The sequence below is a fragment of the Lolium perenne genome, chromosome 2 (assembly GCF_019359855.2).
Source record: "Lolium perenne isolate Kyuss_39 chromosome 2, Kyuss_2.0, whole genome shotgun sequence".
Classification (NCBI taxonomy): Eukaryota; Viridiplantae; Streptophyta; class Magnoliopsida; order Poales; family Poaceae; genus Lolium; species Lolium perenne.
Genome location: NC_067245.2, coordinates 275,289,230 through 275,431,699, shown reverse-complemented (window position 1 = coordinate 275,431,699; position 142,470 = coordinate 275,289,230). Strand labels below are relative to the sequence as shown.

Sequence of the window (142,470 nt, the reverse complement as noted above, 5' to 3'; positions counted from 1 at the left end):
CTAGTTATTTGTTTTGTACGTGCTGTCAAACACTAGCACGTCACCAAAGTCGGCATAGTCCTGCCGAGACTGAGAATCACACCAGAACAGGTGTAACAATTTTCCACCTTTACCAAGCTTGTAATCAAAATAGAATTCAGGATCATCTCGCTTCCTCTTCTCCATAATGCCAATGGTTGTGTTGGCGTCACCCTTTGCAATCATCTTCCTCTTTTCACGGCAAGACATGTTGTAAAGATCATTTCTTACAAATCATACTCTGCTGTATTTTCCAGTGTCACTGATAAATGTCCTCATAATGTTGAATAATCTCATCCCAGCAGCTCCCAGTGACATAATTCTAGATTTCTGATGAGTCTTAATCTTTCTATGAGACCGAAGAAAAACGATTTGATCAGCTGTAGCAGGCTTATGGTTGTGATTGTCGTCAAATCTCAGAACAGTCAAAACACCCTTTTTCTGTTATACGACACACTGAAATGGGCACCACAGTTGCAGCGAGACTTAGGTCGGTGCCTATACGTTCAGCCTTCCATTTTTAAGTACTTGTTTTCACGTTGCCCAGCCCTGGAGCAAAGAAACCGCCTATACCGAATGGTGGGTGTCCCTAATTCATCAAGGCGTTCCTTTTTCTTCTCGCGTCGAATGCTAAAACCATGTTCTTTGGCATACTTGTTGTAGAAATAATAGGCAACATCTTCGGAAAGAAAGGTCATGGCCCTTACAGCCTCATACTTTCGCTGTCTGTTCATTTCAGCATCAATATCATATGGATCCTTATCATCTTCGTACTTAGTATGGTCCAACTGGGAACTTCCTGTCACCTAAACAAATATGACAAACATGGCGTTATTGTTACTGCCACTTTGATTTGTTGTACTAGATTATTATGCATTGCAATGCATCAAAAGAAAATCTTACATCGCTTTTGCATTCAGATTTTGACTACTGTGAAACCCCCCTTCTAATGATTTTGACTGCTCAGGAACATCCTCTTCATCAGCAAAGTCTTCCAAATCAGAATCCCCGTAGTACGTAAGCTCACTGTTTTTTATTACAACAACCTGCGCAATTTGTAGGAAAATAGCAAATTACATGTATATTCATCTTCACCTGGAAGAAGGCAAGTAAGATAAAAGAAAACATACATCACTCGTATTTTCAGAAGTGGGTTCATCATCTGTATCACTTATGCTGTCTTCATCATCGATGTCCATCTACAAAATTTGCAACAAGGAGGCAAAATTCAAGGACAAGATATTCCCATGCATACTGTACTAATAAAATATGAAAATGTGAGTGACTCACATTATCAGACTCAGATACAGAATCACTAAAAATGGTATCATCATCATCAGACGAAGGTACTTCATATTCATCTTCTGAAGATGAAATATCAAAAGCCTCCCATCTAGAGTCATCAACGTTTGTAGTTGCTTTCTCATTGTCAATCCCAGAAACCATAGAGCCGTCCATCTATCCAAATAAAACCAACATCACTAACCTAATCAACATAAAAACTCGAGTGGAATGCACCAACAGTCCCAGAAGTCACAGCCAATGTCCGAAACGATCCTGAAACTCAGAAAGTGTACCAATATAGTCCTGGAAATTGTTATGGATGTCCATATACGGTCCTAAATACGTATAACTGTGACATGGCAGTGTAGCAGACCCACCACAGAGCACCAAATGTCCTACAAGCCGCTGACTAACAGGCCGCATTCCAAATTAGCTTTATTTTATCAATTATTGAAGTCCTAGATTAGCGCACAAACACACATGCCATAAGCCCATAACAACCTCCTGCCGCCGCCGGCGTCGTCGTCTGCCGCGAGGAGGCGGTGCAGCTGCAACGTGACGCTCACGCGGTCCCGCCGAGCGCCTTGCCGGACCGGACGCGGAGGCTGTGCCGGAGCGCGTCGAAGTCAATGTCCTTGCCTCGCCTCCATGGCGCTGAAGTGGAACAGAATGTCGAACGCCTCGGCCTCCCTAGCCACAGCACGGCAGACATGCCCGCTACTTTTTTTTTGAAACGGACATGCCCGCTACTCGCTCTCGTGAACTGCGGCGATGCGGAGGTGCGGCGTACCATTGCTCTGCCCGCGGAACGCGTGGAATAGCGTGATCGATCCACTGCGTGGCATTGGCGGCCGGGCCGGAGAGCAGCGGCGGAGCCACCTCCCGGCGAGGCCGGGCAGCTGCCCGCGCTCAGCCGAAGTATCTGTATCTCCGTTGAACGTTTAGTGGAGTAGCTAATTTCACGGGAAAAAAAACTTGCCACCTTTGCTCCTTCGGTATTTGCCCAGGCCGTAGCAGAATAGCAGCTAGCTAGCTCCGCCAGTCCCGGAGAGGTTGATGGCGTGGTTGGTGGCCAGGTACATTCTGCGGCGCGCGGCCGGGACGAGCTGCGTCCGTGCGTGTTGGCGGAGCTTGACGCCGACAGGAGTGCCCGCGACAGTCCCTGCACGAGGTAGAGCAGCTTCCGGCCAGCGCGTCGGCAAATACGGCGGCGAGGCCCTGCAGCGTGTGCGGCGCATCCAGCAACGTGAGATGCATGCATATTGTGCTCGAGGCAGAGGTTGGCGCGGCCGAAGGACCCCGCCGGCCACCGCCACCTCGGAGGCTGGTACAGCAGAGCAGGCCGACAAGCTGATGACCGCACGTCCTCCTCCTGCTGCTGCTGGTACATGCTGATATCCTCTCCTTTGATCACCAATCAAGTGCGTGCTTCCACTCCGTGAGAGAGCATATATCGCTCGATTTAGATTTCCAAATGGAAATTGCGCCGATTAGAACTGCTCGACCGGACACGTGGCCGTCGTGGGTCCACCCTGTGCACTGTCGTGGGTCCACTACATTGCCACCTCATCGGTATACGTATTTGGACCGTATGTGAACATCCATAACAACTTTCAGGACTGTAGTGGTACATTCTCTGAGTTACAGGACCGTTTTAGATATCACCGGTAACTTCTGGGACTATTGATGCATTTCACTCTAAAAACTCGGCTTGGAATTCATTGTGTAATTCAGTGTGGCACGGAGGGCTAACCTCTTCTGGGCGTCGGTGCCAATCTGGGCAGCCACGGGATGTTGGGCTCGGCGGCGGTGCGCACGACCTCTTGCTCTGCCTTGTAATGGAACGACCTATATGTCGATCATGGGGAGGCGGAGGGGCTCAACGGATGCGGGAAGGATAGGAGATCGCCGAGGTAACCGACCGGCCACGCCCGATTGACCGGGGTACGTGCAAAAGACGGAGGGATCAAAACCCTAGGTATGAATGGCGGCCGTGGGGGTGGTGGAGTCGGGCCAAGGTTGGACGCCGGATCCTTGTCGCTATCTATTCACCGGAGCAGATCTTGATCTATGATGGCAGGGGTGGTGGCTGCGACGAGCTGATCAAGGTACGTGAGAATGGAAAGTGACAACCGACGAGGACCACCACATCGATCCATCGGATGTATACACCGATACGTGCATTAACTGAAACGTACATACAACCTATACCCTTTCAACGAGTACAAGCGTACACCGTATACCCTTTCGATATGGATCCGGGGGGCTAACCTAGCCCGACCCGCTAGCGCCGGCGGAAGGAGCACACGTGCATAATAGTACGGTTATGCAATTGTTGGCTTGTGGGCCTATGGAAGAAGTCGCCATAGGATATTACTCATTTCATATCATTTACCCTATTTTTTTACTGGATTTGGATCGTAGCGGATAATAATTGGATGCGGATACTAATATGAATTCGGAGCGGTTGTGGAGCGGACTCGGAAAGTGGATAATCGAATAAATGCACACATAAAAATAAAAACTGTTTCTTTTATGCACACAACATGATCAGTAAGAATTTATATGTGCAACAAATCAGTTTGTGCCTTAGTGCCACATCATGGTGAAAGTAATAATGATAATAACACGACAAGGCAAGTGGAGGTAAATTGCTCGGTTGCCAGGGAAATTGGGGTTCAACTAATTTTATAGGATAATCCAATTTGAGGACCTCGGATAATTCGAAATATTTTTTTGGATAATCCGTATTCATCGAATATTATTAATACCATATCCGTCGGATATCCGCTTAATCAATATCTACATCCGCATCTATATCCGATGGATTCCTAAAATTGCTTACAATATCCTCAAAAAATGATGTAGATGTGAATCTAGAGCAAAAATTATCCGTACCATTTACACCTCTATATGTCTCGTCTGCAGTTTGTCACGCACTGTTGGCATAAGCAGAGACGGTTTTTAGGTACCCCAAAGCCCAAAACATCTCGGGGCTCACCCCCTCGCACGCCAAAAGGATTTGATATCAGCTCTCATTTGATTGTTCGTCTCAGATGTATGCCCAAACAAGAAATTTGAAAGTACGGATCACTAGTGTGCCACAGATTATCCAAAAGGGATGTACTAACTGAAGCTTCCTTGAAGGTTTTCTCAAATGGACGTGGTTTTTTGCTGGACGTGGTTACCAATTTCGTATGGACGTGGTTACCAATTTCCTAGCACTGCTCAATGACTGGAACTCTACAAGCTCGGATTTGCTGTGGGCCGTTGTGAAGAATCATGAGATCAAGAATCATCACGCATGGCACGCCTATCTTCTTCTAGTACCATGTAGCGACCGCTGCATCCAACTAAATCTGGGACCTGCGGATCGTGATGCTGTACCACTCTATACGTGCGTGTAGGCGCTAATTGGCTTTCAGCTCTAGTACGGAAACGTGATGTGGTATTGGTACCACTGATTTACACGGTAATATGATGTTCGAATCGGACGTGGATCTGTTCTGCTACGGCAAGCGACCACATGGCCCGTTTGTCGGTCTTTGCTGGTGTTGTACGTTCTGAATGTGCGCTTGTTCTTCGTGTACACTGCATTATTTTTGCTGCAAACAAAGTTAAGGGTATAGGTACTCTCCTACTACGTCAAATAACAGGCGTATTCACGCAGGAATAATCATGGTAGCTCCACAGAGCACGACATCACACACAGGCAGGCTCAGTGTTCCACCGGCTCTGCTGCCCCTTCGTCTGGCAAGTTTTCTCTTGTTGCAGTGCACAGCAGGCAGCGTTGCAGAGAGCTCGCAAGATTCACAGCGAAACACATGACAGTAGGATCACATGGCTGCTTCTGAAGCAAGCGAGGTGGCACGAAAATGACTGTCCTGAACTAATAACTGAACCTGTACATCTGCTGCGGTGGCGCTGGCGTCTAGCGTCGACGACGGGATGGACCGGCGTTGTCTCTTCCATGATCCCCTGCCTCGTACGTGTGGCCAGTTGGACGACCTTTGTCATTTCCCCGTCCGTGTTCGACTCGCTTCAATCAAACTATCAAAGTTCAAACATTCAAACTTGGCAAAGCAACAAAACCCTGTCGTCCCCATGCAGATAAGGTAGGGTAGCCAGCCAGATGCTTCGCTAGCCTTAGGACATCTCCAACGACGCATTTCGGACGTCTAAATTGTCCGCGTGCGTTCCTTTCCGTTGCTTGGCGGACGAAATAACCGCGAGCCGCAAATTGTTTGTTTGCGTCGAGGGCATCCCAGCGGTCCGACGCATTTTGGAGACCTGAATGTTTTGTTTTCCTGCTTCTTATTTTCCTTCTTTGAAGAGCTCTCTAATTTCTACATCGGTTATAACGAATCTTTGAAAGAGCATGTAGAACAAACGCGAAAACAAGTTGTGTACTGATCATGCCATGCTTTCTCGAATCGAACAAATTCAAACTCATTTAACATACAAACTAGAGAACAAACATGAAAACAAACAAATTATAAACTAATTCTTTGCCTTCTTGTTAGAAGGCCCCGCCTCATCACTGACGCGCCTCCTGCTTGTCGCCTCCTCCTCCGAAGAGGTACTGTCGGTCGACGCGTCCGACGAGCTTGAGTTCCAGTCCGATGACTGGTCAGTGGGGTCTTCCTCGTCATCGGTGAACGGACGGCGACGCTCCGCCTGCGCCCTTGCCCGGGCCCTTGCCTCCTTCCTTGCCGCCGCCGCGTCGTCCGCCGCCTCCAACGCCTCCAGCCGTGCCCACTTGGCATCGGAGTCCTCCTCCTCCTCCTGGCCGTCGAGGCCAACGGTGTCACCCTCCTCCGTGACCTCCGTCGGTGGGGAGCTAGGGTTGATGGGCGTCGCAGCCCTATCCCACAAATGTCGCCATCCCAGCGGTTTCCCCTCGCTGTCCATGTTCGATGGCAACGACAGGTTGCACATGGTGGCTAGCCGGTGTTGGAGAAGAAGAAGAATGACAGCGGGTTGGACGTGAGCATGGGTTATATTCAACGGGGATTAATGCGGCGCGTATAACGAAGAGGCATGCGGTTGCTCTTCCGCGGCGATTCGGTGCTCCATTCCGGCGGTTGGCGGGTCGATTGGCGCGGTTGCCACTCCGGCGGTTGACCTCCCCGACTGCTTTAATTCGCGCCGATCGAGCCAGGGTCGCTGCTAGGCGGGCTCGTGGGGGAAGCGAGCAGACGCTCGGCGCGACCGCGCAGCATCCACGGAGACGCAAACGTACCGCATATTTGCGCCGCGTTTGCGTCGCTGCGGACTCCCTGAACACGATGCGTCGTACATCTATACGGAGGTACCATTTCGTGTCTTTTCTTTTTGCTCATTTTTGTCTAATTGTTTGTTTCTCATCAAAAACCACAGAAATAAATTTTAAAAATAACTAACAATATTACATATTTGGTAAACATAGTTATTACAAATTTAAAATCCGATACACAATCAAATACATAGTTCACACAATTAAATAAGTCTATTGGCTTTCCCTGTGGTTTCACATGTGCTCAACCGAATTAACTTGGAGTTGTTCGTGAGTATCTCGGTGATGAATATCTCGTGCATCTGGAGGTATGCTTCATACTCTTCCGATACATGCTCCCGCACAACCAAAACGCTCCTGGAAGTCCCTGTTGGAGATATGCCCAAGAGGCAATAATAAAATGGTTATTATAATATATCTTTGTGTTTATGATAATGTTTACATACCATGCTATAATTGTATTAACCGAAACATTGATACATGTGTGTTATGTGAACAACAAGGAGTCCCTAGTAAGCCTCTTGTATAACTAGCTTGTTGATTAATAGATGATCATAGTTTCATGATCATGAACATTGGATGTTATTAATAACAAGGTTATGTCATTATGTGAATGATGTAATGGACACACCCAATTAAGCGTAGCATAAGATCACGTCATTAAGTTATTTGCTATAAGCTTTTCGATACATAGTTACCTAGTCCTTTCGACCATGAGATCATGTAAATCACTTATACCGGAAAGGTACTTTGATTACATCAAACGCCACTGCGTAAATGGGTGGTTATAAAGGTGGGATTAAGTATCCGGAAAGTATGAGTTGAGGCATATGGATCAACAGTGGGATTTTTCCATCCCGATGACGGATAGATATACTCTGGGCCCTCTCGGTGGAATGTCATCTAATGTCTTGCAAGCATATGAATAAGTTCATAAGAGACCACATACCACGATACGAGTAAAGAGTACTTTTCAGGAGACGAGGTTGAACAAGGTATAGAGTGATACCGATGATCAAACCTCGGACAAGTAAAATATCGTGTGACAAAGGGAATTGGTATCGTATGTGAATGGTTCATTCGATCACTAAAGTCATCGTTGAATATGTGGGAGCCATTATGGATCTCCAGATCCCGCTATTGGTTATTGGTCGGAGAGAAGTCTCAACCATGTCTACATAGTTCGCGAACCGTAGGGTGACACACTTAAGGTTTGATGTCGTTTAAGTAGATATGGAATATGGAATGGAGTTCGAAGTTTTGTTCGGAGTCTCGGATGGGATCCAGGACATCACGAGGAGTTCCGGAATGGTCCGGAGAATAAGATTCATATATAGGAAGTCACTTTCCAAGTTTGGAAAATGATCCGGTGAATTTATGGAAGGTGGTTTCTAGAACTATCCGGAATAAATCACTTTGGAAGGAGGAGTCCCGGAGGGACTCCACAAACCCTAACCAGCCAACCAAGTGGGAGGGTGGAGTCCATGGTGGACTCCACCTCCTTGGCTGGCCAAGTAAAGGGGGAAGGAGAGAGTCTCCTCCATAAGGCAGTTTTTCTGTTGGGGTCTTATTCGAAGACTTTGGGCAAACCCTTGGGGTTCCACCTATATAATGAGGAGGACAGGGAGGGGGCTGCCCATGGCTTGGCCGCACCACCCCTGCCCCCTTGAGGCCGGCGCCCATAGCACCCCCTCTCCCCAAACCCTAGCGCCCCTCCTCCACTACTTCTCCCGCATATGCTTAGCGAAGCTCCGCCGGAGATCTCCATCGACACCGCCACCACGCCGTCGTGTTGCCGGGATTCCGAGGAGGATCTACTACTTCCGCTGCCCGCTGGAACGGGGAGAAGGACGTCGTCTTCATCAACACCGAACGTGTGACCGAGTACGGAGGTGCTGCCCGATTGTGGCACCGTGATCAAGATCTTCTACGCGCTTTTGCAAGCGGCAAGTGATCGTCTACCGCAGCAACAAGAGCCTACTCTTGTAGGCTTTGGAAATCTTCAAGGGTGAGTCTTGATCATCCCCTCGTTGCTCCCGTCTTCTAGATTGCATCTTGGCTTGGATTGCGTTCTCGCGGTAGGAAATTTTTTGTTTTCTATGCAACGAATCCCTACAGTGGTATCAGAGCCGTGTCTATGCATAGATGGTTGCACGAGTAGAACACAATTGTTTTGTGGGCGTTGATGCTTATGTTGTCTTTAGTTTGAGTACTTTGCATCTTTGTGGCATAGTGGGATGAAGCGGCTCGGGCTAACTTTACATGACCGCGTTCATGAGATTTGCTCCACGCTCGACATGCAACTTGTATTGCATAAGTGGCTTTGCGGGTGTCTGTCTCTCCTACTATAGTGAAGATTCAATTTACTCTTCTATTGACAACACTAGTATCACCGTTGTGGTTCATGTTCGTAGGTAGATTAGATCTCACTCGAAAACCCTAAACCACGTAAAATATGCAAACCAAATTAGAGACGTCTAACTTGTTTTTGCAGGGTTTGGTGATGTGATATGGCCATGATGTGATAATGAATATGTATGAGATGATCATTATTGTATTGTGGCAACCGGCGGGAGCCTTATGGTTGTCTTTAAAATTTCATGTTGAGTAGTATTTCAAAGTAGTTGTAATAGTTGCTACATGAAGTGAACAACCATGAAGACGGTGCCATGGACCTTGACGCTACGCCAACGATGATGGAGATCATGCCCGTTGATGATGGAGATCATGTCCGTGCTTTGGAGATGAAGATCAAAGGCGCAAAGACTAAAGGGCCATATCATATCACATATGAATTGCATGTGATGTTAATACTTTATGCATCTTATTTTGCTTAGAACGCGACGGTAGCATTATAAGATGATCCCTCACATTAATATCAAGATAATAAAGTGTTCTCCCCTCGTATGCACCGTTGATATAGTTCGTCGTTCCGAAGCATCTCGTGATGATCGGATGTGATAGACTCAACGTTCACATACAACGGGTGTAAGCCATGTTGCACACGCGGAATACTTGGGTTTGCTTGACGAGCCTAGCATGTACAGACATGGCCTCGGGACAACGGAAACCGAAAGGTTGAACACGAGTCATATGGATGATATGATCAACATGTTGATGTTCACCATTGAAGCTGCATCATCTCACGTGATGATCGGTTTTGATGTAGTGGATTTGGATCGTGTACCACTTAACAACTATGAGGGATGTTGTATTAAGTGGGAGTTCATTAGTAATTAGATTAAAACATGAACTAATTATCATAAACATAGTCTGAGTAGTATTTTGAATTAATTTGTAGTATTGGCATCCGTTTTTCTACCAAGCGCTAGTCTTGTAATTGAGATAGAAATATTGTTAAAATCTGACAAGAAACTTTACGGACTGGTACCGTATTGTTAAAGAATCAAGAAATGATTAAGTCCTATTGCAAACTTTTAGTAAACCTCACATTGTTGATTCAAAGAGATATGATTTCAATTAGTACCTAAAGTTATCTTGTCTCCATGAAACTTGAAGTTCAAATCTGTTTGAAAAAGTAAGGAGCTGAAAATTTAGTTTTCAGAAATAAGCAAGGTATGAGATATATGTGATATCTAAGACCTTATTGCAAGATGATAGAATATAATTTGGTGAGACTACATAAACTCATAAGTTTTATGGGAATGTACGAAGGTTGAAGACGCAAGGCGTCCCAATCCTCCAACTATTGGGGCACTAACGATATTCGCATATCCATGAAGTGATCGTCCTTAGTATGCACCGTTGCTAAGACTCGTCGTTTCGAATACTGAGGTATAGATTCTACTTGTACATACAATGGGTGCAAGCCCGGATTTGCACATGCGAATCGAGGTTAAACTTTACGAGCCTAGCATGTACAGACATGGTCTCGGAAAAGTCGTCATGATATGATGGATAAAATTATGAGTGAAATTGTTCATCATATTACAAAGTTACTAAAAGTGAAATCTGAAACACTTGTCATATGATGATCAACTTCAAAGTAAGAACCTCAAGGTTATTAGTATTTGACCAACAAACCTAGAAGTTAATGATGTTAAAGTGTTTTTCTGAGAATGAGGAAAGCTAAAAGAGAAACTACAAAAGATATTTTGGCAGAAAGAAAAGAAAAGACTAGAAAGTCTAGCTCAGGTGTATATAAATGATATACATGTTATGGATGTATTCTTTGTTTGGTCACACAATGAAATTCTTGGGTATTTGTACCATATTGGTTGGTATGAAGTGTCATACAAAACAACGCAATACAACAATACAATGGCCTAAGTGACTGACAAGGAATATGATAGGAATGCACATCTGGAACAAAAAATAAAGTGTTATTATGTTCATCGTTGGCATTCTATCTAGCCCTTAGAATTTATAATAAAGAACTTAATAATTGTTATTATGCTCTGGTCAAATAAAAACAATGAGTTGTTCAAATTATGACATTACTCCATGTACGATGGATAAGTTATTATAAAACTTAATGGTGAAACACACATACATAACACTGACGCTAAAATGCCATAAGGCAAATGATTTGAATTCCACTTATTTGTGGAACCGCGACTTAGGTCATGTTAGAAAGGAACGCATGAAGGAACTCCATGCAAATGGAATTTTGGAGTCATTTGATTTTTGAATCATTTGGTGCTTGCAAATCTTTTCTAAAGAGAATGATTAAAATACCGTTCATAGGCCGAGAGTTGAACGGACAACTAACTTAGTGGAAACATACATGATGATGTATGAGGTTCACTGGGCATAGTTGTGTGCGGGAGATTCTTCTACTTTATGAAAACTTCCAACAATGAATTGAGTATATATGTGGATATATTCGATAAGGAAGAAGTTTGAAACATTTGAATGGATTCAAATAAATTTCAGTATGAAGTGGAAATCATCGTAATAGAAAAGTCAAATATCTATGATTGGATCATGGGGGAAATATTTGAATTACAAGTTTTAGCGAACATCTAAGAGAGTTATGAAATTGTTCTACAACTCACGTTTCTTGGAGTATCATAATGATGATGGAGTATCCGAGAGATGTATCCAAACCTTGTTGGATCAATGATGAAATAAAATATTGATGCCATTATATTTTTGTGGATTATGCTTTAGAGACTACCGCTTTTACACTGAATAGAGCATCATCATGATCCATTGAAATGACACCATACGAGTTATGGCATGGGTAAGAACCCTAATAGTCCTTTCTTAAATTTTGGAATGCATAGCATAAAGTAAATAAGTTTACAACCAAAATCGGATGAATGTCTTTGTTGGTTATCCCACAGAATTGATTGGGAATTCTTTCCACTATGGAGACAAAGACAAAAGTGTTTGTCGATGTTTCTTACTTATTTCCAAGAAATTGTTTTTAGCGAAGTATTTAAGTGGGAGGACAATAAAACTTGATAAGGTTTATGAACCTGAGCATAATGATCAGAGTAGCGCAGCATCGGAATTGGTTCCAGAAGCGGCCACGACGATCATGGCTCCCATGTCTACAAAATGTTATAGTCATGGAGATCGAAGTACTTATTGAACCTTGTAGGTATGGTTTACTTTGTGATCAAATAAATGATTTGTGAACAAAGGATTGTTTTTGAACAATGATAAACCAACTACATACAAAGAAGTTATGATGGGCCCTGACTCCGTTAAAATGGCTATACGCCATGAAATCCAAGATAGATGAATACTTTTTGAAAGTAAACGGATCTATAAAATTGATGGACTTGGATGGAATATCCTTGAATAAGCTCGACTTGTCGAAAAGTAGTTTACGACAAAGTTCAAAGAGTTGACTACGATAAGATTAGATCTTCCGTAGCAATGCTTATAGTCTATGTGGATTATTCTAGTAATCGCTACATATTTCTTTCATGAGATATGATAGTAGGATGGCAAAATACATTACTTAACAGAAGTGTGTATTAAAGGTGTATACAAGATACAACCAATTGTTTTGCTAGTCCGTGGAATACTAGATAGGTAAACGAACTTCAATTGGATGAAATGAGTATCACGGAGTTGGAATCTTCACCGGATGAAATAGTCAAAGATTTTTTGATTTCATCAGAAACGATGAAGAGGCTTGCATTTACAAGAAATTAAGTGGGAGCGCTGAGACATATTTATAATACTTTACGTAAATACATATAGTTGGTTATAAATGATGTAATTATATACTTGATTATAAAAGGTTTCATTGAGAATTAACTTCAATGAAAGGATATGGACTGAAACATATTTAGTGTCAAGATCTATGAAGATAGATTGAAACACATAATAAGTTTAAGTCAAAGTACATAGAAAGGATATTGAAGTAGTTCAATATAGAAATATTAAGAAAATGTTCTTGTCATGTGAAGTTTTAACAAAACTTGAGTGTATCTGACACTCAATGAGTAAAAACACATGAGTGATTTAGATCACAATTAATATGTACACAATCAGATGTCCTGTGCTCTAAAATGTTAGGAGCATATACCAGAATGATTCATGTGATGATCATTGGACAAACAGTAAGAATATCCCTGTGGACTTTAGAAGAACCAAGGATATATAAATAGTTTTGTATGGAGAAATGACAAACAAATCGCTGTAAGGTGTTGCACCGATATTGGTTTTGTCACATATAAAAATAAAATTTCAATCTCAAAATTAGGCTAAGTATTGTTTAAAAAAAGGTAGCACAATACTAGATTTAGAAGAGTTCTAAATGTTGTGACGGATTCTACAAACGAAGGCAGAATATGTCATTGTTTTGACAATGACTGAGGATGTTAAGTCAAGAGGTTCTTTGAGAACTTGATGTAGTTCCGATAGTGTCAGAACTTTGAAGCTATATTGTGTATGACAATATTAGTGACATATTTCAGACCGCAGAATTAAGGTTCCACCAGAAGACCAAACATATTTAATGCCGACTCATTTAGAAAATGAGTGATGCGTTGAGACGCAAATGAATTGCAAAATACATACGTTTCTGAGCATGTCAGATCCGTTGACTAAAACTTCTCCCGTGAGCAAAACATGATAAAGCACCGGAAGGCCAAGGTGTTATAGCTTTACAAATGTAAACTAGATTATTGACTCTAGTGCAAGTGGGAGACTGTTGGAGATATGCCCAAGAGGCAATAATAAAATGGTTATTATAATATATCTTTGTGTTTATGATAATGTTTACATACCATGCTATAATTGTATTAACCGAAACATTGATACATGTGTGTTATGTGAACAACAAGGAGTCCCTAGTAAGCCTCTTGTATAACTAGCTTGTTGATTAATAGATGATCATAGTTTCATGATCATGAACATTGGATGTTATTAATAACAAGGTTATGTCATTATGTGAATGATGTAATGGACACACCCAATTAAGCGTAGCATAAGATCACGTCATTAAGTTATTTGCTATAAGCTTTTCGATACATAGTTACCTAGTCATTTCGACCATGAGATCATGTAAATCACTTATACCGGAAAGGTACTTTGATAACATCAAACGCCACTGCGTAAATGGGTGGTTATAAAGGTGCGATTAAGTATCCGGAAAGTATGAGTTGAGGCATATGGATCAAAAGTGGGATTTTTCCATCCCGATGACGGATAGATATACTCTGGGCCCTCTCGGTGGAATGTCGTCTAATGTCTTGCAAGCATATGAATAAGTTCATAAGAGACCACATACCACGATACGAGTAAAGAGTACTTGTCAGGAGACGAGGTTGAACAAGGTATAGAGTGATACCGATGATCAAACCTCGGACAAGTAAAATATCGCGTGACAAAGGGAATTGGTATCATATGTGAATGGTTCATTCGATCACTAAAGTCATCGTTGAATATGTGGGAGCCATTATGGATCTCCAGATCCCGCTATTGGTTATTGGTCGGAGAGAGGTCTCAACCATGTCTACATAGTTCGCGAACCGTAGGGTGACACACTTAAGGTTTGATGTCGTTTAAGTAGATATGGAATATGGAATGGAGTTCGAAGTTTTGTTCGGAGTCTCGGATGGGATCCAGGACATCACGAGGAGTTCCGGAATGGTCCGGAGAATAAGATTCATATATAGGAAGTCACTTTCCAAGTTTGGAAAATGATCCGGTGAATTTATGGAAGGTGGTTTCTAGAATTATCCGGAATAAATCACTTTGGAAGGAGGAGTCCCGGAGGGACTCCACAAACCCTAACCAGCCAACCAAGTGGGAGGGTGGAGTCCATGGTGGACTCCACCTCCTTGGCCGGCCAAGTAAAGGGGGAAGGAGAGAGTCCCTGTCCCTCTAGGTTTCGTCCATAAGGCAGTTTTTCTGTTGGGGTCTTATTCGAAGACTTTGGGCAAACCCTTGGGGTTCCACCTATATAATGAGGAGGAGAGGGAGGGGGCTGCCCATGGCTTAGCCGCACCACCCCTGCCCCCTTGAGGCCGGCGCCCATAGCACCCCCTCTCCCCAAACCCTAGCGCCCCTCCTCCACTACTTCTCCCGCATATGCTTAGCGAAGCTCCGCCGGAGATCTCCATCGACACCGCCACCACGCCGTCGTGTTGCCAGGATTCCGAGGAGGATCTACTACTTCCGCTGCCCGCTGGAACGGGGAGAAGGACGTCGTCTTCATCAACACCGAACGTGTGACCGAGTACGGAGGTGCTGCCCGATTGTGGCACCGTGATCAAGATCTTCTACGCGCTTTTGCAAGCGGCAAGTGATCGTCTACCGCAGCAACAAGAGCCTACTCTTGTAGGCTTTGGAAATCTTCAAGGGTGAGTCTTGATCATCCCCTCGTTGCTCCCGTCTTCTAGATTGCATCTTGGCTTGGATTGCGTTCTCGCGGTAGGAATTTTTTTGTTTTCTATGCAACGAATCCCTACAGTCCCACCCTCCAAGTTGTTGTGCCCCCTCTCGCTCATCCTCTACAATCATGTTGTGCAGGATCACACAAGCGGCTATCACTTTCCACATTGTGTTCAAACTCAATGTTTTTTGCAGTGTTCCGAACAATAGCACAACACCTTGCAGGACACCAAATGCTCGCTCCACATCCTTCTAACAAGCTTCGCTCCCTTGCATAACCAGCTTGTGTCTTGTTCCAGGGTTGAGAGATTGTCTTCACTAATATGGACCATGCATGATAAATACGAAGTGCAAGCTAGTACCCTTTTGTGTACTCATGGCCGTCGATGGTAGAGTTGCACTCTGGTGCCTGACCTTCGACAAGCCCGGAGTACACCGGAGAGCACTGCATCATGTTAGTATCATTGTGAGAACTTGTCATGCCAAATAAAGAGTGCCGGATCTAGAGATCTTGAGATGCCACTGCTTAAAAAATGACTAGGCAACCATCAACATTCCCTTTCTACTGCCCATGCTAGCAAACGGACAATTCTCTTATTACCAGTGCATGTAATCAGTACTTTGAAGCATCCCATGAAAGCCGCTTCAAGTGCCAGTAGCCACGAGCCAAGCTCTGTCCTTGGCATTTGGCCCTCTCAAGTGGTGCTCGACAAACATTGTCACTTCCGCTTTTCAAAACTTGTACATTGCTTCAAGACATGTGGATTCTCCATGCAAATATACTCATCAACAAGATCACCCACAGCTCCATACACAAGCATCCAAACTACAACAATGCATTTCTTAATGGTAGAAAATCCAATCTTGTCGGTGGTATCTCTCTTCGCAAATAAGTATTTTCCATAGGCTTTCACACCCTGCAATATACGGTTGAACACAACCCTTCGCAGCGGAAGCATCGCTGAAACTGAGCTAGGGTATAGAGTGTGCATGTAGTCATTGTAGAGTTCAACATGAGTGACAACTCTATCGTGGTTCAGGGTTTCATGGCCTTGGATACATCCTCTGAACCTTGGTATGGCACACTTCTGATTTTCATATAGAACGAGAGCAACTACGAGCAAGATCTCTTCATCGTCATTGGACGACTCATCCAAAGATGAGTCAAAGCACTTGTTTGAAGATGAACATCCTCCTATGTGTAGAAATAACATTGAAATCACAATCACCAGATATGCGAAAAAGTATAGATATCCAGGAACTATGATGGGTTTTTTTTACCTAAAAATGGTGGCTTGCGCAAATGGTCGAACATGCTGCATCCGGAGCTACATACCAAGGGAGTTTGAGGCATCAGAGAGGTCTCAGGCTCCGTGCCGCCATGGCAAGGTAAACTTCTGGCGGCAGTGGTCGCGATGGTCAGATGAGGGGTGCATCGGTGGTTCTTGTGGAAGAGAGGTGAGATCGATACTGTAGCGGCCGAGGCGTAAACGGCGAGGGAGCAGCCGAGTGCACCTCTCACGAGGCCCAAAAGGTAGAGATTGGCGGCGGCGAGTTCCAGTATTTTTTTCGTCGGCGGCGCGACGCGGGGGTGGCGAGGGAGTGGGGGTGGCGGCTGGTCACCAGAGCAGTTGTGCTGGTCGGGGAGATGGAGTGGTTGGTGGCGAGTAGGGACTGTGTGCGTGAGGCTTACTAGTGGGGCCCGTGTGAACCAATTCGAACATCGAACACGGTCCACCAGCCCCCATTTCGATCCCAAATTTGGGGAAAAAGGGGGGATTTTAGCTTGCCCCCTCCTCCCCCGCGGACACATGACCGAGGCCTCCGTAGGGAGCTGATGAAGGCTACTAGCAACGCCAAAAAGATCTTCATATGTTGGGACTCCAAGTGCAGAGTGTTGTATCAGCAGAGTATCTTCCCCACAAGGATGACTCGAGGGTTTATATCGAACTCTCGGGGGACTGGACAAAGAGTATTCTCTTGTCCCTTCTTCTACCAATCCTGAAAGTAAAATAAAAGCCTTGTGTCCCCAACTCCACCGTGTGGTTGTCAAGCACAAGGTTTCGCGTAAGTAAATAGACAGAAGTAGAAATAAAGCAAATAAAACTAGACTAGATAAAATAACTAAGTAAAAATTGTAAAGGGATTGATTCTTTTTGGTGTTTTGGATGCAAACAAGAAAAGTAAATATTTTTGTATTTTCGAATTAAAATAGTGCAGCAAAATAGAAAACAAGATAAAAGCAATATAAAGGTGTTTCTTATGATAAAAAAGTGAACCGGGGTTCATGGGTTCACTTGACTATTCTCTCTTTAAGTGATAGTGGATAAATAACAATTCACCAATGAGATATGAAGGTGCAAATAATAGTATGCGTAATATCAGAATTAATATGGGCATCACGTCCTAACATAGAGATGATGCAACACATCTCTCGTATACTCCACAGAAAAGGAACTTCATCACTATTGTATTAAAAATTAATTAACATAGCATAGCCATAAGTACTTTTGAATATCAAATATGCTATCTTAAACAAACAAGATCATCACTACTGTCAGGTGACAAAAATAGCACATGCATTCACTTTATCCCTAGTGAGGTAGCAAAAGAAAATTCAAAGCCATAATAGATCTTGAACATATTGTCACTATCCAATCACTAAAACCATGATACTTCATCTAATACACACATCATCCCACACACGCTCTTGTATAGATGTTGGATCATAACAAATACTTAAGAACGGGGTACATAATATGCATCTATGAATACATCTTACACATAATATGATCAGATCTCATAGCACAATATCATAGAATAAGGATCCACCACATAGGTATTACAAATATGGCGGTAATCATGTTAGGCAGCTCATATGGCACTAAGAACTATGAAGAACATGAGATAAATAGATCAAGCTACTACCACAAACCCGTAGTCCAGAGGTGGACTACTCTCCCTTGATCATGGCGATGATGATGAAGACGTTGGAGAAGGTGGAGATCCCTCCGGCGGTGATCCCGGCGGAGTTCCCCCTCCAATCTTCTCTACAACAGCCTCTGTTTTCGTGTTTCTGTGGTTGTGGGGCGCTCTCCTCCCGAGAACTCTTCGGGGCCATATATATAGTCATTTAGGTCAAAATATGTCGGTGGGCGAAAGAATCAGGGAAATCGGACGATCGACGGCCGAAAGAGGTGGGGTGGCGCGCCTAGCAAGGTAGGGCGCGCCACCTGGTCTCTTTCGGACCTCAGGCCTCTCCAGTTGTGCTTCCAGGACCCAGGGTGCTTGTCCCGATAAAAAAAATGATGCTCCAAAAATCCAATGTCAATTTGACTCCGTATAGGTCTCTGAAAGTGAAAAATACGCAAAACAGAGTTTTCCCGTTAGTTATAAACCAAATAAAGGTGATCATTGGTAAATCCTCATAAATCAATGTAAAACATGGCATTATCATCATATATGTTGCAAATATGTGAGAATTCAATATGATAAAGGACAAAGTTCATGTATGCATTTTACATGCATCGGGATCCCAAAAGGCCTATGTGTACGCCTCACGAATCATTTTGGACCTACAGGGCGGGCTTGGTGAGCCCCCTTGGAGATTCTCTTAAACAACTAGAACTCGAGAGCCCACGTTGATCCATGCCAAATAGATGGACCGTTCACACCGAAGGCATAGTTCCGGTTTCGAAGGCAAGACCGTGAGGAGGAAATGGGCAGGATCCGCGTCGACAAAGGTCTTGGCGACCGGACCATGCCACGCAGGTCATATGACATGGGCATGACCCTTCGGGTGCCCACTGTTAACATACCTGGTGCGGCGTAAACCGTAGGACCGCCTGATGAGTTGCTAGAGACCACGAGGCCCAAGGTGATCTAACAGCAATGAAGCATTCAAGGCCCATGTTCCTGGCGTACGGAACAAGGACTTGCTGAAGACAGGGAACCCTAGAATCTATCTTCAACTTAAAATCGACCCGGACACGATACCTAAGACCTAACCTCATATATAAAGGTTAAGAGGGTTGCCGGGAGAGGGATTCAGATAGATGGTAATCTACACCAAAAATAGCCATCACGTCGACATTGTAATCTTCATCAATAGTCAATATGAGACAAGCATGAAGTAGGGTATCACCCACGGGGGGGCTGAACCTGGGTAAACTGTGCCTTCTCCTAGCTTGTTAGCGGTGAACTCGCAAGCGAGCCTCTTTTCCTTAAACCTAAGTCCATCAATCATGGGCAATTGTCGTGAATACACCACATCATCATCATCGCTAGACACGACACAAGGCGGCGGCTCCGGTGACTTTGCCGCAGCATAATTCAACAGAAGACGATTCAGACAAACTGTTGTTTCTTTGAGTCAGCGTCGATGGCTCTATAGAGGAATTTTGACGGTGACCCTCGTCTTCAGTGGTGTTCGTATGGTTTGCGTTTGGTAGCTAGGGTGGCTATGCGTGCACTCGCGATGGTTGTGTTCTATGACGAACATCGAGGATGTTTGTGTCAGTTTTCCGCTAATTAACCGACTAACTCTCTTTTGTTTATTAATAAAAAAAGTTAAAGTCTTTTGGCTAGTTGTCTTAGAAGGCTTATCTATTTTAGAAGTCTTGTTTATGTCTCATTTATACCTCAGAAAAATGCAACGCAAACAAGAGTTACACTTTTCTACTCAAAAAATGCAACACTTTTTTTTTCTTTTGTCCGGGACATAACGAATTCCTTGTCAACAAAACCGTTTTAAAAAAAAATGAAACTACTGGACCTGGCTGGCTGCTGGCTGCTTGTCGACGACAATCAATCAATCAATCAAACGAGTGAAAATCGTCTAAAATGGAAGCCCTGCGGTGGACGGAATTAAGGTTTAGAGTGCCCACGGCGGAGAGGTTGCGCATTGATGGGACGTGTCGCCGCGATTTCGGCACCAGCAGGTTCGCGTTAACATCCACCCTCACCGTGCACCCACCGCCGCCATTACTCGGCGCACGGGCCCTCCGTTTCAGAGCTTCCAAATTTTCCTCTCCTCCGTCGCGCTCGCGGCGCACGTCGCCTTTCCGACGAGGACACGGGTTTGACGTACCCCAAAAACCTCTCTCGTGCCTCGTGCCCCAGGCGCCGCTGAAAAGGCTACCAGTTCAGCTCCCACGGGATTGTTCGTGTCAGATGCTTCACAGAATCGGAATTTTGAACCTACTCCAGACAGTACTTGAAAGAAATAGTGCCGGTGTGCGAAAGAACATTCAAAAAAAGTGCGGGACAGAACCAGGGAATCCAGCGGATGCATCAATATCAGGCAAAGATCGACGATTTCTCGGAAGCAATCTAGCTACGCTACCACATTGTAGTAGAAATTTTGCTGCCACGTATGACATGACGCGCGCGGGCCGCTACACGCGCCACGCCGGCGGAGGCTGCGGCCGGCGGCGCGGCGGCGTCCTCTGCCGCGGAGCCGCTGCTTGCTTGAACGTGGGCTGCTCCCGTGGCTGGGTTTCGGCCGCGGCGGGCACGGCGAACACCTCGTCCCAGATCTCGGCGAAGGCGCGGAGGATGGCGTCGTGGTGGCGGGGCGCGTTGAGCGCCAGGAACCGTCGCAGCAGCTCGCGGAGCTCGTCCCCCGCCACGATCCCGTTCTCCACGATCATGTTGAGCATGGACCGCCGGAAGTCGCCCAGCGGGTCCTCCGACTGCTTCACCACCGCCACGCTCCCGTCCAGCCTGTAGTGGTTGTTGGCGCCGGTGGTGGCGTCGCAGCTCCTCGCTTTCCGGTGTTTCGGCGGCGTCGACGCGCGCTTCGTCGTGTCTTCTATCTTCTTCTTGGCGCTCGCATCCTCCTCCTCGGTCTTCGCGCGCGGGAGCGGCTCCAGCGGCGGAGGAGGAGGCAGCGGGCGAGGTGGCAGCGGCGTGAATCGCGGGTCTCCTTCGTGTCCGTTGACTTTGTCGATGCTCCTCACCCTCCGATGCTGCTGGGTCGGAGATAGCGGCGGCGGCCGCGGCGGCGAGAAGTCCCCGTGCCCTTCTTCTTTGATGCTGGGCTTGTCGTCGCCGCGCACGACTCGTCGCTGTGGTGGCCGGAGAGGCGGGGGCAGCGGTGGTGGAGGAGGAGGGGACGGCGGCGAGAAGTCCCCGTGGCCTTCTTTGATGCTACTGGCCTTGTCAGCTCGACGCTGCAGGGGCCGCGGAGGCAACTGCGGGGGCAGGGGCGGCGGCGGCGGTGGGGAGGAGTGGTTTCTCTCGAGGCTCTTGCGCGCGCAGGACGACTTGACGCTTTGCTCCAGCTCCCTGAGCTCGCGCAGCAGGCCGGAGAAGCTGGGCGTGGTGGCGGAGCTGGGCCGCTTGAACTCGACCTCGTCGCCGTCGGCCTCGGCGTCCTCCCAGAGGAAGGAGGAGGAGGAGGCGGAGGGCACGGTGAGCGTGCCGGTGGACCCCGACCCCGACGGGTGCGTCCTCGCCCTGCGCGACGTGGCCGTGGTGGCCGTGGACGCCTCCGTGCCGGAGCGCGGGGACGAGGCGGCCACCCCCACCGCGACGGCCACGGCCTTGGGGTCCTTGCAGCCGCAGCCGAGCGCGAAGCCGACGCCGCCGAAGCGCTTCCTCGCCGCCACGCCGTGGCTCATCCCCTCCGTCGCGGCACTCGCTCACTCGCAGTGGTGATCCTTGACGGTGGCCGTGGCTCACAGGGATCTTGGACGGTGACCAGCCGGGTCGGCCTTATATTGCAGTGGCGCTGGCATACAGCTGCTCTCACTTCCGGGCGGGTCAGCCTAGTTATGAGGCGAATGACGAAGCTAGTTAGCGAAGCTGCGTCCTGTACCACATGTACCGGCTACGGGCACACTCGTAGTCTGATACAGTGTACCACTATACGCGACGACGTACACCGTCCGTCTCCCTTTGGCTTCAAGACAGGATCAGCAAGCTAAATTCCGACGGACAACGCCGTGAACCCAAACAACTGCTGCGACGAACAATAAATACGCACAGCACCAAGATTAGCTGACCGGCCCCCGCTCCTCGTCGTCGCAGCTCGTCCTCATTAATCCGGCCAGTGAACCGTATCCTTCGGCCAATTGTTGGACAGGTACAGGGGAACCACCTCTACAGAATACATGTGCAGTAGCGCCCGTCGCACGCGCGTAGGGGTATGATACGATACAGTTTTGCCCGCTCGCATGTGCGACGCACTGGAGTTGAGATGGTCCTTGCCGTGAAGAAGCATGGATGGATGCGCATTCTTCTGCGGTGGCGCAGGGGATAGATAGATTGTGTGCTCCGATTGTTCCTTCTTGGGGTCGGATCAGGTAGGAATGGAATGGAGAGGGTGAGCCGCCTTTTGCGAGTTTTGGACGCGCCCGCATGTGCCCTTTGTTTGGCCTTGATCGACCGAATCTTCCCTGCGTACGTGTACCCTCTACAGGTACAGGCTCAATAGTCAATCCTATTATCGAATCGAAGTGATTCTGATTTTTGAAGATATTACTATCTTAATCAGGCTCTTGATTGCAGATTTTGTATCGGCTAACCTCGCGTGTCGGTCCACTCTCCAGTGTCATGGACGGCCCAAGACTTTGTCAATGGTTATTCAAAACAAAAACAAAAAAATAGAAAGACAACAAAATAATGAGAAAACCAGGGTTTGAACCTACTCATCTCCACATACTCAAAATACCACGAGTGTGTCAACTCTTGGATTGAATTTAATACAATGTGAACGGAAATATATAGTTGTATCATATAATTTGAAAAGTTTGACAAAATTATATGCACATGCATATCCATGAATACACATAGACCTGCGCATGGCCGATGCAAGCTTAAAAACTGACCAGCACCCAATAAACTACTGAGGCTTGTATTGGAGCAGTCCGTGGAGATGCTCTTGATCACAAGGCTGTTGATTGCACATTTTCTATCGGCTAACCGTCTTCCAGTGTCACAAATCCTACTGGTACTAGCCACTAGGATTCGTTGATTGGCCTGCGCATGTGTACACATCGCTCTCGCGGCATGATGACCTCGCCCAACGGACACTTGCGGTAAGAGCATCTCCAGCCAGTCTCCCCGACGACGCCTTTTTTTTATCCGGATGGACGAAAACGCTCCAGTCACGTCCCTGATTTCTCGTTTTCGCGCGGATTTGGATTTTCATTCATCCGAAGACCCCAGGTCATCCTCGCCCCCCCCCCCCCCCCCCCGGGGAGCGCTCGGGGCTCCGGACGAAACGAAAGCGCGGGAATCATCTGGTGGCCCCGACTTGTCGACGACAGAGGCCGATCTTCGTCCTCCTCGCATCGTCTTCCCGAGATACGGTGCGCGTGTGTTTTCGGGGAAGTTTTTTATTTAATAGATAGAAAAAATTTGTAGACCGAGCGTGCAACAAACTACATATAAATACTTCAGAAAAACATAAACAAGACATATAAAAACTTTGAAAAAAACTACTTCTTCCATGATGGCCCCGCGTCATTATCCTCACGCTGGCGCTTCCGGCTCGTCACCTCCTCCGAAGAGGCGGTGTCGGTCGACGCGTTGAAGGAACTCCTGTCCTCGTCGTCGTCGCAGGTGCACGCCGGATGCGCCTTCGCCTTCGCGTCCGCGTCCGCCTTCGCCCGGGCCGCCGCTTCCTCCTCCTCCTCAACCTCTTCCTCCTCCTGCTCCTCAGCCTCTTCCTCGTTCTCGCTGTCTGGCGGCAGGGAATCGTCGCTTTCCGGCGGCGGGGAATCGTCGCTGGTAGACGATGCAGCTCGGTCCCACCAATGGCGCCATCCAGGCGATTTCCCCTCGTTGTCTGTGTCCGATGGCAAAGAGAGACTGCTCATGCTTAAGTGTCCGACGACAAAGGATGGTGAAGAGATGAATGGCGCCGACCGGTAGATCACAGAACGTTTATGTAGTGGTTTGTCGACGAAGAGAGCGGCGGATGCTCTTCGACGGAGTTAGTGCTCCGGCGGTTCGCACCTCGAGGCCACTTTGCGGTCCATTACGGCGGTTCAATACGTCGATGGACGCAGTTGCCACTCGACGGTTCCCCTTCCCGGCAACTGTACCATCGCTTTTTACAGGGTGGTTGAGCGCGACCCTGAACTTACCGCTAGAAAAATGGACCTCCCAAGATTAAAAATTACATAATCCGACGCTAAATAGCGTCGGATTTCGTGGGGAACCCAATGGCTGGAGATCCTCTAATACCTTGGTTCCCCAATCTGAAGAACAGCGGGCCGGTTCGGTAACATCGTCATCGCTTTCGCTTCCGAGCATGTGAAAAGGCAGACACAGGCGTAATAAAACCAGCTTCCATCAGGCAGGTCGAGCTCCATTCACTGCCACCGTCGGCCAGATGAATCCTGCTCGTAGCCAGCGGCGAGCTACGTGAGATTGTACGAGCGCCATCAATCTCTCCGGTCGGTCAAATCAACCCAAGACCCATAAAAGTCCCTGAGCTGCTGCAGCAGCTCTGCTCCCAGATCTACCATCTTCCTCGAGCCGGCCGCATGCAGAGATTGTGCTCGATTGCTTCTCTACCAACGCGGCCGCATGTAGTATATTTTTGGACAGACGGACCCAAATCTCCTGATGACAAAAACGGATAGATGGAAGTGTTGTGATGGAAAATACCAGATGAACCCGGGTGCACGTGCACCCGTTTTCTTTAATATTGTGAAATATTCTATCTGACATTCTTAAAATAAAATAAATTTTATATGTACATATTGTATTGATACTTAGTTTTGTAAGTTTTCACAGATAAATCTGCACAAATAAGTGTCAAAATAGGATATACAAGCGTTCATTTTTCCAAATTTTTCTGGAACTTTGAAATACTAGCAATTTTGGATTTTTTCATAATAGGATGCACCTGCACCCAGCTTGGGTCATAATTCATAAACCACGAACTACATAACCATTATATATTTAAATTTAGGTATAAAAACATGCATATATGTGGTGCATGTCAGGAAATTTAAATTATAGCGTACACAATAAAATCATTAAGCCATAGGACCATATGGGTCATGAATAAGAACACAACTTCTCTCCTATTTTTCTGCATATAGAATATTATTTTGTTAACTTTGTTAGTAACCAATGTGTAATATTTCACATTCATTATTTCTTTCAACCTTTTCTCAAGCTAAAAAATAATTTGTGTTTCATATACCTAGGTTTTTTAAATAAACAATCCACATGTGTAGAATGATAGTTAGAATAAAAAACCAAAATGATTTATTTTTGTCTATATGAAAAATCACAAATAGATATATGTATCGTTTTCATTTTGTGAACGACATACATGGTAATATATTTCGCCACTTTCGTGGTAAATCATTCTGTCATTCCCAATGTTCAGTTCGTAGGACATTTTAGAAGTTGCAAATTATAAAACCACATCACATAACTGGTGTAGGGTTTATTTTAAATAATTATAGATACAGTGTTCTAAAATAATTTCATGAGGGTTTAAATAAAAACTAAGCACCATAGTTCATGGTTTAAAATATACTTTTCTTAATACATAATGCCATTTATGCCTGGCTTGCATGAGCATTTACAATATTTTACTCTTTACGAGTTATGAGAGAACGATACAAATATGAATGAAAAACTAAGTGTATGAATTGATTTTTGTGCTTTTGCCTTTGCAAAATACTACCTTTTTCTAAAACATGCAACTTTTTGTAGGCTAATGTTCAAGGCCAGATAGTTTAATGACTGTTGTCACCACTAGCGTAGCTATGTACAAGTTAGTGAAGGGAAAAAAGGTGTAAGGCTTTTAGTAGAGCCCCCCCCCCCCCCCCACACACACACACACACACACATCATAGTTTTTTCTTGTTTGCCCCCCTCCCCTAGATTTCCTGGCAAGCTCCGCCACTGTTCACTGAATGTCAGCATCAACCACACAGGGAGATTAATAGATTAGATTTCCTTTTTTTATTTTAAGTAATTTATGACACATGACATTTAGTACCAAACAATTATAGTTTGATTGTCATGAAAAGAACTAGCTCCATCCTATAGAGGGATGTGATCAAATATGATTCATATTTGCACGATGGACAACAACCTTGATGGTACTAACAAATTTCAACAATAAGTTCCTCGTGCTTATACATATAGACATACAAGTAGCACCGATCACAAATGAACCTCTACTAGTTCATGGAATTTGGTCACATTTAGGATTTTCTGCGATTTAAAACGCCTTTTTAATTTCATTTTGTACCCAAATGAGTAGGGCTTGTGTGCTCCATAATAGAAAATCCACGTTCTAAAATGACAAATGACCGGGGACCTGGATCTACAAAAAATATGTTGCTGCTCCTCCGACATGCATGTCCTTTAGTAGCATCATTCTACTACACTAGCGTTTGACTATATCTTGCCGATCTGAAGAGCAGTTCGGTTAGGTAACCAAAAGACACTATGATGGCATGTACCGCATGACTTTATGCTAGTGATACGAACGGAAAGAACATCTATAAGTACTATACTATTTGGGAACAAACATCTTTTTTGTGAGAATTTTGAATTTTTTTGTATGATTAACAAGGTGGTGACACGTCTGCACTTTAGATGTTTGAATTTTGCTGAGTATTGTTTGTGTACACTTTTGGTGCCCTTTAACAAATTTGGGAGGCTCATAGTTTATAGGCTGGGGCCTTTATATTTGTTTCTGTGGTGGGCTTCTTGGGTGCTATAGCAATATGTTTATAGCGGTCCTGTGGCTTAAAAAGCTGTGCCGGTCAAAGCGGTGCTGCCTTTTTTCTGTCCCGTTCTGGCTCTCTTGGTGAACCGTTCCATGATTTTACTCTCCTCATTTTCTCTCCCCAATTCCTCTCGGCTTGGCACATTTCCTACCAGAGCTCCTCCCTGATCCTACTCCTGCCCCCATCTTCTCCATGACTGGAGTCTCCTGCTTCCGAGGTCATCGTGGCTACGCCAGGGCAGCCTTGGCGCTCTGTTCTTCCCGCCAACCATTGGCGCCCCCACGAGGAGCTCGCCGGCCAGCTTCGAGGCGAGAGCTTGGGATGGAGCGGTGAATATTGAGGTCCTCAGAGCTGGCGGGCGAGCGACTTTGTTACCGAATTTCGCGATCTGCTATTACCGCGGCAGCCGTTTCCAGTCTCCACAAGGACATCCCTCGGCCTACTTTGATGTACTCCATTGCCGTGCCTAATGGCGCGACCACCGCCAGCATAGGCGCGGAACGCCGCTGCTAGCATCGTCTATCCCCAGAACGCGGGGAGCTGGCCGAGCAGGAGCAGAGAGAGTCAACCGCAGATCGAGGTGAGATGCACCGGCACACTCTGCGACCAGACCATGCCATGCGACAGATCAGGACACTCTGTTAAAGATCTCTGCGGGTCTCCTGCTAGCTTGCATGACCTTCAGCTCTATGTAAGTCATAGCTTAAGCGAAACATCAGGGATACGTCCCCAGTTTTCAATTAATTTCGAGTTTCTGATTTGGTGTACTTTCTGTCCAGCTTAGACAAGTAACTGGGATCTTTATTCTGAATTTGTTACCCAGTCTTGCTGCTGCCGGGCGACCTGCTATCGGAGCTTGGAAGCCTGATTCCGGATGGCCTCCATTGTCCTCCGCCTGAGCCGCCAACGCTGTTGGCTCCCTAAACGACGGAGAGATCGGAATTGGGGAGGAATGGAGATCTGAATCGGAGGGTGCGGGAGGAGGGTGTGGAATAGTGTCTTGACCCAGGCTCACAAGGTCAAGCTGTAGCTTGGTTCAGAAAATCAATGTCTCCAGTGAAGGTACTGTACGAGGTCTTATGATTTTGAAGTGTTAAGTAATCCATTTTTTGGTGCAGAATAACAATTTTTATGCGCTGATAATAAAAAGACCAGGTTTTCTAGATTCCATTATGTCAGGATGTATATGGGTAAAATTCTATGCGGTGCCCTTCCTTGGCTATTGTTACTTGCATCGTTTAGTTATTTCACGGAAAAAAAATTGTTGGCCACAGAAGTTATAATGTATTGTATGTGTATAAATACTTATATATTTACATTGCGCTATCCAATTTTAGATGGCCCAGATCGTTTACCTTCATTGATTAGACGTTTTACAGAAAACAAGTTGTTTAGCACAAAGGTTCTACTATATTGTATATGTATCCGTCTTTTTGTATGCAGTTCTATTCTAGGAAAGAAAACGTTTAGTATTGTTGCAGTATATATTTTTTCCTTACGAATTTTTATGATGCTTCCTTCAAAGAACAATGATGAAGAACAATGCGCTATTGGCTTTTTATGCAGGTGTCAAATTTGTTATGGCAGAGGTAAAATCTTGGCAGCCTGCAGGATTTCTTGGACACTGGACAGAAATGGAGCCAGATTAAGAGGTTGAGCCCTACGTCAGGCAATTGTATAGTAATTTATTTATCCAAATAAACCAAGCACAGCTGTTTGGAATTTATGTAATTCTCATTTTTAGTTTATGCTAACAGGTCGGCAATAGATGTACTAGCTATAACCTAACATGAAAATACAGTAATCTTTTGCCTTCATGAATTTGAACATCAACATCTTAATGGAAAAGGTACACTTGATTTAGAGAATACAAACATAGGTAATATGCATATTGTATTAGACTCTTAGTTGTCTACATGACCATGATAATTTTCTTGGTATAGTGCTATACTTTCAAATTACTTTATCTCTTTCTTCCTTAATACTTTGTTCAGTCATATGTATTCTGGTTGTTGTAGGCTTGGGTTTTTGAAGAAGCAAAAAGGTAATAGTCCTGGGAACTTTTTTGGTGATTTACAGATCCAGTGCTTATATATGTGTGTATGGTATGGTAAAATTGTTTGTTTCAAAAGATTTAGATCCTAAGTGCTTTGGTGTCTCACGGAGGTAGATACATCCTGTTGCTACATACGAGTTATCTTTTTGAACTAAGCTGTGTGTAAAGAAATATCAGGTAGGTTTCCTTCAGAGTCCGACGTTGTCCTTACTGTCTAAAATGGCAAAATGACACCTCAGTACTTTTCGAAGGTATATATATCAACCATAGTTTAGTCCTTCTTAAAACATAACTAGAGTTCAAAGTTTTGCTCTTCATTGTGGTTACAGTAGGTTCTGGCCGTCATTAAGAGACCACGATACTCGCTAATATATATATAAATTTTAAAAATATGGATCCCTTGATAGAATATGAATATATGACGGTGTAGAAGAAGCGCTGACAGGAGTGGTTGTATATTTGTATTTGCTGCAACCAAATAGGCCATTACAACGGGTAATAGATGAATTACTTGTTCTTACCAACCTGGTTTTAATATTAACTTTCTCAAAAAAAAAGCATGCATTGAACAATAGGCAAGACCTGGCTTCTACATCATTGTTGTGTTAAATAACAACATAAGACCTCACTACTGTTTTTAGCCGGATGTTTAGACATGCATTCTGATAGGTCCCAGTCCACCTTTTTGTGTTTACTTCCAAGGTTATTGATATGGTTTTGTGGGTACTAAAATTGTGTATTTAGTGGCAAGTACCAATGCTTCTAGGCATGACTCCTGTGATGTTTTTATCACGTTCAGAACCACCCCGCCATAAGTGTTATTCTAGGGATTATATATTCTCTTTCATTGTAAATCACATAAAGAGAAACTTCCATCACATATTGACCTTGCTAGAGATTTGTAGGTTCTCTTCCGGTAGGTTATGGACATAACTTCTGAGATTCCGAGAAGGTTTGATTCACTATATTGTTCTCATACTGAATGTACATACTTTTGGCACAACAAATACCATTCATATTTAAAATCAGGACCATGCATTTATTTTCATCTAACAACCAGTTTAAGAATTACATAAATCGTTGTTCACCTGAGGTACTTGCTGTCTCTACTCTGAAGTCTGAACACATCTCAGAAGCCTAGCTTCTGCTTTACTGTTGTCTTTGGGCAAATAAATATGTTTCTGCAGGAAAATTTCTGAAAAAGCTTCAGAAAACGCCTGTGAGAAATGAGTTGGATAGAAATTGCTAATCTATGATTGTTTTCTCTGGTTATAACTCTATGAGCATTAGTCAAATCTTGAAACCTGCTGTCTACAGTTGGTTCATGTGAGTTTTTAACCTTTAACTCTTCTTACTTCATTGTCTTAATAGACAAGTAAAATCTGAGGAAAACATTATTTGGTACAGGTTACAGAAGATAGCCATGGACATCGCAGGTGGAGCAGCTGCCCCCGTACCTCCACAGCAAGCCAGGGGCAGGCCGCTCCTACCAATGTCCTTTACCTCATGTCCATATGAAACAAAGCTATGCAATCTTTCATTAGCTCACGTGTAGCTAAATTGACAACCTTTTGTCTCGCAATATGTTGTTCTACTTTAGGATTAATATGATCAAGGAGAACAAAGATGGCCAAGCATTCCCACACACCAAAAGGGACGTTGTCTGAATAGAAATTACTTGCCACTTTATTAGCTCAGAGAGTGATTTTTTGCTAAAAAATATTGATGTGGTTCCTTTTTTCCAGACTTTTGTTTTTCCTTCTATAAAAGAATGCATATAATTCTATTAGACATGCTGATGCAGCGCCACAGTTTTATTTCTCCATTGGTAATTTGGTTAGGTCCTTAGGGGTGCGAGGGGATAATTATGATTCAAATTCTGAAGTGGTGTGAATATATTATGGAGAAATGTGCACCTAAGTGATTCTTGAATTTAGTAGTTCAAATTTGGACTAAACTGAACTTGAGCCCCGACACTTACTATGGATCGGAGGAAGTAACTTTTATTTTTTTGTTGTTTTGCAGGGAGCTACAGGTGGTTCATGTTTCTGCTTGATTATTTGTTTTGCAGTCATCTGATTCAATGTTTCCTTCGGTTGCTCAAGGAGGTTCTTTTCAACGTTTGCATGGTTTGTTTCTGTCCATTTTATGTTCTGATTTCGGTGGTCACTTAATTTTTTGTTTCTCATTCTTCTTGTTTTTATGTATATTTTTCAGCTTTGCATGGGAATTCTTTTAGTATTCATAGGTCTTTATGTTCAGGTCATTCGCATGGTTTATGTACTGATTCGCCATTTGTGGCCTTGTGGATGATGGTTCCTCTAGGAAACCGATTAATCTTCACTTAGTTTGTGCCTTTTGGTTTTTCTAATTCTATGTTGTTTTCTGTGGCTGACAACTTAACTATAAGACTTGCTTCTGGTCTAAGAGGTAGAACATGAAGACCAAATTGCAGAAATCCCACAACCATGACAAATTAAAATCCCATTTTAATTGAACTTGATTGACATGGGCACATGACATATACCATGGCATTGAAGGTTGAGTGGTGTCAATGCCTTGGCATCTACTTGCTGTATCAGTCTAAGCTGAGATAACTGGTCCTTTAATGTCTGGCGTAAATGAACTGCTAGAGTTACTAAAACATGATGGTAGTAATTTTCCTTTTCCTGATGGTTTAGATGAGCTGCTAGAGTGGCTTATATATGATGGTGATGTCTTAGATGGAACCCACTGCAGCTGCTGGTTTCAGCTTCTCGGTTCTCAAGCTATCTATGAGAGACAGCTCACTCGCAGCCATAATAGACTTAGTTTATCTAGAAGGACCAGGTGCTGAGACTTCCTTAACTGCTTTGTTTGTAATGTGCGTTATTCTACGTATCTATAGTGGATGAATATATAAAAAAATGGCTCTTTTGTTTCCTGTTTTTATGCTGCTTTTTGCTACTGCAAATGTGTTTCAACTCTTGCCAACAGAGTCAGATACCTCAAACGAAATGTAGAGTGCAGAATAACGTATCAGTTGCTGTCAGTTTGATCTTTCTTCATTCCCTCCGCTTGCGATGCCTATTTTCTTCAGTCTCCCCAGCCAGGAGAAGACGAAGCCACTGAAAGCTCACCAGTTACGTATGAAGCAGAGTCACAGGCCTGGACTATTTCGCTGACCTAGCCAGCACACGTGTGCTAGATTTACTACAACATCCCGTTAGATATATTCCTTTCCATTTTTCTGAGGTAGGTTCTATGTGACAAATGTAAAGGTAATGTCACACATACAGTATCAAGATTAAACACATGGCGGTAGATTTACTACAGCGTTCCGTTAACTCACTATTTGTCACACACTGTCTTTACGTTTTCCTTCCAAAATTACAAGTGGTCACTCACCATTATTTGTCACACACTATCTTTACGTTTTCCTTCCAAAATAACAAGTGGTCACTCACTGTATGCAGATTGAATTACATAGCCTGTAAATTTTGCTGAATTTAGAGTAGCACAAATAGGGCATTGGCTACTTCTCTAAGCTGAACAATTGTATCTAAAGATAGGCTTTGAATCATTGCTTTTGAGACCTTGATGTGCACAGTCATGACCAACCCAACCGAGGTCTCCTTTTTTGTGAAATATATTGCAGCATGTAGTTGAGCAAAATTCTGAAAGGAGGCAATGACATCTCTAATTTCATATGTCACCTGTTGCATAGAAATGGAGTTTGTTGCTGAAGCTCTAGCGAGCCTGACTGTTCTATTTTTTTTCGGGGGTAGCAATGGATTGTCTGTAAGAAAAGTGACTAGCAGAGGATTTTCACGAAGTACATGAACTCTTATTTTTACAGCTGGAGGCACGAACCATCTGTATTGGTAGATGACCTATCAGTTTAATTTGGCCAGTTTGTGCTTGGCGTTCTATTATTGTTTAGCATGACAAGATAGGAACTGTGCAATTATCATGAGTGGTATACATTTATGAAATTATTTTTTATGGTAATTAGGATCGATAATTTTCCAGTTATGTATGACTGCGTGTATACATGGGTACATGGGGAGAAGTTTTGCGCAGTTGCAGTGTCCTGTTTGCTTGTGCGTACCCGAATGGTATTTTTGGAGGGCTGCAGCCCTCTTGCCGTGTTAAGCGCTTTATATGTCAGATTATAATATCCTAATACGGTACTCACGTCACAAGTACAACATACCAACGAAATATCCTTCGCTTTCAACTTGCAGCTACCACCTAGACGTGGCGCCGATACCCTCCGCTTTCAACTCGCAGCAACCATCTAGGCGCGGCGTGCCGCCGCGCCATTACATGCTAGTATAGATTATAAAATTACCCCGAGTCGTCTTACTGTTAAATCGTGTGTCCGCATCTGCACATTTTCTCGCGTCCACTGCGAGTCTGCGACGGATTCCCTGTTGCGCCCATGATGGTGCCTGAACGTCGAAGAGGATAAGCACGAATCAACGTTGCAGGTAGTAGTAAATCAGCATGGTCAGTTACTCAGTTAGCCTTCTTTAGCCAGAGCAAACACTGGCCTGCGCTCGTGTGCAGTGCATAATTGCTCTGGAAAGCTAAGCAACCCATGCTGCCTTTGCATGATGGTGTTCAACCATTGACCTTGTTAGGTCTGTTATTTTTTCTCATTTTTTTTAAATTTCTTGTGAGTAAAGGGAAATTTATCTTTTTTTGGCGAAGGGAAGGCCCAATGTCTCCAATTGACTGAAATTAAAAGTAGGTCAACTCGGGCCTGTTTGTCGTTGTTTTCCTTCATCGAACCGTTTAGCCGGCCCAATAACCGCAGACTAGGCTTGGCCAGCAGCAACATTAATTCATCGTGCTTAGCCCATTGAAATCCTGTTCGTACTGGGCCTCCCCTCCCCGGCCCAAAACTGTCGAGCCGCTGATACGGTGCTCGGCTGCTCGCGTACAGCGGTGAGCGGCGACGGCTCCAAGCCTCCAACCCACCCGTCTCCGCACCGGCTCCGGCCACCGCAGCTGTCCCACCATCACCATGGCTAAGGCTCCGGGTCGCGCCGCCTCCGCCGTGCGGCTCTTCGACGCGCACTGCCACCTCCAGGACCCCCGCATCTCCGCGGTTGCCCCCTCCCTCATACGCGCCGCCACGGACTCCGGCGTTGCCCGGTTCGCGGTCAACGGCACCTCCGAGGTACGCTCAGCTCTATCCCTGCCTCTGTCCGACTGTCCGAGAACGCAGGCAACCTCTCCTCCCTGACTCTCTGCTTACTGGCTGTATGCAGAAAGACTGGCACCTAGTGAAGCAGATGGGCCAGGAGCACCCGGCCGTCGTCCCCTGCTTCGGCCTCCATCCATGGCAAGATTCCCTACCCGCTTCTCGCGGTGTACCTGCTGCCTTTGCTCTGTGGTTTTTGAAACACTGAATTTGCTAGGTGGGTGCCGGAGAGATCGCCTGATTGGATGGATTCGCTCCGGCAGTTCCTCTCAGAGACCCCAGAAGCGGCTGTTGGGGAGGTGAGCTTTATCCGTCAATTTAATACTCTTCCAGGTTAATAGCCAGAAATCAAATTGCCGTAGTACCTAATATCCTGGATTACTGCAAAGTGCAAACCAAAGCTTCCCTACGAGCTAAAGTTCTCTAATAGTCTAAATTATAATCAACTTTTCCGAAGAAACAAATTATGATCATCTAATTTTGCAAGTCATAGAGTTTTAATGTTTTATCGGCAATACTCCCTCCATTCCGGTTTATTAGGGTATTACACATTTCGAGAAAAAACTTTGACTACTAATTTGGTCAACAAAATATAAGGTATATACCCAAAAAATTATACCGTTGGAAACTTATGTTGAATATGAATCCAATGGTATAATTTTATGGCATATATCTCATATTTTATTGACTAAATTAATAGTTACTTTTTTCCTTGAAATGTGTAATGGAGCTAGTAGTATTGTATCTTCCACATCTTCTTTACTGTAATTTTAAAGCTGAGAAGGCAATTTCTGAATTTAATGTATTAGTGCCTTCAAATTTCGTCTGAAATCAGGGATTATGAGATTTGTTCAATTATAGTCTGTTATGCAGATTGGTCTGGACAAGGGATCACATGGAAAAACTATTGACTTTGGAGAGCAGGTTTGTTAGCATGGACCCATCTGCACCTCATGTTGCATATGATTTTTCAAATCAATTGAGGTACATAATTTGATGGATATAGCCATTTTGATGGAATAGGAAAAAATGTAGTTCTATCATCAAGATGTTAGGTTAGCAATTTTCAAATGAATCTTGGATGAATGTCTAATTAATGTAACAATATAATCATATTTAATATGTGCTACTTTACTCAATAGTTTAAATGAAAAATGTGCAGACGACCCCATTGATATTTTGATTCTATTAGGGAAGATCTATAGCTTTAAATATGTTTTTAACTCTAACGAGAAAATGATAGCACAAGTTACGGAAATACTTTTGTACTTACACGCATGGGTGTAGTTGTTTCCGTCACCATCCGTTTTGCTTTGAGATTCGGGTAAAAGGAGGAGAGAGAGAGAGAGAGAGAGAGCCATTTTTCCACCTACCACGACAAGCCGGAATCTCGAGGAATAAATTGATGGCACATACCACACCCACACACAGCGTGTGTGTACAGAATCCACTCTCCGCACGTTATTGTTGATCTTATTGGCCTCTTCGTATAAAAAATATCATAGTAGATGGGTATTATTTAACCTCTAAATTCTAATTTTCTTATGATAGATCATTGACATCAAGGTTGGTGTTAAACCTTGTTGGCATTGCAAAAAATGATTATAATGGAACTAAAAATTGAATAGGAAATTGGCGAGAATTGCTAGCAAAATTTTGAATTCTAAATAATATTTTTCAATCATACTTGCACGAAAAAACCCCAAAAAACTCCAAAACATAGAAATTTTTATTGCATAAGTAGTTTACCTTAAAGATATACACTCATTCTATGTATACTTTAAAGACAATGTCATGGTATGAGGACAAGTTGCTAATTTCGAAGGAAGAAGAATCATGAACAAAACAAATTTTTAATTGTTATGTGAGAAAGGGTTTGATTTAATTAAAATTCAAGTTACTCCAACGTCGGTTTTTTCCTATTTAAACAAAGAAGATTACGAAACATATATTAGTAAACCAATGATGAACAATGGTAGTGTTGTATACAAGTAGTAGCATTAAAGATCATAATTTAAATTTGTCCCATGTTTATTTCTGCTTTACTAGAAATTTTAGGACAAGTATTGTACAAATGTTGAAATGTGTCTTGCAAGAACGTGAATCCAACAGAAATCTTATCCCGGGTAAAGGTAGACGATTCGGATGACCCATTCTGCGAAAACATTCTGACGGAGATACTCTTGAGCGACGGTGAATATCCCATCGAAGAAAGAAAAATCCCCATGATGGACCTTGAATAGCATATTAGATTCCTGTCCTGAATGACAACGACATTAGAGGTCGTATTAGGTCTTCAACGAGATCGAAACATCAGAATAGATACACGTCAACGTTAAATTCCCCCGACGCAGTGATGTGCTCCGGCCTACATCACCATTCACGTGAGCCAGTATTATGGAATCAACAAGAACGGTTCTTTTATTGTTCCACCCCTATTAAGAATAACTAGGGCATAAAAGTAATATCGTCAGTAACATCTTCATGAAAGAACTACATTTTCCCTATTCCATCACTGCAAACTTTAATTGTGCCGTTTATTTTTAGACCTCAATAACGGCAGCATAACAATATTTAACTCAGGTTGAAGTATTCCAACGACAACTTGAGCTTGCTAAAGAATTGGAGAAACCTGTTTCTGTTCATTGTGTACGTGCCTTCGGTGATCTTCTGGAAATACTAAAGTAAGGAATATTTATTTGGTCTTTATTATCATTTTGTTTCCTGTATCTAGCTATGTACGGGAGGTACGGATACTTTGTTTGTCTAAGTTAAAATTGCAGCCTGTAGAAAGTAGATTATCCATGATATGGCATACACCAGGTTCTTAGTAGGTCTAGACTTTTTTTTCTACACACATTGCAAAAACCTTGAAAGCAGTGCTCCTTCTAGATAGAAATGTCATACTGAAATGCAGGCTCCATACTTCTAATCTACTATTGTGGATTCCATGTAGTTTCACATCTCTTAACTGTGTAAAACATTTTTGGCTGCATGCAGGCGAACTGGGCCTTTCCCATCAGGTGTGCTGTTGCATTCTTATCTGGGATCTGCAGAAATGGTGCTCGGCCTTGCAAATTTAGGTTGTTACTTTTCGTTGTCAGGTTTCCTTACAGGCATGAAATCCACTAAGGCAAAGAAAATGCTCAAAGCAGTAAGTAGGTTATTTCCTTTTTTCCTGGGAGTGGGTATGTTAAGTCGATTATGCACCATTCCATCTCACAAGGATTTAACAATGAATTGAATTTATATTTTTCATAGATACCCTTGGACAGAATTTTGTTAGAGACAGATGCACCGGATGCATTACCAAAGTTGGACAATGTTTCTCTAGTAACAGTCCCTGTGGACACTTCAGATGCGGATACTGAAAAGTGTGACATCGATTCAACTTCTCCGGCAATTAGCTCTTCAAATGAGTCCCTGAACCATCCATCTAACATCCACATTGTAAGAGTTGTGCTCTGATGCCTTTGACTGATAGTTTGTTACTAAATCTTCATGGTATATGATATTTCTTGCTCTGCCTTGTCGCATAATCTCCTTGCTATTTCTCCTATATTGAAACAGTTTCCTAATGATCAAAATATTCTTGTCTCGACTAGTGTACTAAGGTGTCTATGAAGAACAAAACCTTTCTAGGGTACACGCAGTATTCTCTCTGAGTACTCTTTCAGCATTAGCGTATCCTGTTTGGAATAATGTCATTGTAGTGATTAATGTTAAGAGATGCACAATTGCCTATGAATGTATGTGCTGCTGTTTTTCTATTGCTTAAGTGATCCACTATGAGCTTTTGAGCTCACTGGCAGTCTGGCACAGTGTCACTACTCCGTGCGGCTTCTATCTGTCTAAGAATGGCTTGTTTACTTGATACAGTTTCCCTCAGACAAATGAATGACGGATCAAGGAAATTATTCTAAGGAATTGTGCCTCATTTCCATGTTCTTTTCAGGTTTTGAGTTACGTGGCGTCACTGCTTGAAATGCCAGAGGCAGAACTCGCCGAGTTGAGCTACAAGAATGCTAGCAAGCTATTTTCCTACCCTGGATCAAAAGTTCATCTCTGAAGCCAAAACTCTCTGATTGGGGTGGCCATCGAATATGAACCATGATCTTCTGAATCCTGGTGCATCCTGCCTCTGGATATTGCCTGTATATGTGTATTTTGATCGTGGTTAGTCTTAGACAAGGGAGTAATCAGTGAAGAAATAAGAAGGCGGCTAATAGCTACTTCTGCCATGTTGCCAAGTTCCCTTACACCGGGTAGTTTGTACTTTGCCACTCAGTGATGGACTGTATAACAAATTTGGCCGACAAACCAGCTAGTGTTCCTATACATGTCTTGGGCCATCAGAGTCTTATATATTCTGGATTCTGGATATGGATGGGATGTCTAGCTTGTGTTACACCTTCTTGTCATGTCGAGTAAATCATGGAATCTCTTATCAGACCGTGTTGAGCATTGTGCGCGGTGACTGGATCCGAACCTAACAATAACACGTCATCTGCTTAATCTAAGATGACAAGATAACAATAGGCTTGTGTAGTTGTATGATCCTCATATGATAGGTTAAGCCTCCCTAGTTCCAGTTCCAATACCGAAGCCTTAGCGTTAGTTAATCTACCACCTACCTAAGATAACGCCCATTGTAGAAGTAGAACCACGAAAGCACTGGCTGAGTGGAAACTGTCCCTATCCGGCAAGAGAGAAAAGACATTTTCATTTTCCTGGGGCACATTTGCTGATCAGCTCACATAATGCACGTCCACTTCCTGATCTGACCGACGAGACTGCGCCGACCACGACCAATGGAGTGTGGCGGCGTAGGATTCGGCACACGCTCGCTTTAGACTTTCGGTACTATGATCGATCAAAAAGCTAGCACTCAATCGCCGCATGCATCATCAGTGGAGGGGAGAACCTATCTTGGAGAGATGTTTGCGCGTGAACAAGAGCAAGAACACAACGCCTGCAACCTGAAGCAACAGTAGTGCTGATTATATGTGTACTGTCTACATATCTGGTTCTGGAATGACCAGGATGCAGCAAGCAAACTAATTATACAAGTATACTACGTGGTACTGTGCATGGAAGGAACCACTAGCTAACTAAGCTCCTGGATGTTCACTGGGCGTGGGAGTCGTCTCGGCCGGGCGGCGGCCGCAGCGGCAGGGGTCGGAGGCGAGGAGGGAGAGCCAGGCGAGGATGGGGGTGCCGAGGAGGACGAGGCCCGCCGGCACCATCCAGAGCCTCGCGTGCGACGAGTGGAACGCCAGCGCCCACCACACCAGCAGCGCCGCGCCACCCAGCCCCACCGCCACCAGGCACGCCGCCGTTCCCGCCATGGATGATAACGGCGACGCCTTCGCCATGGCGCCGTTGGCCGCTGGCTTTTGAGGCTCCGCAGCCGCTCCGTCCATGGAGCTAGCCGGAGACTGGATTACCTGGCACGGCCGGCCGTCAGTCACCAGATCGATCGGGTCCAAGTGTTGTATGCATATATAGCCGCGTGGCGTGGCTGGTATGGAGACTGCACCGGCGGTGGTCGTGTGCTCGGCTACTCGTGTCGCGTGCCCATAGAATAGGCCGACGTGCTGGTGGTATGGAGACTGCACCGGCGGTGGTCGCTCCTACTTGCTCGTGCAACTTCTGCAGACTGCAATATTCCTGTCGCTGGTCTGCTTTGTTTATCTCGTCAACCAACCAAAGATCTTCTTTCCGCCCTCCAGAAAAGACACAAAATCAGCCTAGAAATTGTTCCTCATAAAAGTCGCCGCCACCAGTCGCATTCTACACGTTAAAGACGTGCGGTCCAATCTAGTTATGCCCCATAGAAAAATGTTCAAGATGACGATGAAACTACGGCCAGCCAGCCACACAGACATTCCATGACTACACGGGGGTGCATGCACAGAGATCTCTTCCTTCATTTGCGGTTGTCCTGGAACAAGGCGCGGACGTTGACGGGCGACGCATCGGCGGCGTCGCCGTCAACAAGCCTGCCGGCGACGATGAAGTTGACGGCCTCGGTCGGGTGGAACGCGTCCCAGAACACGTACTTGGAGCGGTCGTCGCACAGGGTGGAGCTCGCGTTGGCGATGCCGATGCACAGGAAAGGAGGGAAGCTGCCGCCGCAGCAAGGGTCCAAAGCGTTCTCGAAACCTGCAGCCCATACATGCCATAGATCCAAGGTTCATTTCAGTTCAGAGAGAATGCCAGACTAGTGTACCCAATTTCTGCATTTTTTGCTGCTTTGCAAATTGCAACACTGCATCTACGTACCGTATTGGCGGTGCTGCTGGATGATCTCCATCACGATGTCGTGCGTGTTCGTGTAGACAATCACGCTCCCCGGACCCAGCTCCTGGTTCAGTCTGCCGACCATCCTCTTCAGTTTCTTGTTGTAACCTTCGCAGAGCTTGTTCGCGGCCGCTGAGCATTCCCCCGCAGGGATGAACTCCAGAGCACGAACGTACGGTATGCAGCCCAGCGGCCCGATGTCGGCGACGACAAATTTTCTAGCCCCCATGTCGTTCAGCCGCTTCATTTCGGAAAGAAAATCGCAAGATCAGCTTCAAATGAAAAGCAGACTGAAGAAAATTCAGTAGCTACCTACGACGCTCATCAGATGGTTCTAAGAAATTAGTGGCACTACCTTCAGATAAAATGCCAACTTAGAAACCAAGGCATCCTGGAGAACTGCAGGATCAGGCTTCTGTCCTCCGAAGAAGGGTACTGAAGGTGAGAGGAACTCCAAAATGTCATTGGATCCAGCTGCTACCGTGAACATCGCCTTCTCTAAAAACTCCGCTGCAGCTTTCTCTCCCATGGTCTCCACTATCTGTGCTCTGGTCTTCTCAAAGTAGCTGATTTGCTGTCCTAGTGGCACTCTTCCAACCTGCCAACCCAAACAAACATTCAGAAACAAAGCCAGCTGCGGGGAAGTCATAGCTAGTCAGCATTTCACATACATAAAAAGAGCCGGTCTCGTCGAAAATGCCAGAAGAACCAGAAGCATAGTTGACTCCACTGCTGGTCACTCCAGTGCTTGAGTTCGGAGCCAAGTAGGGAGGAGCAAAGTTCTCCTGCCCCAAGGCTTCACCTGCGAGCATTGCACAACGAGGTGTTCGTTAGATCAGGCATGGACAATGCAAACACAGCTTCTCATGCAAAATCACACTTGATATTACCCATGACATCTGCAATGGTCCTCCCATTTGTGAACCTCCCGGTTGGCTTGCCACCGGAGAACGAGAAATCGACGCCGTATGGCGGGGCATTGGCCTTGGAGAGGGTCACCAGATAGTCATTGTTTCCTGCATCCACGAGGGAATCGCCGAAGATGAAGAACGCTTGGGACGATGCTGGAGATGGGAGAAACAAGAGCAGCAGCATTGCTGTGAAGAGTGGAGAGCAGCAGGGGAGAGGAAGCACGGCCATCTTACGTATGCTGCAACCGTGGGACGTTTCTAGGATTGCATATATCTCTGTGCACTGGGCACTGGCATGCTCACCGTGCCTGTATTGTACCATTTGACATGGTCAGTGTTTGACAGCTTCAAGAGAAGATTCGAAATGCCCCCACTGGACTGACATATTATATCTGGATGAGAAGATTTTCAGTTGGGAGCAGTACAGGCCAGCAGTCAGACATAGTTCTGACCATGTTTGGTTAGTGCTCTAAAATAAAGAAATGAAATATATTTACACGGCTATGCTGGCAATAGAGAATGACACAATGCATCCTTTCTAAGAAAAGAAAATGCGCTTATCAAGACAATAGAGAACGCACCCCTCCTGAAAAGTGGCATAAATGTACAGCCATTTACTGACACTAGTTGAATTGTCTTGCAATGTTATACAGCAGCATATATCAGACCATTCGTATAAAGAACAATGCAGAGATCACTAGCCTTTGAGGCAAACAGTAGAGTCAAAGTTCACTGTGACTTCCATTCACTTATAAGAAATTAGGTACAACATGCAATCTTTCGGACATCTTTCAGACTTTGTCGTCAGCAGTAAACGATTATAATGTACACTGAAATCTGCAGTACCTACTCACTAATTGGCTAACTGTTTCTACTCACACAAACTAGAGGAGCGGCCGACCAACTAAACAAAAAGGCGAAAAATAATTCCATTACCAATTACATACAATCTCACTATCATATCATACCCAAGCTTGTCTTGCTTCTCTGGTAGCATCAAAGGCAACCACGTCTGGAGCCTTCCTCAGAGACCTATTCAGCTGAAACACAGGGTGCCTGCAAAGCCTCTCAACACCTTTCCTAAAACTAAATCTTTCGAACAAGCCTTCCGCATTTCTGTTAGCAAATTCTTTTCCGGAACTGTTGACTCGGTTATTCGAATCATTAGCAAACGGAGAAACACCACTGTAACACTTATTGTGGTCCATATCACACTTCTTCTCTTGTCCTTCAAAATGATTTTTCGAATTATCATGGAGGGCTTGTTCAGCTTCAGATAGGAACCGGTCCGAAATAGCCTTGTCAATCATCGGGTGATCAACACTCTCCTGACTTGTACGAATGCACGGTTTCTGCAAATTCTCTGGCATCTGAGTTTTATCTTGATAATTTGGGGAATCAGAGCATGACTGCAACGCCTTGGGTGCTGCAGCTGCCTCTTCTCTTCCCTTTAAGGTCTTAACGATCAAAGTCCTGAGGAAGTTCATCACCTGAACTGCATGCATCAGGGCAGTTAACGGATCGGCCATCTGCAAGAGAAATACCCTGGGATTAGTGTATTTGTGCGTGCAGGGTATGCTCTGCAGATAATAATAATGAACATTTCCAATAACCTGAGTCATGTTCGGTGCAAAAACCATAGCGATGTTTCGAGCATTCATCTTGTTGTAGTTCTCAAGCTCTACAGCATCGGCCATCAAATTAATTGCCCAATCAAGCAATGCTGCTTGCACTGGTGGTAGCATACAAGCAAGGAGAGCACACTCCTCTTCTGTGTTGCAGTGAATTACTTGTTCTGGTGTCAGTGAATCCAATATTCCTGTTGGAAGTTCCCGAAACCATGCCTACAAAAGAGAACCACAGATCACGAAATGATGTGTAAGAATTTTTTAAACATAATGTGTTCAAATAATGCATACATCCAAGCCATTGCCCACAAATAAAACCTCATTCATTTTCAGTTTCATGCTGTTATTCAAACTTCAATGTGCATTATTCCTTCCTGACTAGATATTTCAGACTCTTAGTATGTTCGAGTTGCAAAAAGAAGGGGACATCTAATGCACACGGCATATCTATCTGCTAGCCTCAGGTATTTCCTGAAGCTGAAAATAATAATAAAAAGAGAGATTGTTGCAGTAGGTAATACTGTGGAAGTTTTCAGCACCTTTATCAAACCAGCCAGGCAGTGTAAGTCAACTTCATTCGGAACCACACCACTGTTTAATTGGTCCCTGACACAGGCCTCTTCACTATTTTCTCCGTTAATTCTGAAGATCCCTTCAATCTAAGAACACAGTGGATATACATGAGCATTCCGAGAGCTTGAAACTGACATTTCAATTGCTGTTTTTTATTAGCTTGCAGCTGGACATACCTTAAGTCCCTCTCGTAGATACAATTCCCTCTGCATCATCAACAGTATTATGGGCACACTATTTCCTCTTTGATCATATGAACATTGCAAAGAAGTTGGTGAAACGCCGAACACACTTGCACTGCACACAGAATTATAACTTGAAAACGTTAGCAACTAGCACTAAACAGTAGTTTGGAGGATCGTGTTTAAGGTTTTCATGATTTTAGTTGACCCTACACACCCAAAATATATAGTTCAGGTGAACGTAGTAGATAACTTTCAGTCTGAAGCAAAGCATAAATAAAAATAAAAAAAGAGTCTAGTAATAACAGCAGCATGACAAGGTTCATATTCATCCTGATTTGATGTTAGCAACCTAAAAAGATGATGAGAATGGCAGTTGTCTATGCAAAAAGTATATAAAATCCCATACTAAGCCGGATGCAAGTACAGCTGACGAGATCAACCTAATCCAAAATATAAGATGGACGAGAAAGATACCCATGACCTGCCCATGCTGGCCAGGTCAGCCACCTAAGAAACCACTAGTACTATTTGAGGGTCAGCACATAACAAATCTGGCTACTACGAAGTCCAATAAAGAGCTCAACCGTTGGCCATGCAGCAGAATCCCACAATCAAACTAATTTCTCTCATATGCCCTTGTGTGCCCACAAATTTTCAGAGTGTCCAATTCCGTGCCTATGCCAGGAGAGACCAGCCATAATCACCAAAAAAATCAATAAACTTGTTGATTCAGTAGTTCTACTTCTTGGCATGATATATAACCTTGTAATATACTACTCCTGATTAACAGAACTTGTGATTCAAAAGGCACCACTTGTCATGTTTTTTTAGTTCCACTTGTTGAACTAGTTAATTAAACATTTTTCAGCGAATTCCACTATTTGTGCCCTGCATCATCTCTGAGTGCATAGGCATAACAAGAGAATAGCAAAACACAGCTCATTTCTGAAATCATTGTATTTTTTCAGGAACTTGCTTAGGAGCCTTCGCTTGAAACATTAGCCGTGCCTAAAAGTTCCGTGCGCTACTGAATTTATTTATTACTCATTATTTACACTACTTATTCCACAAAAATATAGTACGATAAATATCTTAATTGTGTCGAATTCTAGTGATTAAGATTCCCGGCCACCGAAAAATATATTCAAAATATCCTTATAATTATGTTAAATTCCCGAAATGAAAACTCATAATCACACCGCAAAATATTTTGGGATGCGCTGAAAAGTACGCCACAATAAATACACGGTCCAGGAAGGCAGAAACAAACAAACAAAGCATTGTGGCACAGGAAGGTTTGTTTCGATCACGAAATTCGCCGAAACGATAATAATCCCCTTCACCGCAGCAAAAAGAGGCAGAACCAGGATAATGAACCACACGACGGCGGGCTGGCAGAGACAGAGGAGAAGAGAGGAGAGGTGACCTGACGCTGGGCGTGGGGCGGGGCACGTCGGGCTCGAGGTCGGCAGGGAGGCCGAGGAACCCGCCGAAGCGGTCGAAGGTGACGTGCGCGACGTGGCGCACGTCGACGGGCCCGCCGATCTCCATCCCGTGCTCGTCGTCGTCGCTGCCGCTGTCGTCCTCGCTGTCGTCGTCGCCCGCCGCGGCGCCGGCGCCGCACATGACGAGCGAGCGCCGCAGCGCGCTCACCACCGCTCCCACCAGCCCGCCCGCCCTCCCGGACTGCAGCGGCGTGGGCGAGGCCGTCCCGTCGCTCTCCGCCTCCTCCATGTCCTCGTCCTCGTCGAACTCTTCTTCTTCCTCGTCGTCTTCGTCTTCCTCCTCCTCGTCGTACGTGCGGGACGGGGAGATCCCCAGGCCGAAGCGCATCTGGAAGGGCGCCATGGCGGAGGCGGCGGCGGTGCTGGGCTGGTTGGGCTGGGGCGGGCGTGTTCCGTAGCGGGAAATGGAAGGCGTGGGGGGCGACGCAGGCGGCCGTGGTGGTGTTTTGCCCGGTCGCGTTTGGTTCCCGGTTTTTATAGCGGCAATAGTACTCCTGCTGTTTCTTTTTTTTTTTTTTTAATTCGGGCTACTCCCCTTTCCATTACTTAACATAACGGAAATATACATTGTTCAAGAATTACTTCCAAAACACATCAAAAGGAAACAGGAAAGAAAGAGCGCCCTTGCATCGATAGGAAACCCGCTGACAGATGCCTCGGCATCGAGACATCTACTACGGGGCAAAAACCTATCAACACTAAGACTAAAAAAGGTGTTTATCACATAGTACATCCTTCGAAACCAAAAGGTTAACAGGCATCAGCAACTAGACTTCCAGCTCTTCAGATTTGAGCAGTCCGACGATCACGATCTTCAATCATCAGCAGTCCTGGCTCCGGGGTCTCCTGCTTCTTCCTTGCCAATTCTGCCGCCATGGTGATCAACTTCTTCGCACCTCCTCTAATCTTCTCTGCATCCTCAGCTTTGTAAAGGCCTGCCCAGTAATTAAGAAAGGAGCAGATAGTAAACAAGATCACCTCAGGGGATTTGACTGTATATTTTTCAAAAGTTACTTTATTTCTGATATTCCAAATGGACCAGCATATCGCCGCCAAAAGCAAAGTATAAAACCTCTCATCTCCCGGTAAATAAGCATATAACCAGGCCAAACTCTGCCACAACGATCTAGGACATGTTTTTGCTCCTACACAAGCACCCACAGCACCCCAAATCACTTTAGCAACCCCACAAGAGAAAAACAAATGCTTCGCCGTCTCAACATTGTCACAGAAGCTACAATCTGGGCAACCCAGCCAATTTCGCTTTCTCATATTTTCTCTAGTCAAGATGGCATCATAATGAAGCTGCCATAGGAAGATTTTAATTTTCAAGGGTAACTTAGCCTTCCAAATTCTTTTATAATTAGCTCCAGCCAAACTATTCTCCATATATTGATACATGGATTTAGTCGAGAAGATCTTGTTCGCAGTCAACTTCCAAACTATGTCATCGGAAACCTGAGATCTATTAATAAGCCCTGCATTTAGCTTAATATTATTCCAAATCAACAACAACTCAGGAGACAACCTTCTCCGAAAAGGAACATTAAAATTTGATTCGACCACTCGCTCAAAGGTCGCTTCCTGAGCGTGGCATATATTGAACAGCCCAGGATATCTCTCCGCAAGTGAAACCCCTCCTTCCCAGGGATCAAGCCAAAACCTCACAATATTTCCCTTATTTAAAATTACTTCCCTACCACACAAATAATAATCCTTCACTTTAAGTAAAGCCCTCCAAGAAGGTGAGTCAGATGCTCTAGGTTTCACATTCACCACAGTTTTATTTTTCAAATATTTCTCTCGCACAATTTTTTGCCATAGGCCGTCTTCTCTATCAATTTTCCACCACCATTTACATAATAAACTGATATTTTGTTTTCTTAGGTCTATGACCCCTAAACCCCCTTTTTTCTTTGAACGACATACTCTCGTCCATTTAACCATGCAATATGCTTTCTTCTTTTTCCTTCCTGCCCAGAAAAACTTTCTACGGTGTTTATCCAACTTTTCCACAAAGGTTTTATTTAACAAAAACATAGCCATATAAAACGAAGGAATCCCCGATAAACAAGCATTTAGCAAGGTTAATCTAGCTCCCGATGAGGCAGCATCACAAATCCAAGCCTCCAGTTTTTTTACCATTTTTGCATCCAAAAAATCCCAGTCAATATTTTTTAACTTGGAGAAAGTCACAGGAATACCCAAGTACTTAATAGGAAGCTTCCCCACCTGACAATTAAACATATTGGAATAGAACTCGTCCATATCATTATCTCCACCTATAGTAATTATTTCACTTTTCAAGAAGTTTATCTTAAGGCCTGACATCATTTCGAACATATAAAGCAACATTTTAAGGTTCAAAGCTTGTTCTGGATCATGCTTTATACATAAAACTGTATCATCCGCATATTGCAAAATAGCTACCCCATTTTCAACAAGATCAGGTGCAAACCCAGTAATAAGACCATTTTCTTGAGCCTTCAAAACCATTTTAGTCAAACATTCTCCTATCAAGTTGAACAAAGTAGGAGACAAGGGGTCGCCCTGGCGAACCCCTTTGGCACTTTGAAAATAAGGACCCATCTCATTATTCATCTTAACCGAAACCGTCCCATTATGCAACACTTGTTTGATCCAGGAACACCACCAATCAGAAAAACCTCTAATTTTGTGGCACTCTAACAGAAAATCCCAATTAACTTTGTCATATGCCTTTTCGAAATCAAGTTTCAAAATTACCCCCACTTGCTTCTTAACATGAGCATGATGCATGAGTTCATGTAAAGACATAATACCATCCATAATATTTCTTCCTCTAATAAAAGCATTTTGTTGTATGCTGAATAACTTGTTTCCATAAGGTTCTAGCCGAAGCGTCAATGTTTTTGTTATGAGCTTGTAAATGCATCTCAGTAAACAAATTGGCCTAAATTGTTGAATCTTATCGGCTTCAGCTACTTTCGGAAGGAGAGTTATAACCCCGTAATTTAGCCTTTGAACATCAAGTTTACCATAATAAAAAGCTACAAAAAGCTTCATAATATCATGTTGGATGAATTCCCAACAATGTTGATAAAACTCTATCGGTATATTATCCGGTCCAGGTGCTTTATTCTTCTTCATAGAGAATAAAGCTTTTTCCACTTCATCTACCGTAAAGTGTCTACATAAATCCTCATTATCCTCCACAGTAAGCTTTTCTCCAGGTTTCCACAAATCAGGGTTTAACCTAAATATATTACCAGGAGCGGGGCCGAATAAATCTCTATAATACTCAGTTGCATGTTGCAGGAGGTTTTTTGTACCCTCAATCAACACCTCCCCTTTTCGCAAACACTGCACATCATTTTTCCTCCTACGCCCGTTTGCAATTCTATGAAAATAGGATGTATTTTGATCTCCCTCCAATAACCAACTAGCATGGGACCTCTGGTGCCAGTAGGTTTCCTCCTCAGCATACAGATTATAGAGTTCCCCTTGAATATTACATCGTCTAATCTGCTCCTCAGGGGACAAACCTGCAGCTTCCTCTACTGCTTCCAGATGGCTCAATTCTTGTTTTAAACTTTGTTTCTTTTTCTTATTATTACCAAAAATATTAGATCCCCAACCCTTAAGGAATTTCTTCACTCTTTTTAACTTGATGTTGAACACATCAATAGGATCATCACTTCTAACATATCTCTCCCATATTTCTTTAACTGCTGGTAAAAAATCAGGATTTTTGAACCAAGACATGTTGAATTTGAAATCATTACATTTTTTAAACTGGGACTTTTCACCAGAATCAACAATAAGCATATTGTGATCAGACTGATCTCTCACCACTTTCCGGACCAAAACCAAAGGGAATAAATCCTCCCAGTCCGGGGACATAAGCACCCTGTCTAACTTTTCAAGAGTTGGATCTTTTTGTTTGTTCGACCAAGTGTAAAGACCTCCTTTCATATGCACCTCCCTTAAGGATAAGGAATGAATTACTGAATTAAACACCTCTGAAGAATGCGGCAAAGAGGTAGGTTTATTCTTTTCTCTTACATTTCTTAGGATATTAAAGTCACCAGCAATGATATATGGTCCATCAACTGCATTACAAAAGGAAGCCATCTCTGCCAAGAAGGCAGATTTTCTCTCCTCATGAGCAGGTCCGTAGACCACAATAATATTCCATCTACATTTTTTCACATTGTCCCATAAACTCATTAAAATCATGAATTCTCCCAACTTAACAGCCTGTACTCCAAATGTTTCATTTTTTGCTCCACATAGGATTCCCCCAGATTTACCAATCGAAGGAATCCATTTCCAAAAAAAAGCATTCTCAGGATCTATTTTTCTAAAGAAGGCAGTAGTGTAATCTCTTTTCATAGTTTCTTGCAAACCAATAAAATCCACCCCATAATCCTTTATAGTATCAGTGAGGCAAGTAGATATCCCTTTCTTACCTGCCCCCCTTAGATTCCAAATAGCAACTATCATTTAAATTTATCAGGCATCTTCCTCACTCTGCCATTTCTACCAGGGTGCACAGTAGACGTGGCAGCAGCCCCTTGGCTTCTAGTCACAGGTCTAGATACCACAATATTAGCTTTTTTATTGCTTTTTCTCGCTTTCCTAGATTGAACCATAGTAAAAGAATCATCTATCATCTGATCCTCGGAATCATACCAGGTCATATTCAAAGGAGTCACCGCACCACCGTCATGTTGCACCACTAAGGGTTTATTCGATATCATTTTATCACCTAAATTTTTCCTAGATATTTCCAATTCTTTTAACAAATCAACAGATTCAAAATTATCCGACGGCATATCTACACCCATCAAGGACGCTCTTCTCATAATTTCAGTATTGGACAAAATAGAGAAAGCATTACCAGGAAGTAACTTTTCACCAGAAGAGGGATTACCTTCTAGATTCCTTTTCTTGGATAGAGCAGCAGCTTGATCCATGACTTTCTCCATCTTCTGTTGTTGGTTCCTCATAGATCTCCTCCCATCCTCCAGCTCTTCATCATTATTATCCACCGTCTTGATAGATGATTTTTCCCCGGATTCCTCTTCAGGAGACTGCACAGTATACGCTGGAGATACAGCAGGTTCATAGTGATAGTCCTGTCCCACCTCAGTTACCACAGGAATCGATGACCGTTCTTTATTGCATACAACAGAGGCATACGATCTTTCATATGTATTTTGATGGTAGCCCAGACACACAATCTCTTTAGATACAACAGGTGTTGCCGGAGCTTTCAAGAGGGCGGAGGTATCATCAACCTTAGGTGCTGCATCAATCACAGGAGCCTTCTGCTGGAAATCTGAAGCTGTATCGCTGGCAACCTTACAAGGTTCCTTGCAATCTGGAATACTTTCTTTCACAATAGCATCCTCACAAACCCTCACAATATCCCCATCATGTTGCTGATTTTTCTCCATTTGTTCCCTGGCAATAGTGTCAATCAATAACTCATGGTCATCTTCACTATCCTCCTCATCATCATTTTCAGGCACCACATCCAAATTGTTGGAGTAGCTTTTTCCATAAGTAACATTCTGACTTGCTTCAGTTTGCCCCTCGGATGATTCAGCAGCCTTATGATGATCAAACCTGGACCGCTTGGGTGATGGAGCATTAGGAGACGATCTCTCAGAAGTGGATATAGATATTTTTGTCGCTGGTGGTCCTCTTACCACCACAGATTCCACCTCATAATAGAAATCATAGAAGTAATCTCCCAGACTCCTCCCTCCAGTCAGTCGGCTCTAATCCGATTGTTATTAACCACGTTGCTGGTCTTACCGGCTGGTGATTACGCCCACGTCGCTGCTTTGGATCGTCTCGCTTTGCCACGCGCGCGATCGCACGATCAGGCACTGCACGCGATCGGTATCGTTTGTTTTGAAATGCAAATGGAAGTGGTTGGATAATGGTGGAGCGATTAGTTAAATCACGGCGATGGTTAGTGGAGCGGAGTGGGGAGCAGCAGCGGGTCGGTCGAGCATGTTGTGCGTGCGAGAGATCTTTACAGCCTGGTGGTGCGTAGTGGTAGTTACGGCCGCGCGCGCAGACTTACCACGTGCCCCCGTCGTCGACTCGTTCGCCGTCGCCAGCCACCGTCCCAGCCGGCGACCCGGCCTCGCGGCCGTGCAGGGTGGCCGATGGGATCGCCTACCCGCACGGTGCCGGTTTGGTGGCCACCGTCGCTGGGCTGCGCGCCGTGGTACGGGCGCGGTTGCGGGCTTCGTACGTGCGCGCGGTGGTCGGAGGCGTACGTGACCGTAGCCGTTTCGGGCCGATCCGTTCTCGGTACGGAGCACGGGAACGGGGCTCTGCGATCCGTTTCTCTTTCTTTACTGCCGTGCTTGCTTCGGGAAGGCCAGTACACCGCTTTCTGCAGCTAGCTAGCGCCTCCATAAAAGATCATCAATCGCGACGTGACAACCCGAGCATGCATCACTCCGGTCTTGATAGTACGGGAGATTCCACCTTTTCCCACATCGGCGTTCTACATACTTGTCACAGTCTCAAGCAAAATGTAAACTAGAATATGTCTATATTTATTAAGCCCGTGACAGTTATTTAGACTGAGGTACCTCGCTGTTTGCTTATTTCAGTCCTTAGATTAGATACTCCATATTGAGGTATACTACCCATTCGTTCCGTTTTAATCTACATTCTTAAAAGTACCCGAAAAATTATCATTAGTACTAGTAGATAGGTAAACAACCAATTCAATCTACATTAGGCTACTTATAGTGGGAATTAACATGGACATGTTAATAATCTGTGTTACTACTTTCAGGGCTTGTTTGACTAAAAAACATATTGTGTATGATTTTGGAAGATTTAGATTCACAGGATTTTTTTCCTACAAACGCTTGTTTCATTCATTGGACTGCAATCCCTTTCGAATTTCTGCAAAGGATTCATTTGCACTATGTTTCGGAGAAAAATTTCCATTTATTATAACCTCTTTCTACAATTCCTTTGATTTTCCTGTGCAATCAAACTCTCGTGGATCCAAATTCCTGTAGTTTCCTAATCCTGGAGGATTCGCGAGGACATGTCATTCCAATCTTGTGTTTTTTCATATTCCCGCATTTTGAAAATCCTAAGAATCAAACGAGCCCTCGTGCATAGTAACATAGTGTGGTATCATACAATGCGATATTTATTAGAGCATCTCTACCAGATCCCGCAATTGTGTCAAACAATGTTATCACTTGAATTTGGTGTCATGTTGTCGAATTTGTTTTTTACGGTTTTAATTTGAAGTCTTCCCCGGTCCACTTCGTCCTCCGTCGCCTCGAACCCACCCACCAACAATGATGCCCAGGACTTGTCCGGCCATTTGCGCGATTGAATTCAGGGTAAAAAAACTTGGCATATCGACCATTTGCGCGACTGAACTCGAGGTACAAAACTCGGCCTATCGGCCATTATTTTCAAACAAAGGAAGGGTTGCGGCAAGGGAATCCTTTGTCCCCAATGCTTTTCAATATTGTAGTTGATATGCTTGTCATCTTAATTGACCGAGCAAAAGATGATGGTCAAGTTTAGGGCTTATTCCTCATCTTGTTGAGGGTGGCATATCTATACTATAATATGCTGATGATATGATTCTTTTTTTTGGAACATGATCCCCTTAAAGTTGTAAACATGAAATTAATTTTGTGTATCTTTCAAGAGCTTTCGGGACTTAAAATTAATTTTCACAAAAGTGAGCTGTTTTGGTAAAGCAAAAGACGAGGTGGATCAGTATAAGCAGATCTTTGGATGTGATGATGGATCCCTTCCCTTTAGATACTTAGGTATTCCTATACATTACAGAAAACTCAGGAACTCTGATTGGTACCCGGTTGAGACACGGTTTGAAAATAAATTGGGTTGCTAGAAAGGAAAATTACTATCATATGGAGATATGCTTGTCCTTATCAATTCAGTTTCAACCAGCTTACCTATGTTCACGTTATCCTTTCTAGAGATACCTGTTGGGGTAAGGAAAAGATTGGATTTCTATAAATCTAGATTTTTCTGGCAGTCTGATGAGAATAAGAGAAAATATAGGCTCACAAAATAGAATATTGTTTGTCGGCCTAAAGATCAAGGAGGTTTAGGTATTGAGATACTCGAAATCAAGAACAAATGGCTCTTTAAGTTGCTTAATGAGGACGGGGTGTGGCAGGAGCTGGTACATAGTAAATACTTGATACAAAAGACCTTATTAGGTGTGCAAGCTAAACCCACGCATTCTCCTTTTTGGAAGGGATTGATGGGTTGAAAGATGAGTTTTTCACTAGAGGTTTCTCCAAAATTGGTGATGGAATGAATACCCGATTTTGGGAAGATACTTGGTTAGGGGGCACCCCTTTGGCGCAGCAATACCCTTCATTATATAATATAGTGCATCACAAAAATGTAACGGTAGCTCATGTGTTAGCTCAAACCCCGCTGAACATTAATTTTAGACGGGCTTTGTTGGGAAACAAATGGACTTTATGGTTACAGTTATGCCAAAAATTAATGAGGGTAGAGCTAAATGATGAAAATGATCTTTTTATGTGGAGCCTCGCAACAAATGGTTTGTTTACGGTAAAGTTTATATATGAGGATCTTATGAGTGACCATACCCCTTTTTTGAGAAAATATCTATGGAAAGTCAAAGTTCCCCTAAAGATTAAAATCTTTATGTGGTTTCTAAGTAATAAGGTTTTATTAACTAAAGATAATTTAGCTAAACGAAATTGTAATGGATGTACGAAATGTGTTTTCTGTGGAGAGCAGGAAACCATTGAACATCTGTTTATTGAGTGTCCTTTAGGTAAACTTCTTTGGCGCACGGTTAATTTCACTTTTGATCTTCCACCTCCAGCCAATATTACAAAAATGTTTGGAAATGGGTTAAATGAAGTAGATAGACAATCTAAGGCATTCATACGCATTGGGGTTTCTGCTTTATGTTGGTCTATTTGGAGGGTAAAAAATGATATCATCTTTAACAAAAAAAAAACAATCTTTTCATTTCTTACTGGTTATCCATGTGATCTCACATTGGGTTCAGCTATGGGTCATCCTTTCGCCGGAGGAACTGCGGGATGCTATGGCTTCTGGATGCACACGACTCCAGACCGTCGCTCAGGATATCTTGTGTCAGATTGGCTGGCGTTATACTAGAAGACTACAGTGATGAATAGTGATACTACGTCCAATTTACTTCGCTGGTTGATTCTTGTATTGACTGTAGGTGGATTGAGTTGTAAAACCTGAATTTATGAGACTTTTTAATAAAAAGCCATGTGCGTCGTCATGATGCAGAAGCCAGGATTTTATCCCCATTTCAAAAAAAAAACTAAAACCGATATATTTTGTGGCTGAAATAGGTGGCGCCGCTTAACATGGGCTAGCTTGCGGCTCGGACCAAGGGAATGGCCAGGCATTCATGATCTGCTTCTTTTCACTGCCTACTTGGTCGGAAAGGGCAAGTACACCGCTTTTCCAGTGTGCATTGCTGGGCCACGCACGCAAGCTGCACCTCCATAATAAGACCATCAAATGGCGACGTGACAAGCCAGGAAGCGTACGCTTATCTAGAACGCCATCAGACAATTTCACGTTGGTATGTGTACGTGTTAACTAGCGAGATCAACCACCATCACCTGTACTCCTGTATACGTCTCCAGCTCATAGCCGCTCCGCAAAGCAAGAGCGGCCCGGCCGGCCGAGCGAGCGCGAGCTGACGCTCTACACACCCGCGGGCAGCTCTCCGACGAGCACAAGAGATACGCCGCTACAGGGCAGGCAGACAATGTTGTTGATCCGTATGCTTTCGTGTTTGTTGCGTTGCGTGAAAGGCGACGGTGTAGGCAGGACCACGCGCACGTACGCTTAATATACCCCCTCAAGCTTAGCTAGCTTGATGACCGCGGTGTTGCAATTGTTGCGTTGCCTCCTTCGGTCTCCTCTGGACAGACTCTAGCGCGCACGGCGCACCAAGGACCATTGACGCAACTATCACCATAATTCATACTTGTGCTGTACTTGGCAGGTCGTGACTGACACTTGATCATTTTGTTTTGGAATATGCAGCTATCCAACGATAGGGATGTACGGAGTGGTATGTATGCGGAGCTAGTAGTACTTATCATCTCCAAATTAATTAAATACTAGGAGTACTAGCTTCAAGTTAATCATGTCTCCTCTCCGGTTAAGACAGCAAGCTCCTGTAGAGTAGAGTAGCCCTAGTCAAGATCACTGGTGGAGCTATGTGCAAGTCGGAGGGGGCCACCGCCCCCCCAGACTTTGCATTATTTCTGAAGAAAAGAATTTCAGGGACCTAAGAGAAGAAAATAGAGCCATTTGCCATCCGCCACTGGTCAAGATCATGCATGGTGAATTGTTGTCGGAGGCGTGCTTCTCCTGCCGTTTGCCGTAATCTATAATTTATTTATATCATGTTATATAATCCTATATGCATATGCATTGTTCAATTTTGCGACATAAAGTGCTAGCTGTACGACCTTAATATCCTACCTTTGAGAAAGATCAGTACAGTATCTTTTTGTTCTAAAATTAATTAGCAGGTGAGTAAACAAGATACGATCGAGAACGCTGAATGCATTTTCTAATTTTAACCGAAAACATCGACAACCCAACTTACCGTCGTCATGTGCATGCAATGCATATTGTTGGTAGCTAAATTAGCTCTGTTAGTGCACGTCGTCGTATGTGGAGGTGGCTTCTCGTGTCACTTGTTTTCTGTTTTGACCGACCGAGCGCCACCTCAATCGGTCGACAAGACAAAGTCTAGCTCTTAATATATGTCTCGGCTAAGCTAGCTATAGTATATATCGGTAGTAATTTTACGTGGGTTTTAAGCATCGCATGTGGACGCCGGTCGAATGGCCGGTTGATCAGTCGATACGGCGTGTGCCTCTCTCGGATTCCATGCGTGCTTTAACCTCACCTACACGGCTACACGTCGATCGTCCGTTAGGGCGTTGCTTTGAGTACGTGTTTGCTTTTGCAGGTATCGTCAAGTTCAATTTTCTGCATCGACAGCGATGGTGGGAACTGAAAACCGACAGATTATTACGAGCTGCTTGTTTTAGCTACGCACAATCCTGCCGAGAGCACGTACGTACAGGAGTTTCAGGACAGTTAGACCGAAGAAATTGTCCAAAGAGTTGAAATCGTGTAGGTGTAGATAGATTTTTCGGTGGCACAATGATGCATCGCGTCGTTCGGCTTGACAAGGAGCATGTTTCCTTTGGTGAAGTCAAATTATTCCTTGGCAGGTCGTGACTGACACTCGGCCATTTTGGAATGTGCAGCTATCCAACGACAGGGATGGATGCGCGCAGAGCTTCGTATCGTGTCTCCAAATTAATTAAACACTACTAGCTTCTAGTGAGTTAATAATGTCTCCCTCTCCGGTTAAGATAGCAAGCTCCTGTGTGGAGTAGAGTAGCCTAATCAAGATCGTGCATTGTGATGGAGGCGTGCATCTCTTGCCGCTTGCCGTAATCTATAATTTATCATGTGGTTATATCTACCTTGATAAAGATCACTACAGAATCTTTTCGTTCTAAAATTAGCAGGTGTGAGTAAACAACGACAGATATGCGATCGAGAACATTGCATGCATTTTCTATTTAACCGGAAAAGAATCGACAGCTCAACTTACCGTCATGGCGTCATGTGCATGCATGCACATTGGTAGCTTAGCTCTGTTGGTTCATGCCGTCGTGGTGGCTTGTCGTGTCACTTGTTTTCTGTTTTGACCGAGCTAGGCCACCTCGGTCAATCGACAGGACAAAGTCTACCTACTAATATATGCCTGGGCTAGATTGATTAGTTACTGTACCTTTTCCTTGGTTAACGACAGTCGACAGCTAGCAATTAAGTTAGCTAGTAATTTTTACGTGGGATCTAAGCATCGCATGTGGACACCGGTCGAATGGTCGATATATACCTCTCTCCATCGGATTCCATGCATGCTTTAGTTTAACCTCACCTCCACGTCGTCCGTTAGGGCGTCGCTTTTGGACGAGAAAGGGCCGAGGTGACGACTCAAGCTACTACGTGTTTGCTTTTGCAGGTATCGTCAAGTTCAATTTTCTGCATCGAAAATGATGTCCAAAACCTGCAGATTATCACGAGCTGCAGCTTGTTTTAGCTACACAAAACCCTGCCGATCCGATCACGTACATGGGTTTAGGACGGCGACAAGAAAAACTCTCCAATCTGTCAAACAGATGGAATCGTCTAGCTTTTTTGAGAATTACCACACTTCTTTGATAATAAAAATCATTACAAAATTTCTAGCGAATGCAATCCAGCGTAGAATTTCTGAAAAGAGCAGAAACTAGAAGCTCAGCAGAGCGAGCCAAAGTACACGCCCAAATATTAGATTTCCCCTAGATATGCTTAAACGAAACCGAGACGAAACCACTAGTGGGGATTTTGATATCATGTACCACCACCCCAATATGACTCCAGTCAACCTTTGCATCTTGAAGCCGATGAACAAGAAACATGCGATTAAATGCCACAATGATCTACCCGCAAAAAAAAAATGCCACAATGATCATGTCTAGACCTTCTTCGATTGGAAGGGTGGGCAACGCGATGCATCACCAACGCTTCAACAAGCGAGGAAGGAGCTCACTGCAGGCAACAAGGCACTCACCACCGTGGAATCTGACCACAATGCCAATTCTCATCCAATGAGTAGAGGCACAGATAGCTGCATCAACATTAATATACATCAATAAATTCAAAATTTGAATTCTGAAACACAATTAAGCATAAATTAGATAAATTAATTAAAAAATCTCCAAATTGAACTCTAAGATAATTTTCAAATATTTTCTAACTCTCATGAACCAAGTTTAAACATAGTTGAAACATGAAAAATCATTTAAAAATCACGAAGTTTCAAAAGTTGATTTTCAAGATTTATCAAAAATCATTCGATGTTGGTCCCATTTTGAAGCTACCTTCATTTTAAACTCAAAAATTCAAATGGTTCACAAATAAAACTTCTGGCTGAAAACTTACATAGGTTTTAAGTTTTAAACAAGATGTAATAATGTGCAAGGAGAAGGGATCTGGCTCACACAAAAACAGTAAAAGAAAGGAGAGGAGGATGTCTCGTGCACGGTAGAGTAAAAATTGTAAAAAAAGGGAGATGGAAGGTGGGCCATGCAAGTACTACGATTTTCTGGAGGCGTGGTGGACCACGCCCCCTCGCGACTGTCCCATTCTTTTATTTAGGTTATTTTTCAGCGTTTTTATTGAGGAATAGTGAGAGGCTACATCCAAGTCAGAATAAAGTCTTTTCTTATCTTATACCTGCTCTGTTGGTGTGTCTAGTATCGATGAGCGTGCACGAAGTTGTGCGTCTTGTGAGCTGCGCAGAAAAGGGGGTGTCTGCGGTCCGCCTAGAAGCAGGCCGCCCACGCTTTCCACGTAGAACTCTCCTTCGCGGGGAGACCCAGCCTGGGGAGGATCCCCGGGATGAAGACCGCCTACGGAAAAAGACACTCGTCCCATCGCGAAGACAGGAGTAGATGATGCCCTGCCAAAATAAGTCTGCAGGCTTCAGCCACCCATCCTGCGCGGCAGGATCCTCTCGCCACACTAGACACGTGCCGCGACCCGTACTACGTGCCCTTGCAGTACCTTGTGGTGACCTCTTGCTTGTATAAAAGGAGGCCCAGAATGCGAGAGAAGGGGGAGGATCGGCCGGAGAAGGGAAGAGAAGGACATTGTAAGGAAGAAAAGACCACCATATTGAGGATAGTTATATGACGTAGGGCTTAACACATCGCGGCCTGAACCTGTGTAAAAATACCTGTGTATATGTGTGATTGGGATCTCCGATCTGACATTCGCTACGGCTCGCTGCAGTCCCCCCCCCCCCTCCCCCGCCGAACCAAAAAGGAGAGTCTCATTCCCCGGTATCGGAATCCACGACATGACACGCCCCGCAGATCTCCTAGGATCTAGTCGGTTTTCATCTTTGCTAGTGTTATTTCAGGTCTGGCTCTTCTGATCTACGAGTCTTATCTATGGCAATGGTTGTTGTTCTGGTGGGATGTTCTTTGGGGCTTAGCACGATGATTTCTTGTTTGTTTTCTACAACAAACTCTATTACAACAAGTTTTGCCCAACTCCGATGACGGCGGGGCGAGGACGGCGATGTGCATTCAACTCGCTCCAGTGTTGTAGTTGTCGCTAGGTGGTGTCAAGAACTATTTATAATCTTTATTACTTTTTAGATTTTTTTTTCTACTATTATGGAGTATGGACAATTATCAATAGATCGGTTGAATTTTCAAAGAAAAAGAAAAGGCACTAAGATTTATTTAATTCCCCTTCTTCATGAAAAAGATATATACTCTAGCTTACATTTCATCACTCTACGTACACTCCTTGAGTATTTTTCTTACAATGCCACTAGCCGACAGGAAATCAAGTATGTTAGCTCTAATAAAAACATATATAGCAGTATTAAATTTCGCGCAACAACTGAATCGTCCAAAAGCTTCACACGAAGAGGACACATGCGGAATTAATATACTCGTACAACAGGCCGTAAGGTCGGAAGAAAACGATCGTGCAGGCCTAGCTAATTAATCATCACACAGGTCGCAATTCATCAGTGCTACTTGGGTCAGGAGACACACAAGGCAGGCAAATCCTGCTTTGGGGCCTAACCACCATAGTAGCATATATCATTTGTAAACCCAATTAAGTGCACACGATCGAGCCCTCACGGGAGAAAGGAGATGAAAAAGGAAAGGAGCAACCACCGGCGACGTACGTGCTACCTGAAGAGGATGTGCACCTAAAAAGAGAGACGGTCGATGCCAAGAAAAAGGATAAGGTGCGTGTAGCACGTAGCGCATGTTGCTTAGCTAGCCTCCAAACAAGTCCATTTCAGGGGTCTTGGTGCGTCGCGTGCTCGGCGCTTTCGGCTTCGACAAGCTAACGGTCGCCGGCGTCGGGCCTGTCGATTCCACCGATGGCCTTGCCACTCCCAACAGCACAAGAAGCTTTGTCACCCGGCGATGCCAACAATGAAGCGAGGACGACGTCACAGGGACGGACGACGACGACGCAGCCACACTGGAATTAGTCGATGGTGTTGTCCCGTGGATCGGTAGCCAGAATGACATGACGGTGAACGGTTTGATGGCGCGCATTTTCCTATGCCGTCAAAATGTAGCCGATGATTTGTTTTCTAGAAGTTTACCCAAGTAAAGTTTGATCATGTTTATTGAATATATATAAATATATCTATCTTTTCAATGCCAAATGTATACCCTTTGAAAGTATCCATCATGGTGAGTCTAATGGTATTGATTTTGTATTCTAGATGCTGATGTTTTTTCACATATTTAAACAAACTTTAAATCGTTTGACTTCTGAAATTTATATGCACTACAATGCACCAAGGACTCAAGGAGGGAGTATGCATGCCAGTGGCGGAGCTATGTACAAGTTAGGGGGGGGGGGGGCACCGCCCCCCCCCAACGTTTTGAGAATTACTGAAGGAATTTTTTTTACAAGGCTTAGAAGAGAAAAAATTTAGCACTTTGCCCCCCCCCCCCGGATATAGATATTTTATGTTTTGCCCCCCCCATAATTTCTGGCAAGCTCCGCCACTGATGCATGCATGATATTTCTTTTGACTTTACCCCTGTCGGGTCATAGGATATTGTTGTTGTTGTTCGTTAGGCCAGAGCTGGTAACTTAGCAAGCAAAAAAGCTGTGAGCCTTTTTGCCTGTTACTATTCCTTGGATCGACCGTTTCCTTTACTGAGTGCCACCGATTAGTCGGGGCCTTTTATGGTCATTGTCTCATGGTCAGAGAGACAGTTTTGGACTTTGGTAGATGGCACTATGGTAGAGCACACATGGGTAAGTTCGGCTATCTGGCACAAGGCTTCTGAACAGGTCGACGGGTGAAACGTAGTGGACCGATCCAAGTGCGGACGTGCGTCTAAAGCTGGTGCAAGATTAAAAATTGGCAGGCAGGTCAGAATCAGATCGGCTTGTTTCGTTTCTGTTTCGATGTGATGCAGTATTGATGAAGACTGAAGACTACTCTGGAGTCTGAGCTCTGTATCGCTGCATAAACATGGGTAACATTCAGTAAGTAAGGAAGCTACGGGGGTTCAGACTTTGGAGGGTGAAGGAGGTAGGTCAGGGATTGATGGCGAGTCCCAACAAAAGTTTGTGGAACCTTGTGAACTCAGCAACTGCTATACAAAATCCTATACTGACTGGACATTATGGCAATGCTACACTAATGTAACTGAACATTTATCCCAAAGAATTTGTCGGCTTCTCTTTTACGAGTAGCCCATGGTAGATCATGGACCATGGATGGGGAAGCCAAATGTTGGATCATGCGTCGGCCGAAGAGAGAACACATTTGCAGAGAAGAGTGGTTTCGCATTCACTTGCCAGAATGACACTAGTACAGTATATAGTACTACGTACAAAACAGCAGGAGCAGCAACCAAGGCAGCGTGAATGCGTGATGATGGATGCTACTGATCTAGCGAGACGCTGGATCTCGGCGGAGCTTCCGATACAGAGAACGAGCTTCCAATACACAGAACCTCCCAACAAAGTTAATAAGTAGTTTGGGAGTTGGGAGGGAGAGTGTTACCACTCTGTTTCTGTCAGTTAACACCGGGGATATCATAGACCTCAGTCACGGATAACAGAACTTCTCCTATCATTCCATTAACTGTGGATATTTTGATGGCATGAACTTCATTTACATCACTACAAGGCCGGTGGCATCTCAGTAGCTAAATACAAACAGTTATTCTGCTGACATCGAAACACTGCAACAACGACATTAACGAACCTTATTATTTGTCAACAAAGGGGCATAATATATAATCTTACACTAACCGGAGATTATGGGTAAGCTACTCATGTTGTCGACAGATGGACCATGCATTAGCATTTGCTGAGAAGTATTCTTTTTGTTCCAGAAGCTAGTACAAAACAGCAAGAGCAGCAACCATGGCAACATGATGATGGATACTGATCTAGCAAGACCCTGGATCTCGGCGGACTATCATTTGCCAACCCTCAAACCAGAGCTTTCAATACGAAAAAAAAATACCGAGAAGGGGAGGTAGTCTGAGAATTGGGAGCCCATATCAATTAACAGAACTTGTCCACATCACATCAGTCAATGATATTATTTTGAATTTTTGATGCCATGAACTTCACACCGCAGATTTAAGAGATTTCACTTAGATGCATCAATCTCACCACCTGCTCCTAGCAATATACTGACGTCGAAGCACTGCAACGATTTCGTTTAATCAATACTAGCAACATACAGGTACAGTTGGCCTGCACAACTGCACTCATTTGAGTAATCAGCAAACTGCCAAGCCTTTTATCATAACCAAACTCTCAGTGGCTCAGGGCCCAACATTGATTTCACAATTAATCTAGAAAAAATCCCGCCTGCCACTCAGTCCCATAGTTGATGTCATATCATAGCTTTGATTCATAAGATAATATCTAGTCCAAGTAGTCACAATCTGCAATCAAGAGACTGAGACCAAAAATAAGAGCAGAGTGGAACAGAATAGCAAGAGTTGATACACCACCACAAAAGCAAGAGCTAATCGTCGAGACATTTTTCTACTTGATAAATAGATTTCAATCAAGTTAAGCATTTATACACTTAATTTCTAACACACCGCTGCTGATTCAGATGTATGCAGAGCGAAGATGCTAAGTGTCTATAGCTACCACACTAAATAGACAACTTTCGAGCAAGATAGCATGTTTGATTGCAAGTTGTCCGTGTAGTAATAGATAGCAGCTAGCGCTTCAAGGAGTAGCTCTTTCCACTGAAAGCGTTGAACTTCGGCTCTTCCTTCTTCGAAGGTTCACTGTCTTTAACAGGCTCCTGTTGGCAGTAATTTGATAGATATCAGCTGCTGAGGTTATGTAACTAGAATGCATGTATCTAAGTTTACATAATAAGCTATCTTATTGCAGGTAAAAGAAACATGTTGTTAACCTAAGCCAAATCTCTGCTCAGTAGAAAATATCTCATGCTCTTAAGGAAATGTCGAAAGTAGGAACCTTTACATGAGTTCAGTTCTTGCACATAAATGAATCTGAAATCATATTTAGCATCTGGATTTTTTCTTGGAAAACACTGAATTTGAAAGGTTTAATTCGCCGAAGTACAGATTCAGTAGACAAAAGGCGAATATGAGCAATTGAAAAAAAATCCAGGGTGTTGTTGCGAAGTACCTTTTGTGCTTCTTTCTTGTTGCTTGCACTTGAGCCAAAGACAAGCTTTCCTGTTTTCTGGCGAGTGGAAGTGCTAGCTCCTGAAGGTGCTGCTGTTTGCTGACTTGCCCTTTTGTTTGAGTCTGAAGGTGCAGATCGTGCAGGCACAGCAGCTGAAGAGACTTCAGGTGCTTGCTGTTTTGGGCCCTTACCATCCAACCGCTTTCCAGAACCAGTAAAAGGTTTGAATTTTGGTTCATCTTCAACAACAGCATCTTGATCTGTAGGTTGCCAAACCAAAAAAAAAATTGGTTTTAGAAAAGGGAGACAACACGACTATCTTCAGCCGCCTATAGGAGTGGCACAAGATGTCCAACAATACTCTGAAACAGACTATATAACTAACATAAAATATAGCAAACTTGTTGGGGCAGCTGATGCCTTTATACTTATGTGAATTAGTTCGATTTCAGATGGCAGCACCAGTAAACAGAGCTGCATAGCTATACAATCTAGGACATGCAGAATCAATAATTAAGTTTAGCAATAAGGTAAAAACGAAATAGCATTCATAATATGTTTTTGATAAAAGAAAATACAAACCTTCAGCAGGAGCCTTGCTTGCGGGAACTATGGGTTTTTCAGGTTCCTTATAATCCAGAGGGGGTGCAAAGTCCACTTCACAGTCTGTCTCAATAATGCTAACTGCAGAAGCAGGCTTCGCTTCAACAATATCAATATAATACTGTTTGTTGTTGTAAGCTACCATGATGCTGTCTCCCGTGGTTAAGCAAGAGAAATTTCTTAGAGTCTTCTCTAAGCTGCAAAGTTCACAAGCGCATTAATGATAATTACAATCAAGGAGAAATGAATTAAGAGACTTTAATAGATAACTCTAGCACAATTTTATAACTTTCAAGAAAAAGCACAACTTTATTAGTCATCAACATGGTGAATGGCAAAAGGAATGAATGGAGTTGCTAGTTTGCTACTAACATGGCTTTGGGATTCGAGATGTCCAGAAAATCAGTTGTGTGAGGTTGCAGCTTCACATATGTACCCTTGGGAAGGGTAGCATTCTTGACACGCACAATGTCACCCTCTTGAAGAAGCATGTTTTGCATCATCTATACATGTAAATGAGAGATGAATTATTGAAATATATTTCTCTGGTAATACAACTGAAGAGAGCAGTAAAAGAAGTTCACTTATAGCACATACCCAGTAGGGCATGATGATCATTCCTTCTTCTGCTACAAATTCCAACACTCCACAGTGTGAAATCCGATCAGTGGCACCATTGTGCAGCTCAAATAGCATAGGATACTCAATGTGCAGGGAAGCTATTATATCAAAACCAAACAATTAAAGGATGCATATATTCTCGAAGAGTTGTCAAGTCGACAACAGGAAGCTATGAAATTCAGCCTAAGGCCTAAGGGAGGAGAACTTGAGCTTACCCAGACGATCTAGAGCAGATGGTGGCATTATTACTGTATTGGCAAAGATGGACTTATATCAGAGTTAAGTCTTTATAAAAATTAAGAATAAGAGGAAAGAATAAGCTCTAAGACATACCTTTGTCACCACCTTCCAGATGTGGCTGTAAAACACAAAAATTCAGAAATGTGGTTACGTATAATTTGGTATGTAACCCTGCTAGGTACTAGAAGATGAAATCGATAGCACAAATAGAATACCTTGTCAAAAAAGGATGCTGGATAACAGCGATAAGTTTGCTCAAAATTACTTCCACGGTAACCATATCCAGAGTAAAACTACATACATAACAAAATTCGGTCAGTTAAGCATATGCAAACTACAAAAATATGAAAGGAACACAGTACTGATTTTTTTCAGCATATGGTAATTTATTTTCAAGCCCACGTTTCTTAGTTTTGCTCGGTTTTGCCCTTGTCGGACTGAAATAGGCAAAAGAACTGGAACCATAACTGCAATACCTTGAGCATCCAAGCTCCAAATAAGATGAAATCAATGTTGTTGGAAATATATTGACAATAACTACCTACCGATACATAGAGGTTTAGACCTAACTCAACAAAGAACTGAGTTGAGTTTTCGACGTTGGCAAAACTGAGCACAACTAAGAAACAGGGACACGAAAATAATAATCAGGGGGTTACAGTTAACCACAAGAAAGTTTTGTGTATTAATATTACTTCCATGTGAAATTTATTTGTTCGGTAATCATTTTTAGTCGAGCCCAAGGTTATCTATGGATCAGTTACTGAGTATGGCCGAAGTGGCAATGTCAAACAACTGAAGCTCAAAAAAAATAGAAAGAGTGATCATTAACCAGCTTCATCAATAAATGCCACATTTGAGCGCCGGATTTGGCATCACTCAAGTTTTGGAGTCATAAATTAGAACTGTAGACAGTATTCGGTGAATTACACAGCCATATAGAAACTCTATATAGAAAGGACAAACAGTGAGCTATGATCATGTGTACAACCTAAGTAGTTGTCGAACATAACATTCATGCCATTGAGTTGCATAAGATATTTCAAGGGCAGTGGAGGTGATGCATACCATTTTGATTGGAGCTTTGCTTCTACTTCTCCTGGGCCTGTTGTTATCTGAAAATAACATGAAGTAGTATGAAGGGAAACTATTGGAGCTGCAGAAGCTAATGTAGAAGATGTAAATTTTTTTCACCAAGTGAGAACTATGGTGACAAGGAAAGTAACACTATTAGGTCGAAGGATCTCAACAAAATTTCCTAAATTCTCAACAAGCTCAAAACTTTACCCCAAAACACAAACCGAGCACCATCAGCAATACTGTTATTATCCATAATAAATTCTACAAAACCCAGAATCGAAACACAGAGAAGCACAGTGGCACGCTATCAAGTAGCAGTGGCAGTTTTGTTTCTGTTTATCCCACAAGCCCTGTTCCCAAGCTAACAGAACATCCTAACAGCATGAACAGATTGATTCCAGTCCAGCACAATCCAGAACCGTCTAGGGTGGCAGATCTATACGGTGTGCCGGATGTGCGCCGGCGCAACACAGAGTCCCCGGAGGTCAATCAAGTATTCATACCTCGCAAAAAGAACAGATGGCCACAATCACGGACGGGGTTGAGACAGCAGGGACGCGACGAAGATCGGGAGGGAACAGGCGATGGCGGCAGGCTGCAGCTTAGGTCTGACGGGGTTCAGACAGCGGTAACTCAATCAATCAGTTCGCCGGGCAAGGAGATCGAATCGGGGCGCCAGGAGGAGATCGTTGCTGCAATCACCGAAGGGAAAGCTGCGCTTTTTAAAAGGGTGAGGAGAGACGGATGGGAATTCCGAATCGAAACGGGGCGAGGTCTAGGAATGATTCCGAGATGCGGACGAACAAGATTACCCACGGAAGAGGAATATTGCGATGGATGGCGTGAGGTTTCCGCGTTGGAATCTACCCCTCCAACTCCAAGGGGAAGAAGGAGGCGAGGCGAAGGGAGAAGAGGAGTCGGGAACTGAAGACAAAACTGACTGGGAAGGAAGCCAGCCCAGCGGGCTCCTATGCATGGGCCACATTTATCATAGCCCATTAACACATGTACAGTTAATATGGACGTATCTTACCCTAAAAAAAAAGGCGTATCTCAAACTAACATGGACAAATATGGATCCAGAAAAAACAGACAAATACTCCCTCTGATTAGATATGTTCATATGAACGACAATTAATATGGATCGGAGGGGTATCCGAATTTATATTTATCATGTAAAGTTTAAAAACATGTGGAAAATATATACTCCGAGTATTAATGACAATTATCTAAAACGAATTTTAATTGTTTACTTCGTAAAAAGTATTTATTATGTTTTACTTCCTCCTGTTGCGGCACGTGTCCCCTTCTATCAATGACATGCATCACTGTAAGTTGGTTACGCATGGCCACCTCCTCTTGGCAGGCTCATTCCTTCTCTCGTCGCTGCGAACAAACGCCAATTCTCCACTTCGTCGTGGCTGAGCTCCACCGAGAGAATGTTTACATGAGAAGAAAAATATTTGTAGGCAAAGGAGGACCTGGACGGGGTGAGGGCATCTCCAGCGGCCGTTTGCGTTCGTTGGACCGAAAATGTGTCTGGTACCACCTCCAATAGGGCGATGCAAAGTGACCGGGTCTCCGCGGCGACGCAAACCTGGTTCAAACAAAGTGTCCACTCACGTCTGGCGGATGTTTCGTCTGGCCCTCCTGGCAGTGACCCAGCGTACATGCGTCTTCTCCGTCAGTACTGGCGTCGAGGCATCGCTTCGGCAGGCCGCGTAAATGGCGATGCCTCGCGTGGCACGCGGCCGTCGCCTACCTCTACGCACGAAGTAATGGCGTTGACACGCGTGCCGCGGCCGTCGCCCTGTCTATGATCTATATAAACAGGGGCGCGGGCATCTCATCTCATCCCCACAAAACCCTAGCCGATGCACAACCTCCACCGTAGCGCCGCTGCCGCTCAGCCTCCACCGGAGCCACCATACCCCCCCCCCCCCCCGGCCTCGAGCTCCGACGAGGAGTTCGACGACGATGAAAGCACGGGCGACCTCCTCGACCCGATCAGGGACGCCAAGGCCTTGGCTGAAGCGGAGAAGGAAGCAGAGGAGGAGCGGGCGGCCCACACGGCGTCCGACGTCGAGATGGAACAATGCAGGCTGGCGACCGCCGCAACCGTAGAGGACTCCGACTTCGACATATCATGGTCTTCCGATGACCCTGAATCGCCTACCCTGGAGGAGAGGGTGGCGGAGCAGAGAGCTATAGTCGAGTCCTTCGAGACGCTCAAGGACGACGTCGCCAACGCGAGGCTGCAGCAGTGCTTGCAAGAGGACTCGGCGGCGCACCGAGCCATAGCGGCCGCACGGGAGGCGGCAAAGAAGAAGGCAAGGGAGCGACAACGACGGAGCCGGCCCGTCAGGCAGCAAGTAGTCTAGGGTTCTAGAACTACTTTGTGTAGTTTCTATGTTTTTAAATGTACTACTTTTATTTGCTTTTAAATATGTTGTAAATCTACAAATGGGTCGTCCCGGTGGAAGTACACCCAGACGCAAACGGACGCTCGAACAAAATATATCTGCGGGGCGACGTAAATGACGCTCACGGCCACTTTTGGACGTCTGAAAAGCGACGCCCCATTGGAGATGCCCGACAAGGAGAAAGAAAAGAAACAACAAACACGTGCACTCTAACAAATACAATCCACCTACAGAGGTAACTCAGGTAAGCCCATGACCTACGGGACTTTTCTTATGGGCTGGTTTTACAGGACGAGGTGGAGGAGCTTGGCTGGTGCAGATCTTTCCCATTCCATGATTTAGGAACCGTGCTCCCTCAATGATTTCCCACGTCAGTCCGTAAGTTAGATTTTATTTAAAAAGACAGCCCGTAGATAATACCATTTTACTCTAAAAAGAAAAACGAGGCACACGGATCAGGCCTCTTTTCTACTTTTCTTCACAAACTCTCGAGGAAAATTATGGAATTATAAATTTATAAATAACATTTAATCACGTTGGGGATGTAGCTCAGATGGTAGAGCGCTCGCTTAGCATGCGAGAGGTACGGGGATCGATACCCCGCATCTCCATTTCAGTCTTCTTTTTTCTTTCTTTCTCTCATTCTGTGTGCTTCTCATGTCCTCAACTTTGTTGCCCATTTTGGCCTGCTCTCCATTTTCTTTTGATTTTCTTTTCTTTCTCTCATTCTGTGTGCGTCCTCAACTTTGTTGCCCATTTTGGACTGCATGCATTGCATGAGTAGCCAAGATGTTTCTATCACTTTTTTCCGTTGCAGTGTCGAACAAAAGCAAATTTTTATTAGGATACGAAATTAATATAGCAGCGTCCCAGCCGGCGGTGGAACCCATCGATTAACTGAAGTGAGGGGTCACGCCTTGAAGCCTCTGTCAGCTTAAAACGGTTCTGCACACATGCTCTAATTTTCTCAGCCACTCTTTGAGTACGCAGCTTTCCATTACCATTGCGTATAGCTTTCCATAGGTGTGTCAAAAAGTTAGAGCAAATACAGTAGTGTTCAGAACAGATTGATTCTCTATCAAGGAAGTCAAACAACCACTGCCGAGCATTATTCATAGACAAGCAGAATAACTGTGCATTTCCCTACTCTACTCTGCATAGATTATTTGTTCTCACATTCGACAGCTCCAACAAATCCCCATTGCGGTTTCCAGATGATGACATCATATTAAGCACGTCATATTGCTATGGATCACGAAAGAACAACATGCAAATTGGTAAAATGCAAAGAAATGTATAGATTAGTAGCTTTCTAACCCCCTCACAGAAAGGGTTGATTCAGTATACCACTGCCAACTTTGTGTCTATGTAAAATGCCAATGTGAACAAAATTAAGCACAATGTTATTGTCAACACCTGGATACTTTGATATATCTTGCTGTAGCAGTGCTATATACTTCCTAGAATGCTTGCGGTTAAACTTTGTCCAATATTATACAAACAAACAATTAGGTTGGCAATTTGAAAATAGCACTATTAGAACTGTTGCAGGAAATATTGTCATGATAATTTTTGTACAGTTTTTTGATAAAGGAAATATGTTAATATCAAGAAGATAAAGCTAACATATATGTATAAATATTAATGGTAAAAAAGATACCTTACTGACTTGTAAAACGTATAAATATTAGTGATGATATATTTACAAACATAGAGCATATCAATGTTCTTCGAGGCATTCACCTCATTACAAGAAAATTAGAGCAACAGGGACCCTATTTACAAGAAAGTATATCAAACATATGTCATGTAGAAGCTTACACCTTTCCATTCACCAAGATGACACCATGCAGTGTACAGGCTAGTTTCACAACAGCACAACTGAAAGAATTAATGCAGACCTTGTTTCTAGATGATTTGGAGCCAGTCCGAAAAGTACTAAGCAAAAATATATATATAGTCAACCAACGATAGACTTGCAGATCTTTCAGAACCATTTAGCATCTACATAATCGACCAAAGGAAGACACGATAAATGCAAGTTAAATAAATTACATGGATACTGATAAACAGAAGAACTTGTTGGCCATGTAGCATCCGTCGTGGCCACAACCAATGATGCAGGTGTAGGTGTAGAGCAGCTCAGGCACCGATGTTAGAGATCTTCTCTCCTCCCTCTCGTACTCCCCAACCTGCCCACCTTGCTACCAGAAACATATGCCTTTGTCATTTGCAATACCAGCAGACACCATGACTCTCATGATATCTCTATGATTGCGTTCTTCAAGCTTCAGATCAAAATAAGCGCCAGTTCTACTTCTCTTCCGCCGAGCAGGTCCTAGGAACAAGTTTCATCGAATTGCAGCCTTCCAACGCGGCTCACAAGATGGACCAAGGATGGAGGTATCTGGCGGACCATGGATAGATGTGGCGGCTCGAGGACGGACGCTGGACATCGGCGTCATGGTTGAGGACGACAGCGAATGGGAGGGCAGGACCCCCTTCTTCCTGCTGGAGAAGGAGATGGGAAGCTTGTGGCGGCCTAGCACAAAAGGAATAGAGATTCCCTAGCCACTTTTCATGCAAAATGGTTCACCTGTTAATCAATGGAAAAGAAGAAACACAATGTCATGTATGAGACATGACAGGTTGACTGCAGTTTGCATGAGAAGAAAATGATTTAGAGTCGTGAAAAATATAACTACCTTAAAAACAATATTCTGATATCCCTAGACAAAAGTTGTTCCCAATGGATATTTATGGAGCCTTGTGGCCAGCAACTAAAAGTCGGCAAAGACATCTGAGTGAAAAGGTTGCGCCACAGCATCATCGGACTCCCTGAGAATTACTTTTCCATTTGCACCAGCTTCTGCAAGAAATAAAAGGTCTGCCTTCTGAATGCCGGGTGCATTGGATGGAACCAAAGTGGGAGTAACCAGTATCATTTTATCGAGAGAGGTAGCCTTCCTCAACAAGAAACACACTAGCTGCAGCTCAATGTGGTTCCAGTTGAAGTTCACAATCTTTACCACCTTAAGGTTTTCTAAACCATTCTCTGTCGGCTCTACCAACACATAGTCAAACGGATCCACCAAGAGCTCACTGGGGATACTAGGGAGCTGCAAGAACAAACCGGAATCATTTAGATGCATTATAATGCAATAAGAACGCATCAAAGATTCAATGTAACCAAAACGAATGACTGGCTACTAAGCCTTTCATAGTATAAAATGTGGAATGGGTGTTAAACCTGCACAAAAAGCCTCTCGAGGTTACAACATTGGCTGTTCTTGAGGAACATGTAGATGTTCGCAAGGTCAGGGGCCCTCATTTCTAACATGAGCAGCTGTAGTTCTGTCATGTTCTTAAAAAAGTCATCCATCTTGACTGATTCGGCGTGCAGAATTGCAATAGGCAAGGAAGACACGACCTAAGATGGCATTCAAGGTTAACAATCGATCAATGAATCAAAAGATAGCATAACAGAATAAGCTCCAATAGAAAAGATGAGAAGAACATACAAAGAGGACATTGCTGCAGATAGTGAGCGTGGTGAGTTTGGAGCATACATGGCCATTCACTGAACACCTGATATAGTCACAAATTTCATATGAGTGAGATAATCATGCAGGTAACAAGGGAAAAATCAAAGAACTCGTATATACCTTTTTGCAGATGAGGACATTGCCGCTTCTTTGGACGCCAAACCGGATGCAGAGGTCAGTTAAGCATGCGCCGCCGGGAAGATAGAAGGACGAGAGGAAACCGCCGCTGTAGCGAAACGATTGGAGGCTAGAAACCGCAGCGACGTCCACCTCGACGACCCTGCTGCACCCTGCGATAGTGACGCTCCTCAGGTTCATCCTCATCCCCAACGCCGCCGTCACAGTGATTCGGCGGAGGTCGTCGCAGGAGTGCAGACCGAGGACGCGGAGGCGGGGGCACAGTGCCAGCATCCTTGCCAAACCCCCATCGTTGATGCGGACGGAGTGGAGCCGGACGACCTCTAGAGCAGAGCAGGGCCGCGCGGCCCGGGAGTTGAGGCCGGAGACCTCGATGCCGTGGAGCGTGAGGCACGCGAGGGCGGGGCTGGCCGGCGCTGCCGAGAAGGGGAAGCGGAGCGTGGCCGGGGAGGGCGGGCTCCGCAGCTCGACGCGGAGGTCCTCAACGCCACAGCCGGCGGCGGACTCGAGGTAGCGGCTGAACCGGCGGGCGGTCATGGCTGGGGTGTCGACGACGAGGGTGTAGCGGTCGAGGCGCCCCCGCCCCTGGGATCGGCGAAGCTCGAGGGAGTCGAGGAGCTTCTTAGAGGAGGGGGAGGAGTAGGGGCGGAGGTGGTGGTAGAGCCAGGAGGGGTTCCCGTCGTCCTGCCACCGGCCCTTCCAGCGGTGGCGCCAAGAGCTGGAGAGGGACGAGGTGACAATGGCGGATTTGAGCGGGAGGAAGGACAGGATGCGCAGCTGCAGCACCTCTGGCAGCGCCGAAAGGTGGTCCGGTGCAGCAGCAGCAGCCGCTGGCGCAGCATTGTGTTGATTGGGCTCGTCGTCCACCGGCAGACGCAGCCTCTTCGTGGTAGCGTCACCGTCGGATCGGAGCGCCATTGTTAGTTCCCCACTTCACTCTCCAGTCTCCAGTGTGAGACTGCTGCACCTACATAGCACAGCCATTACCCGTTAGATACAGGATGCAGGTGAGTTCCCAGGTGAGGTACATTATGAACGAGGAAGACCAAAGAGCTAATACAATTAAATTCACTGAACTAAAACCATGGTATTCCTTCCGTTGGATAATCTGGTGGTATCCTTGTTGGTGTGAGACAGGAATCCTTGGAGGTATCTTGTGTAAGAATCAGTAGGCATATTGTTCAGTTCAATTTGTGGGACAAAAAGAAAAAGAAAATGTTAGTGGGCTCTTTTGGTGGTATATGGCCCAGCTCATGAAGAATTAAAAGAGGAATTCCTTGCTGAGTTATCCTCTTCGTGCAATGCTATTCAGATGCCCTATATATTGTGGGAGGTGATTTCAATATTGAGACAGTGAGGAAAAAACAAGATTTGTTCCTTGCCACATTCTTCCGATATCTTTAACTCTTTTATTAGTTATTACTCACACCCTTAATTTGAGAGAGATTTAAATGTCAGGTGGTGCTTTTACTTGGTCTAATAATCAGTCTCCTCCCTCACTTGAAAAGTTGGTAAGATTTCTTGTGTCTTCCAGCGGGAAGATTTGTTCCCTATGGTAACTGTTAGGAAAATTGTTAGGAAAATATTGCCAGAAAAAATAGAAATTAGTTTAGATTTGATATATCTTGGTTCAAGAATTACAATTGCTTACTGGTGAAGCATATTTTGGATAAACCTTTTTACTGTGATGATCCTATTGATATTATAAATATCAGGTTGAAGAGATTTAAGAAGCATTTTAAAGAGTGGGGTGCAAATATTTTTGGTAATATGAAAATGGAAAGGAGAAAAATAGACTCTTGGAGAATTTGGAGAAACTTGAGCTGTTTGAGGAAAACAATGAGTTATCTATCTGGATAACAGATGTCGGAAAAAACAAATATCCTGAGTCAACTCTTGTAATTGTATGCCATAGAAGAGTTATATTGGCATCGAAGGTCAAATGAGAAGTGGTTATTACAGGGGGATCAGAATGCTGCCTTTTTCATAGATTTGCAAATGGAATACGTAAAACACACACTATGCATTCTTTGAATAATAATAAATAATAGTATTGTGATTGAGGGGACAGTTGATCTTTGATCTCATGCGACAGAATATTACAAGGCGCTGTTTGGGACTGCTCCTTGTGTTAAATGATAGTGATCATGTGGATTTGACCAGAAGGTTCACAGTACAGGAAGTTGAACTGCTCTTTTCTCCATGAAGTTAAATAAAGCACCTAGTTCTGATAATACCCCTATTGAGTTTTTTCAGCACTGTTGGGAAATTGTTCAACGGGATATTATGTATATGTTTGAGCAGTTTCATATGGGGAAAACTTGATGTTCAAAGGTTAAACTATTGTGTGATTACTTTATTACCTAAACTTACTGATGCCAATAAGATTCAGCAGTTTCGGCTAATATGCCTCCTTAGATGTATCTATAAGCTAATAACTAAAACACTTTCTCTAAGATTGGATACATATGCTACTAAATTGTTTAGTGTGCAACAAAATGCTTTTATAAAGAGAAGGAATATCACTGATGGTATTATGTCTCTTCATGAGATTATTCATCACACTCATGGTAAAAAGCAAGTGGGTATTGCTTTGAAGCTCGACTTGAGAAGGCCTATGACAAAGTAAATTGGAACTTTTTGTTGGATTGCCATAAGCAAGTGGATACCAAATCATTCATAATGGTATCCTCTATGTTAAGATTAACAATGTGATGGGATCTTATTTTCTTATTTTCAGAGTGCAAAAGGGGTCAGGCAGGGAGATCCTCTGTCCCCTGGTTTATTCAATATGGCTGGTGAAGTCTTAACAAAAATGGTGATTCAAGCACAAAAGAATGGTTTGATTGTAGGCTTGGCACCTGGCTTGATTCCTAATGGTGTTGCAATATTGCAGTATGCAGATGACACGGTGTTATGCATTACACATGACCCTGAAAAAGCCGTGAACTTGAAATTACTCCTTTACTTGTTTGAGCTTATGCCTGGTTTAAAGATAAATTTCCTATAAAAGTGAGGTTTTTACTATTGGTGGGGATAATAATATCACAGGTTTTTATGCTGACATGTCAAGTTGGAAATTTACCTATGAAATAATTGGGTGTTCTAGTAATTAGCTGCATGTAAAATATTAACTGTGATTTTTTAGATGAGGAATATTTAAAGAAGTTGTCTTAGTGGATATGTGATAATGCCTCATCTGGTGGTAGGTTGACCTTATTGCAGTCCTGTTTGACAGGGATTCCATCCTATTATATGTCAATGTTTTTGTTAAATATGACTTATTGAGAAGCTAAGTAAACACATAAGGAGTTTTTTTCTGGCAATGTAAGAATAAAAAAAGGAAGTATCATATGGTTAAAGGATTTGTAGGCCTAAATATAAAGATGGTTTGGTGTGAAAGATCTTAGAAAACAAAATATCTGTTTATTAGCCAAGTGGTGGTGGAAATTGAGAACTCAGGAATGTTTATGGCAGCAGATTGTTCAAGCAAAACATTTGTATAACAAAACTATTGCCAATGTTAAAAACAGGTTTAATGATTCGCTTAACAAAGGTTATCTGATGAGATTTTGGAAAGATCCCTGGTTGGATGGAGCAAGTTTACAGGAGCCATATCCTTTGTTGTTCGATATTTGTCAAGAACCGGATAAAACTTTCATGCAATGTGCCCACAATAACTTCAATGTCCATTTCAGGAGAAGAATGAATCATGATTTGGCAGTTCAGTGGCAATATATCTTAAATGGAGCTCAATCTATTCCTATGTCAGATATTGCTAATGGTGTGACCTGGTCCCTTAAGAAGAAGGGCACGTTTACTACTAAATCAATATATAAGCATTGGGGAAAAAAACATATCGGTCCAAATTACAAAGGGATTTGGAAAGCAAAAAATCCCTTGAAAATAAAGATTTACCTTTGGCAAACTACGTATAATGCTATTTTGACAAGGGGTAATCCAGCTTGTTCTTACTGTAATCATGATGAAAGTAGGAATCACTTGTTTTTACTTGCCCTTCTACAAGATTTGTTTGGGGAATCACTGGGGCGGTGCTTCGGACTAATACTTTCCTGATACTGTCGGGCAATGCTTAATTTGGTTGCATGTATCTTGGCCTGGGGGGTAGAAGTTTTATATGCTGCTTTTGGCGGCTGTGTGTTGGTCTCTTTGGACAACCAGAAATAAGATAAATTTTGAACAATATCATTGAAATCGCCTGTTCGGTTATATTCACTGTCTGTGCTTTCCTCAAACACTGGGCAGGCATGTACAAGGACGAAGAGAAGAGTAATCTCCAGAAGACACATTTCGCTGGGGAGCAGAGAGGATCTTCTGGGATGGCACGGCCTCATGCTGGAACGTTGATGATAACAGAGGGCTGACGATAGTTGGTTCCTGAGTAATAGTTTGTGTTTTTTTAGTTTGTGTACGATAAAAAAAAAGAGTAATAGTTTGTGTTTTGGGTGCTTTTTGTTTCCTGAAACATTATTTGGTTTTGTAATATGAACTTGGTGGTAGGATAGCAAGGTTAGCATTTGCAGGTTTTTGCCCCGTAGGGGTGTTCCAGATTAAGCACTCACAGCAGGTTTCTGTTAGCATCCGCAATACGTGCTACCTTTTCCTTTCGTTTACTTTGTAAATTCCATTAAGCGATTAATGGAAATGGGGTAGCCCGTTTGGAAAAACAGATCTACAGGGATATCCAGTATGGGTCAAATATAACAAGTTCATTCAGTGATTTTAGGCATAGTCTACGATATAAAGCCATATTTTGCCTCACATATAACAAGTTTTTATCCAGTGATTTTAGGCAGATGTACAGGGATATATATCTAATCTACTGTACACTGGAGTTCAATACAAAGAAATATCCCCAAATTTCTTCCAAGATAGAGTTAGCTACCCTATTTCCATTAGCATAAAGAACACGATTGATTAGAACCAAAATGATGTCCAAATCGAACACACACAGCTTAGCACACGGTAGTGAACATCCATAGATCCACTTCATACCTGAAGACTGGAGTTTCTCTTCCTCAGCACCGTCGACGGGTACGGTGCTAGGCGCGTAGGCCGCCGAGGTGGAGAATGGCGGGGTGGAGGGATGGGGCGAGATTGGATCTTGGACGTCGGAGCACGGTGCGGCAGAGGGCGAGGTCCGACACCGGAGCCTCCGAGCCCTAGCCCGTGCGGCCGTGCCTGTTATTTCTGTTCCAAAGAGGCAGTGTACAGCTTGGAGGAGGAACTAGGTGAGGAAAGGCTGCAGTTTTTCTTGGCTACGGAGTTCCCCGTTCCCACGGCAACGGCTACTATATGATGCGGGTCAGCGTGTAGAGGCCTGCTTGGCTTGCTCTGTACTCTCAGCTTGGAGGAGCTAGGTGAGGAAGGAAGGCTGCAGTTTTTCTTGGCTTGCTCTGCACTCTCTCTGCCTCTCTGGGTGCTCTCTAGTCTCTAGGAAATTGATTCGTGTAGAGGCCTGCTTGGCTCCTTGGGATCTTGTCATTAATATCTTTTTGACAAATAATAGATTGGCAACACCTAAGGCTGGTGCCAATGCATCACCACACTATAGCCTCGCCACGTCAGCTCTCACCCCCACTCTCACCCCACTCTCACCCTACGGTGCCAGTGCACGGGCTATAGTGCCATCTCTCACTTCCTCTCTCCTCTCTATCGCCTCCCTACCGCCCCCACTAGCACCGCTATCGCCCCTCTCTCACCTCGCTGTCGCCCCCAACGCGGGCGGTAGCCGGGCGGCAGCGGGCGGGAGCGCCCGGCGCCAGCCCCAGCGCCCCGCGCTAGCGTCCCGCCCCACTCCCGCCCCAAACCGGGCGGTACCGCCCCCGCTCCCGCCTCCATTGGCACCAGCCTTAGGCTTACCTATATGATCCTTATAAGGAATAATCCTTCAAAATTATTATTATAAAAAATCAAACAATTCAAAGAAACCAAATCATTCCAAACTAATTCTTATGAAAATCGTACAATCAAATGAAAAAGAGCTGGGAATCAAGACGAACAGATGTGACCGACAAATGGCTGCATTTCGTCTATGTACAGAAATTGTTTTGTTACTTATTCACAAGTATTGTACACCTATGCTTTCAGGTTTCAATCTTGCACTAGTATGTTTTGGTCTACACAAGCTTCACATATCACCACGTACTAGCTGATCAAATATATAAGGAGCTCCTACGACTTTATTCCTTGGAGACACCGGTCTGGTATGGCGCCTCACAGAACTCGCCGCCCAGATCGTCGCACGCCTCACCCGGGAACACCCTGCATTATTTCCATTATCATTTGGCTTATAAGTTCATTCCCTTACGTTTTAGGCTAAGGCTATATGTAACTGATAAGCATCGATTGGGTGCTTACGTTTTAGGCTCGTCGTAGGACAGGTACTCCCGCTCCACCTCCTCCCTCACGCACCCTGCTTCCACTTCCAGCAACATCAACGGCAGAGCTGCCGCCAAGCTTGGTCTCCGGGTACATCTCCGCCGCCTCGCACGCCTCACCGCCGACCAGGTCACACGCCTCCATCGGGATTCGGGAACACCCTGCACCTCGCATTGCACCACCAGGTCAACATCGGTTCAGTTCAAGCTCACCAAAATATCTATCTAGTCGACCGCGATGGAGAGGACGTACGAGACATTGGAGCTGTAGTCCACTTCCGCGGCCCCCGTGGTGGCAACCGCACAAACTCCGCTGTATGGCATCCTCCTCGTGCCGGCGATGATGGTACTCCTCCTCCTTGCTGCCGGCCTGCTGCAACTCACACTTGCAGCGAAAGGCAGCACGGCTGGCGAAGCAATGGCAGCCTGCATCTTGGAGTTAACCTGATCCTGATCTATAATACGAGGTTGTGGTGGCTTGTTTTGCTGTTAGCCTGACAACCAGGCTAAGCAGGGCCTACTTATATACTGCTTTATGAGTGAGTCCTGTTTTTGGATAACACTTGGGCCATTTGGTGTCACCCTCCTATATTCTGTCTGCCTCAAAGAGTGAGTCACTACACGGGACCTAATTTTTGTAGCATTCTGAAGATATTTCTGCCTCCTCATCTTCAGACTTCATACTTATCTTGCATAAAATTTTGTTACAAATGGGGGAAAACATGCACGGAAAATAGAATGATCGGGACAGTGCACTCTCTGGCCCCTGTGTTTATCTCTTTTTGTTTGTTTGAAAAAATCTACTATTTTCAGCAACTTATCTTCTTTCGACAACTTGCGAATAACCAAAGTTAAACAAGCATCACAGACACAATCAGCGTGACAACTTATCCATCATCAGAGGCAGTACAAGCGGCTTACACGGAGGGATTGCTCATAGCACAACTCAACTTCACATTAACATCAAGGTAACGCTAAGAATAAGGTACATAAGACACTTCTAACTACGGAGCGATGCTCGAGGTACTGCTGGCATCCCTAGCTCATCCTCCTGCACCAGATAAAAAAAATGACACATCATTAAATTGTTCATGGGAAATGAACATGGTCGCTTAGTTATCACTCAACTGTAGCATATCATGCAACTTTGTCCTAGTAGATATCAAATCACAAACGACAAATCAACCGTACCAAACCATGCAACATTCTCCTACCAGGTATCACATCACAAACGATAGGTGCAAGAAACTCAGTCATAGAGTGTTAATAGATGCTGAATGGTATTTTCAGATTTCAGAGGCCATGCATCCTTTTATGTTTTGATTCATCACCAGTTCACCACAAGGAAAGAAACACCAGAATTTCAGGATGCTGTGCAAACTGTTTTCTGCTGATCTCTTCTCCCTTGATCACTTAGCTATTTGCTTACACTAACCGAAGGTAAGCATGTTTTTTTGGCAATTAAGTTAAGAATGTGGTCTGTTGAAAAAAAAAATCTAGTGTGACATGGTAGATGCAAATGGAATTCACTTACCTGGTGCCTGTTTAGTGGAACTGCTGTAGGATAAGACGGTGCAGCGGGCAGGTTAAGATCAGGTTCCTCGTCTGGCTGAAGATATGATGGGACTGCAGCAGACTCGAACTCCATATCAGCTTCTAGAGCATCCAGCTCTACAATATTCATTACAAAAAAGGAAGTTAGGATGGACCATGGTAGATATAAAACAATATCCAACTCTGCAATGGCCATGGCCCCAAGAAGAGATGTACATGCTTGGCTTCAAGATGCCTACAAAAATAAACCTATGATATTTATGAGTTATGACACAGAGCTATGTTATAATCCATAACCATCCATGAATAGCAATGATGCAGGGAGGAAGGGCCAACCACCAAAAGAGCAGCAGGACTAGATTAATGTTACAGTATTGTCTAGTAAAAATACAGTCTCCATACCTCCCATTAGCTCTTCCTCATCAACGTCATCTGGGATATTGTAGCTTCTACCGAGAGATTCTTGTATTTCGTTGCTCACGTCCATCAAATCCGTCATTTCATCTTGCATATTCTATAAATGACAGTTCAGAGCAAAGGAAGTTCTGTTACCAACAAATGAAGAAGGTAGAGTAACAACAACATTGAAAGAAAATATCTAAGGCAGTTCATGAAGTCATTTTAGTTGTACATCCCACTGACTAACTATGCCATTTTTTGTTAGCAACACTAGGCTGGTGCTGGTCCTTATCCGGATGGTTGCCAAACTTTGGTGTGGCCATATATGGCTCTTCAATCACATCATGTGCATGGTAATTGGTAGCACCATTGAAGCATGTAGGAATTAGGATACACAAGGGTAGTTGCCGATCCCAAAAAAAAAATGTTCTGACCTAGATGAAAACAGGTGGCAAAGTCCTTTTGTTGTATAGTTCTTCATGTAACTCATGGATAGTACTAGAAATTGTGATCCCAAATTAGCCAATTGCAAGAATGGACTCTACTACTACTTGTCATTGCCCAGCACACACATATATTATAGAGCTATATGGCTTGGAATTTTGCATGTCAATAGTTACTGCTATAGTAGCACATTGGAGAGCTGTTGATAGTTGACAGTTGACACTAACTTAGAGGTATACCGGGAATACCAAAATGGTAGCAACACAAAACCCGACTGACTATACATGGTACAACAACTAAATAAAAAATGACATACATCAATGTCCTCGATCTTGACAGTTTTCATCATCCCCTTGAGTTCCTTATTCGCTGCCTTCATCGCATTCATCTGAACAATCAAATAATAGACCATAATCATTTGACATTCTGAACATTGTAGGATAAAAACTTCAGAAAGTACAGCAGCATAGACGACACGTACAGTCTGCTGGGCGTCCTTGAGACCGTCGGCGGCGAACCCGACCTGGTCGAGGTTGTAGGTCTGGTTGTAGAGCACGGTTCGCTGTTCCTCGTACATGCGCTTGTGCTTGAGGAGCCTGACGGCGCGGGCCTTGATGGCGTCCTGCGAGGGCCCCGGCCGGGTCCGGCGGATCTGCTCCTTGTACCTGGCCAGCTCCTCGTCCAGCTTCCTGATCTTCTCGTCCACGCTCTCCCCCCTCTTGTTTATCTGCGCAAACAATTAGAACAGAGCAGCATTGGATTCCGGAGATTGAGGAGGAGTGAACCTATTGTGGATGTAGAGGAGGGAAGGGGAGGGGGGCTGACCTGATTTGTGGCATCCTGAATTGACGGGGGCGGTTCCTTGCTCTTCTTCGCGCCGAAGATCTTCTTCATCTCCGACTCCGGTGGGCGGCTGCGGCGGAGTTGGGACTTGGCAAGCAGAGTGAGCGAGTGTGTCTCTCTGTTTCGAAATTCAGACGAACCAGATTGAGGTGTGAAATGGGCTATGGTTTAGGGCACGATGTAATGGGCTAACAGACGACCAAATTGGCCTACTAGTACTAGTTAAGAGAGTTGGCAGCTCACGGGCCTGCTGCGAGATGATAAAATAGACGACTGCGTTCTTATTTCTCCGTTCTATTTTTTTTTCAAGGATACTGTCATGATAGACGTATCGGTTTCATAGAGGAAAAGGCCAGAAGGCCAGCGTTACAACACACTCTAGGCACAGGCGCCACGGAGTGCAACCCCACACTGCCGCTAGACAGCACACACACGCTATGGGACTACTCGCGGCATCTCCACTTATCCACTACTGCTAGGGCGTCTCTAAACAACCCAGCCGTTCTCCAGAGCTCAGCCTCGTCCGTGATCCGTGCTAGCACCGTCTCTCTGGAGGGGGAACCACCTTCGAAGACCACGTCGTTTCTGTGGCGCCAGAGGCACCAGCATACAAGCGCGATCCCCGTCCACAGATCTCGGTCCTTCCCCGGGCCACCACGCTTGTTTTGCAACCAGGGGATAAAGCACGTGTCTGCTTGTGGCATCCACCCAAGCTTTCCCCACCAGCGCAGGCAAGCGGCCCAGACCTCTCGCGCCAAGACGCATCCCACTAGGAGATGATCTATGGACTCCTCTGCCTGGTCACAGAAGGGGCACGCAGCCGGATGCGGAAGGCCCCGTCTGCTTAGTCTGTCCGCTGTCCAACATCTGTTTCTTGCAGCCAACGAGAGGAAAACCCTGCAGTTCGGCGGGGCTCGTGAACGCCAAATCTGCAAGGCTCCGGCCATCTCTATCCTGGCGCCAAACATCGCACAATAGCACGACCGTGCTGAGTAGGAGTAACTGTTGTCCCAGCCCCATCGAAAGCTGTCCTCCACACCCTCTCATAGGGCAACATCTGCTAGGCGGTCTGCCACTTGAAACATCTCTCGGAGTGATGGCGCCTGTAGATCCGGGCCAATGTCGTCCAGCCATCCTCCCAAAAATCCGTCATGAACTCTCCGCAGCCTAAGTGCACGCTTGGGCACTGCCGCAAAAAGATTCGGTGCAATGTCCCGCAACCGTCCATCGGGTAACCACTTATCAGTTCAGAAGAATGTAGACATCCCGTCCCCAATCACGGAGTAGGTTGCCCCCTCAAAGATCTGTCGAACCATCGGGGGAACCTGGATGTTGAACTCATTCCACGGCCTGGTGTTGTCAACTCGCTGCAACCACAGCCACCTAGCCCGCAGGGCTAGATTCAACATCCTGAGGTTGGGTATGCCAAGACCACCCCACTCCTTGGGTGTACAAACTCTGCTCCACGCCACTAAGCAGTGGCCACCCTTGACGTCCTTCCTTCCCTTCCAAAGGAAACCCCTGATAATCTTCTCAATTGCTACCAAAGTCTTAACCGGGAGGTCAAGGGACATCATGGCGAATATAGGCATTGCCGAGAGGGTCGACCTAACCAACTCAAGCCTTCCGCCTCTGTCTAGCAGCGATGCTCTCCACCCTAGTAACTTATTGGCCACGCTATCCACGAGGTATTGCAACTGTCCTGCGCTTGGCTTCCTCAGCGTGAGGGGAAGGCCAAAGTACCGTAAGGGGAAAGGGAACACCAGGCATTGTAGCTCCTGGTCAATGATGATTCTGTCAGCATCGGAGCAACGAATGAGGTTGGCAGAGCACTTGTCCATGTTGGTACAGAGACCTGATGCTGTTGCAAAATCTTCCACCACTGCAGCGAAAACCCTGAGGTTAGTCCTCGTAGGACGCAAGAAGGTTACCACGTCGTCAGCATACATCGATGTGCGACAACGCAGTCCGGATGCTGCCAAAGGAGTGAGTAAACCGACACAGCCAGCCTTCTCGATCAATAGGTGCAGCACTTCCATGACCAAAATGAAGAGCTGCGGAGACAAGGGGTCCCCCTGTCGAAGCCCACGCCTGTTGGCGATCCGCGACCCAGGAATACCGTTAAGCAGCACTCGTGTCGATGCCGTGGACAGTAGAGCACAAATGACCGAGAGAAATCTTTCCCCAAAGCCTAGCTTCCTGAGGACCTCAACAAGGAAAGCCCAATCCACCGAGTCGAAGGCTTTGGTAATGTCCAGCTTTAAGAGCATCGCTGGAGTTGCGCTGCTATGAAGCTTGCGAGCCATCCCTTGTACCAACATGAAGTTGTCATGTAGGCTTCTTCCACGCACAAAGGCACTCTGTTGCATCCCGACCATCTGGGGAAGGACAGGTGCAACTCGGTTGGCCAGCACCTTGGCCACCAGCTTTTCCACGCCATGTATCAGGCTAATGGGCCGGAAATCCCGGACCTCTTCCGCGCCATCCTTCTTTGGTAGAAGAGTGACGAAGGCTTGGTTGACCGCCCCAAATCCACGACTGTCCAGGCGGGAGAGGGAGTTGAAGGCTTCCATGACATCTGCTTTGATGATGTGCCAGCATGACCGGAAAAAACGAGCTGAGAAGCCATCCGGTCCAGGGCATTTATCCAGCGGCATGCCCCTGATGGCCGCCCACACTTCCTCTTCCGTGAACGCCCCATCAATATGTTGGAGGTCAAAGGAGGGAAGCCCAAGATAGTCCAAGTCCAGAGTGAAAGCTCTCTCCGCCGTACCCCCTAGCAAATTATCAAAGAAGGAGTCCACAGCCTCTGCCTTGTCATTGTGTTCAGTGACTCGCACATTATCCACGACTAGGTGTCCGATGAAGTTCTTGCGCCTTCTATGGATCGCATGAAGATGGAAGAAACGTGTACATGCATCATCCTCCCGCAGCCAGAGGACACGAGAACGCTGCCTGGCGATCGTTCTCTCCAGAGATGCCAGGCCCAGGAGCTTCTTCTTAAGCAGACGCCGCAGGGCCCTCTCCTGATCAGACAACTGCCTAGACTCCATAGCGATGTCAAACCGTAGAATCAACTCGGTGGCCAAGAGGATTTGCATCTTCACATTTCAAATGAACTTGGAGCTCCAACTAGCCAGCCGCTTTGTCGTTTCTCTAAGTTTGATATCAAGGTTTTTGAAGGGATTCACACTTGGGGGTTGAGCATTCCACACTTCCTGAACCGTCTCAAGGAAGCCATCGGCTTTAGGCCAGAAGGACTGAAACTGAAATCTACGACCACGTAGAAGGTCCGGGGTCAGGCTCAGCACCAGAGGGCAGTGATCAGACGGTCCACTGGACATGGCTGAGAGGAACGCATCTGGGAATAGATCTTCCCACTCCACTGTCGAGAAAACCTTGTCTAGCTTCTCCATAGTTGGCTGTGCACGCTCGTTGGACCAGGTGAATCTCCGTCCATTTAGGTATACCTCCTTGAGCTCAAGGTTCGAGAGGGTTCGCCGGAAGGAGCCCATCATATGGCGATTGGTAACACCTTGGCTCTTGTCTTCTGGGCTTACAATGAGATTGAAATCCCCGGCTACCATCCACGGCCCAGCATGCAAGTCCCGAGTATCCTGCAGTTCCTGTAAGAAGGAATGTTTGTCCGTGTCGCTCTGAGGCCCATACACTCATGTAAACCACCAGCTCACTGACCCTCCCACCGTGATCCTTGCCGTGATTGCATTATCCGTAAGGTGTGGGTTAGAAATCGACACCAAGGCAGACTGCCAGGCTAACAAGATGCCTCCTCTGGTACCCTCAGCGGGAAGGTAGTAGAACTCATCGAAGTTGGGCCCGAGACATTCCCTCACCACACGATCAGAGATGATCGCCATCTTTGTTTCCTGTAAGCAGACTACGGCCGCTCGCGAAGGGGAGATGGCCTGAAAAACCGCAAGCCGCCGGACAGGTGAATTGAGTCCACGCGCATTCCAGATGGCAATACAGAGATCCGCAACATCCATTACACAAATCCAGAGGTACAGAGATGCTTTAGCGTGACACGATGCGCTTAAGCACGAAAGAAGGAGAAGAAGCTAATCACGAGAGGCACTCCACTGGTGCGTCAGAGGCAGAAATGAGATCATCCGACGTCCAACCGAAGAGGCGGAGGACTACGTCTAGGTGCTGCTGACGGAAGGGTCTGGTGAAGAGGTCGAGGTAGGCGTTCAGGGCGTCATCCCCAATGGTCTCTCCCTCACGGGCAATGCCCAACCTGGTGATCAACGCTCGCTGCTGCTGCCGAATAGGGGTGCCATGCGCGAATCTACCCCTGATCCTTCCGCTACGCCTTACCGGCCCAGAGTAGAATTTCTTCTTCCTGCACTGCTTGGTGGGCCTGCCAAGCACAGGTGAGATGGATTTCCTGCAGGAATCCCGGAAACAGGCGAAATCCTGCCCTAGCCCCAAGCTGATGGGCTCCACGGCCGCCGGCCTTGTCTCGGAGGTCCTGTGAACAGGCGAGATGCTGACCGAGAAGTACTCCAGTACTGATCTGGGTGAGTCCACGGCCACCGGGCCCATCGAGATCTCTGGTGAGGTCCACCCCTGCGAGGTTGGCGTGTCTATGACGCTGGGCCCAGACATCTGACAGTTCTGGCCTGGGTCAAGGTCCACAGCCTGGTCAAACAAAGGGGCCAGCCCACCTTTCTCTTTTTCCACCGGCCAGAACGGGCCAGTCCTGCACTCCCCTTCCTCCCAGCCCGAACCTTCCTCGAAGGCCTCCACAGCGCCACGCGTCGGCGCGGGAGTGGGCGCAAAGGAACTGCCCATGCACGTATCAACGATGGGGGACAGCTCCTGATCCTCCGCGGGCCCGGACAGAGAGAATCTCCCATGAATATGCCCCGCAGCCAGCCCAGGGGCGCCACGCGTCACACCCACGTCGAAACCTTCCATGCCAACGGCAACGGGCAGCATCGGATCCGGCGCAGCCCCAGCAAAAAGCTCCTGGCGCGCAGCAGGATCAGGACAACTGGCGGGCAGCCTTGGACTGCTTTCCCCAGGTGGGCCCGCTGACTGCATGCAGCCCTCCTTGTCGCCATGCACGTCCACGAGCGTTATTAATCAACAAACAATGCAACCGTATTATGGTGAACTCGGATAGCTTGATGATAGTCGAACCAATGAATAGTGCTGAACCTTTTCTAGACCCACCAGCGGTAAGTTTACCTGAGTGTGTAAGATTAGCTAATGAGTTTATAATAGTGGTCTTCATCACTGCCCAAGAGAAACTAATGGGGCATAAAATGAACTAGCTAGGCATACCAATGGCTCCTCCCCAAGACATTGGATAGATGAACCTCCAAACTATCTAAGGCCTTTAGCTTGTAAAAGATTGTGACTCTCATTGAGTAATAAAGGTTACTATTCTATTAAAAAAAACATTGCCGTGCACTACAAACTAGGGGCAAACTATCGGCCAAACGTCTGACGTCCTATTTGTGAAAGCAAACTTGGCACAATTGTGAGCCACAACATTTGTCAAACAACCCACGAAATATATAAAACAAACAAAATTCAAGCTTAACCGGTGAATGTCATCTATGGTAGGTGATCGACGAGCCATCACGTTCTCGGGCGACTCCTCCTCCCGCAACTCTATCCTGGGCAGTGATACGTCTCAAACGTACCTATAATTTTTAAGTTACATGCTTATTTTATGCCAATTTATATATGTTTTGCTTACACTTTGTTGCACTATTACATGATTTCCGGCACTAACCTATTAACAAGATGCCACAGTGCAAGTTTCCTGTTTTCTGCTATTTTTGTATTTCAGAAAAGTTGTACAGAAATATTCTAGGAATTAGACGAAACAAAAGCTGAAGTCAATATTTCACCGAAACAAAGACAAAGTCCAAAGGGGGTCGAAGAGGCGCAGCAGGGCGCCCAAACCACCCCTAGGCGCGGCCTGGACCTGGCCCGCGCCTAGGCTAGGTCTGGGCCCACCAAGCGCCCACCGACCTAAATCCTCCGCCTATTTATACATATTCTCGGGAAAATCCTGGATACCCGAGCCTCCATCCACGAAAAGTTTCGACGCGATCGTCGTCGCAGAACCCATCTCGGGGGGTTGTGAAGCCCTTCCCGGCACCCTGCCGGAGGGGGCAATTATCGCCGGAGCCATCTACATCGTCATGCCCTCCTCCGAAGTGATGTGTGAGTAGTTTATCCCTAGACTATGGGTCCATAGCAGTAGCTAGATGGTTGTCTTCTCCACTTTGTGCTTCATGTATCGATCTTGTGAGTTGCCCTACATGATTAAGATCATCTTTATGTAATCTTATATGTTTGGTTTGCTGCGATCCAATAAATATTGTATACTATGTTGAGATTGTATAAACAGTGTGAAATTGTGTAACAATAAGCACCATCAAGCTATTTTTCTGGCACCGTTGCCGGGGAGAAAGAGGATTTCTGCAAGGGGAGTCTCTCATCTCCAATCTCTTTACTTTATAATATTTTGCTTAGTTTACTTTATTTTTTATAAGGGCTGATCCCAGCAGATCCTCCTAGGTGTTGCCCGATCTTTCACAGCGAGAACCCGGATAGATATAATCTCCCAACAACGCGATGAACACAGCCTGGAGAAGAGGGAACGAATCCAGCAAGCAACGGATCGATGAACGATACGCCTCAAACCTTGAGCTAGACAATCCTTGATGAACACAAGAACCTTCGCAGCGGATATAATAGATAAACGGCAACGCCGTACCCCCGGAGGGATGATACATGTGAATACACGCAATGGGGAAAACCCTAATCTTTAGTCTAAAACTTAGCTATCCTAACCCTAGCCGCACCTCCACCTTATATGAGGGGTGGGGTGGCCGGCCAGCCCTTATTGGGCCTAACCTAATTCGACTTGGACAGGCCCAAGTCAAATAGACACAACTTAAAACCCTAATTTGGCCCACCACATGACCTGGCTACATTATTCTTTCCTAATAACAATACTATAATAAAATACTGGTACAACCTTAGACCTAATTATCATATCAGCGGTTGTCCTAGTGTACCAGGCCTGGATATCCATATCATCTCTCCCCTTCTTCAAGAAGCGTTGTCCCCAACGCGTGAGGGTCTTCTGGAAAAAGGTGACGTGATATGAACATGACACGTCCTCGCCGTCCTCAAGTCTTGCCTGCCTTCCACACCACATCCTCCCTCACGGCCTGCTTGACTTGATACAGCACTTGGCGCCTCCTTTCTTCTCCATATGAGCTTGGACTTCGGCGCCAATACCTTCTTCTTGCGTGGTTTTGATGGACCCCTGTGTCGCTGAACATGACCCTGCACAAGATGTGTAATTCCTGGGCCACATAGATGTCTCACACGTCCATCCTTGCCTCGATGTATCCGCGGTGTCGCAGAAAACTGGACTGCAGTACTCCTAGCACGGTAGTGCCACTGCCCACTGTCTCCACTGACGCACTCGCCTCCCACTCCTCCCACGCGCATCTGCGCCACATGTATTGAAACACCATCAGTACAAACATCATCAGTCTGCATACTAGCATCAACACAAACTAGAACTGTAGCACATGCTGCAACATCCACATCAACAATAAGTGTAGCTTCATCCGGCTTGTCACCAACAAGATTGGCTTGTCATCTACAGGAATGGCTGAAACATCACCAACATCAATGCTCGGAAAATCATGCACCTCTTGCTGCACTTTAGGCTTGTGCAACTTCTCTTTACGCACCACTAACTCCACATCGGACTTGATATGATCATCACCCATAGGCTTCAAAGTCCGCTGTTCGCCACCATGCATAAAAGCATATATATTTGCTCGCCCAGCATGTGTCACATTGCGATCATACTGCCAAGGACGCCCAAGTAGCAATCCACACACCTCCAATGGCAACACATCGCACTCTATCTCATCAACATAATCATCCACTGTAAATGGCACACGCACCTTGTGAGTAATCTTCAGCATACCACAACTATTCAACCACTCAAGACGTTTAGGTTCAGGAAGACGCCATGTAGACAACCCCCCTGCTGCCACCATCGCCTTGCTAATGCCATTAGTACAACTACCACCATCAATCATCAACTTGCAAGCCTTGCCCTTTATAATGCACTGAGTCTGAAACAAACTCCACCGCTGAACCTTGTCAACTGCCTTGCAAGCATCATCTTGTACCTTCTTGAGTTGCATATTCAGCCCGCTCAACGGTACATCCTCCTCAACAGTCACAGTAGCGCTCTTGGTATCAGAGCCAGGTTTCCTCTCCTCAATGACTGCCTGTACTGAAACAACCTCATTCACGGTAGTGTTAGAACACACCACCGTTTTATTCAAGCGTGGAAACTTAAAGTGAGCATGCAGAAACTGCTTGAAATCTGCCCAACTAGACCGTAGTCCAATGATACCCTGGACAATCAGAAAATCACGGTACCAAGCAGCCAGAACATCATCAACACGCCTGTATGCAATATCAAATTCAAGTTGGCCACCGAACGTACTATCCGCGGCCTTGCATCTCTCAAAACCACCGTCAATATGTGACTCCCAAATCTGAAATTCCATAGGTGTCGCGAAACTAGACAACCTCCACTTGATTGTAGATGCATCAAATGGTGTACCCGTCATCATACCGAGGTAGTCATAGTAGATGTCTGCCTTCCAACCTAGAGCACGCACACGTAATGTAAGTGCAGACGGAACAATAGAAATAATAGCAGCAGCACCAGTTTTCATCGCCGGAGAAACAGAAACAGCCGCAGCCTGCCCGGCCCAGATCCCGGTTGAACCGGCCTGGGAACCGGTCGGTCCGGCCTGGGACCCGGTCAAACCGGCCTGGGGACCGGTTGGTCTGGCCTGGGACCCGGTCAGACCGGCCTGGTGACCGGTTGGTCCGGCCTGGGACCCGGCCAGACCGGCCTGGTGACCGGTTGGTCCGGCCTGCGACCCGGTCAGACCGGCCTGGCAACCGGCCGACTGTCCTGGCGCCCCTGGATCCTGGCCGGTTGCCACCAGCCTAGGGCCCGGTTTTGACCGGCCCGGCCGGTCCAAGACCAGGTCAACCGGCCTGGAGACCGGATCGCGTCACGAACTGTCATCTTCTTCCCGATTCCAGACGCGAATTTTCGCGATTTTGACCTACGAAACAGCCATGGATGACCTGCAAACTGCACCAGAACTTCACCAAACTTCCTCCAACCAACCTCCTTCAACCGAGAGCCAATCTCCTCCGATCTAGAACCAACCTTCTCCGATGCAAACCGATCTAGATGCGACCGATCAACAAAACCTCGCCGCGAGCAACCCAGAAATCTGATACCACATGATAAGGGCTGATCCCAGCAGATCCTCCTAGGTGTTGCCCGATCTTTCACAGCGAGAACCCGGCTAGATAGAATCTCCCAACAACACGATGAACGCAGCCTGGAGAAGAGGGAACGAATCCAGCAAGCAACAGATCGATGAACGATACGCCTCAAACCTTGAGCTAGACAATCCTTGATGAACACAAGAACCTTCGCAGCAGATATAATAGATAAACGGCAACGCCGTACCCCCGGAGGGATGATACACATGAATACACGCAATGGGGAAAACCCTAATCTTTAGTCTAAAACTTAGCTATCCTAACCCTAGCCGCACCTCCACCTTATATGAGGGGTGGGGTGGCCGGCCAACCCTTATTGGTGGCCGGCCAGCCCTTATTGGGCCTAACCTAATTCGCTTTGGACAGGCCCAAGTCAAATAGACACAACTTAAAACCCTAATTTTGCCCACCACATGACCTGGCTACATTATTATTTCCTAATAACAATACTATAATAAAATACCGGTACAACCTTAGACCTAATTATCATATCAATGGATGTCCTAGTGTACCAGGCCTGGATATCCATATCAATTTTGTTTTGTTTGCTTTATTATATCAAAAACACACAAAATTTACTTTTGTAGTTGTCTTTATATCAAAAACACACAAAAAAATTAGTTTCTATTATAGCTGTTATTTCTGTTGCTTAGTTTATTCCATGCTTACTTTTCATGTTGATGTTTCTTGTTTTTTATTTTCACTAGTTAGGCTTAATGTAAAACAACAAAGAAATTAGAGAGCTTTATAGCATTTATCTTGAGTTAGGACAGTGTTCGAAGAGAAAATTAAAAAAAAAACTTGTGGAACTTTATTTGCATGCTAATGGCAATGTTATTAGTATGAATTCTTTGAACACCATTATTTCTAATGCTATGGAAAAATCTAAGTTTGGGGAAGCTAATTTTCATGAAAATGATCTTTTTACTTCCCCCGCTTTAGAGGAGAAAATTTGCTATGATGATTACAATGATGAATATGATATTTTTAGTCCACCTACTATTGAGAACAAAATTAATTATGATTACAATATGTCTCCTATATCTGATGATTATGGTGATGAGAATAATAATGATGGCTATTTTATTGAATTTCCTCCCACTACAATTAATAAGAATGACTATGCTTATGTGGAGAGTAATAATTATTTTATTAATGTGGCTCATGATAAAAATGTTTTATGTGATAATTATATTATTAATTTTATTCATGATGCTACTAAAAATTATTATGAGAGAGGAAAATATGGTTGTAGAAGTTTTCATGGTACTAACCTCTCTATATGCTGAAAATTTTGAAGTTACTCTTGCTTTATCTTCTAAATGCTTGTCACTTTGTTCTTTGTGAATTTATTTGTGTACAAAATTCCTATGCATAGCAAGTGGGTTAGACTTAAATTTGTTTCTGGACGCTTCTTCACTTGATAATACTTGATGCTAGCTCTTTTTCTGCGCCTAGCTGAAAGGCGTTAAAGCACTCTTGGGAGATAACCCATGTTTATTTTATGTAATTCTTTTTTATTGAGTCTTGGAAGTTATTACCTCTGTAATAACCTCTTATTATCATTTTTATTTCGTTTTTGTGCCAAGAATAGCCTACAATAGAACGAAAGTAAGATTTGGGAAAGTTGTTGTCCTGAAAACAGATTTTGTGTTGTTACCATAAAAATTCGTAAAACTAGCCAGAGAAGAATTTTGAGCTCTAATTTTTTATGCATATGCCCCAGGTTATTATCCAACTTTCGGTAGTTGACCACTTTTCGATATGAGCAACAGAGGATTTTCTAAATTAATCTTTACCTGATGTTTTGTTTTGACAGGTTTCTGCACTATTTGCATTTGCCTCTTAAATCTCTTTCTTTTTCGAGTTATTTTGATCAAAAAGCTTTTTGAAAGATTGCTACAGTAGCTAATGCTTTAATAGATGCTTGATATATGTTATTACTGAACCCAAGTGGATTTGTTTATTTTGATTGTACTAATGCTGCTAATAGAGAATTGTGAGAAGTTTTGAATGAAGTTTTCAAGTGTAGAGAAAGAAGAATGTTGTGATGAGATGAAGAATGAACAAAAGCTCAAGCTTGGGATGCCCCTGCACCCCAATAAATATTCAGGAGGTACAAGCGTCAAAGCTTGGGGATGTCGTGGGCATCCCCTCTTCATCAACAAAGCAACATGTCATCTCTCTATGCGCCATATTTTTATTGCTTCATACGCTATGTGTTGTTCTTGGAGCGTCTTTATCTTTGTTTTTAGTTTAGTTTTGTTTTGTTTTGTTTGTTGTATCATATGTTGGATCCCGGCACATTTTTTTTGGAGAAAGACCCGCTCCGTTTTAATTACATAAAACGCTCTAGTTTTCGATGTTATTGTTGTGCGAGTGTTCTAGTTTTATGGTACTGCGTTTAGCTCTTGTTCTTTCACTTGATTTTTTTTAGAGAACGTTAGTATTATTTATTCATGTATGATTAGATCTCTCGTCCATAATTTGTTTCATCTCTGATAGTTATTTCAAATAAGTTGATTGGTGTTGGATACAAGTAAAATATTTCATGACTATAGTGATGCAAAAGGAAGCTTGTCTAGACTGTGGCATAGACTTTGGCATGTCATGTTGGATGTTATTCTTGTCATATGATTAGTATTTATTGTTGTAGCATAACTTGTTTCAAATGGCTGAGAGTGCATAATGTATCATTGAAAGAATCATGTGATGTTTCTATCATAAAAGCATAATAATGTGGTATTCTCCTTTGATGCTTTATTGGGTTGACTTGGCGCATGCTTACACCATGTTATGACTATAACCAGTCAACTAAATCCTCTATGATCATTTAGTTTTTGACTTGTAATATCACTTTATGCTTTGATTGATAATGTTTTGTCGTTATGCATGATTATGGCCATTATTGCTCTCTTAGTTGGCCGCTCCCAGTCTTTTGCTAGCCTTCGCCTGTGCTGAGTATGGTCACTACTCGTGCATCCAACCACCATGAAACAATGTTTGCCAATTGTGTCCACCATATCTACCTAGTAGCATTAATTCTATTCCAAGTAATTCATCATGTTTTTATTTATCTTCCAAATTAAATCTTGGCATGAGAAAATTAGTCTGTAAAGCTCTCACGAACTTGATGGCACATTTAATTTCTTGCCTTAATAAATTTGATCATTGTGCCTATCTTATGAAGTTTATATGTTTGCAAATTGCGAGTTGGGAGTAAGTAGAACCATGCTTTCATGGGGAATACTTTCGATATTGCACTTATATTTACATGATGTCATGTTCTTTTTTTATGGATGCCTAGCGGTGCGAAATAAAATAGAAACTTATAAGTCCATGGAGTTTGTATATGAGTTAGGGAAACGCCTGGGCCGCTAATCTAAGTCATGCATCATTCATGGTGGAAATTTACAGCTAAGCCATTGACAAGGGCATCCCCAATGGGCCTGCCGAAGATGGTACCCGGGGTTTACTGAAGGCCCGTGAAGTCGAAGAATATAAAGGTCGGAAGCCCAATTAGTTGTTAAGGAAAGATAGAGTTGTATTAGGAATAAAGAGATTTGTAACTTTACGGGTTGGACTCAAAGAGTCTCCCGGAATCTGTAAACTTGTGTAATACGAAACCCTCGGCTCCGCCTCCTATATAAGGGGGAGTCGAGGGACAAAGAGAGGATCGAATCATTGTTCACGCAACCCTAGTTTTCATAAGCAGTCGAGTACTTTTCCGGCTGAAACCCTCGAGATCTACTTGCCCTCTACTTCCAGCAAAACCCTAGTCTACAACTTGTAGGTATTGACAAGTCGATACCTTGTCAATTGGCCCCGTCTGTGGGGACTAGAGGCGACAAGGAGATGATCTCGATGGCACGTTCAAGATCGTCGACTTCTTCAGTAGCAAGCAACGCGATGGATAGAGGTAAACGGATCGAAACTGATCTAGTCGATTTTGTTCCTCACCAGCCCTCCCGTTTGGATGCATATGCGTATATGGAGGAGCCTATGGAGATAACGTTCGGAAGGTTCCACTTCCGCGTCGAGAAAGAAGGATCATATCGTCTCGAGGTTCCGATTTCGTCGGGATTGTCGACGGTCGATTCCGATTTTTCGGATCCATCGTTCGAGACAGGCGATGAGGAGGTTTCGCCGCCATGCTTCATCAACACTACGGCAAGCGGAAATCTCGCCAAGATCTTTGGCGACATGTCCTTCGAGTCGTATGCGGACTCCGATATAAGCAGCGACTCGGACAGCATCGACAGCTTCAACTTCAACGACAGATCCACTATTGTTGGAGAGGTCTTCACAAATCTATATGATGGTGTCACCAATCCCGACAAAGGTAAAAGTTCAAAATACCATCAAATCTATGCAATTGGGGATACAAGTCGCCCACAGGAGGAGACATCAGAAAACTTCGATGACGCGGGAAATCCGTACGTCGATCCCGCGGATCTTACACGAGGTTTGGGTACCAAATATATTGGACCTGGAACAGGAGAGATGGTGCAATTTCCGCAAGCAGTGTGGGATAGAGTTGCAAGAGCTATTGATGGCACAGAGCCAATGACTGTAACGGCGACAGCTTAAGAGTTACAAGCATATCAATATAGACTCGCCCGTACCAGGCGGGAGCTCGAAAAACAGAAAATTGAGCTGGATAAGAGGCAAGCCGCGGCTTCCGCGTCAAGCAGGCGAAGGGTGGAACTGAGCCGACAATCGGGTACTTCGGGAGATAGTCACAGAGCAGCTCGAAATAGAGCAAGATCTCGGCTGCAAAATATCCCTGAGGCTGACAGGGAGAATTTAGTTCAAAACCTCGACATGTCCTTTATGTCGATTGACACGAGGGGGAATATAATTCCCAAAACACCAGAAGCTGGATACATGGCGACACAAGCTTTCATCCTCGCATCCAGGCCACCTCCCGGAGACCCAAGGGAAGTGTTGTATAACATGGCCATGGCAGGAGTTGGAGCCATGGGAACAGCGTTCGCAAACACGCCTCCCGAAGGATCTGCAAGGAAAAATAGTCCACAACATGCTGCAGCGGTGCAAGATCCGGCGAGTACAAGTGGGGGAAGAGACACAGCAACGCAAGCAAGAGTGGTCAGAGCGCGACAGGAGCGAAGGGAACGTCGACACTCACCAGAGGTTGATGAAGAAGATATGTGCGGACTCCCGTGCTTTACGAGACGAGTCCGCAGAACTCGAGTTCCATCAGGGTTTAAGCTACCCGATAATTACAAAAAATTCAATGGATCACAAGATCCTGAGGATTGGCTAATTGATTATCTCGAGACGTTAAAGTTAGTGGGTGGAACAAGAGCAACAACCATGCAGAGCATTCAAGTGCACTTGAGTGGTGTCGCACGATCGTGGATAAAGAAGTTGTCTCCTGGGTCTATCGACAGCTGGGAAAGTTTTGAGGATATATTTGTAAAGAATTTTCGATCCACGTGCAAGAAACCTGCATCATTGGAGCAATTGAGGGCTTGCAGGCAGAAATACGACAAGTCAATGAGAACATATATCCAGAGGTGGAACATCATCAAAAACTCGGCAGAAAATATATCTGACGAGAGAGCAATAGACGCATTCGTTGCTGGTATTCGAAGGAGGGACTTTGTCGAGGATTTGGGAAGAACCAACCCAAAGAAAATAGCAGCACTAATGGAAATAGCGAATAGATGGGCAGACGGAGAAGATGCTGTTCACAATAAAAGGCACAGGTCGCCTGAGGAAGACCGCAACCAAAACTTTCAAAATAGACGATGATTCCCTCGACAGTCCTCAGATTATGATGCTCCCGGCCAAATATCGGCTGGATTTCGAGGAAATAATGGAGGAAACAATCGCGATGATTATCAAAACAGCGGCGAGCAGCGCAGTGACTACAAGGACGGCTCCCGTCCAAATAGGCAAAATAATGGTCCAAGGTTCCAGAGGCCGTACATATCTCCCGAAGATATGATGAACGGACCATGCCAAATGCACTTTTATCTTGAGAACAATGGGAAGAGGCAGTCGGGACACTTGCAGAAAGACTGTCGAACTTTTCAGGCGTTGAACAGGTTTGCAGGGCATACCAACGCACAGGCAGCAAACAGATACCCTCAGGGGCCAAGGAGTGAGGTTCATCTTCCGCCTCCTCCCGCAATTACGGACGAAAATCGGCATCAACTACGAATAGCGGCAGCTCCACAGCCACCTCCTTACATCGACACCAACGGTGCGGTCTCGATGATTCAGAAAGCCAGGCCGTCTAATAGAGCTCAGAAAGTAATTTCCCGACAAGTTTTCATGGCAGAGAAGATGCCTCCACCAACAATAGATTATCTGAATAGGTCGGGACAGGACATTGGCTTCACCATAGCAGACCACCCGCAGCAAGTTCCTCGACAAGGGCAATCAGCTTTAATCTTACCAGCGGTGATCGCAGGATTCGACGTATCGCGAGTGTTTATAGATGGAGGCAGCAGTTTAAACCTCATGTACGCAGATACATTGAGGAAGATAAATATATCCCTGGCGAACTTAAAACCAACGGATACGCGTTTTCATGGTATCACACCAGACAAGCCGAGTTATCCACTGGGGAAGATCAATCTCGATGTTCAGTTTGGAACCCGAGAGAATTACAGGATAGAAAGGCTGGAGTTCGAAGTCGTGGATTTCCCATCACAGTACCATGCTTTATTGGGACGACCCGCATATGCCAGATTCATGGCAGTACCACACTACACATATTTGTTGTGGTGGCTCCCTGGACCTAAGGGACCAATTACAGTGAAGGGCAGTTTTGCGCTAGCGGACAAGTGCGACAAGGATTTTCATCGATTGTCAGAAACCTTCGGGATGCAGGCAGAATATATGGCGTCAAAGCTGACAACAGACTACGACGTGTTGCCAGATGTCGGGAGGCCTCTCAAGGAACCAACCTTTGACACCACCAGGAATTCGAAGGAAGTGCAGATACACCCGACAGATCCCAAGAAGACGACAACTATCGCCACAAACATGGACCTCGTATAGGAAAGCGCGCTCGTCGAGTTCCTCCGTGAGCGCTGGGAAATCTTCGCATGGTGTCCAGCTGACGTGCCAGGAGTATCCAGGGAACTTGTCGAGCACCCCCTTAACTTGGATCCATTGGCCAGACCAATCAGACAACCTTTGCGGCGTTTTTCAGAACCAAACCGCAAAGCTATGCTGTCAGAAATCAATCGACTCAGAGAAGCTGGGTTCATCAAAGAAATACACACAGAAGCCACGTGGGTAGCAAACCCAGTGCTGGTCCCGAAGAAAAACACAGAGGTCCTTCGCATGTGCGTCGACTTCACGTGTCTCAATAAACATTGTCCAAAGGATCACTTTCCCCTCCCAAGGATCGATCAAATTATTGACTCCACGGCAGGTTGTGAACGTCTTTCCTTCTTGGATGCATATTCTGGTTATAACCAGATTCGACTGAAGGAAGAAGATGAAGTCAAAACAGCTTTCATTACCCCCTATGGCGTGTTCTGCTACAGAACAATGCCCTTCGGGTTGAAAAATGCGGGTGCAACATATCAGCGGATGATGCAAAAGTGCCTTGCCACGCAGATTGGCAAGAACGTTCAGGTGTACATTGACGATGTCGTCATAACAACACAGAAGGGGTCAACTTTGATCGATGATCTTAGGGAAACCTTCGACAACCTCGACAAGTTCTGCCTCAAGCTAAATCCGACGAAGTGCTCTTTCGGCGTCCCTGCGGGAGAACTTCTCGGGTTCCTGGTGTCAGCAAGAGGAATCGAGGCTAACCCGGAGAAAATTCAGGCCATCGTGACGATACGAAAGCCAACAAAGTTAAAAGAGATACAACAGTTAACTGGACGAGTCGCAGCTTTAAGCAGATTCGTCGCCAGACTAGGAGAAAAGGCGTTGCCGTTTTACGCCTTGATTAAGCAGGGAGAAAAGTTCGAGTGGAACGAAGAAGCAGATAGAGCTTTCGAGGATATCAAGCGCACAATCTCGACACCACCAATACTGGTAGCACCGAAAGAAAAAGAACCTCTTCTGCTATACATCGCGGCCACACCTTAGGTGGTCAACACAGTACTTGTGGTTAAGCGCGAAGAAGAAGGGAAACTCCATGGAGTACAGAGGCCGGTATATTCATTAGTGAAGTTTTATCTCCTTCAAAACAGCGATATCTACATTATCAGAAGCTAGCATACGGAGTATTTACAACAGCAAGAAAGTTGCGACACTATTTCTCGGCACACCCGATAATAGTGGTCAATGAGGCGCCTTTGTCCAATATACTGAATAACCCGGAAGCTACGGGTCGTGTCTCCCTTTGGGGAATAGAGCTTTCCCCTCGGGACATCACATATGAAAAAAGAAAAGCAATAAGTCGCAGATATTGCTAGACTTCGTCGCAGAGTGGATGGAGCTGCAAAATACGGGACCCCCAGATTTGTCGAGAACTTGGACTATGAATTTCGACGGGTCCAAAAGGTTAGAAGGAGCTGGAGCAGGCGTGATACTAGTTTCACCCCAAGGAGACAAGTTGAAGTATGTACTACGGATGACGTTCCCTAACGCCTCTAACAACGAGGAAGAGTACGAAGGACTGATACATGGGATGAAGATGGCGAAAGCTTGTGGTGCGACCCGATTAAAAATATTCGGCGACTCCCAACTGTTGGCTCAACAAGTAATGAATAAATGTGACGCAGTCAATGACAACATGATGGCATACAAAGAGTTATACAACGAACTTGAGAAGCTTTTCGACGGATGCGAAGTAAATCATATCAGCAGACTCGGTAATGATGAAGCCGACGGTCTGGCAAACATCGGGTCGCAGTGTTTAGCAATACCACCTGGAGTATTTTGGGAGGAGATAAGTGAAAGGTCGACCAAGGCGAAAAAACAGCCAAAGAAAAAGGAAAAAGTCGAGAAAGGCTCGGGGGCTCCAGCAGCAAAGATGCAAGTATATCGGGAGATGAAGAAGAGTCACATGAGGTAATGGTAGTACAAATCCCTTGGATGCAAACTTATATTGCATATATTTCAAGGAAGGAAATACCCGAAGATCCAGTAGAAGCAAGGCGAATTATTCGGCGATCCAAAGCTTTCACTGTGGTTAAGGGCGAACTTTACAAGAGGAGTATATCGGGAGTCTTGCAGCGGTGTGTCACACCCGAGGAAGGTCGATTGTTGTTAAAGGAGGTACACGAAGGAGTGTGTGGACACCACGCGAGTAGTCGAGCTATAGCAGCCAAGGTTTTCAGAGCAGGATTTTACTGGCTAACAGCAATCGAAGATGCAAAGGACATAATGCGTATATGTGATGCATGTCAAAGGTTTGCCGCGAAACCTCATTCTCCGGCAGCAGAATTGATGCCAATACCATTGTCATGGCCCTTTTCCCAATGGGGTCTTCATATGGTAGGAAAGTTACATAAAGCATGGCCAGGAGGATACGAGTACATGCTTGTAGCTATCGATAAATTCACGAATTGGATCGAGGCGAAGCCGATAAACTCACCAGATGCAGCATCGACAATGAAATTCATCAAAAGTATCGTTTTTTCGGTTCGGAGTTCCTCACAGCATAGTCACATACAACGGCAACAACTTCACGTCCAAGGAGTTCAAGGCATACTACGCAGAGGTAGGCATCAAATTACAGCTTGCCTCGGTGGCACACCCACAAACCAATGGTCAGGTCGAGAAAGCAAACGGCATTATCTGCAATGGCATTAAAAAGCGCCTGCTGACACCACTGGAAAAAGCTCGACACACCTGGCCAGAGGAGCTTCCAAGCGTGTTATGGAGTATACGAACAACACCAAATATAGCGACACAAGAAACTCCGTTTTTTCTGGTCCACGGAGCTGAGGCAGTGCTGCCGATAGAAATAGAACACAATTCCCCGAGAGTGGCGGAATTCGATGAAGAAACCTCGAGAAGGGCACTGGAAGATGATGTCGATGCACTCGGCGAAGCTCGAGATGAGGTACTGTCAAGGGTCACCAAATACCAGCAAGATCTGAAAAACTACCAAAGTCGACGATTGCGACCACGGTCTTTCCAGGTGGGCGACCTAGTTCTTCGGCTTACGCAAAACAACGATGAAAAACTTGAGTCGCCATGGATAGGCCCGTACATCGTCACAGAAGTAATTGAAGGAGGAGCATACAGAATAAAGGACAAGAAGACAGGGATCGAAGAATCAAATCCTTGGAATGTGGCGCAGCTTAGGCGATTCTACGCCTAAGTCGAAATATAGTCCTCTATGTAAACATACAATGTACTGAAACGCCCGTGAGTTTTCAGACGCACTCTTTTCCTTTCAGGGCACCAAGTGGGGCTGGAAGGTTTTTAATGAGGCGGACTCGCGGTGCTGCAATATAATAAAGATATTGGCGATATACATCTCTTTCTTCGACAGGCTCGGGAGCTCGAAACCCGCAAAATACAATATATACACTCAAGTTTACAATACATAGATTTCCAAGATATTTTGCCTTGGTCTAAAAAACTTCGCAAACCAATAAAAAAAATATAGCAGCCGACAAAAGCTCGGGGGCTAGAGGGAAAAGAAAAAATACAAAACGACTTACAAAGATAGCATTTACAATATACAGGGTCCTTTTACACCGAAAATTTAGACAACAAAAAATAGTTATTCGAGACCCATCAGGTCATCTATGTTGACCCTTTCATTATCAGCAGAGGCACTCATATGTTCAGCATAGTTGCCCTTCACGAAGAACTCAGCATCCATCCGAAGCAAATCATCCATCATTTCTTCGGCTACAGGCGTGACAATCTCGTTGATCCTGTCGATATTTCTCCTTCGTCTCTTCAGTTTAGCATGGCACAATTCAACGATTTTAGTCATATCCAATTTTGGATAGACGACCTGCAGCATGATCATAGCAAATCGGGCTCCCGCAGTTAATTGGGCTTTCACAAATTCATGGATCCGAGGAGCATCCCTGAACTTGTTCATTAAATCGGGAAGAGTCTTCGGTTGGATGTTTCGAGGAAACATGGTATTGTAAACCAGGGCCAATGTCCTCGTGCAGAAATCAAGGTAGTTGCGAACATGACTTGCGCGATCTTGAAATCTGGCAATTCCTCGGGCACGATCCGCTGTGGCCCAAAAACTGGAACCATGTTCTTGGGCAAGCTTAACAAGATGAGCGGATCTTGCCTCCACACACTGGTCTTCGGCAGCAGTATCCAAAAAAGAGCCTATTCAGTGGAAGACCATGGATAAGCAACAAGAAGCAAGTAGAAGGGAAGAACCTCGAAGACAAGAAGCGTACCCGCAATATCTAGGCTGGCGTCAGTCATCAACTCGAGCATATAATTCTCTCGAGCATCAGCCTGTGCAGCTTCAGCGACTGCGGCCTCCTTCAGAGCCAAGGCTTCCTGGGCTTGGTGAAGCGTCAGTTTTTCTTTTTCGGATGACTTCCGAGATTGATCCATAATTATAAGTGCTTGTTTTTTCATCGCCTGTAGCTGCTGTCGCAGTTCGTTCAAATCCTATCCTGGATCAGCACTCGAAGAATCCTCGTGGAAATTATCAGCGGAATTTTTCCTCGAGCAAGAAGAAGCGGGCAAGGCATTTGAGGAACGAGGAGCCGCGGTATAGTTGTCAAAAACCAACTGGAAAGAAAATATCGACATCAGTAACTTGGCAAAATAGCACTTCATTGATTCATGTTGAATATTTACAAGTGCATTACAAAATAGAGGGTTCCTAGTGAACCAATGCTACACTGTCGCAAAAGCTGCTACGGCGACACTAACAGAAGAGGAAGAAAAAAGAAAATCAGGGACAAGATGGTATACTTGACCTCCGGCTTTGAAGCACTAGGGGAAGGAGTTGGTTTGTATCCGAGGACGGAGAGGATTTTCTTCGAGTTCGGCTTGGCAACCTTAATCGAAGACTGCCACCTATTCGTCTCCATACTCTTCACATCACCAACCTTCGTCCAGTCGACGTGTTGTTGGCTCTCGGCAACCAAAGCGATGGTGCCTTCAACGCCAATCTTCAGGTTTTCTTGCCGAAGAGCTAACCCAAGATCTTCCTTCGGAATGAAGCGCTTGGTAAGAGCAGCAAAGGTGTTGGGCTCATCTGTCTTCGGGAAGAAGTAGGGGAACAACCGCGAAAATGCCGCCCTGGCATCAGAGATGCTCTGGCGCACTTCATCTCCATAAATTTCGAGGAGAGAAAGGGCGTCAAGGAGACGGTCATCATCGGGCTTTTCAAGTTCATATTCCTGGCTCGTTTTCCCTGCTAAAGCAAATTCCAGATTATTAATAAGCATACGCAAAAAATAATGCTAAGAGACAACTCAAGGAAAGTGATTGGTACTTACTGACAAAGCATCGGTTTTGCAACTCCAAGCGGGCGGCGATATCAGCTTCACGAGCGAGCTGTTGGGCTGTGCGTTCACTCAAGGCATTTTCAGCATCATGGAGTCTCTTTCGAAGACTCTCAACCGAGGCAGCGTCTAGCTCAGCTTTCTCATGAGCTTTTTCGCTCTTCGCCAGCTCGAGAGCAAGATCATCGGCGCGCTTATTAGCTATGGCGAGAGCCTCTGGCAAAAGACAGCGACAAAAGTTACAACAAAGTAGCAAAGAAAAGTTGTTCGACAAGGAAGAGATAAGAGAAGTACCTTTCAAACTATTTGCATGGTCGCGGTACCCAACAAATTGAGTACCAAGATGAATAAATTGTTACATCAGAGGCTGCGAACACGAAAAGGGATAAGAAAGCCGGAAGAAGAAAAGTTCGACAACAATAAAAATGGATGGTAAGGCCACTTACATCATCCAAAGAGGGAGTCGGCGAACTCCTGGGTAGAAGGTTTGATCCTTCGACAGGTTAAACCCTCGCCCTCTTCGGCGAAGGGGCACGGGGGCTGCCGGGAGGAGTCAGGTCCCCTATATCTCGCTGAGGAGGCGAGATTTCGTCGGTAGCAGGGCGAGCGTCGGAAAGCACCAAGGTATGTGACGTGCTCGTGGGAGCAATCACATTAACAATGGGGTCCTCTTATTTGTCGCCACTGCACATCAAAGATAGTATGAGAATACACACAAAAAGCAATATAGCAAAAATAAAAAAGGCGACATGAACTTACGAGCTAACAAGAGCATCGTCGTAAGGGTTGAAGGCTCTCCCTTTTTCTTCGGGTGAAGTTTCCTCGGCAGGGGATTTACCCGCTTTGGAGGTGCCAGAATCTTCGAGATCCTCCCTTTTCCTCTTATTCTTCGGGGAAGCAGCTGAAGGGAGAGAACGCGAAGACTCGGAAGCCTCGGATTCAACTTCTTTTTCAGAGGAAGCCGCGGATTTTTGAGAACCCGCAACTTCACTCTCAGGGCGAGAAGTACCCTGATTGTCGTCAGTAACGACGGTCCGTTCCTCGACTTCCCCGCCTTCAGAAAGGGGAGGAAGAGAAGATAAAATTTGATGTTTCTACAAGGTGAAAAGATATGTCGACAATAAGTTATACCAGGGAAGTCAGCAAAATAGTAGTCGACAAAATGTTAAAAACTCGGAAGGGCAAAAATAGTTTACCTTGGGAAGGGCGTTGGTGCTGTTGTACGGCTCCACGCGACAAGAGGATGGAATGGTGTCCTTCTTGCTCAGCGATGAAATTTTCCGAACAAGCCTCTCCAAGTCCTTTACTGACAGATCCTTGGAGAAGCGATCCACGTCTTTTGCGCCAGCATACATCCAGAGAGGGTTCTTGCGAGCATGAAGAGGCTGCACCCTAATCCTAAGGAAGTACGCAGTTATCTGAATACCCGACAGCTCTTTGCCGTGGGTATTCTGGAGTTCGTGGATGCGCTTCATCAGTGCATCTGTCGCCATTTTTTCTTCATCAGAAGCTTCCGCGTCCCACGAACGACGACGAACGATTTTTTTGCCACCATCAAAGGGAGCGACATTGTACTCCTGCGCATCATTGTGCGCCTCCTGGACATAAAGCCATCTTTTGCGCCACCCTTGAACAGAATCAGGGAACTTGACATAGAAAAATTCGACATCTGGGCGGACGCATATAACTACACCACCTACATTGTAGGCGGTGGTGTGGGAGCTGTTGCGGCGGACAAGGAATATGGGTTTCCACAGGCCCCAGTTGGGAGGGGTCCCGAGAAAGCATTCGCAGAGGGTGATGAAGATGGAGATGTGAAGGATGGAATTGGGGGTGAGATGATGGAGTTGCAGACCATAAACAAAGAGTAATCCACAAAGAAATTCGTGGATCGGAGTAGCTAAGCCGCGGATGAGGTGGTCAACAAAGGTTACCCGGTATCCAATGCGAGGCGTGGGGTAGCTCTCCTCGCCGGGGAAGATCAGCGTCTTCTCCTGCTTCATGAACCTGAGCTTCTTGAGAAGGTTCACATCTTGATTGGAGATCCTAGATCTCTCCCACTCGGAGGACTGCAGGTCTTCCGTCGCCATGGGGGAGGGGTGCTTGGTGAGCCTTGACCGCGGCGGCATCCAGTGGGATTGACTACGGTAGGGAAATAAGCACGGGCGAAGGAGCGTGTTTGTCAATGGGGATTTTGGAAGGAGAGAGAAGCAGAGGTGCGGCGCAGCGAAGGGGAGAACGGAGGAAGAAGGTCTTTTATAGTCAACCTGCGAATCGACGCACCGTTGGATGATATGAGAATGGATTGGATTCTTTACACGTGGCTCAAGGGGTAAGAATGTATTTTCACTGTGAAGGAACTGGACAGGCGCTACAACGCGCGTGCCAGAAAAAGCGGAGGACATGTGTCCCCCACTTGCGCAACGTGTCAACGTGCTGCAGACTTTGGGTCCACGGGTCAGCGAAAAGATAGAACTCGCGTTTTCCCGATACCGTGGTCGTGGCTGTCGTCAGCACTGATGTCACTTTAACAAAGAGAAATTTCGACTGCGGTGTTATGAAGATTGATGATAATGAAGAAGTGATGACAATTTTGAGAGCTTTTGATCAAATACAAGTTTTTGATCAAATGCTCGGGGGCTATTTTAGAAAGAAGGAAAACCTCGGGTATGGCAAGAAAGAATAGGCGAGAGCCTATGATCAAATGCAAGCATTTATCCAAATGCTCGGGGGACTACTCCCATCGGGAGCGCTGGTCGCGCACCCGAGTAAAATAGCAGAATTCGAAAAAGATGACAATATAGCAATAAAAGGCGTTAAAATGGTGAGCCTACAACCAAGTCCAAGCACTTGGCTGTAGCCTCGGGGGCTACTCTCATCGGGAACGCTGTTCGCGTGCCCGATGAATCTAGAAACAGCATTATGAGTATATTTCGAGTTATGCAAATAACTCTTCATATACTCCCATCGGGAGGACAAGATAAAAATATATAAGTCATCCGTTGACTCGAATAAATGTGCTATTCCAACAGCCGCAAAAGGCACTCGACAATATATTCTCAGAGCGCCTCAGTCGCGAATAATCTCTGAATGCCGCAAAACTTTACGAAGGTAAGTCCCCGGATCCGTCCTGTGCGGCGTGGCACCGTCTCTGACGGCGGTTTGCTACTTTTTTCCGTATCAACAGATATGAAGAAAAATCCTAACGGACATGTTAGGTACCCGATAAAACATGACTGGAACTCGGCATCTGGTAAGACCTTAAGCGGCACGTGTCGAGTTACGCCAGTATCCCGAGATCATGTCTAGGGACGTGATCTTGAAGTAGGTTTTTGCGGATTGCCACAAGAGCAGTTAACTAGTACCTGATCCATCAGAGGAACTAGCCCCAATTACTGTTATCCTTGTACAATATATGACTGTTCTATTAAAGATATGTGTTAACTCGAAGAAGTTATATGATAATTGTAAAGCTGGAGATTTCCTCTGATTCTCCGATTCAAGCAAAATCTCGGGGGCTACTGACATGGGCATCCCCAATGGGCCTGCCGAAGATGGTACCCGGGGTTTACTGAAGGCTCGTGAAGTCGAAGAATATGAAGGTCGGAAGCCCAATTAGTTGTTAAGGAAAGATAGAGTTGTATTAGGAATAAAGAGATTTGTAACTTTACGATTGGACTCAAAGAGTCTCACGGAATCTGTAAACTTGTGTAATACGAAACCCTCGGCTCCGCCTCCTATATAAGGGGGAGTCGAGGGACAAAGAGAGGATCAAATCATTGTTCACGCAACCCTAGTTTTCATAAGCAGTCGAGTACTTTTCCGGCTGAAACCCTCGAGATCTACTTGCCCTCTACTTCTAGCAAAACCCTAGTCTACAACTTGTAGGCATTGACAAGTCGATACCTTGTCAGCCATAGTGAGCATTCTATGAAGCAATTGCAATAAAAAGCTATACTCATAGTAAATAAAAAAATTGCTGAGGTGCTCACTGTCTGTTTGTCTTGTCATTTTGGCATGGGATTGCTCCACAAGAGTACATCCATATCATCGGGCAAGAGGTACCCCGTTGGCGGTTCTCAATGATACATGTATACTTACAATAACAAGAATTTATTTGGGACCTAAGTTGAGTAGCATGAGGTTTAGGTACTCGCATTCAAGGGGCATGAGATTTTCAACTTATGATTTGCAAGAATATAGCTCATTTTTTGACTCACATTAACTTTAACCATTCAAGATGCTTATGATAGGGGCAACGAGAGCTCAAAGCTAATAAGTACCATACTTTTTGGAAGGTTTATAAAACTTGTTTATCTTGCTTACTCTGCAAAGAGTATCTCTTTTATTATTATGTTGAGTCTTCACCTTCTACTTTATGCACGATTAAGAGAGCATAGTTGCCATTCTTAGTGCAATGTGCATAGTCCCAAAGTTATTATTGATTGATTCGTGATTGTGCTATTGCTTGCTCTCAATTTACTTATATCTAGTCACCCTCTGAACTTTGAAGATGCCATAGTGCCAGTTCCCTGTTTTCTTCTGTTTTTGTATTTCAGAAAAGTTGTATAGGAAATATTCTCGGAATTGGACGAAAAGGCGAAGTCAATATTTTACCGAAACGAAGATGAAATACAGAGGGGGGTCGAAGAGGCGCAGCAGGGCGCCCAAACCACCCCTAGGCTTGGCATGGACCTGACCCGCGCCTAGGGTAGGTCTGGGCCCACCAGGCGCCCCACCGACCTAAATCCTCCGCCTATTTATACATCTTCTCGGGAAAACCCTGGATACCCGAGACTCCATCCACAAAATTTCCGACGCGGCCGCCATCGCATAATCCATTTCGGGCGGTTCTGAAGCTCTTCCCAACACCCTGTCGGAGGGGGGAAATCATCGCTGGATACATCTACATCGCCATGCCCGCCTCCGAAGTGATGCGTGAGTAGTTCATCCCTGGAATATGGGTCCATAGCAGTAGCTAGATGGTTGTCTTTTCCACTTTGTGCTTCATGTATCAATGTTGTGAGCTGCCCTACATGATCAAGATCATCTTTATGTAATCCGATATGTTTGGTTTGTTGGGATCCGATGAATATTGTATACTATGTTGAGATTGATTATATATTCATGTCATATGTTATTTGTTATCTTGCATGCTCTTCGTTGCTAGTAGAAACTATGGCCAAGTGGACACTTGTGACTCCAAGAGGGGGTATTTATGCTCGATAATAGGTTCATGCCTCTAGTTTTCTGGGAGAGTGGCTTTATAACTTCTAAGATTGTAGATGTGCTGTTGCTACTAGGGAGAAAACAACAATGTTTTATCTGAGGGTTATTTTATTGTTTATTTTACACACATTGCTTAATGCGATAGTCTGTTGCTTGCAACTTAATACTGAAAGGGGTGTGGACGCTAACCAAAATGTGGATTATTAGTCATAGATGCAGTTGGAACGTTCTGTGTATTATGTTGTAATGCCCATATCAAATCTCATAGTAATCATCTTGTCATGTATGGTCGATATTCTATCAATTGCCTGACTATAATATGTTCACCCAACATGCTATTTCTTTATAGATAGACACCTCTAGTGAATAGTGTACCCCGGTCCTATTTCCTTTACTGATAAATTCAACTACAATCATGTTCTGTTTACTTTCTGCAAACATCTCCTTCTATTCGATATGTCTAATCCTTTGTGTTCAGCAAACCGGTGAGATCGACAACCTCACTGCAAGTTGGGGCAAAGTACTTTGATTGTGTTGTGTGCATGTTCCACGTTGTTACTGACGCCGGTAGTGTGTCCTGCCACTAGTCAGCCAACAACACCTTCAGAAGTCACGCCTTTCTCCTACTGGTCATTAAACCTTGGTTTCTTACTGAGTGAAAACTTACTACTGTGCTCATCATACCTTCTTCTTGGGGTTCCCCAACAGTATGAAGTCGGCGTAACAATAAACACCATCAGGCAGCCATGGCACCATCATAATTGATTTTGACAATTCCATCACGAGGTGGCATCTACCATTTGCACTCTAAACGACTCTTGGGAGTCTTCTGCAAGACAGGGGGCAGCTCCAAGGAAAGAAGTGTGTCCCTTACATACTCCATGGACGAGGTTGAATGAAATTCACTCTCTCCATGAGTCCATTTATTCCGAGATAGCCAAATCGAGTACATGATTGTGATGATCTTCGGTTTATCCTCCTCCGTGATCAAACTCTCACACATAATATCTTTAGCCCATGTTTGCGGATGTAGGCGTGGTAATTTCATGCATAAAATTTCCTTCGTTGTATCCCAGAACAACTGAGCATGAGAGCACTCAATCAATGTGTGCATTAGATCCTCAGGAGCAGTTTTGCAAATCCCACAAGTGTTATCATCTTTGACATGGTGCCGAGAGAGAGTTATTCTTCCATTCTATGGAAATGTGTTCCCACTTTCTCAAATTTAATCTTATACAAACTCCTACTCCAAAAGCAAGATTTTACACAATAAATATCACACAAAATATGAACTGATATGCGGCACTGTACTTTGGAAGATTGAATGTCGAGGCACTTCGTGGGCTTGGTAGCTACATGTCGCATTCTCTGTCCGCGTAGCTAAACTACGGCTTACTAGCAACGGCTTTTGATCTGTGGCGTGAGTTTGCCTTCCTCTTTGATATGGTGGTGATTAGAGGTGTGAAAAGTTATGTCCAACACCACTCCAGTGTGATTTCCTCCTTTGATGTCGCCGCTCGAGGCGGGACACTCCTCTTTCTCGAATTGTATATGCGAATTGCCTAGCCTTTTTCATCAGCTCGGATTTTTAGTTGTGTTGGCTAGTGAATGGATCTTGACATGGTAGCAGAGACTAAGGTCTTAAGTTCAAGTTCTAGCTTTCACAATTTATTAAAAAATTACATATACTATAACACTATTAGGGGGTAGTTTGGCCGGTGGCAAACTCCAAAATGGTCACAGTGGGGATGCATAGTGAAGCTCATCCCTTGTCATGTCTTCATTCGCGTGAAGCAGTGACCTCCATCTCGGCAACATCTGGTTTGATCTCTACGAGGGTCAACCCGTTAGCGGCACATAGTGTTGTTTACGAGAAAGAAAGAAGGGGTGGGGCGAGAGGTTACGACCCTTCCCCGCCTTTCGCCCCTCCCACTGTTTTATCGGCATGCCCCCTCCGGCTCTCGTGTCTTCCGTTGTTGTAGCCAAGGACCTTGTGTCAGTCTCCGCACCCAAGTCCTTGTCAGACAAACCACGTGTTGGCATGGTCCCTCTGGTGGTCCCACTTTGGTGCTCGACCCTCCACCCCTTCCCATGAAAAGGAGATCGCATAATGGAAGGTTAGGAGAAAACAACAAAGTCTTTTTACTGGTTGTGATTCGGGAAAATTTACAACGAAGTCATTTTATCTGGCTCTACAATACTATGGCACTGTCCCACACAATTTTGTGTGGAAATGAAGATTCCCTAAGAATTAAGACATTCATTTGTCTGGTGTTGAAAAATAGCATACTAACTAAAGATGTACTTAATCATAGAGGAGAGAAATGTGATCCACAATGTTTGTCCTGTGGTATATGTGGAATGTGGTTAGTTGTGCTCTTGAAGTGAGTTGCCAGTTTAACGGTTTAGATGATTGTTTCCTCATTTGGCTCAAACAATTAACTAGGAATAAAAAAAGAATCATCACGGTGGGTGTGTCTATAGTTCTATGGAGTATCTGAAAAGCCAGGAACATGGCATGCTTCTAGCAAACTTGGCATGCCATCTATAGTTCTTTTTTAAGCTTGTTATTGGATTGATTTCTGGAGTAACCTGTAGGTGAAGGAGGGCGTAAAACAGGAGCTACAACTGGGCGAAAAGCTGCTAAAGCAAGTCACTTCTGAAGTCTTCAATGTTAGAAAGAGGTGTGCAACTTGAATTCCCATACTGGAAGGATGAGGCAAATGTGGATAGGAAAAGGAAGAAATAAAGAAGCAAAGAAGATCTAAGTTCGTAGCGACGCTGAGGTTTGGTGGAAGTTCCTTATTTTTGGGTGAGTAGTGGCAGTATATTGAAGTAAGAGAGCTCATGAAAGATGTAGTAGTCTTAAAAAAGCTCCTTAGACTTTGTGTGTTACTTTTTCTCTGTCCCTGTCTTAGCTAGCTCGAAAGTCACTTCTTATTTTCTATGTTTGAGGTGGTTGTTGTGTAAGGCGGAAAAAGTGTAGTTCTATGATTTCTCTAATAATGGAAATCAGGGGAAACCCTTAATCAAAAAAGAAGAAGAAAAGGAGAGTGGAGATCTTGGCATCAGGAATGCAATGGACTAGCGCAAACTTGGGAGGGAGTGGCTCGGCTGTCGACGACGCATGATGCTACTCTTTGTGTTGGAGCTATATGGACGATGTTCTATGTTTTGCTCATTAATTTGGCCATACTTTACGTTTGAAATTGAATTTAAAATGAAAATATGGATCTGTAATGTTATTGAATTGTTACATGTTGAAACATGACAAGTTTGAACTATATTGATTCATAGTATCACTCGAATTGATCCCAACTTGGGACGATAGCAGAAGGGTAAAAAACCGTGACGAACTGACAACATAGCACATGGAGAAACGCAACGGCATCTGCATTCTGTAGCTCCTATACAGGATCGTGTAGGGCTGTGGCAATCATGCAGAAAAAGCCAGCGCCCTATCCTGCAGAGAGGCAAACATGGCTCCGGTCAGCCATGGCTTCGTCCAGCAAAAATTTACTCCTAGCACCAGACGCTGCTCCGAACTGATTGCCCGCGCCGGTGGCTGCGGCTCCCCAATAATTCAGCGTCCAGCTCTAGCCTTTGCCTGAATCCCGGCAGCAAAATTTACGGCGCTCTGTAGATGCCAGAGCTGCCTACACCAGTAGTCCAGTACACCTACACGGTGACATGCAAATGCCCAACAGTCACTGCACGTTGCTCGTCTGGGCTTGTTCATGGATGCCACATGCTACTTGTTCAGGAATGCATAGGTCAAGATCCGGCCGAACAGCTACTTACAAGCGATCTGGTTGACAAGACGCTCTAGGTTTGTTGCATTCACCCACTCCCTCTGCTCACGGTCTCGCTCAGGTTCAGACTTCCAAGACAAGTAGCGCTGAAGCTTAAAAAATCATCTATGGTGTCTCGAGTTGCAGCCAGGCAGGTAAATCTACTGGCTCGAGGACAAGGGAAGGTCAGAGCTCGAAAGGTGAACTTTCCTTGACCATGAACAGCGCTCGTGTGGCATGGATGAACGACGATGTACGAGTGGTCTGGCGATCATGGTGGTGGTCAGTTAATGTCATGCAGAATCACTCTGTAGAATGGCACACCAATTCACTGCATCGATCTCAAATGGGAAATGAACTGATAAAAATTTACACTGCAGATGAAGAAAATGCCTATGTAAAATTAAAGTGCACAAAACTGTGGCTAACTGAACCCGCCTTGATGAACGGCAAAACTGGCTGTCCTTGCCACAGCTGCTGCTATGTACTTCCAGTGCACATTTAGTTGCTCATACTAATTCATTTACTGATAATGTAATAACACGGGTCCTAAATTCGGAACAGTGTGCATCTGACCGTGTGGCCGACCGGGAAGATTAGGTTGAAGTAAAGCCAGGACAGTATTCAAGTACAATGGTGGAGTACCATTGTGCCAAGATCTCCCCGCTAATTGCCAAATAAACGTACACCAGTGGTGGCCATTCAGGGCCATACGCTGCTCCAAATCATTTCTTCCTCCAATTGCCCAAGAAAAACAAAGTGCACAACAGATAGTGTATCCATCCAGCAAGACAAGGGATAAGCAGGGCCACCGCTTCTCATTATCCGGGCCAAATTTAAATACATAACTGGACTTGTAATCATTTTGTGCAGAGGAAGAGAACAAGTTAACGGTCACGAACGATCTCATCATTCCCCCTCGATCCTCCTGAACCAATCGAGATGGCAAAATGCAGACAAAATATACAGCGCATCACAGCATTACAAAGATCTAGCAGGCATGGTTAAAATTGATATTAAAGCCAAGATCCCAAGAAGCCAAGCAGGCCCCTCCACGAATCAATTTCCTACAGAGTACACAAGATTGAGTACAGAGTAGCCAAGAACATCAGTAGCCGTTGCGGTGGGAACCCCACATGCGCGCCCACTAACCTCGGCAACGTGGCCATGGCAGAAGGAGCATCAAGCCGTGCCAAGCACCACATGGCCTTGGCTTCCCAGCATCTACCACCCTAACCACCAGATTAGAAACGCCAACGGCTACTTCCTCCACTTGCCTTGGCGGGCACATGCGGCTGAGGCGCCAAACACTAATCTGAAGAACTAAGAAAAGAATTACATAAAAAAAATGGTACAAAGCTACTGGACTGAATCTGACAATGCCGGCTGAGGGATGCCGGAGACTATGCCGGTGATGCCTGGGTTGTTGGGTCGGCGGAGGAGGGGATGTCCGGGCCGACGCGGCAGCCCTCGAGCATGAACACCACGTCGCCCATCGCCGGTCGGTCCAGCGGGTCGGAGGCGGTGCAGAGAAGGCCGACCTTGATGCCCAGCAGGAACTCCTCCCACTCTGATGACTCCGGGTCGAGCTCCAGCAGACCTGGCTCGAGCAGCTCAGTCACTGCCCCGCGCTGTAGCTGCCTCTTCACCCACTTCACAATGTCTTCATCTTCACCGGCGAACATGCCGGGGCGCCGGCCGGTGAGCAGTTCCAGTAGCACAATGCCGAAGCTGTAGACATCACCTTCCCTTGTAGCTTGTCCAGCAGTCGCCGCATCTGGGGCGACATAGCCGAGCGAACCAACCGGTGTTGTGGCCGATGTAGATGCAGCAGCAGCGGCCGCGGCGGCACCCGCTGTCACCACCATTGGCTCCAGCCCAAAATCAGACAAGTGCGGCTCGAAATCAGCATCAAAGAGAATGTTCTGTGGCTTGACGTCTCCATGGATGACACCGGACTGGTGGAGGAATGCAAGGCCGCGGGAGACACCGAGGGCGATGAGGTGCCTCATTGGCCAGTTGAGGATGTGGCCATCTTGGTGAGACGCTTCTTGGAGCAATGTGGCGAGGTTGCCGTTGGGCATGTAGTCGTATACCAGCAGACGTACATCAGGCGGCGGCCCGGCGTAGTAGCCACGGAGGACAGTGAGGTTTCTGTGCTTCACCCTGCCTAGATTCTCAGCCTCTTTCCTGAACGAGCCCTCCTCAACCACCACGGCACCATCAGCTGAGGTAGAAGGAAGCCGCAAGATTGCCAGCACCGTTCCTTCACTGTAACAAGCCTTGAACATGAGACCATGGCGGCCGCGACTAAGCACATTTTCCTCATCAAACTGCCGTGTCGCCTCAACTGTGTCAGCATAGGTGATCCTGGAATTGAACATGATCAGCTTTGTCTGGCTGTCGGTGCTTGTCCCACTTGACCCGCTGCCTCGTCCTGGGCTGCGGCGCCTCTTCTTGACACCATCGCGCCTCTCAACAAACTTGCGCCTCCACCGCAGCAAGCCAAACACACAGCAGCAGCACAACAACACAAGCAGCAGCGAAGCAGCGGCCACTGCACCTATCACAAGAGCCAGGCGCTGCAGCCTCTGTCGCTTCCGGTGCTGCCTGTATTGACTGCATTCGCTCTCCAATGGCGGACCGCACAAATCAGGGTTGGAAGCAAATGCTGAGGGGGTGCCAAAGCGGGAGCCAAGCACTGCCGGTATCTCGCCGGTAAGGTCATTGTGCGACACATTGAATGACACAAGGCCTGGAATCTGAGCCAATGGAACAGGGATGCTGCCTGTAATGTTGTTGGACGACAGATCAAGTGTCTGCAGCTTCGACAGGTTGGCAAGAGAGGCCGGTATCTCGCCGCCAAGATGGTTGTCATCAAGCTTGAGAGTGGCGAGCGACGAGCAGTTGGAAATCTCTGGTGGTATCTTGCCAGACACCTGGTTGTGGCTGAGGTCAAGCTCCTCCAATTCACCCAGCCGTGAGAGATCACTTGGAACTGGTCCAGTCAGACGGTTGTCACTGAGGTCAAGCACGGTGAGGTTGGAACAATTGGCGAGCTCTGCAGGCACCTCCCCGGAGATGCGGTTGTGGGAGGCCGAGAGCACCTGGAGCGATGCCATGTACCCATATGTAGCCGGAATCGACCCTGAGAAAGAATTGACCGAGATGTTGAGGTGCCGCAGACTCCACAGACTGCTGAACCCTTCTGGAACATCGCCGGAGAACAAGTTATCGGCGAGAGACACATGCTGCAGCTGCGGCAAACCGAAAAGCTCTGACGGCAGAGTGCCCGACAGGTTCTTCAGACCAGAGAAATCAAGAGCTCGCAGGTTCAACAGGCTGCCAATGGTGGACGGAATGCGGCCCGAGAAGGCATTGCCGCTCAAATTCAAACTCTGGAGAGCAGGCAGACTGCCAACGGCCGGAGGAATGTCGCCGGCGAGCTTGTTGTCGGAGAGGTCCAGGACTGTGAGGTTGCCCAGCAGGAAGAGCTCGCTGGGCAGGCCACCGGTGAGCCGGTTGTTCGGCATTGACAGTGTTTCCAGCCAGGAGAGGTTCCCCAACGCTGCCGGAATCTGGCCGGCGAAAGTGTTCCCGCCAAGGTAGACCTCCCTGAGCCGCGGGAGGCCGCCGAGAGCCGCGGGGACCTCGCCGGAGAAGCGGTTGTCCTCGAGAGCAAGCACCTGGAGCGCGCCGCATCGGGCGATTTCCGGGGGGATTTCGCCGGTGAGTGCATTGCCTCCCAGCCGCAGCTCCTGGAGGGAAGTGAGCTGCCCGACCGCTGCGGGGAGGTCGCCGGTGAAGGCATTGCCGGAGAGGTTGAGCACGGTGAGGCCCTGCGCCTCGACGAGCCATGCCGGGAACGGGCCGGCGAGCCTGTTGCCCCCCAGGTCGACGACCTGGAGATCCTTGCCCAGGGCGGTCGGCACGTCGACCATGGAGAACTGGTTGCCGCCGAGCTGCAGGATGCGGAGGGAGGAGTTGTTCTGGCCGCCGCCGAAGGCGGCGGCGGGGATGGCGCCGGAGAGCAGGTTGCGGGAGACGGAGAGGATCTGGAGAGAGGGTATGGCGGCGACGGCGGCGGGGAGGATGCCGCGGAGCGCGTTGCCCTGCAGGCTGAGGTGGAGCAGGGCGGAGCAGTTGGCGAGGGCCGACGGGATGGTTCCCTCGAGGAGGTTGTCGTCGAGCCAGAGGTAATGCAGGTCCTGCAGGGTGGCGAGGGAGGCCGGGACGGTGCCGCGGAGGCGGTTGGCGTTGAGGTTGAGGCGCTGGAGGCCCGGCGAGGAGGCGGGGAGGGTTGGGGGGATGGCGCCGGAGAAGGCGTTGGAGGAGAGGTCGAGGTGTTTGAGCCCCCGCGGGAGGGTGGGTGGGATGGGGCCGGAGAGGAGGTTGGCGGAGACGTCGAAGGTGTCGAGGACGGTGAGGTTGGCGAGGAAGGTCGGCGGGATGGGGCCGGAGAGGGCGTTGTTTTGGAGGAAGATGGTGTGGAGGGCGGGGATGGTGGAGAGGGAGGGTGGGATGGCGCCGGTGAGGGCGTTGGAGCGGAGGCTGAGTTTTTGGAGGGAGGGGAGGGAGGCGAGGGTTGGGGAGATGGGGCCGGCGAGGCGGAGGCGCGGGAGCTGCAGCTCGACGACGCGGTTGGTGGTGGGCGAGCAGGCGACGCCGCGCCAGGAGCAGGGCGCGGAGCGGGAGGCGGCGTCCCAGCCGGACATGGCGGCGTAGGGGTCGCTGAGCGCGGCGCGGAAGGCGAGGAGCGCGTCGATCTCCGCCTGCACCTCGGCTGTGCGCGCGACCGGCGGGGACGCGGGCGGCGTTGTGGTGGCCGCCGCGGCGGAGGCCACCATGGCGAGCAGGAGGAGGAGGAGGAGGCGTGGCGGCGGCGGCATCGTGGAGCGGCGGCCCGGTTTCGGTGGCGGGCGTGTCATCATCGGGTTGATTGCTTTGGCATTTAGGCGCTGATGGGAGAGACTAGAGAGCGAGGAGTGGGAGAAGAGAGTGTGCGTTTGCGTTTGCAGGGGAGGGAGGGAGGGAGGGGGGAGAAGAAAAGGAAGGAGCGGTTTGGGGCGCGAGGAGAGGTTTTGGACGGGTTTGGGTGGGTTTCGAGGCAGGTTTTTTTTACTCGTGAATGTGTGCGCGTTTTTCTTTGTTTGTTTTCGTCTCCCCGCCTTTTCTGCTGCTTTCTCTCTCTCATCTCAACGTCAAAAGCCGGTAGAGGGCGCGCTCTTTATGAGCTGTTTTGTTAACGTTAAGCGCGCATTTACGAGCGAGACCACAGGCTGTCACCGCCAGTGAATGCCGTCTCTACTGCGTGGCTCTCCGGTGCAGGCACAGACCGATGGGGCCAAAGGAGGGTAAGGGCGCGTTTGGTATCTGGGTGCCCCTTGGCCCGGCCGTTTGGTTTCCTGAGCGCACTCGCGTTCTTGCATAGCAAAGCACCCATGGAACAAGTCTCGGAGGAACGTCCACTGGTGAGACGAAAATCGACAACACCGTTCGCGCGCGAGCTCCGCCTCGGCATGGCGGGAGAAGCCGAAATCCTAGTGGCGTTGCGCGGCAAAGGTGGGTAACCTCCCTCTTTGGTTACCCTCTCCATTAGCCCCCTCCCAAATTTTGCATTCCCCCAATTTCCTTACCGGCGGCGGCGACGGCGACCCAGATCTGGCAGCACGCATCTACCTTCGGTCTCCGGCGCCAAAGCATGGTCCTCTTCTCCAGCCGCGGCGGAGCCTGCACACATCTGCGACGGCTTTCGGCCGTTTCCATCGTCCGCCATGATGGAGGTAAGGGGAAACTCCCCTGCTCTACTGTAGTGTTCGATTCATGTTCGAAGACCTAGTTGGGTTCGATAAGACTGTTCCTAATGCATAGATCTTGTTTGAGTAGATCGACCAGCTCCAGCTTGTGCATCATGTTGCAACACTCATCATTCCTGATGGTGCACAAGAGAGCAGTTAGGCATGCTGCTTATTCTCGTGTGACTTACGGACCTATGATACACCGAGATCATGAGAGGATTGCCAACCTAAACAACATCTACAACTACAACGACGTAGAGGCCATCCAGATGCTACGGATGAGAAGAGCCCCTTCCTATGCACTTGTGAAAACGTTCAGGGAAAGAGGACTGCTGACAGATGATACGTCTCCGACGTATCGATAATTTCTTATGTTCCATGCCACATTATTGATGATATCTACATGTTTTATGCACACTTTATGTCATATTCGTGCATTTTCTGGAGCTAACCTATTAACAAGATGCCGAAGTGCCGATTCTTGTTTTCTGTTTTTGGTTTCAGAAATCCTAGTAAGGAAATATTCTCCGAATTGGACGAAATCAACGCCCAGTGGTCCTATTTTGCCACGAAGCTTCCAGTAAGACCGAAGAGTCAACGAAGTGGGGCCACGAGGTGGCCAGAGGGCGGCGGCGCGGCCCCACCCTTGGCCGCGCCGCCCGTCTCCCGGGCCCTCGCGTCGCCCCCTGACCTACCCTTCCGCCTACTTAAAGCCTTCGTCGCGAAACCCCCAGTACCGAGAGCCACGATACGGAAAACCTTCCAGAGACGCCGCCGCCGCCAATCCCATCTCGGGGGATTCAGGAGATCGCCTCCGGCACCCTGCCTGAGAGGGGAATCATCTCCCGGAGGACTCTACGCCGCCATGGTCGCCTCCGGAGTGATGTGTGAGTAGTTCACCCCTGGACTATGGGTCCATAGCAGTAGCTAGATGGTTGTCTTCTCCTCATTGTGCTTAATTGTCGGGTTTTGTGAGCTGCCGAACATGATCAAGATCATCTATCTGTAATTCTATATGTTGTGTTTGTTGGGATCCGATGAATAGAGAATACCATGTTATGTTGATTATCAATTTATATCTATGTGTTGTTTATGATCTTGCATGCTCTTCGTTATTAGTAGAGGCTCTGGCCAAGCTTTTGCTATTAACTCCAAGAGGGAGTATTTATGCTCGATAGTGGGTTCATGTCTCCGTGAATCTGGGGAAGTGACAGAAATCTCTAAGATTATGGATGTGTTGTTGCCACTAGGGATAAAACATTGGTGCTATGTTCGAGGATGTAGTTACTGATTACATTACGCGCAATACTTAATGCAATTGTCTGTTGTTAGCAACTTAATACTGGAGGGGGTTCGGATGATAACCTGAAGGTGGACTTTTTTAGGCATAGATGCATGCTGGATAGCGGTCTATGTACTTTGTCGTAATGCCCAATTAAATCTCACTATACTCATCATAATATGTATGTGCATGGTCATGCCCTCTTTATTTGTCAATTGCCCAACTGTAATTTGTTCACCCAACATGCTATTTATCTTATGGGAGAGACACCTCTAGTGAACTGTGGACCCCGGTCCAATTCTCTATACTGAAATACAATCTATTGCAATACTGTTCTACTGTTTTCTGCAAACAATCATCATCCACAGTATACATCTAATCCTTTGTTACAGCAAGCCGGTGAGATTGACAACCTCGCTGTTTCGTTGGGGCAAAGTACTTGGTTTGTGTTGTGCAGGTTCCACGTTGGCGCCGAAATCCCTGGTGTTGCGTCGCACTACATCTCGCCGCCATCAACCTTCAACATGCTTCTTAGCTCCTACTGGGGAGCTCAGAAGTGAAATGATCAAACCAGCATCAATGAACACACCAACCAAGATCAAGAATAGCTACAGGTGGTTCCCCTATTTCAGGGTGAGTACAAAATCATGTTCCTTCTACCTATCAGATGTGTGCTACTGTCAAAAACATGATCGTGCTAATCTTTTTACGGGATTGCATTGGGGCTATTGATGGTACTCATGTCACTGTAGAGGTACCAAGATCAATGTCTACATCATTCCGCGGGAGGAAGCACTACACCAGTCAGAACGTGCTAGCAGCTGTGGATTTCGATATGAGGTTCACCTACGTGCTTGCTGGGTGGGAGGGTTCAGCTCATGATGCCAGCATCCTGGCCGACAGCTTGTCAAGGCCTGATGGGTTGCAAATCCCTAACGGTAAGTTGTACCTTGGAGACGCTGGATATGCATGCCGACCTGGAATTCTACCTCCCTTCAGGAAAACAAGGTACCACCTCAACGAGTTCTCTGCGAAGCACCGACCTTTGAATGCGAGTGAGTTGTTCGATCTCAGACACTCAAGCCTTAGAGTCACCATTGAGAGGACCTTTGCTGCATTGAAGAACAGGTTCAAGGTCCTTGACCAGAAACAGTTCCACACATTTGCCACTCAGGTAAAGATGGTCCTTGCTAGTTTTACTTTATTTACTATCTTGTTTGCTATATCAAAAACACAAAAAAAAATTAGTTACTTGCATTTACTTTATCTAGTTTGCTTTATTTACTGTTGCTAAAATGGGTACTCCTGAAAATACTAAGTTGTGTGACTTCACAACCACAAATAATAATGATTTCTTATGCACACCTATTGCTCCACCTGCTACTACAGCAGAATTCTTTGAAATTAAACACCTTTCTTGAATCTTGTTATGCGAGAGCAATTTTCTGGTGTTAGTTCTGATGATGTTGCTGCCCATCTCAATAATTTTGTTGAATTGTGTGAAATGCAAAAGTATAAAGATGTAGATGGTGACATTATAAAATTAAAATTGTTCCCTTTCTCATTAAGAGGAAGAGCTAAAGATTGGTTGCTATCTCTGCCTAAGAATAGTATTGATTCATGGACTAAATGCAAGGATGCTTTTATTGGTAGATATTATCCCCCTGCTAAAATTATATCTTTGAGGAGTAGCATAATGAATTTTAAACAATTGGATACTGAGCATGTTGCACAAGCATGGGAAAGAATGAAATCTTTGGTTAAAAATTGCCCAACCCATGGACTGACTACTTGGATGATCATCCAAACCTTTTATGCAGGACTGAATTTTTCTTCGCGGAACCTATTGGATTCAGCTGCTGGAGGTACCTTTATGTCCATCACTCTTGGTGAAGCAACAAATCTTCTTGATAATATGATGATCAATTACTCTGAATGGCACACGGAAAGAGCTCCACAAGGTAAGAAGGTAAATTCTGTCGAAGAAACCTCTTCCTTGAGTGATAAGATTGATGCTATTATGTCTATGCTTGTGAATGATAGGACTAATGTTGATCCTAATAATGTTCCGTTAGCTTCATTGGTTGCACAAGAAGAACATGTTGATGTAAACTTCATTAAAAATAATAATTTCAACAACAATGCTTACCGGAACAATTCTAGTAACAACTATAGGCCATATCCTTATAATAATGGCAACGGCTATGGTAATTCTTATGGGAATTCTTACAACAATAATAGGAACACACCCCCTGGACTTGAAGCCATGCTTAAAGAATTTATTAGTACACAAACTGCTTTTAACAAATCTGTTGAAGGAAAGCTTGGGAAAATTGATATACTTGCTTCTAAAGTCGATAGTCTTGCTGCTGATGTTGATCTTTTGAAATCGAAAGTTATGCCTAATGAAAATCATCATAATAAAATTACTACTACAGCAAATGCCATCCAAGTTAGAATTAATGAGAATATAAGATTGATGGCCGAATTGCGTGCTAGGTGGGAAAGAGAAGAAAATGAAAAAGAAGATAATATAGCTAAAGTTTGGACTATTACCACCACTAGTAATGCTAATGCTACACAAGTTGATGCACCTCCTACTATTAATGGTAAAATAATTGGTGTTGGCAATGTTTCCACTTCAAATGCAAAGCGCGAGAAACTGATCAAATCGCTAAAAGCTATTAAACTGCCGTGATAAAACTGCTGAAATTTTTTCCAACATTGGGGATGATGATCCCATTGCTTTAGATTATAATGGTTTGAATTTTGATGATTGCCACATCTCTGAAGTTATAAAGTTCTTACAAAAACTTGCTAAAAGTCCTGATGCTAGTGCTATAAATTTGGCTTTCACGCAACATATTACAAATGCTCTCATAAAAGCTAGAGAAGAGAAACTAGAGCGTGAAGCCTCTATTCCTAGAAAGCTAGAGGATGGTTGGGAACCCATCATTAAGATGAAGGTCAATGACTTTGATTGTAATGCTTTATGTGATCTTGGTGCAAGTATTTCTGTTATGCCTAAGAAATTTTATAATATGCTTGACTTGCCACCATTGAAAAATTGTTATTTGGATGTTAATCTTGCTGATCATTCTACAAAGAAACCTTTGAGGAAAGTTGATAATGTTCGCATTACCGTTAACAATAACCTTGTCCCCGTTGATTTTGTTGTCTTGGATATTGAATGCAATGCATCTTGTCCCATTATATTGGGAAGACCTTTTCTTCGAACTGTTGGTGCTATCATTGATATGAAGGAAGGTAATATTAAATATCAATTTCCTCTCAAGAAAGGTATGGAACACTTCCCTAGAAAGAGAATGAAGTTACCTTTTGATTCTATTATTAGAACAAATTATGATGTTGACACTTCGTCTCTTGACAATACTTGATACACACTTTCTGCGCCTAGCTGAAAGGCGTTAAAGAAAAGCGCTTATGGGAGACAACCCATGTTTTTACTACAGTACTTTGTTTTTATTTTGTGTCTTGGAAGTTGTTTACTACTGTAGCAACCTCTCCTTATCTTAGTTTAGTGTTTTGTTGTGCCAAGTAAAGTCGTTGATAGTAAAGTTCATACTAGATTTGGATTACTGCGCTGAAACAGATTTCTTTGCTGTCACGAATCTGGGCAAAATTCTCTGTAGGTAACTCAGAAAATTATGTCAATTTACGTGAGTGATCCTCAGATATGTACGCAACTTTCATTCAATTTGAGCATTTTCATTTGAGCAAGTCTGGTGCCTCAATAAAATTCGTCAATACGAACTGTTCTGTTTTGACAGATTCTGCCTTTTATTTCGCATTGCCTGTTTTGTTATGTTTGATGGATATTTCGATTCCATTGAATTTCAGTAGCTTTGTGCAATGTCCAGAAGTGTTAAGAATGATTATGTCACCTCTGAATATGTATATTTTGATTGTGCACCAACCCTCTAATGAGTTGTTCTAAGTTTGGTGTGGAGGAAGTTTTCAAGGATCAAGAGAGGGAGATGATACAACATGATCAAGGAGAGTGAAAGCTCTTAGCTTGGGGATGCCCCGGTGGTTCACCCCTGCATATATCAAGAAGACTCAAGCATCTAAGCTTGGGGATGCCCAAGGCATCCCCTTCTTCATCGACAACATTATCAGGTTCCTCCCCTGAAACTATATTTTTATTCCATCACATCTTATGTGCTTTGCTTGGAGCGTCGGTTTGTTTTTGTTTTTGTTTTGTTTGAATAAAATGGATCCTAGCATTCTTTGTGTGGGAGAGAGACACGCTCCGCTGTAGCATATGGACAAGTATGTCCTTAGGCTCTACTCATAATATTCATGGCGAAGTTTCTTCTTCGTTAAATTGTTATATGGTTGGAATTGGAAAATGATACATGTAGTAATTGCTATAATGTCTTGGATAATGTGATACTTGGCAATTGTTGTGCTCATGTTTAAGCTCTTGCATCATATACTTTGCACCTATTAATGAAGAAATACATAGAGCATGCTAAAATTTGGTTTGCATATTTGGTCTCTCTAAAGTCCAGATAATTTCTAGTATTGAGTTTGAACAACAAGGAAGACGGTGTAGAGTCTTATAATGTTTTCAATATGTCTTTTATGTGAGTTTTGCTGCACCGTTTCATCCTTGTGTTTGTTTCAAATAGCCTTGCTAGCCTAAACCTTGTATCGAGAGGGAATACTTCTCATGCATCCAAAATACTTGAGCCAACCACTATGCCATTTGTGTCCACCATACCTACCTACTACATGGTATTTCTCCGCCATTCCAAAGTAAATTGCTTGAGTGCTACCTTTAAATTTTTATTCCTCTACCTTTACAATATATAGCTCATGGGACAAATAGCCTAAAAACTATTGTGGTATTTGATGACCCACAAGTATAGGGGTGTATCGTAGTATTTTCGATAAGTAAGAATGTCGATCCCAACGAGGAGCAGAAGGTGTTGACAAGCAGTTTCGATGAAGGATTCCCTGTTAATGCTCACAGACAAGTATTCAGGGGGTTTTGATGTAACAGTTGAATAAAGTACGAGTAAGTAAAGTGCGAGAGTAACAATTGCAGCGAGTGGCCCAATCCTTTTTAGCACAAAGGACAAGCCGGTTTGTTTACTTATAATGACCAAACGTTCTCGAGGACACACGGGATTTTAGTCTAGTGCTTTCGCTACATACGGCTAAATAATCTTCATTGTTATGATAAGTGTTGTGTGGGTGAACCTATGCTAATGTACCGCCCTTCCTAGGACTAATACATACTTGTGATTATACCCCTTGCAAGCATCCGCAACTATAAGAAAGTAATTAAGAATAAATCTAACCACAGCCTTAAACTCTGAGATCCTGCTATCCCTCCTGCATCGATATACCAACGGGGGTTTAGGTTTCTGTCACTCCGGCAACCCCGCAATCGGCAAACGAGTACAAGATGCATTCCCCTAGGCCCATAAAGGTGATGTGTCATGTAGTCGACGTTCACATGACACCACTAGAAGAATAACACCACAACTTAAATATCATACCATTGAATATTACTCAACCATAGTTCACTACTAACATTTAGACTTCACCCATGTCCTCAAGAACTAAACGAACTACTCACGAGACATCATATGGAACATGATCAGAGGTGATATGATGATGAATAACAATCTGAACATAAACTTGGTTCAATGGTTTCACTCAATAGCATCAACAACAAGTAGAGATCGATACCGGGAGAGTTTCCCCTATCAAACAATCAAGATCAAACCCAAATTGCTACGGCGGTGACGGTGTCCAGCGGTGGAGACGGCGGTGATGATGATGGAGATGATGATGATGGTGATGGAGATGATGTCCAGCTCGATGACGGTGACGATGGCGTCGATTTCCCCCTCAGGAGGAATTTCCCCGGCGGATTCCTCGCCCGCCGGAGAGCTCTTTTCTCTCTGGTGTTCTCCGCCCGCAGAGGCGGCTGTAACTCTTCGTGAGGTACCCTCTGTGGCTTAGGTTTTCGGGACGAAGGGTTTCGCGAAGAAAAGGAGGCGAAAGGGGCTGTGGGGCCCCCACACCACATGGTGGCGCGGCCAGGCCATGGGCCGCGCCGGCCTGTGGTCTGGCCCCACCTTGGGCCTTCTCAGCTCCTCCTTCTGGCTTCCTTCGTCATCTTGAAAAATAGGATTTTTGGTATAATTTCCTTCCACAGTTGATCTTCCGAAATATTGCGTTACGACGGTGCTTTTTCCAATGAGAATCCTGGCTCCGGTGCTTGATCCTCCAATAATGATGAAACATGCAAAATAGATGAAATAACATAAGTATTGTATCCAAATATGAAATATATCAATGAATAACAGCAAATTATGATATAAAATAGTGATGCAAATTGGACGTATCAACTCCCCCCAAGCTTAGACTTCGCTTGTCCCCAAGCGAAACTGAACTCAGTGAACAGGAACACATGTTTATGGAGTGAAGAGTCGATAAATAAAATACGGACAAGAAGCATCATATTCATTCACACAAGACATTATAGTAAACAACTTCCTCATATAACTCAACTTGAAACAAGTATAAGGTAATCACAAATAAAGGTGCATAAGAAATCATAGTTGGTGATGGCAAACTTCGTTCTTGGTCAAAGAACAATTAACAGGTTATATTTATCTATCGAGCAATGCTCTTATGTTAAAGTTTATATTGCACAACTTGCATACTCAATCATAATAGTCTCCTCATAATCATTGATAACTTGCAAAGTTATATTCATTCAGATAAAACTTGTACTAAACAAAGAAGAATAAAAGACATGATGAAGCAAATCACAATATAATGGTTTGATCACAACTACTCAAATGCTTGCTTGAGATGGAGGGAAATAGGTTTACTGACTCAACATAAAGTAAAAGACAGGCCCTTCGCAGAGGGAAGCAGGGATTAAATCATGTGCTAGAGCTTTTTCAGTTTTGAAATCATATAAAGAGAATAAAAGTAACATTTTGAGAGGTGTTTGTTGTTGTCAACGACCGGCGTGGTACTCTAACCCCCTTGCCAGACAACCTTCAAAGAGCGGCTCCCATATTATTTTCATTTTATGTGGCACTCCTTCCAACCTTTCTTTCACAAACCATGGCTAACCGAATCCTCGGGTGCCTGCCAACAATCTCATACCATGAAGGAGTGCCTTTTTATTTTGGTTTTATTATGATGATGACACTCCCCCCAACCTTTGCTTACACAAGCCATGGCTAACCGAATCCTTCGGGTGCCGTCCATCAATCACATACCATGGAGGAGTGTCTATTTAGTTTAATTAATTTGGGACTGGGAATCCCATTGCCAGCTCTTTTTGCAAAATTATTGGATAAGCGGATGAAGCCACTAGTCCATTGGTGAAAGTTGCCCAACAAGATTGAAAGATAAAAACACCACATACTTCCTCATGAGCTATAAAACATTGACACAAATAAGAGATACTAAGTTTTGAATTGTTTAAAGGTAGCACATGAAGTATTTACTTGGAATGGCGGAAAATACCATGTAGTAGGTAGGTATGGTGGACACAAATGACATAGGTTTGGGCCAAGGTTTGGATGCACGAGAAGTATTCCCTCTCAGTACAGGTTTTTGGCTAGCAAGGTTAATTAGCAAGCATAAGAGTTGAAGGAAACAAACAAATATACATGTGATAGAAACAATCATGCATCTTCCTTGTAAGCACAAACAATTTTAACTTCAGAATAATAAGCTATGAGCTAACAAGAAAGAAAGACAATGAAACAACTACATGTATTTCTCTTTTCTACTTAAACCTCAAAGTGTTGTTGCTATTGACCAATGCTAAGTTTGCCAAAACCAAATAGATTTATTCAATGCTCCCAAAGTGATACCAATACTAACAACAAGGTAAATCATATAATAGAGATTGCAAACTAAAATAAGATGTGCAATATGTAAATGATAAGACTTCTCATTAATATTCCATAACAATAACTCACACCAAGGGATACATAGACAACCAACTAAAGGAGAGATACTTCCAAACTGCAACCCATCTTATATGATAACTTCCCTACTCATGATATGACACTACTTGACAGTAAAAAGTAAAAGGTAGTGATAATGTGATACCGCGGCACTCCCCCAAGCTTGGAACAAACCAAGGGGATGCCAATACCGATGATGAATTACTCCTTCGGCGATGGTGGTGATGAATTCCTGACAAGCTTCTCAATAAGCTCCTGAAGCTCATCAATCTTGTATGTGAGATTGCGAATCATCTCCGAATTGTGCTCGACGCGGTTAAGAAGTCTGTCCGACGGCGAGTCCCAACTCTTGGAGTTATTTCCCCACTCTTCACCCTCAGGCTTCCTCCCTCCTGCAGTGTTAGAGCGATCTATATCCCACTGGCTAGGCAATGCTGCCTTTGGAGTCCCTTCAATTTGATTATTGAAAATTAGATTGTGGAAGGGATGGTGAATGCCTGATAGAGATGTTTTCGGAGCTAGGTAATGACGTGGAACCGCTCCTCCAGTGCGAATTCTTGCGCTCTTGTTTGCACTAAAAGGGTTGCCCACCACCTTGATGCTTGCGATGGTAGCACGCGGGTGTGCGCGCGAATCTTCCTCCACCTCTTCTTCATCCTCTTCCTTGACGTCCTTGTCCTCCTCTTTCCACCCAAGATCTCGATTATCTTCGTCCGGAAACTCCTTGCCCTTGTTCTTGGAGACCATGGTGCTTCTAAACTGAAAACAGATCCTGGCAGAAACAGCTCGAAACAAAACACGTCGAGAAAACGATATACGGGCCTCCAGGGGTCCGGGGGATTATATAGCAAAAATTTTCACGACAAAAGAAAAGTACCAGATCGAACTAGAGTCGAAAAGGGGCGACGAGGCGGCCAGACCATAGGTCGGCGCGGGCCCAGGTCAGGCCGCGCCGGCCTATGGTGGCACGCCCTCGTGCGTCTTTTCCACTCCGTTTCGATCTCGTAATTTTTCATATTTTCCAAAAACAGCAAAAATATTGTTCGGAAAGTAAATTGCGTACTTTTCATTACCAAGATCAAGTACCTATTCAAAGTCGAGTTCTGGCGGACTGTCAATTTGCCCTTTGATGAAAGCCTCCGGTGTTTCCACTCGAATAATATCAACATCAACATTATAGGAATCACCTGAGATATAATGCTTGAGTCTTTGTCCATTCACCACTTGCGTAGCATTGCCTTGGAGAGAGCTAACTTTGATTGCTCCTGAACGATACACCTCCTCAACAACATACTGTTGATCGCCAAAACCCACCGGCGGGCAGCGGCCTGTCAACACGGTAGAGCCGGGAAGAGCCTAGAGCTGCGGCTGGCTGAGACCCCTCCGAGCGACGGCCCGCAATGCTCTTCTGGTCACACGCGGCGATGCGAAGTGCAAGGGCGTGCCACCTGACCTATACCTGGTCAGGAAGGTGATGGGGATGCCTCGCTTAGTTCCTGCATGGCATACACGTAAACATTAAATACGAGCCTCGATCGGCTCTCAGGTTATCCTGTGAATCGGCTCAAAGAGCCGATCCACCCATGATTCGTACGGGGTGCACGAATACTTGGTGATCCTGCTTGATCAAGATAAAGCTAATGAGATCTACGACGATTTAGGGTTTTCACCGCATAATCGGATCATCCTACTCCAGGTTGGGCCTCGCGGCCACGCACGGTGCTCATAAGCCGATCCTAAACAAGGCCAAAGAACCAACAATGAAGTTGATCCGCGGAACATCCTGTTTAGGACTTGCGAACGCCACCCTACGTGCCACTGGATCCTCCCCCCCTTTGTAAGGCCTAACTATTGCAGATATTAAACTAATCCTTGCATAACAAGGAGCAATCGTAACGGATCAGATCTACTAGATGATGAACAAGCAGGGTGCCGCCCCCACGCCTGAGATAGGCGTGAGGGCGGCTAGACATGCAAGGGTTGCACTACGTAAGCATGTTATACGAAGAACGATGCTAACCCTAACACATCTATGATAACTACGTTGCCCGCCATCAAAGACGCTTCAGTACGGGCAACGCATGAACAACGTGGAGCTTGTCTTTGCCTAGATCGCAAGATGCGATCTAGGCAGCATGTCGCTTACGATTGAAACCCTCGAGACGAAGGAGTTGGCGATGCGCCGAGATTGGTTTGTTTTTGGGGTGAACGTTGTGTTGTTGTTTATTCCATAAACCCTAGATACATATTTATAGTCCAGCGGACTTTCTAACGTGGGAATATCCCACCGTGCACGATACAAACTCTAACTTTTGATCTAAGATATAATCTACTATAATTAAAGATACACGGGCAAACTAGCCCAAATTCTCCGTGCAAGGCCGCTTCAAAGATTTTCCACGTGTAATCTTCCAAGCCCATCTCTCTTACGGCCCACCTCTGGATTCGACCAAAATCTGGTGATAACACATGCCCCCCTGGTTTTGGAAATAATTTTTCCAAAATCATTATATTTTCCTCTCGAAGGGTCATGTCGTGGCAGAACAGAGCCATTTGCAGCCTCCGTCATCATTATGCCCTGTCCTTTCAGCTTCTCTGCAAAATTTGACAGCTCTGACATTACCCCTTCGGAAACTGTGATGGCAGTAATTCCCACCAGGTTTCTCATTATTTAACCGTGCCGACCGAATAGTCATCTTTATCCCCTTCCTCTGTTCCAGCCATCGGCACTCAAAAAACCCTTACGCACACCATGTCCTCTTCTTCCTCTGCCTCGTCGGGACTTTCCTTCGAGTCCTCTTCTCCCGAGCCGATGCCGCACCGAGCCCACAAGAAGTCCATGCGGCCAACATCCGCCGCGCCATTGAGGCCGGGGAGAGTCGGACCATGACTTCTCCATCTGGTCCGAGGACGACCAATCCTCGACGGACGGGGAGAGCGACCTCCGCTTCCTTGCCAACGGGGAATCGGAAGAGGAGAGCGATGACGATCGCTTCTCCTGGGATGACTTTACCTCCTCCGAGGCGAAGGAAGAGGAAGAGGAAGAGGAGGACGACGACGACAGCCTCTCCGACGAGCCGCCGGCCAAGCGCCATTTCCCCGGCCGGGGAATCTCGGTGATTATGATAGCGACGACGGCGACGACGACGTGGAGGACGAGGACAACGAAGGTCTGCCGGCAGCCCGCTACAGCGGCGACGACGAGCTCGCCGGGAGCAGCGCCCGACAAATACCGACGATGGCGAAGACGAGGGCAGTGACGGCCCGTAGAATAGGTCCTCTAGAATAGGATCAGCAACAGTAGACGGGGCAATGTATCCCCTTAGTACTCCCTTTTGAGAGCAATCAGCTCTTCTATGTAAGAAATCTGGTTTATCAATGAAGAACTTTTCCCCAATTTGAGTTTGCCGATTTCTTCGGAGTTTAATCGAGCCGATTCCCTCTTCCGCCGACCACTGCCGATCGTCACTTAGCCAATGCCCAACGAGCCGATAACAACGCACCGCATCTCAATGCCCCACCCCTTTGAGCTCGGCGGACAACTATGCAAATCGTCGTTCTCACGAGAGCCCCAGTGCTGAAACGACTTGATCCTGAAGTCGATACCACTGGGTTTTCAGCCTGATGAAATCTCAATCGGCTTCTTAAGAACGGCAAACTCTGCGCCATCAGTTGCCCCCCGAGCCTTTATCAAGGCGAGCATATCAGTGGACTGACCAAATGTGTCGCCATCGGTTTCCAAGTCATGATGCGGAACCAGCTGATTTCAGCAAAATCGGCTCTCCAGAGCAGAGAACCTTCAGGGTGAGCTGCCCCCCGAGCCTTAATTAAGGCAAGAACACCGGCAAGGATGCACAGGTCGCTGACCATCTTTCTTCTACTGAACGTCGACGTTGATGCAAACCTTGAGTACATAGTCAGTAGGTCGTGATCTTGCGTAACTGTACCAAAGTCGATGGTTGCGCATCGGCTTTGCTTCTTGCGAAATTTTTTTTTTTGTTTAGCCGATTTTTCTTAATCGGCCCCCCCAATGTTCCACTGCACGCATGCCTGCACGTGTTACCTGCACATGTTTATCTGACTATATGCCCCCCGAGCCGAATCTGTCAAATGACTGCAGATATCGGCTTTCATGGTTAGTCAGGGCGCTGCACTTGCTGACTTTCATCTGCCGACGTGGCCGCTGCCCAATAGATCGTTGCTGACCATAAACAGAATATGTGCAGAAGATAATTTTGGCCGATTGCTGGAATCGGCCTCCACACTGCTTGTTCGATGAAGGTTTTGTAATGTCCCTCCATAAGCTTTTCGGGGCCGATCACAAGGATCAGCCTCGCACGGTTTGCTCATTGGTTTAATCTTGCTACTCGGTTAGGCTGGATAAGACCAACCCAACTTCTGACTTGACGCGCCTGCTGTCGTCCACCTTAAGTGCATCGTATAATCGTGGAACACTAAGCTCCGTCGGCAAGACAAGCACCATGTTTGTGCCAGCCGATGTTTCATCATCGGCTTTCTTTTGCTTGGGACGCCACTCCATTCTTCGTGGACGACCCTCTTCATCCAGGGCTCGCTGAACCTTTGCGGCCAGATCAGGCCGTGCCTTCCTCAGCGTATGCAGGTATAACCTTTCGGCTTCCTCCAGGCCGCGCAACCGCTGAACCCTGCGTTTTTGTGAACGGCTGAGTCCGTCAGGGCACCACCTTGGACGGTGGCACCTGTCTTCTTCTTCTTCTAGTCCTTCGTCTTCGGAATCCTCAAGATCTGCCCAACGAAGTGACTCAGCACGTTTGCTTGGTGGTGGGAGAGGCCCTAAGCGCTCAAACACAGACACGTTGGCTGCCTCCTTCTTCTTCTTGTTGCATTCTGGGCAATTGCCGATTGTGGGCAATCGGCTCATTCCTGAATCCCAGCGTTGTCCGAAGAAAGGGCGGTCCCGATGTCTGGCGTTGTCATCTTGCTCCCTTGATGTGTCCGTGGCACGGCGCTCGTGCTCCTCCTCATCGCGATCCTGCAGACGATGTCTTACGGCTTCTCTAGCCGGACGATCTCCTTCATCATCATAGTTGGACCGTCGGCGTTGGTCATCTTGTCTCACATATTTGTTGAGGAGGTGATCGAGAGAGGTCGTTGATATCTTATGTTCTTCACTTCTCCCTCTGTAACGTAGCGCTTGCCATCATGATGGAGCCGATCGCGTGGAGCGGCCTCCTCTGTATCCTTGCTATGAGAGCATTGCCCTCATCTCCATCTTTGCCAGTGGTTCCCAGGTCCTACCATGTTGATGCCGAACGTGGGACCTGGGTGGCAACTCTCGGGGTAGATGACTTCTACCATGTTAACGGCGGGGAAGGGCTGGGTGTCTACCTTCATGGCGTCTTGGTTGAAAATTAAACGCCCCTTCTCTATCGCCGCTTGGATGTCTTGACGCCACACCCTGCGGTCGTTGGTGGCATGGGAAAGCGAGTTGTGGAACTTGCGTATGGCTTTCCGTTTAGCTCTTGCGCCGTAGGGAACTTGAGACCTTCAGGAATCGTCAACTGTTTCTCCTTGAGCAGGAGGTCGAAGATTTGTTCGAGTCTTGGTCACGTCAAAATCAAATCCCACTGGGCGGCCCTGGTGGCTTTACCCATTTGCAGGACACGGGGGTTCCTCCCCGAGTCCATTCAGCCATGCTACTTCTTGGTCTCCGCGAGCACTTCACCTTCCTCTGTATCGACCATGACTACCGCACGCTTGAACTTGTCTTGGTACAGTGCAGGTGGCGCTGTTCATATGCCGATAGTTTCTGAACCATGTGCGCCAATGAGGATAATCTGCTTGGGAGGCCATGTCCTTGAGCTGTGTTGCAAGGCCAGCTACCGCCAACTCGATCGCTTCCTTTTCAGTTATACGAACCGAATAACATCGGTTCCTAAGATTCCTGAAGCGCTGGATGTACTCTGTCACCGTTTCTCCGCGCTTCGACGTAGTTGTGCTAGATCGGCAATGCTAGACTCGGAAGCTTCGAATGATATTGCATATGGAACTGTTCTTCCAATTGCTTCCAAGACTGGATGGAGTTTGTGGCAAAGAGGTATACCATCCAAAAGCCGATCCTGTGAGGGACCGTGAAAAGAGCCTCACGCGTAGCTGATCCGACACCGAAGCCGGTCCTAGTTGCGCCAAATATCGGCCGATGTGCTCGATGGAGCTGGAGCCATCTGATCCACCGAATTTGGAGAAGTCGGGAGCCGATATTTAGGTGGCAGCGGGATCATCTCGTACTCGTCGAGGGTACGGCTTGGAATAGCCGATTGCCCTCCTTTTCGGCATAATGCCGAACTGGTCTCTCGATATGGTACCGATCGATCCGCCGTCTTGGCTGCAGGAGATGCACTCTCGAAGATTCGCCGGGGTGGCGTACTTAGCCAGCCATGTTTGCTTTTCCAGCTACGAGCCAACCGCAGGAGCTGGGCTCTGGAGTTTCGTCGGGGTGGCGTACTTAGTTAGCCACGTCTGCTTCTCAAGCTACGTCGCCGACGTCCCTCCTGTCTGCGCCGGAGTCCCCTGACGTTGTGGCCTGGTTTGAGAGTGCCCGATTGCCACAATCTGGCACATACGTGCACGCGTATCCTTGAGGGATCTCCTTAGGCGCCTCGGCCAAGAACCGGTAGTCACTAGGGTCACCACCGATCTTGTAGACGACGAATGCCGGTGTAGCCGGCACTTCGAATGGTGCCGCCAACGCATATGGCAGCGGTGGGCCAGACTGGGTGGCAACTCTCCTTGGTGCGTCCCGAGAGCTGGTCCTGACGGCGAGTACTGGTGGCTCATGATCTCCTGGATCACGCGCAGAGCGAGCCGCTCCAACACGTTGACCAAGTTTTCATAGTTGCGGTGTAGCGAGTGAGCCACCAAGAAGATGATCTCCTGCCGCAGGCCCTGGTGCGTTCCTCCGACGGGGCAGAGATCTATCCCATCGAGTGCACCTTGTGGTGAGAATCCCTTCCATCGATGCCATGGGTACGGGTTCTGCGAAAAGAGCCGATGAGGTCGGCTTCGAGGGTGGCCTTGATCTCGTCATGTTTCTTCTTGAGCTCAGCGAGCAGCTCCTCGTAGGTGACCGGGCGTGCCGTCCGTCGCCATCTCGAGATGTAGATGGCGATGTGGTTGATGTAGACGATTGTCCCACCGGCGTGCGAGAATGTGTTGATCGCCAAAACCCACCGGCGGCGGCGGCTGTCAACACGGTAGAGCCGGAAGAGCCTAGAGCTGCGGGTGGCCGAGACCCCTCCGAGCGACGGCCCGCAATGCTCTTCCGGTCACACGCGGCGATGCGAAGTGCAAGGCGTGCCACCTGACCTATACAGTCGGGGAAGGTGATGGGGATGCCTCGCTTAGTTCCTGCATGGCATACACGTAAACATTAAATACGAGCCTCGATCGGCTCTCAGGTTATCCTGTGAATCGGCTCAAAGAGCCGATCCACCCATGATTCGTACGGGGTGCACGAATACTTGGTGATCCTGCTTGATCAAGATAAAGCTAATGAGATCTACGACGATTTAGGGTTTTCACCGCATAATCGGATCATCCTACTCCAGGTTGGGCCTCGCGGCCACGCACGGTGCTCATAAGCCGATCCTAAACAAGGCCAAAGAACCAACAATGAAGTTGATCCGCGGAACATCCTGTTTAGGACTTGCGAACGCCACCCTACGTGCCACTGGATCCTCCCCCCCTTTGTAAGGCCTAACTATTGCAGATATTAAACTAATCCTTGCATAACAAGGAGCAATCGTAACGGATCAGATCTACTAGATGATGAACAAGCAGGGTGCCGCCCCCACGCCTGAGATAGGCGTGAGGGCGGCTAGACATGCAAGGGTTGCACTACGTAAGCATGTTATACGAAGAACGATGCTAACCCTAACACATCTATGATAACTACGTTGCCCGCCATCAAAGACGCTTCAGTACGGGCAACGCATGAACAACGTGGAGCTTGTGCTGCCTAGATCGCAAGATGCGATCTAGGCAGCATGTCGCTTACCTGATTGAAACCCTCGAGACGAAGGAGTTGGCGATGCGCCGAGATTGGTTTGTTTTTGGGGTGAACGTTGTGTTGTTGTTTATTCCATAAACCCTAGATACATATTTATAGTCCAGCGGACTTTCTAACGTGGGAATATCCCACCGTGCACGATACAAACTCTAACTTTTGATCTAAGATATAATCTACTATAATTAAAGATACACGGGCAAACTAGCCCAAATTCTCCGTGCAAGGCCGCTTCAAAGATCTTCCACGTGTAATCTTCCAAGCCCATCTCTCTTACGGCCCACCTCTGGATTCGACCAAAATCTGGTGATAACACATACGGTCCTTCCCATTTCGAGAGTAATTTTCCTGCAAAGAATCTGAGACGAGACCGATACAATAGGACTTTATCCCCAATATTAAATTCTCTTTTGATAATCCTTCTATCATGCCATTTTTTAACTTTCTCTTTAAAGAGTTTAGCATTTTCATAAGCTTCACTTCTCCATTCATCTAGAGAACTCAATTGCAACAACCTCTTATTACCGGCAAGTTTAGGATCTTTATTTAATTCTCTAACTGCCCAATAAGCTTTGTGCTCAAGTTCTAAAGGTAAATGACAAGCTTTTCCGTAAACCATTTTATAAGGTGACATTCCCATGGGATTTTTATAAGCAGTTCTATAAGCCCATAGTGCATCCTTCAATTTACTAGCCCAATTCTTTCTAGTTTTATTAACAGTCTTTTGCAAGATAGATTTAATCTCTCTATTTGATAATTCTACTTGCCCACTAGTTTGAGGATGATAAGCGGAAGCAATTCTATGATTAATACCATACCTAGCAAGAGTTTTTCTAAAACCTCCATGAATAAAATGAGAACCTCCATCAGTCATAATATATCTAGGCACTCCAAATCTAGGAAAAATAATGTCTAAAAGCATTCTTAAAGAGGTCTCACCATCAGCACTTTTCGTAGGTATGGCTTCCACCCATTTAGTAACATAATCAACAGCAACAAGTATATGAGTGTTACCTTCTGAAGACGAAAAAGGTCCCATGAAGTCAAATCCCCAACAATCAAATGGTTCAATAACAAGAGTATAATTCATAGGCATTTCATTACGTCTGGAGATATTACCAACCCTTTGGCATTCATCACAAGATAAAATAAACTTTCTCGCATCCTTGAAGAGAGTTGGCCAATAAAAACCTGATTGTAGAACCTTTTGCGCGGTTCTTTCTCCGGCGTGATGTCCTCCATAAGCACTACCATGACATTTACTCAATATCTCTTGTTGTTCATATTCGGGAACACACCTTCGCAGAATACCATCCACTCCTTCTTTATATAAGTGTGGGTCATCCCAGAAATAATGCCTCAAGTCATAAAAGAATTTCCTCCTTTCTTTGAGCTGAAAAGGTTGGAGGCAAGTACTTGGAAACAATAAAGTTAGCATAATCGGCATACCAAGGACCTGTCTCGCGAGCTCACCTTTATTACAGCCAATTGTTCATTTGGAAAACTATCATTAACAGGAACAGGATCATAAGCAATATTTTCCAATCTAGACAAATTATCAATGACAGGATTATCGGCACCTTTCCTATCTACAATATGTAAATCAAATTCTTGCAAAAGAAGTACCCATCTAATAAGCCTCGGCTTAGCATCTTTCTTTGTCATAAGGTATCTAATTGCGCATGATCGGTATGAATCGTAACTTTTGAATCAACAATATAAGATCTAAATTTATCACCAGCAAAGACTACAGCTAATAAGTCTTTTTCAGTTGTAGCATAATTTCTTTGAGCAGCATCAAGAGTTTTACTAGCATAATGAATAACATTCAGTTTTTTATCTACTCGCTGTCCAAGAACAGTGCCTACAGCAAAATCACTAGCATCACACATAATTTCAAAAGGCAAATTCCAATCAGGAGGTTCAACTACAGGAGCAGTTGTTAAGGCTTTCTTTAGAGTTTCAAAAGCTTCCTTACAATCATCATCAAAAACAAAAGGTACGTCTTTTTGAAGAAGATTAGTAAGAGGCTTTGAAATCTTGGAGAAATCTTTAATAAATCTCCTATAAAACCCAGCATGACCAAGAACACTACGAATACCTTTAACATCCCTCGGATAGGGCATCTTCTCAATTGCTTCAACTTTAGCTCTATCAACTTCAATACCTCTCTCGAAAATTTTATGTCCCAATACAATTCCTTCATTGACCATAAAGTGGCATTTCTCCCAATTAAGAACAAGGTTAGTTTCTTCACATCTCTGCAAAACTTTATCAAGGTTTCGCAAGCAACTATCAAAAGAATTCCCATAGACGGAAAAATCATCCATGAATACCTCTACAATACTCTCGCAAAAACCATGAAAAATAGCAGACATGCATCTTTGAAAAGTAGCAGGAGCATTACATAAACCAAAAGGCATACGCCTATAAGCATAAGTTCCATAGGGACAAGTAAAAGTGGTTTTCTCTTGATCTTTAGTTTTAACAGCAATTTGTGAAAACCCAGAATAACCATCAAGAAAGCAAAAATGAGTATTTTTAGACAATCTTTCTAGCATTTGATCAATAAATGGTAAAGGGTAATGATCTTTCTTAGTAACTTTATTAACTTTTCGAAAATCAATGCACATTCTATACCCTACGACTACTCTTTGAGGGATGAGCTCATCATTATCATTAGGCACAACAGTCATTCCTCCTTTCTTGGGAACGCAATGCACAGGACTAACCCATCTACTATCAGCAATAGGATATATAATACCAGCTTCAAGAAGTCTTAATACCTCATTCCTTACCACTTCCTTCATCTTCGGAATTAGACGACGCTGAGGTTCAACAACAGGCTTCGCATCATCTTCCATATTAATGGCGTGTTGGCAAATAGAAGGAGAAATCCCCTTCAAATCATCAAGAGTGTAGCCAATAGCTCCTCGGTGTTTCTTCAATATTTCCAATAACCTTTCTTCTTCAAACTCTGTAAGCTTAGAACTAATAATAACAGGATATATTTTCTTATCATCAATATTAGCATATTTAAGATTATCAGGCAAAGGCTTTAAATCAAAGACAGGATCTTCCTTTGGTGGCGGTGTTGTACCCAGATCTTCCACCGGTAAATCATGCTTAAGAATAGGTTGGCGAAGAAAAATTTCCTCAAGCTCATCTCTTTCTTTCCTAAAAACTTCACTCTCGCTATCCTCCAAATGTTGCTGCAAAGGATTGTTAGGAACAAGAACAATAGATGCACATTGCTCCATTTTAAAATCATCACTAGGCAAATCAGCTTTATAAGGAGTTTTGGTAAATTTAGAGAAGTTGAACTCATAAGATTCACCAGCAAATTTAGTCAAAATTTTCTCTTTCTTGCAATCTATAATAGCTCCACAAGTATTTAGAAAAGGTCTACCAAAAATGATAGGACAATAATCACTAGCAGCAGAACCAAGTACCAAAAAGTCAGCAGGATATTTAATCTTACCGCATAAAACTTCTACATCTCGAACAATACCAATTGGAGAAATAGTTTCTCTATTAGCCAGCTGAATAACCACATCAATATCTTCAAGTTCACAAGAATCAATTTCGTGCATAATCTCCGTGTAAAGCTCATAAGGAATAGCACTAACACTTGCACCAATATCACATAATCCATAATAGCAATGATCACCAATTCTAACAGATAGCATAGGAACACTAGCTTGCTTGGGTTTATTAGGATGTGAAACAATATTAGAAGCATCTTCACAGAAAATAATATGACCATCCTCCATATTTTCAGTCACAAGATCTTTAACTATTGCAACGGCAGGTTCAACTTTTATTTGTTCTTCAGGTTCTACAGGTTTCTTTTCACTTTTATGAACCGCACTATTTATAACAGAGTACTCCTTCATTTTAGCGAGGAAAGGAGTTTTTTCAATATAAGCTTCAGGAATAACATGATCAGCAGTTTCAACTACAACGCATTTATTAATAGATGAATCAATTTTATCTTTATACGGTTCATGATACTTATCAAAATTCTTCTTTGGCAATTCATAATGAGAGGCAAAAGCTTTATAAAGATTTGCAGCAACTTGAGAATCAAGACCATATGTAGCACTCATATTACGAAATTTATCCGGATCCATAAAAGCTTCAATGCATTTATAATCATAAATTATACCTGATTCTCTATCCTTGTCGTTCTCCCAACCTTCAGTATTTTCTTGGATCCGATCAAGAAGGTCCATTTTAAACTCTTCTTTGTTGCGTGTAAATGATCCAGAACAAGAAGTATCCAGCAAGGTCTTGTCTTGAAAAGAAAGTCTTGCATAGAAATTATCAATAATAACATTACCACGAAGCTCATGAATGGGGCATTTGAGCATTAAAGACTTCAATCTCCCCCAAGCTTGGGCAATACTCTCTCCATCATGAGGCCAAAAATTATATATGCGATTCCGATCCTTGTGAATTTCACTTGGAGGATAGAACTTAGAATAAAACCGGGCACAATATCATTCCATTCAAGAGAATTCCCATTATCCAAGAATTTATACCAATGCGCCGCCTTACCAGACAGCGATATAGAGAATAGTTTCTTCCTCACTTCATCCATAGCAATACCTGCACACTTGAATAAACCGCATAATTCATGTAAGAACAATAAATGATCTCCAGGGTGGACAGTTCCATCCCCTTCATAGCGGTTATCCATAACACGTTCAATAATTTTCATGGGTATTTTATATGGTATCACTTCCTCACCTGGCGCCTCATCCACTACCATTGCAGTAGTAGTAGATTTCCCAAATAGAAATTGAAGAGAAGATCTCTCCATAATGACTTATAGCAGCAGGCAGAAATAAAATCAGCACAAACAGTAAAGATTTTCCTTACCAATTCCACTTACCAATAGCGCTTCACTCCCCGGCAACGGCGCCGAGAAAATAGTCTTGATGACCCACAAGTATAGGGGGTGTATCGTAGTATTTTCGATAAGTAAGAATGTCGATCCCAACGAGGAGCAGAAGGTGTTGACAAGCAGTTTCGATGAAGGATTCCCTGTTAATGCTCACAGACAAGTATTCAGGGGGTTTTGATGTAACAGTTGAATAAAGTACGAGTAAGTAAAGTGCGAGAGTAACAATTGCAGCGAGTGGCCCAATCCTTTTTAGCACAAAGGACAAGCCGGTTTGTATACTTATAATGACCAAACGTTCTCGAGGACACACGGGATTTTAGTCTAGTGCTTTCGCTACATACGGCTAAATAATCTTCATTGTTATGATAAGTGTTGTGTGGGTGAACCTATGCTAATGTACCGCCCTTCCTAGGACTAATACATACTTGTGATTATACCCCTTGCAAGCATCCGCAACTACAAGAAAGTAATTAAGAATAAATCTAACCACAGCCTTAAACTCGAGATCCCTGCTATCCCTCCTGCATCGATATACCAACGGGGTTTAGGTTTGTCACTCCGGCAACCCCGCAATCGGCAAACGAGTACAAGATGCATTCCCCTAGGCCCATAAAGGTGAAGTGTCATGTAGTCGACGTTCACATGACACCACTAGAAGAATAACACCACAACTTAAATATCATACCATTGAATATTACTCAACCATAGTTCACTACTAACATTTAGACTTCACCCATGTCCTCAAGAACTAAACGAACTACTCACGAGACATCATATGGAACATGATCAGAGGTGATATGATGATGAATAACAATCTGAACATAAACTTGGTTCAATGGTTTCACTCAATAGCATCAACAACAAGTAGAGATCGATACCGGGAGAGTTTCCCCTATCAAACAATCAAGATCAAACCCAAATTGCTACGGCGGTGACGGTGTCCAGTGGTGGAGACGGCGGTGATGATGATGGAGATGATGATGATGGTGATGGAGATGATGTCCAGCTCGATGACGGTGACGATGGCGTCGATTTCCCCCTCCGGGAGGGAATTTCCCCGGCGGATTCCTGCCCGTCGGAGAGCTCTTTTCTCTCTGGTGTTCTCCGCCCCGCAGAGGCGGCTGTAACTCTTCGTGAGGTACCCTCTGTGGCTTAGGTCTTCGGGACGAAGGGTTTCGCGAAGAAAAGGAGGCGAAAGGGGCTGTGGGGCCCCCACACCACATGGTGGCGCGGCCAGGCCATGGGCCGCGCCGGCCTGTGGTCTGGCCCCACCTTGGGCCTTCTCAGCTCCTCCTTTTGGCTTCCTTCGTCATCTTGAAAAATAGGATTTTTGGTATAATTTCCTTCCACAGTTGATCTTCCGAAATATTGCGTTCTGACGGTGCTTTTTCCAGCAGAATCCTGGCTCCGGTGCTTGATCCTCCAATAATGATGAAACATGCAAAATAGATGAAATAACATAAGTATTGTATCCAAATATAAAATATATCAATGAATAACAGCAGATTATGATATAAAATAGTGATGCAAATTGGACGTATCAGTATTGAATATGTACTTATGCACTTTATCTCTTATTAAGTTGCT

At 45.3% G+C, this 142,470-nt stretch overlaps 9 protein-coding genes, 1 long non-coding RNA gene and 1 other non-coding gene across 17 annotated transcripts; 3 read left to right on the top strand and 8 right to left on the bottom strand.

Moving 5' to 3' along the window:
* Window positions 1-20,612: 20,612 nt before the first annotated feature.
* Window positions 20,613-22,228, bottom strand: LOC127336442 (uncharacterized). The gene has a single exon (XM_051363247.2). The coding sequence runs from the start codon at window positions 22,018-22,020 to the stop codon at window positions 20,794-20,796; it is 1,227 nt and encodes a 408-aa protein (XP_051219207.1). The 5' UTR covers window positions 22,021-22,228; the 3' UTR covers window positions 20,613-20,793.
* Window positions 22,229-27,156: 4,928 nt separating this feature from the next.
* On the top strand, window positions 27,157-31,510 carry LOC127336440 (uncharacterized). Of its 4 annotated transcripts, none has more exons than XR_007873307.2 (5): window positions 27,157-27,802; window positions 27,935-28,173; window positions 28,678-28,763; window positions 29,130-29,155; window positions 31,193-31,510. It is a non-coding gene; the product is annotated as an uncharacterized lncRNA (long non-coding RNA). The 4 variants fall into 4 exon arrangements; XR_007873305.2 differs by having other exon boundaries at window positions 28,678-29,155; window positions 31,193-31,296; window positions 31,385-31,510; XR_007873306.2 differs by lacking the exon at window positions 29,130-29,155.
* Window positions 31,511-34,050: 2,540 nt separating this feature from the next.
* Window positions 34,051-38,766, top strand: LOC127336439 (uncharacterized). Of its 3 annotated transcripts, XM_071826688.1 has the most exons (9): window positions 34,051-34,334; window positions 34,426-34,499; window positions 34,576-34,657; window positions 35,220-35,282; window positions 36,942-37,042; window positions 37,359-37,381; window positions 37,463-37,512; window positions 37,620-37,808; window positions 38,314-38,766. In XM_071826688.1, the coding sequence occupies exons 1-9, from the start codon at window positions 34,179-34,181 to the stop codon at window positions 38,425-38,427; spliced, it is 852 nt and encodes a 283-aa protein (XP_071682789.1). In that variant the 5' UTR covers window positions 34,051-34,178; the 3' UTR covers window positions 38,428-38,766. The 3 variants fall into 3 exon arrangements, with proteins under 3 accessions (XP_071682789.1, XP_051219205.1, XP_051219206.1); XM_051363245.2 differs by having other exon boundaries at window positions 34,054-34,334; window positions 37,359-37,512; XM_051363246.2 differs by having other exon boundaries at window positions 34,056-34,334; window positions 35,232-35,282; window positions 37,359-37,512.
* A 572-nt stretch (window positions 38,767-39,338) lies between these two features.
* LOC127336438 (GDSL esterase/lipase At5g41890) lies at window positions 39,339-41,992 on the bottom strand. The gene is made up of 5 exons (XM_051363244.2): window positions 41,552-41,992; window positions 41,333-41,463; window positions 41,017-41,259; window positions 40,644-40,902; window positions 39,339-40,523 (listed from the first exon to the last, which is right to left on the bottom strand). Exons 1-5 carry the CDS (start codon window positions 41,892-41,894, stop codon window positions 40,288-40,290), a joined length of 1,212 nt encoding a protein of 403 aa, XP_051219204.1. The 5' UTR covers window positions 41,895-41,992; the 3' UTR covers window positions 39,339-40,287.
* A 297-nt stretch (window positions 41,993-42,289) lies between these two features.
* Window positions 42,290-45,924, bottom strand: LOC127336437 (rho GTPase-activating protein 2). The gene is made up of 5 exons (XM_051363243.2): window positions 45,385-45,924; window positions 43,950-44,070; window positions 43,740-43,859; window positions 43,186-43,416; window positions 42,290-43,101 (listed from the first exon to the last, which is right to left on the bottom strand). The coding sequence occupies exons 1-5, from the start codon at window positions 45,804-45,806 to the stop codon at window positions 42,535-42,537; spliced, it is 1,461 nt and encodes a 486-aa protein (XP_051219203.1). The 5' UTR covers window positions 45,807-45,924; the 3' UTR covers window positions 42,290-42,534.
* Window positions 45,925-45,973: 49 nt separating this feature from the next.
* Window positions 45,974-57,158, bottom strand: LOC127329476 (uncharacterized). Its single transcript, XM_051355986.2, has 3 exons — window positions 57,153-57,158; window positions 50,379-51,174; window positions 45,974-46,398 (listed from the first exon to the last, which is right to left on the bottom strand). Exons 1-3 carry the CDS (start codon window positions 57,156-57,158, stop codon window positions 46,247-46,249), a joined length of 954 nt encoding a protein of 317 aa, XP_051211946.2. The 3' UTR covers window positions 45,974-46,246.
* Window positions 57,159-63,135: 5,977 nt separating this feature from the next.
* Window positions 63,136-67,274, bottom strand: LOC127336436 (uncharacterized). Of its 2 annotated transcripts, none has more exons than XM_051363241.1 (11): window positions 67,135-67,274; window positions 66,826-67,014; window positions 66,311-66,357; window positions 65,458-65,535; window positions 65,336-65,360; window positions 65,218-65,250; window positions 64,979-65,100; window positions 64,754-64,884; window positions 64,361-64,578; window positions 63,779-64,038; window positions 63,136-63,425 (listed from the first exon to the last, which is right to left on the bottom strand). In XM_051363241.1, exons 3-11 carry the CDS (start codon window positions 66,311-66,313, stop codon window positions 63,339-63,341), a joined length of 957 nt encoding a protein of 318 aa, XP_051219201.1. In that variant the 5' UTR covers window positions 66,314-66,357; window positions 66,826-67,014; window positions 67,135-67,274; the 3' UTR covers window positions 63,136-63,338. The 2 variants fall into 2 exon arrangements, with proteins under 2 accessions (XP_051219201.1, XP_051219202.1); XM_051363242.2 differs by having other exon boundaries at window positions 67,139-67,221.
* Window positions 67,275-69,283: 2,009 nt separating this feature from the next.
* Window positions 69,284-69,356, top strand: TRNAA-AGC (transfer RNA alanine (anticodon AGC)). Its single transcript has one exon. It is a non-coding gene; the product is annotated as a tRNA-Ala (tRNA).
* A 1,291-nt stretch (window positions 69,357-70,647) lies between these two features.
* On the bottom strand, window positions 70,648-77,923 carry LOC127336435 (putative F-box/LRR-repeat protein At5g54820). Its single transcript, XM_071826686.1, has 6 exons — window positions 77,445-77,923; window positions 72,401-73,395; window positions 72,267-72,325; window positions 71,996-72,175; window positions 71,451-71,864; window positions 70,648-71,341 (listed from the first exon to the last, which is right to left on the bottom strand). Exons 2-5 carry the CDS (start codon window positions 73,344-73,346, stop codon window positions 71,526-71,528), a joined length of 1,524 nt encoding a protein of 507 aa, XP_071682787.1. The 5' UTR covers window positions 73,347-73,395; window positions 77,445-77,923; the 3' UTR covers window positions 70,648-71,341; window positions 71,451-71,525.
* Window positions 77,924-79,671: 1,748 nt separating this feature from the next.
* On the bottom strand, window positions 79,672-82,252 carry LOC127336433 (vacuolar protein sorting-associated protein 60.2-like). Its single transcript, XM_051363238.2, has 6 exons — window positions 82,052-82,252; window positions 81,708-81,953; window positions 81,543-81,614; window positions 80,786-80,897; window positions 80,364-80,500; window positions 79,672-79,880 (listed from the first exon to the last, which is right to left on the bottom strand). The coding sequence occupies exons 1-6, from the start codon at window positions 82,118-82,120 to the stop codon at window positions 79,830-79,832; spliced, it is 687 nt and encodes a 228-aa protein (XP_051219198.1). The 5' UTR covers window positions 82,121-82,252; the 3' UTR covers window positions 79,672-79,829.
* Window positions 82,253-113,855: 31,603 nt separating this feature from the next.
* On the bottom strand, window positions 113,856-117,903 carry LOC127336431 (probable inactive leucine-rich repeat receptor kinase XIAO). The gene has a single exon (XM_051363237.2). The coding sequence runs from the start codon at window positions 117,803-117,805 to the stop codon at window positions 114,278-114,280; it is 3,528 nt and encodes a 1,175-aa protein (XP_051219197.1). The 5' UTR covers window positions 117,806-117,903; the 3' UTR covers window positions 113,856-114,277.
* Between the last annotated feature and the right edge of the window lie 24,567 nt (window positions 117,904-142,470).

Bases quoted from the DNA above. Each gene is read 5' to 3' on its own strand.
- LOC127336442 (XM_051363247.2), bottom strand. From the start codon at position 22,020: ATGAGCCACGGCGTGGCGGCGAGGAAGCGCTTCGGCGGCGTCGGCTTC.
- LOC127336439 (XM_051363245.2), top strand. From the start codon at position 34,179: ATGGCTAAGGCTCCGGGTCGCGCCGCCTCCGCCGTGCGGCTCTTCGAC. The intron at 34,500-34,575 runs GCAAGATTCCCT...TGAATTTGCTAG, and splicing joins TGCTTCGGCCTCCATCCATG to GTGGGTGCCGGAGAGATCGC. The intron at 34,658-35,219 runs GTGAGCTTTATC...GTTCAATTATAG, and splicing joins CAGAAGCGGCTGTTGGGGAG to TCTGTTATGCAGATTGGTCT.
- LOC127336438 (XM_051363244.2), bottom strand. From the start codon at position 41,894: ATGGTACAATACAGGCACGGTGAGCATGCCAGTGCCCAGTGCACAGAG. The intron at 41,260-41,332 runs GTATGTGAAATG...TTGGGTTGGCAG, and splicing joins ACGAGACCGGCTCTTTTTAT to GTTGGAAGAGTGCCACTAGG. The intron at 40,903-41,016 runs GTAGTGCCACTA...TCCGAAATGAAG, and splicing joins AGTTGGCATTTTATCTGAAG to CGGCTGAACGACATGGGGGC.
- LOC127336437 (XM_051363243.2), bottom strand. From the start codon at position 45,806: ATGGCGCCCTTCCAGATGCGCTTCGGCCTGGGGATCTCCCCGTCCCGC. The intron at 44,071-45,384 runs GTCACCTCTCCT...TTCTGTGTGCAG, and splicing joins CGCCCCACGCCCAGCGTCAG to TGCAAGTGTGTTCGGCGTTT. The intron at 43,417-43,739 runs GTGCTGAAAACT...TCTCTTTTGTAG, and splicing joins GCCTGGCTGGTTTGATAAAG to GCATGGTTTCGGGAACTTCC.
- LOC127329476 (XM_051355986.2), bottom strand. The intron at 46,399-50,378 runs GTAATCCCTCTT...ATTACTGGGCAG, and splicing joins CAAGAAAAGGAATCTAGAAG to GCCTTTACAAAGCTGAGGAT.
- LOC127336436 (XM_051363241.1), bottom strand. The intron at 65,101-65,217 runs GTAAGCTCAAGT...TTGATATAATAG, and splicing joins ATCTGCTCTAGATCGTCTGG to CTTCCCTGCACATTGAGTAT. The intron at 63,426-63,778 runs GTACTTCGCAAC...TACTGCCAACAG, and splicing joins ACAAGAAAGAAGCACAAAAG to GAGCCTGTTAAAGACAGTGA.
- LOC127336435 (XM_071826686.1), bottom strand. From the start codon at position 73,346: ATGGCGCTCCGATCCGACGGTGACGCTACCACGAAGAGGCTGCGTCTG. The intron at 72,326-72,400 runs GTTCTTTGATTT...TCAGGTGTTCAG, and splicing joins CTGCAAAAAGGTATATACGA to TGAATGGCCATGTATGCTCC. The intron at 72,176-72,266 runs GTATGTTCTTCT...ATGCCATCTTAG, and splicing joins TCTGCAGCAATGTCCTCTTT to GTCGTGTCTTCCTTGCCTAT.
- LOC127336433 (XM_051363238.2), bottom strand. From the start codon at position 82,120: ATGAAGAAGATCTTCGGCGCGAAGAAGAGCAAGGAACCGCCCCCGTCA. The intron at 80,898-81,542 runs GTATGTCATTTT...TGTCATTTATAG, and splicing joins TCAAGATCGAGGACATTGAT to AATATGCAAGATGAAATGAC. The intron at 80,501-80,785 runs GTATGGAGACTG...TGAATATTGTAG, and splicing joins TGAGGAAGAGCTAATGGGAG to AGCTGGATGCTCTAGAAGCT.
- LOC127336431 (XM_051363237.2), bottom strand. From the start codon at position 117,805: ATGATGACACGCCCGCCACCGAAACCGGGCCGCCGCTCCACGATGCCG.